The following is a 144,179-nucleotide window of genomic DNA, read 5'->3' on the forward strand; positions in this document are numbered from 1 at the left end:
TCTGTTTAAGAGGTTTCAAACATACCTTTCTGTGCTTCTCCAGAAGGCTACAGGAGGGTTTTCTTTGCGGACTCTCTCATCAGCTGAGTTTCATTTGTAGCTCACAGTGACCTGACTGCGGAGGCTGTGCCGCATAAATGGAGCTAGCCACATAAACAGTAACGTTTATTGCATATTTTGTCAGCATATCTCTGGCCGTACACTTGTTCTCAAGGCACTTTGTTTTGATATTGGTTTTATTAAAATATATTTCAGAAAAGGAAATGTAAAATAGTTTAAAGATTATACACATAAACATGTTGTTCAGTGCTGAGAAAATCCACACCAAACACCAGCACGCTTTTTTTACATTACAAGCATGAATAAAATGTATCTTGCATTTTTTTTCTTATACTGCTTTCTTCAAAGAAAAAACACTGCTTAAAAAAATTTCTACAAAAGTACCAATGTCCCACAAAGGCAAAGATACAGGTTCTACACCGCTCCTCACAATTTGAAAGATGCTTAAAATTAAAATCCAAAGAATAGTAAAAGCCCAGGAGATCTGAGGATTACAAGGCGGGTTTTGTCTTGGCAACCACACCACCAGCCTCCCAGCTTTGGACCTGCTGCCACAGCCTGAGCTGCCACTGGAGCTCCTGCGCAGCAGGTGTGAACAGGATGACATGTGCCTCAAGTATTTCTGTGCTGTCTTCCTGCTAGGGATGAGGCAAGGTGTCCAGTTATGCAGGCTCTTTTTGCTCCTCAAGTATCATCCATCCCTTGCCTCCTCTGGAGGAGGAGCCATGGGCTAGACAGCTTCTTCCCTTGAGCCTCGGTCTGACTCTGGCTACACGGCACAACTCTGTAAGGTCTTTCTTCAGGGGTGTTTATCTGTAAAGCATATTTAGCTGAGTCCTGATTCTGCAAATGTCTGGGCAACGGTTTCGCATGAAGCGGATGAGCTGTACCAAGCTCGTGTGCCTGACGTAGCTGTGAGATGAATGACAAGAGTGGCTTCTGGACTATGCCTGGGCTTTTCTGAACTGCCAGGTCTCATCTAATTGCCTTTGCAAACAGTCAGGGCCCAGGCAAAAAAGTGTGAAGCACTACAAGAATCTGCCCTATTTATCAACAAAAACAGACTAGTGTTTGCCAAAGAACATGCCTAACATGCCTCATTTTTGGCCCAAAACTAAATTCATAAGCCTTTCTTCAATGCAACTAGAATATTTGTCATTTTGGAACATCATCATTCACACACTTCCACTGGGATGCATTTTAATGGCTGCACACCAGTACACTGTACATGACGTAAAGCATTTGTGAAGAAATGATTCCTCTGAGAAGTCAGGAATGCTTCCCAGAGATGGACTGTCCTTCCTGTTTTGCTCTGATTCTTCCTTCTCCTGGATTTTGGAGGGAGCATTACTTGTGTTCAGTAATGAAATCGCCCCCTAACACTCTATCTTTGATCTCCCCTGTTTTATGCACTAGGGAGCTGATAATTCCTTCCCCGGCTAAGACTGAATGGATAATCATCTCCTGTAGCTATTCACATCAGGTTCAGATGCTGAAACGTGAAGCTGATGACGGGAAATTATGGATGGAAGCATCAAGAATTGTTACTGAAATTTTAGGAGCTGCAGGCAGGGAATATCATCGCATTTAACCATGAAGACTCCAAAGATTTATAATTTCATGGGGCAATACTGTGAATTGTCTGTGAGGTGAGAATGAAGCCCAGACTCCTATCCTGGTGTTTTCTTAATGCCCACATACCCACACATAGACACACAATCAGCATGAGAAAACCCTAGCCAACCCTAAATCTTTGGTGTGATTTGGAATGATTAACCCTCAAAAAGTTTGATATTCAAATAATGTAAAAAGTCTGTATGTTCATTGAGATGCTATTCAAAAACTCTGTAAAATCAGGAGATTTTTATTAAGAGCTTTTTCTTTTTTGTTATTTCAACATATGCAGTGTATGGTTTCTTTCAGGTCTTTCAGCCTGGATCATCATCTGATAATGTGCACATGAAGGATTTTTTTAGAATGGAAGAGGAAAGAGAACTTTCAGGATTTCACAGAAAGTCTTGTTCAGGTTTTCAAAAGACAGATCTGGATCTGTCATCCCTTACATAGCCCAGACAATGCAAGGCACTAATACTGCTGTATGGCAGACCTGCCTCAGGTATCATGTTAGAGTGGCCTGTTGGCCTATCTTGCCATACCCAAGGGGCCCAGCCACACAAAACTGTTTCCAACACAACTTTGTGATACCAACTGGAGAAAACATCCTCCTTATTATGAAGGGATTCTCCCGCTCTTGTTCTTGCTCTTTCTCACCTTGAAAACAAACCCCAAACCAAGCTCCTTGATGCAAACTTAAAAGAAATCTGTTTCCTTGAGCCTCGCTGTCTAGATCACCACAAACCCTACCCAGTGTGACACTTGTGTGCAAAGTAAGACAGGTCCATGCAGTGTGGAACAGTGAACACCAGCCTAGCTGGAGATGCCTCGGGCCCGTCTGCTGTGGTGAACAGAAATGGCAACAACGCAAGATATTCTTATTCCTAGTAAGTCTGTGCTGAAGGAGGGCTTTAAGTTGGCATTCTGTCTCTTGTAACCCCAGCACATATGATTAATTGAAAAGAGCTAATTATCTCTCATTGTTACAACACACTTTGCAGACGAAAAGGTTAATTCTACATATTTTTTTCTTTCAACCATATATAACCACTACTTAATTTTCTGTAAGCAGCTAACATCTTCTTAGAATGAAGGGAATATCTGCCTGTATGGTGAAAAATACCAGTTTATAATCTCATTTATTTCCTGAGACAATTCTACAAGAACACTTTGGCACATACTGAAGTTTTGTTCTTTGTCCTTCAAGAACTGATGAAGATGATGCGTCATCTCTGATGGTTGTTCATTGAACAAAAATAGCAAAGTGGAAATAAAAATATTTTCCCATAAAAAATAAGTTTACATGCTATGCTGAAGTCATTATTCAAATTCACAGTAGAAAGTGATTATCACACTGCCTCAGACACAAATTCATGCAAACATTTCAGTTCAAGTGATTCAAAGGAACCAATGAATAAATAGTCCCATCACTGTTTTTTGATGCAGGAGGGCAATGGCCATTTCTTGTGTGGAAGTTATGAGCGGATGAGGAGGTGTCTGTTCTGTAAATCTGGGCTTGCATTTCGCAGCAACCAAACTTGCTCAACAGAATGAAGAAATCCCTGCGGAAAGTCTTTGTGAAAATGGCATAGAGGAAAGGGTTAGCACAGGAATTGATGGGGTAAAACAAAACCAAAAGGATCTTGGATTTGGAAACTGTGATGAGAGGAACCTTGAGTGAGGCTGATATTGCAAAAAAAGATATTGGTGCCATGCAGAGGAAGTCCGTGAAGATCAGTATGGCCATGCGCTTGGCAATCTTGGTGTCACTGTTTGAAGAGATGACATTGGGGTTTCTCACAGTAAAGTAGATGCAGATGTAGCAGGCACATATGATCACAAATGCGAGTACATTCAACACTAAAAGAAATACAACATAAGCCTGAGAAAACGGTGTTTCTATATCCATGGGCAAACAGATGCTGACCTTCATGTAGCTGCTGACTCCAAATATGGGAAGAAGTGCTACTGTGAAAGCAAACATCCACCCAAAAATCATTATAATCACAGCATGACGAAATCGAACCTTGCGGTCCAGTTGCATGGCATAGGTGATGGTGTGCCACCTTTCCAGAGTTATCACAGTCAGCGTGTAGACGGAGAGTTCACTTGCAAACACTGTAAAAAATCCTGCAGCATTGCATCCTGCCCCAGTTTGCCAGTCTATGGCATAGTTGTAATACTGGCTTTTGGTCTGGATATCTACAGATGCAATAAACAGCAGGTAGATACCTATGCAGAGGTCTGCAAATGCAAGATTGCACATTAGAAAACGAGGTACGGTGAGTTTGTATTGACTGCTTATTAAAATAATGAGGACAACAATGTTCCCAGTGATAGCTAAAATGTTGATAAACCATATCAGGACTCTCAGAATGTTGTATCCCATGATATCTTCACATGGATTGAAAGCATCAGGTTTAGGTGAGCAAGCTACATTAACTACTTCATTGCATAAACCATAGTCAAATTCATTCTCCACTGGGTCAAATCCTATGCCATAGTTGGAAATATAATCTTCAGCTGCAGATCGCCTACGTATCTTATCTCCAGGCTGCTCATCAAGGTCTTGCTTGGCCTGAGATATGCTACATATCGGATGTAATTCAGTGCTGAAATTGTAAAAAGAGTAGAATTGGAAACTAAGAGACACAGCAGGAGGCATACAACAAACATGAAATCATCCAGTTTCCATTAACAGCTCAGTTTTTCTGGTTAGCTGATTATGTAGACTACCCTGGAGCTTGAAATTAATAGTCTGGCTGGTGCCTATTTATAAAACATTACATGAAAATGTAAATTATTTGGAAACATCATAAAATGTAAGGGAAGGGAAGCCTGATGTGTGCTTTACTAGCAATTATGATGCAGTTATCCAACCGGACAGGTGCATTCTGTAAGAAGCTGTCCTTATTTCAACCGAATTTCTCATATAACCTGTCATTGATAAGCTGATTCTTGCATGGAGAAACACGTGACAATGAATTCCTACATAAGACTGAACTTTGAAGAATGAGTCAATTCAGCTGTGCCCATAAGGAGCCTATATAATCACAATAATGCTACTATCCATTAGTATTACTCTTGAATTCCCTTTTTCCTAAAGTTTTTTTGGCCGTGTGTCATATTCAATCTTGTAACTCCTTCAGGGCACAGGAAACCTCCAGTTTATGCCATTCATTCTGAGCGTCTCATATCATAATAGTAACTGGCCATTTAGACAAATAAATAGCATAACTATATTAATGCAGTCTCCCAGATAACCTCCAGAAGTCGGATGCCAACACAGATACAAACACAAGACATGGTAGAACATTTTGGTTAAAAAATGTTTTTCAAAGAAAATGGATTTGAAAATTCACCAAGCAAAGTGAAGCAAAGCCAAGCCAAGCCAAATGAAACCACACCAAACCAACCAAACATTTATGTAGAGACAGTAGTTGCTTTTATTTCTGTCCAAAAGTCTTTTTTAAACTTTTTGCATATTTTAGAAAAAGTAGATGAAAGAAATAAAGGAAAAGAATAAAATTCCTTTGAAGGTAAAGCAAGTATTTTTTGACAGTTTTGTGTTTGGCTTTATTTCGTAGAAGATTAACTCTACACCCTTATACTCCATGCCTAGACCAAAGGAAGAAACAAGTGTTTTGGCTGAGATGATAGAAAGATTATCAGCTCCATCAAGCTAAGAAATATCAAAGTGTGTTAATGAGAAATAAGGGGTCAGCCTTTATCAACTGCTTCTCCTAGCCACCTTTGAAGGTTGGTGTCCCAGAAACTTGCATCCATAGCTTTGCATAAAATGGATCCAGACCTAATTTAAGCTAGGGAATAAAACAGCTGACAACGTGTTGCAAAACCAACACAGTTCAGCTCTCCTTACTTTCATCTACAGCCAAGACAGCAATTTAGGTGTATAATTTCTAGGACTGGACTCCAGCCTATCTTCCACCCTGACTTCCAGTACAGTTGAGAGAAAAGCTTTCTAGGCAAGTTAGGCTGAAATTGTTAAACAATTGGTAGCAGCTTAAAAGGGAGAATTCTTTTCTGTAACCTAATTTTACCCTTTGACTTCGTGCACTCGCTACATCTTCCAAAAATCTAGTTTAAAAGGTCTGCAAGAAAGGAAGACTAATGAAGGCCCAGCACCAGAAGGTGAGGGACATTTCCTATGAGGTTCTGAGCACCCTCTACTATTATCAATATTTTTTATCTTGCCTGTCAACTGAGGCAGAAAACTGATTTTCTGTGAGGTCAAATATGCACTATGGAGGTCACAGTAGCAATAACAAGGCATTACATTTTGCTCCCCTGTGTTCTGCTCGCATAAGGATGAGTGAGGGGTCCACTGTATTGATCAATATATCAACAGTTCTCTCGCTGAAAGGGAATATATGCTTCCAAGGAGCAATAACGTGAGAGAAAGTCCCTCAGTTTTGAGTGCAACAGGCAGGCAAGGGCACTGAAAGCTACTGCAATTGGTGCTTCTTCATAAATGAACTGAGGGAAATATTTTTATCCAGTCATTTCTCAGCTATGAGTTAAAAATAAACCTTTTCCCAAATTATGGAGGCACTGCCTGGAGCTAAATCTGTCCCCTGGTAAGACTGCTATGTAAGGCCAATTAAATATATCTGATTATTACCATTTATTCATTCTTGAATTATTTTACAGTGCCAGCGGTTCCAAATAAAATCAGGTTCCCAAGGAGTGAGTGGCTCTGTTTGCTCTGAGGATGGGTGACGAGGAGTCTTCCAGCTGGTTACATGTACTGTAAGCAGATAAGATGGGCAGTTGCAAACTCCTGAGGGAAAGAAGAGCCGTTCTCTGGTACTGACTGCTTACCGGTTCTTTGCCCTGGGGTATTTGCCCTTTGTGCTATACAGTGCATTCAAAGCAACAAGCTAAAACATTTTTTGGCAAGAGATGGTTGCTTCCTTTTGAGATGGTAGGTATTGTAACACAGTTCATTTATTCAGTCTATATGTAACCCTCTGTTACTGTTTAACATTGCTTTGCTTAAGTAAACCCTCTGAAAAACAAACTAGAGAAAGGACAACTTAAAGAATAACGTTAAAATTGGAGGAGTGCTCTGACAAAAATAAACAAAAATTACTACAAGTGGTTATTTTAGGTGCTTTTTCTGGATCCGGTAAGAACAGGATCTTAGAATAGAATCATAGAATCATTTAGGTTGGAAAAGACCTTTAAGATCATCAAGTCCAACCGTTAACCTAACACTGCCAAGTCCACCACTAAACCATGTCCTTAAGTACTACACCTACATGTCTTTTAAACACCTCCAGGGATGGTGACTCAACCACTTCCCTGGGCAGCCTGTTCCAATGCTTGACAACCCTTTTGGTGAAGAAATGTTTTGTAATATCCAATCTAAACCTCCCCTGGTGCAACTTGAGGCCATTTCCTCCCGTCCTATCACTAGTTACATGGGAGAAGAGACCAACACCCACCTCACCACAACCCCCTTTCAGGTAGGTGTAGAGAGCAATAAGGTCTCCCCTCAGCCTCCTCTTCTCCAGACTGAACAACCCCAGTTCCCTCCGCTGCTCCTCATAAGACTTGTGCTCCAGACCCCTCACCAGTTTCGTTGCCCTTCCCTGGCCACACTCCAACCCCTCAATGTCCTTCTTGTAGTGAGGGGCCCAAAACTGAACACAGGATTCAAGGTGCGGCCTCACCAGTGCCGAGTACAGGGGCACAATCACTTCCCTGCTCCTGCTGGCCACACTATTCCTGATACAGGCCAGGACGCTGTTGGCCTTCTTGGCCACCTGGGCACACTGCCGGCTCATGTTCAGCCGGCTGTCAACCAGCACCCCCAGGTCCTTTCCTGCCAGGCAGTCACTCTTTCCAGCCACTCTTCTTCCAGACTGTAGCACGCTGAGAAACATGCTCAGCATTATAAATAGTCCCAGGCTAGGTTCTGTATTAAGCCCCATCTCAAACCAATCACCCTCACTGAAAAGTGACATCAAGTGAGTTGTGAGCAACTGATATTATGTTCTCATGAGACGAGGCCCAAACACGACTCCTGATGCTGCCATGTTTTTTAAAAAAGTAGGATTTTAAGTGACAGCTCCTCCAACAAATAATGATCAAGTGCAAGGGCAGAGTCATATCAATGTCATTCTTTTAGGCAGAAGGTGATCTTTATGTCAAAGAAAGCAAAAAGCTTGCTGAAGTTCATAATGGTCTATGTCAAGTTGAGGGTTTTATCATCCAGCCTCTGCCCTATCCGCACTTCAAGGATATTAATTTCCAGTTACAGAAAAATGTGGGGTGAGCTTGTCCTAAGAAAGCAGCTTAGCTTCTGTTAGGCCAGCATCACAATATTCCAGTGTGATAAATCTGTGGATCAATATTTATCATATAATCCTTCTTGCAATGGGAAAAAAAAAATCAAAATTACCTATGTTTTAATTTGTGTCTCAGTCTGGCGGAGCTGTGCTTGGTGTGACATCCTCCAAAATATAAGCTTTCTGTTATCACAACAGAGCCTGTTCGCCAGTGCAGATGGCTTCCGGAGTGACCCACTATGGCAACTTATTTTATCTAACGTTCTTGAGTGTTGCAAAAGTCTGAAAGAGGGGAAATCTTACATAAATAGGGCAGCCAGAAAGGGGCCATACATCCCTGTCTTAATTCCTTCCCCAATTTCCCATGTGAACACCAGCTGCTGCCGTGATCCTTAGAAGTGCACTTCTGGGCGTGATGAGGCATCCTTTTCATCCTCACTGGACTACCTGGAAGTATTCTGAGACCCAAATGGCCATGGGAGGATGACTGCCTCCTGTGAAGGCAAGTCAGGTCACATCATGGTTCTCGCCAGCAGAAGCGACGTGTACTGCCTTGAACCAAGCACAGCTCTCGCCAAAGAGATAATAGGTGTTGTGTGATCAAGCACTGCAAGCTGTTAATAACTCTTAAACAACCGGAGCAGTCTTCAATGCACAGGCAGCTTGTGCCAGCTGTCAAGAAAACCACTTTGAAATGAAAGCAGGTGTAGCTACTGTACGTGTGACTAATCTCTGCTGAAGTGTATGGTAACACACTTTAGGATTCAAACTGAACCAAAATGCATCCATTTTCACTCTTTAAGCTGGAGAGATGATACCAGTCTCCCACCAATTTCAGTACAAGACACATGACTGTATGAAAGGAATTGCCATTTTTAATTATGTTTTAAAGCAATTAATAGGAAGAGTCGATCTAAAAAATTGGTTCTAATAATTTTGCATTTATGCTTATTTTTTAAAAAAATACGTCTGGTAACTATTAAAGACATATGTAAATACATTCAACTTTGTTCTGTTGACCAGGGTGATACAGTTTACATGCACATTTATTCAAGTAATCATTCATCATATATCATAAAGAAGAGCATCTCCAACCTGCATATTATTTCTTACCGTTGCATCACACCTGATACTATAGGGGATTGTGAAGTTGTGACCAGACTGGCTCCAGAAGCAGCCCCACCACTGCGTGGTGCTCCAGCCCAGCTCACTGGCCATCCGCCCTTGCGCTCTGTGAGCTTTGCACAGTTCATTGGCATTTCTTTGCTAAATTGCACTTGCCAAGGCTGTGGAAAGAGCTGTCAGTGCCCTCCTTGGCTTCTTACCTGCCAGGACAGAGGCTTCCAAAAGTGGGGCTGTACTAAGGGGGAAGTGAGTGCTGTGGGCTTCAGTTCCCTGGAGCAAGCATGACATAGAAGTTATTTAAAGCCCAAGTGAGGGGATTAAATACTGAGAGTTTACCAAAAGGCCAGGGCCATTTTCTCCTGTAGCTTTCCTTCAATAGTAATTCTTACTCTGTTTTTTGAAAAGGCCAGTTGCCTAGTTTAAGGGATCGATTCCAGGATTTGAGTCCTGATTTGGCCCAAGCAGCCCAGAAGCCAAGTACCTTCAAAAATATGAATTATAGTGATATCAAGGTCCCTTTGCATATTTAGGACTAAACTTGCTTCCATTGGACTCTTCGCAAATACCACTTTGTCACCAGTGCTCAAAGGACTGGACCCATTTCTACTTAGCAAATTACCCAGCACTGTGCCTGTATAAGCCTGCAGAAGTATGCGAAAATGTGTCCTGCTGATAAACTGTCCTAGAGAAAAGTTTAGCATTTTGGATCAAAAATGGGCAATGGGGGATATATTCTGTCAGATACTTCCCTTATTACTGCAGTCTCCACCACCAAACTTGCACTCTTCACACAGATAGTTTTGCAAACACATGTGGTTGGTCTTTATTAGCTATCAGAACAAGCAAGATCAGTTATCTTTCATCTGGTGACAGTACAATACTAAAAGTAAAAAAAAATGGTTATTATAAGTATTAATAAGAAGCTACTAATAGTTTATGTTTTCTCTGCATGGTTTTATTTTTCTTCGAAGTTTTAGGCAAATTCTGAAGGCAGTGTCTTGAATTGTAACAATGATACACAATTTTTTTTCTGCCATGGCAACTTCCAAGTCTTTGAGGACATCCAGTAAAGAGCAAACTTCGAACAATAACAGCAGGTTTCTGTAGGTATCAGTTCCTCATGTTTTTCAGTGGCACAAATTTAAGAGGTTCATTAACTAGTTAATGTGTACATTTAAAGTCTATCTGAACAGCCAAAAACACTCAAGGAGAATCATTGACACCTTACGTCTCACTGCAGCTTGCTAATGGAAAATTAAAACAAGCATGGGAAACTACTCTGGGAGTCTAAAAAAACAACCTACCCTCCCAACCCCTCTCTTGATTTGAGTAAAAGGGGTCTGCTCTAGGTTAACCATTTCAGAAATCATGTCCAAAAACATTGTGTATGTACACTCCACAGATGATGTATCTGTGGCGCTTGGTTGGACACTGTTCCAACATCAGTGTGGCTATCCGAGAGAAGAGTTTAAGATCATTCAGCAGTCCTGCTACTCTCCTGAATCGATGGCCAAATATTGACCAGCTTCTCTGCAAACACAGCTTTCCCTCCAGCTACCTCCTGAAAAGTTATCAAACTTTTCCCAGATGAATGTCTTCAGTGTGGTTCCAGGCTGATCTGGGATGGCAGGTCCCAATGAAAGATGGACCTATGACAGGTGGAGGCTAGAACTGCAGCTGGGGAAAATCCTGATGCTAACACAGCTATCAAAATTTATTACTCCCTGGTAATGGAGAGGCAGTGCAGTGTGTAGAATGCATAAACCTGTATGTATTGTACATTTATTTATTTCTAGCCATTTACTTATCTGCACTGGAGACACCTTTTCTATCCAGATTTTGAGGAAGTTTATTTAAGTCACTATCAACTGCTGAGAAACACCAAAAAGAAAAACAAATGAAATAACTTACTTTTGTCTTTTCCAGTTTGTAAATGCACAGCAATGGCTAGGATAGGTGAAGTTTGCCTCAATCAAAGATCTAAATTTGCTTAAATCAGGAAGCTTTTTTAAATTGTATGTAGACCTTGCTCTTAGCTTCTTAATGAGTTCTAATCCATGACTTGGCAGGAAACTGATTCTCGTCCTTGAAATATCCCTTTAAGAAAACATATAAAAATCTTGGTAAAAAGCAAATTTACTTCTGCTCGATGGTGGATATGTGTTTTAGACTATCCTACTCATTTTCAGAGTAGTGATTGGAAAGAGATCAGCTGGAAATCTATACTGAAAAGAGGATCCAGGGATAAATTAGGTGTTCCTCCAGGAGACCTGAACTAATAACCATTGCAAACAACAATCAAGTGATGCTAGTCTGGTCTAAGAAAAAAGAAAAAATCCCATAACCCTCTGTGTAAGAATTAGCAGGAACATAAACCATTAGTGCCATATGATTCTGGGTTTAGTAAATACCCAGTAAATGCAACAATCATCCCAGAATACTGTTACAGGATAAAAAAGGCTGATGAAATCCCAACAGAAGTTTGCTACATGAACATCACATCATGGGAAGGCTGCTGTGGAAAAGGCAATAAACACAGAAGGAGAAGCTCACAGCGGGGTACAGTTGTGAGGACAGGTTGGGGATATCAGGTTTTATACTCACTAGGAAGGAAAAGAGATTAAAGAGAGACAGGGGTGACATGGTTCAAACTGTAAGGAACAAAAATAACAAAACATTTCCAGAGGTTTAAAAAACAAAGAGATCACAGACTGAAGCGAAGGAATGAGCAAGATTACAGGACGTTAGGAGTCATAGTTTTTTATTAGTTTATTAGTTAATAAATAGTTATTTTTTAGTTTATTTAGTTATTTATAAATTAGTTATTTATAACTAATAAAGTCCACATATATTATGTGGAAAGCAATTACTGTGGGGGACAGGCTATCAAAGGCAGAGATGGAAGCAGTGGCTACGGATGTATTAGTGGGGCTTTTAAAAGGAAACACATTGTGCAAACACTAAATCTTGACTTATGCCACCCAGGTGGGGAAAGGGAAGCCCCAAGGGTGCTCCACCTCAAGGCTAAGAGGTACTTGGGAACCCAAACCCACGGCTCTAGGGTGTAAGAGCTGGGGCAAAACGTCCCCACATTTCCCTCACTAGGGCACAAAATGCTTGTGACAGCAGGAGAGCACACTCCTTTCTCTTAAGAGCAACAGTAAAAATGAACTGCACAAAATCGCCCTGTCCTCCCTTAGCCCCTGTGCTTTTATGACCTGAGACTGATCAAGGATACAGCGTTTGCCAAAGCTGCTCTGCTCTTTATTCTCTGACAAAAGAAAGGAATTTTCCCTAATCAAGGTATTGAACTGAGAATATTTGTAATTTTCTCCATGCCCCCTCCAAGGTACAGTTTCCAATTCATCCATAACAGTACAATGTCAGGACAACTTGTTATTTGATCTCTATTACTCAACATGCACAAATTGTTTTTATTATTGTATTAAAGCAGTAGAGTGATGCCACATGAGGGTGAGACCATGTTTTAGCAGCAAGTAATAATTTTAAACAGTTGTTATGCACCTCTGTTTCTCCATTTTAAGCAAAATGAATGCAAGGAAATGGCTCTGTTTGAACTCACAGTCTTTAGCTTAGGGTGGCCAAGTCTAACAAATTCATAGGCAGCTAATAAAGCAGTTAGTAAAACTGTTGGTTGGTAAATATGATCTTTGTGTCTATGCTGTGCCCACAGCTGAGTCTTTGCATCCAGGCTCTGAAGGAATTAACAGCTTCAACAACTGGACCATGAACTGTGGCAGCAGAGGAACAAACACAGACCCCACTCTGCTACCCTGACCTGGGGTCATGACTCCTACTGGAAGGGCAGGACAGACCGGTGGAGTCAGAAATACTTTGAATTTCTTCAGGTCAGGCTGAGAGAAGCCACACTGTGGTCCTGAGGGTTGTTCCGGGCCTGACCTGTTTCTCGGAGGAGCTAAAAGCAGCAGCTGACGAGAAATTTTAGGCTGTTGTTTTCTGACTTAGACACTTGAACAGGCTATTAGGTTGCAGAGCAACCTTGATCGTATCATGGACTGACTATAGCCCTTAGTATGCTGCCTAATGAAAACCCTCACCTAGAGTATGTAATCGTGACTCAACAACTAAAGAGCAGTTTTCTGCCTAAATCCACAGACAGCATCACTCATAGCCTCATTAAGAGCCTACGAAACTTCGCAAGGGCTCATAATTCTAAACAAGAGCATGGAAAATGTTTTCTTTGGCTTGTTAGCTAAAAAGCTTTACTGAGTCCAAACTGTTATTACACTGGGTAGAAATAACAAGTAAATATGAATAGGAATATCACCTAGACTTAAAAATAGCGAAAAAGTTACTGGATCTCTGGGCATCTCTAAATAGTTTCATAAATAATAAATATTCTTCCATGAAAATATTTTCTTCTTCATTTAAAATTTTTTCTTTTTATGCTCATTATTGCATGTAAACAGAAGTGAGTTAGGGAATGTGCTTTTCATTCTCCCGCAGGGTTTGTTGGTATGTCTGTTAGGGATAGTTATTAATGCACCGCTAGACAAGCCCCTGAACAGCAAACACAGACATTGTGCAGGTGGTTTAGTAACTTGCTCCAGTGAGTCACCATGTGCAGACCTCAGTGCAGAGGTTCTTTGGGACGTTGGTCTCTAGCTAGAGGCTTGATAAATTAAATAAGCATGATGAACAAGACAATAAAGTGGCAGTAGGAAATCAAACCGGAAAGCATCAGTGACTGGAGTACATGTTCTTGTATTATTATTGCTTGGCTGCTAGTCATCAGCCTTGAGAGCAGCCAGTGCAGGAACAGCAAAATGAATCTGGCTTCTCTTCCAATCACTTCCTTTTCCCACTGGGAGTCTCTGTTGGAATAGCAAAAATACTGACCAACTGTTAAGGTGTGCAAGGCACAGACAGAAACAGCAAGAAATGGCTGGCGGAGCAGAAATCAGAGTTAGGGTAGACTGATCAGTGAGATGTGCTTGTATCTAAACTGATCTCTGGCTGTGCGTCAGGGGCTCAACTGTCGAGCTGGGGATCTTCTGGCGTTCTCCTGTGGCCCCCATATGTGGGTTTCATGTTGAAGACGAGGATAGGAGGGACCACAGCCATACCTTGCCCTGCATCCGAGTCAGGATGCAGACAGAGAACTCCTAAGGACTTCAGTAAAAGCTGGTGTAAGCCACTACAGCTCTGGGAGCACCAGAAGATGATTAAATGAAACGATATGGCTGAAAAGTGAAGCTCTGAAACTCCAAGTTGGAAATACAGTGTATTTCTAGATAGAAGGAATGTGTATAGGTGTGGGAGTAATTAGCCGTTTTATTTACTTGCCTACCGTCAGCGCCGAAATCCTTTAACGCAAAACTTGATGTCTTTCCAAAAGAGATATTCTAATTCAGCCAAGAGCTGTGAGCCTGAGAGAGGAATTGATTCGTGAAACTGTGTAGCCTGTACGAGGGCTAAAACTGGTGCTTTCTGACATTACTATTTGTGTTTGTGTGTCTTTCATATTATTTTGATATGCTGAATTATGAAATAGAAGTTAGTATTAATTGACTGTAGAGCACTGGTTCAGGAAGATCAAGAGTTAAAACACCCTGACATTCATTCCAATAAAACACTGCAGTCTGCAACACAGATTTGATTGCAACAACAATGCAAAGTTGTCCCAGCAAAGATATGATTATGGGTCAATCATTTCCATAAGTGAAAGTGCATTCCTGGTGTACACTACAGTGATGGATGAGTAAGAAGGCTCTTTCATGATCTCAGGCAGGATAAAAAGGTAATTTCCCATCCATAGAATAGTGGATGTATTGGTAATGGAACACAAAACTTCTTACGCAAATAACTCGGTGTTAGAAATTGAACTATCAAATGAATCTGAACTACAGCCAAATCAATTTGATAAACATCCAGAATATGATTGTAGCAGCTAGAGCTTGCAAAGAAAATGCATTTACTTTTCACTACAGGAAACAATGCTTTTCCAAACAAACCTCTGTGATATTACTGCTGAAAAGACGCTGCACTGTCAGTCATTTCCAAAGAAGGAAGAGGCTTTGAGGGAGTGATGGAAATAAAGCAGAATGCAGTAACCCATACCATAGCTCTTTATATCATAGGTGCACTGACCATCACAATGTGGAAAAAAGGCCTTCAGAAGAGCTCTGATCTGAACTTAAGGTCAACCAGACATTTTTTTCCCTCTTTTTTAGATTTCTAACCACTCTGTTTAAAATCTTCCAACAGCTCCAATGACCCCTTTTCACCCTTTCTGGGTGACTCCTAGTCCTCTCTGGACATCCAGGGTAGATGGGAAGAGAGACTGGCTCTGATGAATTGGTGAGACAAAAGAAGACTCCCATGTGTCTTTTGCAGCTCTTACGTGTTGTGACTTGTGCTCAGAAACACAAGCAGTTGTGCACACTAGCAGGCATTTTCAGACCCCATGACAAACTGTGGCTTGAGGTAATGGTGACTGAGATCCATGAGCATTTCACTGCTGAATTCTCTGCTACTGAGATCTTGCTTTGCAGCTTATCACCCACCAAAGACATCCTGCTGTAACTGTATGAGATATAGCTCATACCTATCTCTACAGGGGATGGGACATCTCAATCCCTATCCCTGTAGGGAAGGGGTTTTATCTTCAGCCCTAAGCTTCAGAGATGCAGGGGCAGATCTACAGTGGTAAGCAATTCAGATCTAAGCACCAAGGACCCCCTCACCTATTGATTTTACTCAAACAAGAATATATCAGCGCTTTTCTCGGGGAAAAAAACAAAGTAGAACTACTGTCTTACAGAGCTTCATCAGCTGTGGAGAGGAACCTGGATCTAAATCCCTGGATGCAAATACCCCCGAGAACTTGAGGACAAAGTGAAAACATGGATCTAGACTGAAATTTCAGTTATGGCTTCTAGTTTTTTTAATATTCAGAACTACACCTCCAATTTTGAACTCCAAGATTTGTGACATGTTGAAATCCAGACTGGCATTCATATGTTCTTCTCTGTTCTTTTCTAGGGAGTTAATAATGAGAAAAATAATATCTGAATATTACTTACAAAACAACGGGCCCATTGGCTCCTTGGAAGACCTCATTTGGTAATTTTTCTAGGTTGTGGTTATCACTTAAATTTCTGAAAAACACAACAATATCGATGCTAAAACAATCTGAGATTAAAACAATAGCATGCAGCATTTACTACCTTCTAATGATTGCTTTTCAGAATAGTAAACAATAGAAATAGTTACAGCTCATCCAGGTACGTTCCATTAAATGCATAATTCTCAATTTCCCGAATCCCATTTTTGTTCAGCCATCTGCAATAGAGAAAAAAAAAAAAAAAAAAGAGTTCTGGTTTTATTTGTGCTTCATAACTAAAATGTGTGCAATTCAAATCAGTGAAGGGGATCTCAAACAAATAAAATTCTTAAATGGATATTCAAACGGTGAAATGGTGAAACTTCTATGAATACTAGCAAGTAAGATGCCAACAGAGCACAGAGGTGAATAGGGCAGACGAGTGCTGCCATCAGAGGTGATAGCTAGAGTGAGTTTCTGCAGCCAGGGTGAAGACGCTGGCGCGGCTCATGGGTGCCCTGGGAAGGCTGCAGCGCAGTCAGGCTGTCCCAGGTTAACCCCAGGAGGGGTGAGACCAGCATCTTTCCTTCTGGTGCTGTCGGTGCCACTTAGTTTTACTTTTTTCAAGATGCTTTTGAAACACTGGGCCATGGCTTACCCTTTGACAGTGATTAGGGAAAAAAAAGACCACCGTCTGCAGTGGTCTCATGTCCTCGGTGGGGCAGGCAGAGGAGGGAGGCTGACCATCACCAAGCTGGGCAGGAGGGCAGGAGCGGGGTGGCCGTGGTGCCAAACTGCCTGGGAAGTGGCAGATTCCTCCCACACCTGCTGTCTCAACAAATTACACTCCCTGTCTGCTCTGCTGCCCCAGTCCCACCCCCCCGGGCTCCGTCCCCCAAGAAGAGACACAGGTAGTGAACTGGGAATCAAAGCTCCTTGGGCTTTCTGCCAAGTTTTGACTGTAGTGCATTAACTAATTAATGTTTAACGTCCTTCCTTCCTTCCTTCCTTCCTTCCTTCCTTCCTTCCTTCCTTCCTTCCTTCCTTCCTTCCTTCCTTCCTTCCTTCCTTCCTTCCTTCCTTCCTTCCTTCCTTCCTTCCTTCCTTCCTTCCTTCCTTCCTTCCTTCCTTCCTTCCTTCCTTCCCTCCTTTCCCTTCCCGGTACTAAAAATTTACATTTGGGTCAGTTATATTTATCATCTTTACAGTGCAATCTTTCATCCAGCTTTAAATGTCACTTTGCAACTCACGCCCTCTCCAACAGGCAATGACAGGTCTGATTGATGGCAAAAATGGCCTGATTTAATTAAACTGTCAGCACACCAGGACGTTTTGTTTCTAATTCATACTGAAAGTTGAGCATGCAAGTGACTCACTTAGATAAGGTCCGAGGTGGTGAGCTAAGGTCAGCATGAAAATCAGTTACGGGTCTGGCTGAAAGGATTACCCTTTTGACCATGACCGGCAGATGTACATAGCTCCATGTCTGCAACGTCTGTCAGGTCGGATCAGGAGGACTGTCACCGTCCCCTTCACTTGCAAGCACTATTAGACACGAGTGAGCAGGCACAGAGGAGACACACGTGCCTGCTTATAGCATTTAAAACATTTATTATATTACATTGATCTGATCCATTTGTAGCTGCCAGGCTGATATATACGCTTTTAATTACAGTATTAACACTTACTGTGTTTCTTCACTGAACATGATGCTAACGCAGTGAGATACTAAGGTCATAAAATCAGAGTCACTGTTGCTATACAGTGAGGACTACACACTCCTGTCACCTGGCTAATTGCATTCAAGTAGTAGAAAGAGCAAAAAAAGATTTATCTAAACCCCAAGATCTCAATATACAACATACAGACAAGTTTTTGTTGAGACAAATTCTCCCCTCACTTCAACCAGCATCCTTACTGACTCCACTAACTCTTACACTCGCAACAAGTGGCAGTGGGGGCAGAGATCTAGAGCTTGGACATACGGGCTTTCACTCACCATTTCATGGCTATAGTGGTATTTTTAAAACACACTTTAAAATTCACCTGGTGCAGGAGGCCACTTCCCCTGAGGTACTATTTACACCCTATTTCAGGGCAGAAAACCTCTGTCTTGGGCTCGAAGTGGCTTGCAGACCTGGAAGCAAGGTGAATTTCTTCCATAAATATCTAGCGCTTTTTTACCAAACGTATCCACAGTTCCAGTCTGTGCTGATCCCATGCATACTGTGAGATCAGATGCAATCCAAATTACCGGCTTAAATATGCTTGGAGCCTGGCACAGCAAAACCTGCTAAAATTGTGTCTCCCCAGAATCTGGGAGTTCAATGGGTCCTGAGTCTTGACATGCCTGGTTTCACAAAATGATGTTGCTGTAACGGTAACTTTCTATTGCATTGCATAATGACTTCATTTTTTTTATAGAAAACCAGCAAATTTAGATCTAAAATGAGGCAAGTTCATCACAGCACAGGGCAAACCTAACCAGGGACTCTCAAAGAGCACGCGCGGGACCTCTGTCCCAAGGGAGAACTACAGCAGGGTCGGGACATCGTCTGAGCAGGCGGGTGCTGGCCGGGTCTGCTTGCAGAGCTCCTGCTGCTCCTGCGCACACGGGTGGGCGCGGGGAGCCCGTGACAAGGGGCTGTTGCAGAAGGCAGGGCAAGGCAGCTGGAAGAGGACATGATCCTCCCCCAGGCCAATTTTGCTAGCAAACCAGCAGCCTTAAGACCTCAGAGAGGACTATCCTTCAATACCCAGCCAATAATCATATAAGCAATGGGATGTCCTGGGGAGAGAGGGGAAGTCGATTTCATGGTGCTCAAGCAGCACAGAGAGGTCAAATCTCAGTAAAAATCTGGGATATTTATCTCACCCCTTAGTGGTATCACGGAAACAAATACACTACTTGTTGTGCAGTGCTCTGAAAATACAAAGTCCCACCTGAGTAGCAAATATTATCACAGCAGAAAAGATAAACCAGTGCATTTGGGGTATAATGACTTGAATATATATTTGAGAAAACTGTGTGCGTTTGAAACTTCATGGGACTTGACGTAGACGGCGGTTGTGCATAACTGATGGAGAAAAGGGAAAGCGAGCAGCTAAGTGACTTGTTACTGGCCTCTCTTCAAATATTGATGGTCTGACCTCGCTCCCACCAAAATCAATGTGAGCCCAATCAGTCAATCAGATCCCGCTTGTCTGCTTCGGTATGCGAGGTAAACTGCACACGCACAGCGGGAAATTCTTCCGGTCTGGCCACTGGGTAGGTGAAATGATGGCAGCTTGTTAGCAAGCAAACAGTATGTTTTGATATACCCACAGAAGGGATGAAAGAAGCCAGACAGTTCATTAAAATACACGACTGTTCAAGTCAAGTGTAGAGTCATCAAACCACGCAGCTTGAAACTGCATTGTGAACTGGCCTGTATCAATGCATTAACATTGTGTACAAATATACCATACTCCCACAACATCTACACATATTTTGCCCGATTAATAAATGTCTTTGAATGATGTGTCTGACTGTAAATATTTATGAGTCATGCCATCCTTTTGAACACAATTTGTATCACATGGAACTGTTGCTGGAGGTGGAATATATTTAACCTTGGCATCTGTAATTACTAAATTTGCTCTATGCTGTGCTTCTAAAATAAAAAGCAGTATTAGAATACAACAGAAAACCACAAAAACATTCATTTTTCATGGCAGAGAAGCAGAATACAGACATTTCAGGGGTAGAGGAGAAGTCTAAAACCTCCATTTGAATTTGGAAATGTATGCAATAGTGCCCATCCTCCAGTTTCCTTGACCCTATTCTGGAGACGAAACGAGCTAACAAGGAGAATAATGGATTTGCTGTGTCTTACTTACAGAATGACACTTTCAGAACTCAGGCCCGTGAATGAATTTCTTTCGATTGTATGTATATTGATATTGTCTTGAATATCTCTGAAAAATAAAATAAAATAGAAACTACACCTTTTGGCACCTCTGTGAACCTTCCAACATGATACGCTATTTCAAACACAGTATTTTTCCTTGTATTCAACCTAAGGAACTGTTATAGGCAGAGGGTAATACTTAAGTTTTTAAGACATTTTGTCTGCAGAGCACAGACCTTCCTGGTAAAAAAGGCTGGAGCAAAACACTTCAAACACCCCCATACCTTCCTTCCAAATAGGCTGAAGTGATTAAAATGCATAAAACCCCAGGTCTTATAATCCTGAGGTGGACGAAATAGTTCCTCCAGCAAACATATTGCCCAGAAAATGCAAACTGAGGGGCTGCGAGGCCACCCCTTCTTGCAGCCTCCCAACCAGAAGAAGGAAAAGCCATTAGCCTTTTTGGCCTGATTCAGCAGGGTACCTACTAGCCCACGAATAATTCCCCTGCCGATGTCAACGGGGTTGCTTATAAGCTTTGTATGTGCTTAAGAACTTAAGACGTGAGACCCCTGTCAATGCAGTGTGCTGCACTGCCAAGTAGGCATTTCGGTCTTTCAGCGTTTTTGACTGATAGGAAAAAAGGAACGGCAGATACACGTTCTGTTGCTTGCTCAAAATAGACCTCAAAGAAGTTAAACAGTTTTACTCATAATTTAGGCTGGGGATGTGGTTGTTTTCATGCTGTTTCTGTTGGAAAGCACGGAACAAAATGATTTATCTGCAAAGCTTGAAATTAAGTGTGATTCCAAAATTATCTCATGCTGACACTTGAATATGGCCACGACTTTGCATTAAGTGACACCTACACAGAGGCCCCATTCTGCAAACTGAGGTCAGCAGAAGTAGGAATAGGGAGGGAGTGCAGCACCCATACAAGTGAAGTGTACCCCTCTGCTAAGGACATGCGCGAGCCATTTATAAACATCAATGACCCATGAAGAGCTATCTTTGGAAATTAAATATTGGCAAAACTGAAGCCAAGGGGAATTTTCTTACTGACCTTAGTGAGGCCAATGTTTGAACCAAGGTCTAATCTGGGACTCAAGCAGTATCAAGGCCCACTTAATTCTTACAAGAAAGTGAGGAGTTTCACCTGAAAAAAAAAGAAACTCAAAACCCACCTCTTGCTCAGCAGGACACAATAATTCAAGTCTAGTTAAGACTGATGATAAACAAAAAGGTATGCAGGAGGAAAGCTCTGTTAGCTCCATGTCTGTGGCATTCGCTTGATGGTTTTGGGAAGCCCTGAAGTGCACTTCTCAGAAATATGCATGTCAAGTGTAATACAGAAATTTGTTTCTTATCTTATATATGTGTATACTTTATTCAGGCATCCCCCTCTATGTTTCCTATGCATTTTTATTTGTGCTAATGGCCATTGCTAAGACAATTGCAGGATTAATGTTTCTGCCGCTTGAAATCTTTTAATCATGCAGAACTTTGCCTGTGCATTAACGATATATCTTATCCAAAAGAAAAGAAGAAATAGTTGCTTATTTCCTAGGCTTTCTGCTTTCAATTGTACTAAGAACTGATTGAAAAATGTATGTCAAGTTCTTCTTCAGTAAAAAAAGATCAAGCTTTTTCCGATATGCATTTTTTACAGAAAAAAATATGCGCCTGCTTTAACACAAAATTTTACACAAATATTTTTTTCCCTGTTGGCACCGGAATTTTCCATGGAAAAAAATATTTCATCCTCTGGACAGTTTTACTGCCAGTGAAAAAAATGAACACGGTAGAGATATTTCCCTGTAATTTTTTTCTTTTTTATTCTCTGTGATGTGACCACCTCTCCACAGAAAACAGCTCTGGGATCAGCAGCTCTTCCCATGGAGGCCAGAGAACTGTCAGCAGGTGGCAATAAATTTCCACTGCCACCAGCCTGGTTTGGATTTCAGCTGGTGAAAGAAGAATAGAAGGCTGTTACCCGTCCCTGGGCCATCCAGGTACACACACATAGCGTGGTTAAAGGAAGAGAGGTCTGCAAAGTGTAAGTTATAACGCTTTGTAGAAGGGAGACCTAGAGACAACTGAGACCTTTAGGGCCACATTATCATCAATGCCTAGAAAATTACAAACCAAAAATGCTACCATGAAGCCAAAAAGCGAACACAAGGGGAATCATGTCTTGAAAGGTTTTGTTGGAGCAGGAGAACATTCAAAAGGAGCTTTTAAAAAGTGAAAAGCAGACATTAAAACTTACAGTAAAACTTTCTGGAAGGAGTGCACCTTACGGACAGCAGGTAAAAACCGAAGGCCAGTGTTTGATATTAACCTAAAGGGGAGAGAACAGATGAAGATTATTCTCTCTGCCCCAGGAATGAAACAATAATTAACAAAGAAGAATGAACATTGGACTTAAAATGGCAGCCACAAAAGGAAGAATTTAGCAACAAACGGGGAGTTTGCCCATAGGGAACTTAACATGGTAACATAAAAAGGTTTTTCTCCAAAGCACGAGCTGAAATCTGCCCCACGGAAGTCAAGGGAGAAACCCTGCCTTGCATAGTTACACGGTCTCTCCTGATGATCTCAGGAAACTGTCGGTATTCATTTCCCAGCCATATTCTAAGAAACCAAATGCACTGACCCAGGCTGATTATTTTCATAGTAGGCCTTTTAAGACAAAATTATCAACTCACCACAATTTTAACCTTCTATTCTAATAGGGTATACATTAATTCCACTGGAAATAACATTATTTCATGAAAGTAAGAGAGAATTAGGACACTTTATTCCCCAGCACCTCTAATAGCGAGGAACCGAACACGTGGGAACATTTCAGCAGTTTGTGTGACTGGAAGTGGGCCTGAGCCCTGGGTATTTAATGACCCTCCCACCACGTGGAGCATCGCTGGTCTCTGCGTTATGGTTCCTGTCCATGAAACACCATCTCAGAAGCCGTGACTCTGGAGGACAACCCTGTGCCCACAGCCAGCGAGGAAACATGGTCACAAGTATCCACAGAGCTGTACCACATCTAATTTAAGCGGATTTTGTTATCCAGAGCAGTAGCAAGGGAAGGACAAACATGATATTGCCATGCAGAAGGAGGTGGCTGGTGAATGCTGATGGCTGGAAGAAGGGCTGAGTGCAGGAAGGAGAAGGAGCTGGACCGGGCTGGGCTCCATCCAGCTGGGATTTTTTCCCAGTGACCAAATGTCTCATTTTGACTCTACCAAACAAAGAGAAAACTTGAGTTCTTCAAAGTTTAGTTTTATCTTTGTATTTTTAATATCTGAGGTGGTAGAGAAGGTAACCTTTCACTGAGAATATTGCTTCCTTAAGGAACGTATTAGTAGTATATGGGAAGTATTTTTTTCCTGGCAGTTAAAGAGAACATCATTACTGGATGTGATTTTTTTTTTTTTTCCAGATTCATTCCTGAATAGTTGAATGGTGATGAAAACCGCTGGTTGAGACCGGAAAAAAGTAACAGCATTCATTTGACCTTTTTTATGAACCTAGATTATTTCAGGAGGTTTGCAACCGTTCAGGTTTGTAATCTGAACTGAAACTGAACACCTCCATGTCACAACCAAATTGTACATTTGGGCACTCAGAGTGACACATAGGTCCATATAATAGTCATTCACTTGTGTAAGTACTGCTCCGAGTTCCCCGAGATGCTATCTGGATATCCTCAGCTGTTGAAAAGCCAACTTGTTATCTCTCTCTTCTTGTAATAAAAAGCGATGCATTATATGCAGGAAAAAATTGAAGAAGCATAGTGAATATTCAAGAAGCCAATTGGGAAAGCTGCTGTAATGTCATGACTGTTTTGTCTCAGGAGTCAGAGTGGTCTGACATTGCATTAACTTAAAAATAACAGCTGTCACATGTGACAAAGAAAGCTCTACAAAAATACTTTTGAAAAACTGTTACATATAGTTAGATAGAAAGCATGATTAATGAAGCAGATGGATTTTACAAGGCCCTTATTATTTCAAGTACTTCTGCACTTATGCTTTGTGAAATGAGTTAGCCGAAAAAATTTAAACCTTTCCTTTCTACGGTGCTTTCCTGAGAAAATCTCAATCCTCATGTTGCAGTAATGAAAGATGATGGTACTCTATCATACGCTATTCAAACACTACTCCCAGTGGCAACTTACTCCCAACATATCAAAATGCCACACTGGTTAGCAGGGCTTTCACCATACATGTATGAAAAAACATGCTCAAGGCCTTGGGTGATGCCATAGTCCTGATCTTTCCAGTAATCCCAAAGTGTTCAGGGCTCGATTTGTACTGGTGTCAACTGAGCAGCGTGAGGTGAAGAGGAAAGCATCTTTGACAAATCATTACATATTGAAGTAAATCTACAGGTGGCACAAAGCACTGATTTCAGAGAGGCGCAGAATGGTCATTAGGAGCAGGAGAGGATGTTCTTTCAATTAATTGCAAAAAAAGAACTAAAAAAATATTTAGCTAGACTGCAGCCTAGATCTTCCCTCTCTTTTTATTCAACCAACAAATCTCCAGAGGCCTTTAAGTGGATAATCTTGTTAGAATGTAGATAATCCAATTTACTGAATATCTTTCCTGCAGGACAGTTTTGTCAATATATTTACCATATAACGTATACATCCTTAGTAGCTTCACTTTAAACAAGTGTCCTCTTTAATCTGTGTTATAACTGAGTCCCCCCTTGCCATGCATAAACAGCTCAGTAAGAACCTGTTTTTCAGATGGCTGATGGCTGCTTTCCAAAGCATTAATTGTCTTTCTGAAAAGGCTTACTGGAGTCAGCACTTAAGAAAACACAGCACCATGATCAGCAGGGGGAAAAAAAAATCTTTCAGAAACAAATTCCTGGAAGATTCTCCCTGCTTATCTCCAGATATAGCAACACGCCTGCTCTTTTTTACATCAGATTGGTAGGAGCTACTCTGACGAAATTGGGAACACAGTTTACTTCATCACCTTATTGTGGGTATTTGCTAAATTGCAAACCCGAGGTAGGCAGAGATAAATACAACATCACTCAGGAAGCATTATTTTTGTGTTCCTTAATTATGCTGGTTACTTTATATTGCACGTTGGCCTGACTCCAGTGAGAGATTCCTCTGACTCATGCATCCCAGCCTTGCAGGGTAAGCCGAGCCTACGATCTACAACACCCGCCTCTGGGACAAGGTCTTTATGGAGTGGAGTATCACTTCTTTCTATTGAAAAGCCAAGTCCATGCAAAGGGTCAGCGATTCTGTGGACTTTGAGGCATCTGCAGCAAATACAGGTTTGGATTTAGGAAGCATGCCAGGTACATGTGTGTCGGGTCCTCCACGAAATAACACCAGGCAGGTACAAGCAGCTGCAAGACTTTGGAGCTGGGCTCTGCTCTCCACAGTGCAAAATATTTAAGGCATCCTTTTGTGACCTACATTTCCCCTCCCCTCCAACAACCCAGCTGTATGCCCTCAGAATTGATCTGAAAGGAGTATTACATTTAAATCTTTCTATTTTAAGCTGAGACTGCTTAATACAGGACGTCGACACATCCACTGTCAAAAAGAACCAAAGGACACAGATTACACTTGAGAACTAATTTTGGAAAGAAAATAGGTTTGAAAAGCCATCACTACATTATTAAACAGACAATGCCACAGCTCTCCCTAATGAGAGCCAGATAAATAATCTTGTACCCATGAAAAGGTCAATAAGTTACCATTTTGAAGCAGTCTGTCTTTTTGGCATATATCCAAGAAGACCAATTAACAATTCTCTTCACTGCTTATAAAAGTCTGGTGAGAAAGTTAAGGTTGCGTTTTTCTAGAAGGTTTAAAGTATTTCAGCACTGCATTTTTTTAGCAATTTTTCTCCTTAGGGTGTTTGCCATACCAGTAATGATGATGCAGGAGCCAAAGGGAGTGGGGTGAGCGGGAAATGTATTTGTAGCCAAGTCGACAGAAATAAAAGTATATTAATGTTCAACAAGCCCGTGAAGCTGATGAGAGGACTGACAAGGCTAGCCAGAGCTTCTTGCCTGCCCATAAATAAGACCTAGTGGCTATACAACTATTTTTGAAACAGCACAGAGAAAGCCTTGCAAGCAATGTGTTGTGAAGGTCATTAAACTGATGGGCTATAGTGCCCAGGCTCTGCTTCTGGCATTAACACTCATTAGTTTTTCTCTCTGACGGTAAATGTATATTTTTCTGCGAGATTTTCTGAACTGTTTTAACAGTTCTGTCACAGCCACAGCACTGCCGTGAGGAATCAGACCACGTTGTCTTGTACCCTGCCAGGCTGCCACCATGGCTGGAAACGTCAGAAGAACCACAATGAGCCCAGCAATGGGCAGGTGCCCAAGTCCCTCTACTTTGGTGTGCCGGTTGCAGCTGGGTCTCGCTCTACCTCTTTACACTGAGATATGGGGGTGCCTGTGCCAGCTGTTCTGACTGGCGGGTCAGACCAGGAAGGGCTACAGAGGTCTACAGCAGGGTCTGCAGCAGAAGGTTGGGCCAAGGACCTGTCGGAATACAGGACCCCACTTCCGGCTCTGCTGCCTTGATGTGGAATATTTAGGAAGATGGCATGGGCCCCAGCTGGGAAGAAGATACACCAGATGGGCAACAGGAGTACATCCCAGTGTGACCAGCATCGGGTTTGCTTTTCCACTCACACACAACCTCACATATGATAGGACAGAAGCTCCTAATCCATTTTGTGACAAGTTAATTATGAAATCATGACAAGATAATTATGAAATCATTTGCCATTCATTCCTAACTTCCAGCAGTTAATGGGAGAATTAGGCTGTGATGTATAAAGGTTTGTTAGTTTTCCTTCATGGCCTTAATTTTTTTATCATTTCTCAAATAGCTGTTGATAGCATTTCTGTCTAGCTCTTTTCTGAATGACTTTAATCTGTAGCCCCACATGTTTACAACCTTTTACTTCTCTATTGTGAAAAAAAAAGCCAAAACCAGAACAGAATGAAAAAAACATCAGTCCATTAACTCCCCATCGCATCTTGCCTTGTATTTTCACTAACATTTTATGTCACAGGAAGGTCAATACCATGACTGGGTTACCTTTACCAGCTGCCATTTTGCAGCCTTCCATCAAGTCTTCTACTTTCTCATTAAATTAACAGTCCTCCTCTTTTAAGCAGTAAAACTCTCTGCCTCTTCAAGGCGGGGTTTCTAAAAGGTCAGGCACCAGTGAGTGAAACAACGTGATGGAGAAAATGGCAGTCTTTCCTACAGAAATGTGCCAAGAGAGAGCACAAAGGTATGACTGTACGTAGAGAGAGTAACCTGAACATGATGTAACTTGGCATCCCACCCAGCTCACCACTACGTGGAAGGCTCCTGCATGGTCCTCGGGTTCTGGTCCTGATCCCTGTGGTGTGGATTGATGTAACCCCACTGAAGCCAAAGGTGCTGCTCTGATTTATACCCCCAGTGCAGCTACCTCAAACCTTGTCATTAGAATGAAAGACACATTCATCTGTTCAGATGCTCGGAGCCATGAAGCTTGCATCACTTGTACTATTTATAGTCATACAAGAGGATTTTATTTTTGCCTCCTAAAATGAAGGCACAGAGGGCATGGAGCATAAATGCACTCGTGGAGTAAACACCAAAGATAGATTTTATCAATTCAAATTAGAGAAAAGATTTGGCACAAGAATGAATGTGAATTAAGTGGCCATGAATAAAATTAACGGAAAATTTCTAGTCACCAATTCATTGAGTTTCTGGAAAAGCCTTCCCTGGAAAAGAGAAAGTAAGCATGGAACAGTGGAGAGTATCAAGAATGTCAATAAAGCACTTCTTAATTAATGTGATACAGGGAGTGGAGCCCATAAGAAATGGGATACAGTAGTCTGGAGAGTCTCCTCCAGTCCTGTTTGCCCAGAAAAGAAAAAACCTTAAATTTCAGATAGCAAGTAAAACTAGCTAAAAAGAAGCGGGGAATGGTTAGTTAGACAAGCAATCCTCTATATTTTTATTCTGTTGCTTCCATAGGTCATAGTATTGTTGCTGCAGCTCAGTTTTTATATGGGTAGGATCTCTGAATGTTTGAGTCAATGTGTATGGGAGTGTGGCATGACAAACGTTCAAAAGAGGGAGCATCCATTAAAGTAAAGAGAAAAACTTCCACTACTTTAGATATTTAATGTGTGGATTTACCTTTGCCTCACGACCTATAATTTCTGTGTCCCATATTTAAAAAATCACTGAAATTACTGTGTTCATTAGTGTGTTCACGTTTCTGCTTCTTCTTCAATTTTGTGTGAGATAAATGTGTCCTCATTCTTGCTACCCATCTGTACACCTGAGGATGGCATTACCCATAGCAGCTTGTGCTGGGGGTTTTAGACAAATACTCTGTTTTTGTTCATAGGTAGCCAGAAGTACTCAAAGTCAGCAGTCACTGCTGAATAACTCAGGCTTGAAACCGAGGGAAAAAGGCATATGATTTCTCCTCATGACAATGCAAACCTAAAGCTTTATTTCCCTACCGTCAAGAGAAAATCTGCGTTTCAGTTATGCATGTACAAAAGTTTAAGTTTATCAAGGTGCCTGGTGAATTGAAGATGCCCCTGCTCATTGCAGGGAGGTTGGACTAGATGACCTTAAAAGGTCCCTTCCAACTCAAAAATTCTATGACTCTATGATTCTATGAATTTGATAAAGCAGATATTGGTCAAAATGCTGGGGAGACCGACAATCCTACCTCAACTCTAGCCACATATTCCAGCTCAATGAGGGTTTAAACTATAATGGTTTGTGTAGTGGTAAATGCACCTTATCTCTTGAAGTCCACATCTTAAGTCTAAAATCTTAAAGTTCAATTTCAAAGCAATGCCTCTTGGCATTTTTGAGCCCATAACCTGTCAGAGACTAGTGATTTTCAGAGACTCGTTAGCTCACTGGGAGCTATGCTTATTAGACCACTGACTTGATTTCATCCCATCTTTAAGAATTATCCAACCAGACAATTAATCACTTACTTACACTTATGTACTCAAATGTAGAAATTGTGATCAGGTGTCTTGGATGAGTAAGTCTTCTTGTATAGGTCAGGAAAACACAACCAGGTATATGTGCTCAGGTGGATGTACATACAAAAGTTAATATCCTGCTGGGTGTATATGCCATTGTTCAGTGAAGAGTACCGTGGGGGCTTATTTAAGTTACAGACGTTAAAAACAATTACTGTTAAATGGAGTTCGTTTGACTTCATTGGGGTTTTAATGCAGCGGGGAGATTATTAGTCATGTTAAGATTATGCCCTAAAAGCTGTGAAAATATTTTGGGGTAACAGTTTATTTTAAGGATGGATTCAATTATCACTGAATTTTGATGGTAACCCCGTGGGAGCAGGTGTGGCAATCACAGCTGTGCAAATGACATTCTTGATGAGGCTGGATAATGAAATAAAATTTACACTATACATCAATATGTTTGTATTTTAGGGTTTTAATCATCTCACATGAAACATTAGTTAAAACCATTGCTGAAGCACTGCCACTCCTAAAGAAAAGAGAATTTGAATGCTTAAGACCATGTGTATGAAGTATAACAGAAGGCAGAGCCATAGCAAAGATAGATGAGAGAGATTTTGTCCCAAAGCTCCCAAGAGGAATTTCATCCTAAACCTATTTTTATAGACATAAAAAAAGGCCTCGCTCCTGTTCTCATCACTCAGTTTCAAACTGTTGCTTAGAAAGTCTCAAGGATTTTGTGTGTGGGACCACTCCATGGAGGCTATAATCTCCAGCTTTTCTGAGGACTGTTTACAGGCCTGGGGGTAAAAATGTAGATTGACAATGTGCAACTAGTAGTGAGGAGAGGGCATTATTCTGTCCTGTCACCAAACGTGCTGGTGGTCCAGCACATGTTGGACAGAAACACATCTGTATCAATCAAAATTAGCATAGTACTTGCAAAGAGCAAAAGATCTTACAAATATCTGAGGTTTGGAAGTTGTTGGAAGGCATCTTGGTCAATGTACACGAGGTTATTGGCCTTCTCAATTCTTCTGTAAAGAGAAAAGGAAACGTCAGAGGAAATATATCAATATATTGATCTTAAAATATTTGTGGTAGCCCCATGATGCAATGGTATTATATGCTGAGATTTTCTTTTTGACAGCAGCAGATCTGCATGATTTCAAAAAGCAGCCTACCACAGACTGGTGGTCCCCACCCTTTTGATATTGGCAGTGGTTTTAGGATAAGTTTCAGGCTGACCAGAGAAAGAAAGGGACAGTTAGATAAGAAGATGGAAAAGACAAAGGGAGATTTCAAATGTTCCTGTATTGCTATGAGTTCTTCAGAGCTTACCTGAACCAAGCTGCAAAAGTTGATAGTTGTCTATAATGAATCTTTATAATTGTCTGCTTTGAGTTTAGATTGCTAATTACTTACATTTCATGTAGTTTGGGAAGGTTGGAAAACACATTTGCTTCTATGACCTCCAAGGCATCATTCTGTGAGATCTCTCTGAAAAATAGTTTAGAAATTAAGACATTTCAAGCCATGGTGAAGCAGAGAATGGATAAGTGAAAAATGCACAAGTAACTTCTTCCTACATTACTGATGAGTTTTAAAAACAAGGTGGATATCAGATAAGAAAAAAAAAAACAAACCAGAAACACTGATGAGCTGCCACCAAGGCAAACACCAACAGTCAGGAACAGTCATCTTCTGAGGCTGAAGTGTGTATCTGTAATGGCAGCCCTGGACCTCCTGCTGTCACCATGCCCTGTGTATTAGAAGTGAGGGCCTATCCATCATGGGCTACTGGATCTCTGACATCACTAATTACTGATAGGGATTTAATTAAATCTTTTAACTCAGTGAAGAAAAGAGGGAGTGAAAGGTGACTGAAATAAATACAGCAAAAAATTTCCCAAGAAATACGACATAACTTCAGCAGCAGGACATGTTGCTGTCTTGACCCAATGTAAACTACCGAGATTAAAATTAGAAGCCACCAGCAGACACATCCTTATTAACAGGCTGGAAACCACAGATATGAAGAAGTCTTCCATGCCTTGGAGAAACCCCTATTTGATCTCATCTGTATACAGTTAATGCCCACTTACAGCCACAAAACTGCAGAATAGATATGGCCGGTTTTCTGTTATCAACGCACCGGAATGCATCTTCTGCTGGTCCAGAGTATGTATTTCTTTGCTTCCTTAATCTGTGGAATGGCAAAGGGATGGCTCAGGCTCTGGTGTAATTTAGAGCTCAGGAGTTCTCCCGGTGAATCAAGTGGGAATTACTGCAGTACAACCTGTCCCAATTACATCCCTTATGCTGGCAGTGACTAGGAAAGTCAAGGTAAAGACAGCTATGCAAAGAGATTCCCCACTGCCATTTTTGGAAATGGTGCAAAAATACTGTTTCCCTGGCTGAGGTCAGCTGTAGGAAGTAAAATTTGTAATACGGATATAATTTGGTGATAGTGTGATGTTCTACAGGATTTTAATAGCAAGGTAATTGGCAATAGCAAGGTAACTGTTGGGTTAACGGTTGGACTTGGTGATCTTGAAGGTCTTTTCCAACCTTAATGATTCTGTGATTCTGTGATTCTGTGATTCTGTAACTGTGTATATTTTTGGAATGAAACCTTGGATTGGTTTGCCAGATTGTAAACTGACTGGCACTTGTTCCTGGATATCTTGTGCTTTTGAAATTAGGAGGGTTACAAATAGATTTGAACAGACCTGAGGTAAAACAATAGATTGTCATGATAGGTGCACAGTCAAAAAATAATCGCAAAAATTATTACAAGAAATATAAAAAGTATTCCCCTTCCTTCTGACTAACAACTCAACCATACCCGACAAAGTACCTGCCCACATAAGACAAACAAAAGCCTTGCAAAAGAAGATAAGTTGTTCATCTGACCTTTTCGGCTTTAAAAAATGCCTCAGTGGTTTGATATTTTTTAGTTTAATAAGAAACTCTCTCTCCTGTTTCCTCAATTTTTTTAATGGAAGAAATCCAGGTCTCCTTTTCTCTGGGAGTTCTAAACTGACTGGAGAAGAAAATAAAAGTACATCAGGACTGACAAAAGGTGCTTGGTAGGGTGCAATGAGAACTGCATTTGTTTATCAGTGCTGAACCACCAGCTCACATGTGAACATGTTCCTCTTTATTATTTAGGTTTCAGCAGCAACAAAATGCTTTGACTGAGATGGATTCCTTCACGCCATGCAAGGTACACAGCCATCGCAAGGGATGCTGCTTCAGAAAGCTGTGTTGCTGTGTTTCAAAGACTTTTTATTATGTTTCTGTTTTCTTTAAAAACAATACCTTATAAGATATATGGTAGAAGCAATCACCCCCTATGCTGTATTTTTATGACAGCACAGTGTACTTGTTTAACTACAGTCTAGAAGATTTAACAACATGGGAGGTGTCTCAGACTTTTAAGATTTGGTTTGGTTTTGCTTGTGCTCTTTTTGGGCAGTCGGAAGTACACAATCTAAAAATCAGTTGCCTAGAAAAGAAAAAACACAGAAAAAGCAGAACATTTAATGTCAGCAAATCCATTTAGCCAGAAGAGATTTCATGCCGCTAACCAGCTCAGGGAAAAATGTTGCAGATTTGTTGGCCTCGTACCGTAGTACAATACAGTAGTGACCTCACCCAACAGATAGCGCTGTTGAGGGTAGTAATTTTTTATGATCCAATCTGCTATCTAACTTTGGAACAACTTGGACGATAGACGCCTTTTAATGGAATGTTTAAAACCAAATGTTTCTGCATCAGGAAAGTGTTTTGGCTTCCTAAGAGTGGGATGGGTTACGGGCTTTGTTTTGATTTGAGAAATGGAAGATACAGATCTGATTAAAGTAGGGCATGAGCAGGCCATGACACTTTGGAAGGCTTGGAGAATGCATGGTTAAGGGAGGAATGAAAGATAGGAATCTCTAAACTGTTTTTAAAAGATTAAATTTTTAAAGGAATTAAATAACACTTGTATGAGGGGGTGCTTCAGATATTTGAGGAATGACTTGGCTTCATTCTGATATTCTTATTCACAGGTACAAAGGTGACAGTCATTTTTTTTTTTAAGAGGTAATGAAAATATGTCAATTTAAAATGATTTTTGCTGTCTTCCAGCTCAAGCAAACAACTACTGCAGCCGTTCTGGTTATGAGCCTCTCAAGACAAGTAAAGAGAACAAAAGGGAAACTCATAAATGGCAGAAGGCACTAACCCTTCTGGTGTTGGGCTTTGTCCTCTGAGTTCAGGGGACTGCGGGCGCTGAGGGAAAAGGACAAGACCCTCTGTCCCTCACAAGGAACTGTACATCCTCTGCTACACTCTCTCCGGGAAATCCTGTTGCTGATGACCTTACTCATCATCGTTCTTTGCAGATGAATCCAGCGTACACCACTAAAGTGCTGTTTTCTGGCAGAAGGCATTTGCTATCTTCGTCCTTTGGGGTGTCCATATACCCGTTAGAGGCTGTCATTCAGGTAAGAAGAATAAATTAGGAAAAAAAAAAAAATCATTCAGTTTAGGAGATCAGTCACACACTGTGAACAACAGGCAGCATTAGTCTGGGGTTTGGTTGCATAATTTGCGTGAACAATTCATTTGCACCTGGCAAAAAATGCACATGCTGCTCATGAAAAACCCAAAGAACACTATCTTGGATACAGGTATCTCTGGTATTAAAAGAACAAACCACTGCTGCTCACATCAAACAACTGATTCAGCAGACTCATATCCTCTGTAGAGGAGAGCAAATAATACTGTGGCAGCAGTTACAAACAGAAAAAGGGGATTGCTGGCTAGTATTTGTGCAAGTGATTTGTCTTACAGTATAAATACACACAAACAGATGATTGCTCATAATGCATATCTTATTATATGTCATCATGAGAGAAGATGGGACTGTTATTACGTTGTTTGTTTGTAACGAATGATGCTGTTAGCTCTACTGCTAGCTATCACAGCAAATCCAGGCAGCAATTTGAGCATAATTTCTGATGCATGCAAGCCTTTGAGTAGATAGTATGCAAACCAATCAGGGGCAATTTCTTAAAAAAACTCGCAAAACTCCAAAACCCCAAACTACCCAGTGGTTGCAAAGTGCTTAGGTGTCTGCCTAAGCTTAGTTTCCACTGCATGCACATCACTGTTGAAATCAGCAGTGATCTTCAAAAGCATAAATAGTTTACTCAAACACAGCTTAAAAGGTGAAAGAGAATTCAGTAAAAATGTTTTACAAAGGCAGAGAAGATAATTGTTTTTATTTTTCTTCAAAGAGAATGGAGACTTTAAGGTGTGACATCACATGACTAGGGAATTTCCGCTAATTTGCCACTAACATAAGCAAACTGTAATCATTATTAACTACTCAAAAACAACTGACTGCAGTGTAACATTTCAATGTGCAATAGCCAGAGCCAGTGACAGAAGGAAGAAAGCAGGAAAAGGAAGAGGAGGAGGAAGGTGCTGCCCAGTGGCAGTCCAGTCTTAGCTCTGTTTAACCTGCCTGCAAAGCTGCCCTTAGGCAGGGCTGGGGGTACATCTTCATGACATCTGTGACAGAGCCCAGATGAAGCACAGGAAATATTCCTCTTCAAACCAGCTGCGCTCAAAACATGACCCATAAAAACCAAGATACATTGAAATGGCCTTTTAAACAATGCTATTAGCGAGGAATTTATAGTTCATGGCAGTTTCTTTGTAGTCCTCTAAAGAAAAAGTCTCTTAGACTAATCAAAGTCTTACAGAAAAAGCAAGACTGTATTAAACTCACAAACTAATGGTCTTGCAGCCAAGTGGTCTCACATTTCAAAATAATGAAAGAATAAAAGACCGGACATTTATATGTCTTTTATGATAAGACTTCCTTTCAGGATCAGAGTGGGACACACAGACAGGGATAGGGTCATTTTTCCCCTGCTAGGAAATGTGCCTATTTAAAACAAATGTGTCTGCACGTGTATGTATGTGTGTATATATACAGATGTAGAAGTTGAACATAGATGAGTAAGTGGAAACTTATGTCAAAAGAAGAGCAAAGCGTATGCATGGCAGAAGACAAGCTTAGAGGTGGGTTATAGCATCAGTCCCTGACACGGTGCCTAGGGATGTACTCTCTCAAGCACGAAGACCTTGTAACACCAGCAGCAGGAATGACATAGAGTAAGTAACTGGTGCCCAACTGGTGAGCATGGCTGTATGACAACCACAGTAAATGTTGGATTTATGGATTTCTGCGTTTCAGCCCGCTGTGGCAGACTAGCGGAAGGGGCTGCCCTGTGTGCCAAGGCTTCTCAGGCACTTGTTTGGGTGCACCTTGCCCACAGACACGGCATGTGGTGTGAAAAGCGGGGATTTCCCCCCTCTCCATCCACACTGCCCTCCTCTGTAGTGCTGGGTGCTCCCCGCAAACTCCTGCAGCTTTCCTTAAATGCCCTCCCAAAGCAGGTACCTACATGGGCTCTACACTTGATCTGTTCACCTTATATTTCCTGCGATACATCATAATTGGGCCTTTCGGCCTTTTATCCTCAGCCTTTGAGGCATTTTTTTTCTGTGGCATAAATATCTTGTGGATTCCTGTGAACATTTTTTTTTCAGTCTATAGGTACCTGCAATTAGCAGCGATGCTGGAGGTATCAGGTACTGATTCCTAGAGCAGATGGCCTCCCTGGGCTCTCTGCACTGCAACAAATCAATAACTTTGCATTGATTTAAGGCAAAAGGGGAGAAAAAAGAAAGGCCAAAAGTTTTTTTATTCCTCCCCCCTTCTTTAAATAGAAATACTCTTTAGTATAAACACTCTTTTAGTTTACTCTGGCATTTTGCCAGGACAGTTTTACTGGGTGGTTTGACTGATGCCACAATTTAAGTCAAGCTTAGGAAGGAATTAGCAGTAGTGTGGTGTCACACAGGCAATCCTGCCCAGCATTCACTGGGTGAGCACCCCTGGGAACAGCCTGCAGTGTGTTTGAACTGAAAAATTAACCACCAGGCTACCTGTCTCCATGTTGTAGATGGAGAAGCTCTTACTGCTTTCAGTCTGATCAGAAACAAACCAGTCTGAAATCTCCTTTTGAAAACTTCCCTCTAAAGTGACAGCAAAATGCTACTACATTGATTTAAACAGGTTACAAAAGAAAAGCTATTTTTCTTAAAAGTATTAGAGACTTTTGACCTTTTAAAAATAGATAGTTGACACTTTCTCCTGCCACTTTCCTTGTGAACATGAAAAACTTGTCTCCCTGCCATGATTTATCGAACACCAGGGAGTTACAGGCTAATATATCTTAGCAAGTTATTGACATTTCAAAAACGAATTCAAGCACTGTCTCTTCTCATCATTTCTTTGCTGAAGATATACATGCACGTTGTACTGATCTGACTAAATAAGTGGGATACCCATTTGACCAACTGGTTATTAATAGTGATTTCACAGTTAGAGCAAAATAAGGTATACGTAAGTCTTTGAAGGAGATTATCAGGAGGCACCAATACTGTGTCTTCCTGCCTCTTACAAAGGGCATGTCACCATATTCTCAAATAAATCAATGCCAGCATGGGAAAAATAAAATGCAAATTTCCACACAGCAGACTGAAGCAAAGAGGATATCGGTGTTTTAGCACCATGCCAGCAATCCAGATGAAAGTCTGTTGAGACTTTGGTTGCATCAAATTAATTGTCCGTGTAACAGTTTTAAATTGGTCTCTCTAATCTGAAAAAGAGCGTGATCAGTCTGCAGAATTGGAACTGATAATGAGCGGATCCAATAGCAGAAGCCACATCATTATAAGAATTGATTTTATAATCAGTACAGTTTGGGCGGACAGATATCTCCTCATACTCTAGCACTAAGGGGATGTATTATACTAGTTTTAGTTTATTGCCAGCAAAGCTGAAAATGCGTGAAACTTTGTAGAGTCAAACAGGCAAGGACCGGGTCTTTGGAGGAAATGGCAGCTTTCTGCAGAAATGCTGGGTCCCCACAGGCAGCAGAGAGGGATGGGGTTTCTAATTTGGTACCTGCTAACCACTGGGGCAGACTACCTGCTGTCCCCTGCATTTGGGCATCACTACATTTCACCTTCATCTGTGAAAGCTTGTAGAGAATTCTGAAAAATGTCTCTAAAATAAAGACACCCACCCTAGCAATGGCATTTCTTTCTCAGACATGGTGGGCTCCAGAGGATCTTGAGACCATGCTGGCAAAGACGGTTGTTCGGCTGAGGAAGGGACCTCCTCATTCAGAGATGGTGACAGAAGCTTCATGCCCACCTCGCAACTCCTTCCACGGAAACGGGCTAGCAGCATTTATTGCCACTTACCTTCTCTCGGCTTTGACAGCCAGCTAACGATGAATAGTTTTATTAAGATGACCTGGGCAGATGAGGAGATTACATTTGGGATAATCACTCAAGAAGGGGCTGAATAAGGAAACGGGAACCTTCACCCCAGAGAAAGCTGAACCCAGCCTGACCCAAATACCCTTCCTGTGGCAAAACATGATTCAAACTCATTTCTGGGGAAAATAAATGGGCAGACTGTCTTGGGTTAGGAGAACCTGTGGCTTCCAGGACCCAAACTCTAGTGACAGTCTTTCCAAACAGAACATCTTGAAGCAGATGTTCCCAGGCACTTCAACAGTGAGTTCTGAAAAGCTTTAAGGAAGCACACATGCACACAAGATATGCCTCTGGAGGACAGTTCATTACTAACTCCAATGCGTTACAGAAATGAGAAGATCCAGAATAACAAGTCCCTCAGATATGCACAATTAAACTTTTTAGCTAACAGGGAAAATTGTGAAAAAAGACCCTCTTACTCCTCTGTTCTGGCATTAAAAATGTTCACAGGCTTATGAGAGGACTCTGAGTATTCACCAGAGCAAATCATGAAGTATGTTACACCCACTTCAGTGAAAATAAATCTCCATGAGATTGTCCCATCATGAGAAAAATACTAGCGCTGCCTAATGTTAAACACAATTACGAAATCAGACATTATCTTCCAGCTGCAAACACCATCCACTACATCTTTCAAATGTCCTCCTGAAGGGTTTTAGGATTCTCTCATTCAATGTTACAGTCTCCCTGTGAAATAACATTTTCCATCACAGGGGTTTCCTTCTGTCTTCTTTCCTATTTGCATTCATTCTTCCCTTCCATAACAACTACTTACTATTCTTGTGGTTTCTGCGTAACTGAGGCCTTGATCCTACAAATTCTTATCCCTGAGCTTTGGCTCCAGGCTCAGCCAAGACCCTACTGCATAAATATTTGCACAATTAGGGCCCTCTGATATAACCAACCTGGGCAAGGGATCTTCCTTTATGCTTCCAAAGTTGAAACCAAACCTCTGACTTGTAGCAGACTGCCAGAGAAAACACAAGCACCAGCAAGAAGCTACTGAGTGAAAAGCTTACAAAACAAGTGTGCAAGGAGGGTTATTTATCTGATTGCGATACTGTGCTATCATAAGTAGGAAAAAAATGCCATTATGCCCAAATCTGCAGGTTCTATAGTGGAGGATGCAGAGATGACACACTATATAGAATCCCTAACCCTTTTGCCAAGTGGCTAATGGCACCAAAGAGGAGCCTGATTCAATACATCTAGAGTCTTATTTGAAAAATAGCTCAACAGATCTCCACTACGAAACCCTGGAAAATCACATGCTTCCACCTGAATTTTCCTGACACAGATAACCCTCTTCACCGGCAAACACTGCCAGACTTCACACAGATAAGAAAGTCTTAATAGGGGAAAGGGAACATGCCCTAAAAGTTGGGCCAAAATCTATTAAGATGTTTCTATGTTTGTGTGTGTACGCACACAATAATCTAATAAAAACCATGAAAGTAATAGACCCATGGCCACGCGATGGTCCTTACTCACTAATACCAGTGAGCCTTTCTGCACACCTCACCCCATTTACAAGGAAGTTGCTCAGGTACTCCATGAAGGGCTTCTGTCAGAACTCTGCTGTGCAACTCAGGCTTGTAGAAACATCAAAGGCTTCCTGCTATCACCTGCTGTTGTAGTGCTTTCGTAAGAAAGTCCTCAGCCCTTTGGTGGGGAGCCCTCAGTAGCGATTCTCGCAGAGGAGTCTCTGTAGGAACGAGGCAAAACCCTTGAGAACCCAAAGGCAATTCCTGGCCACTTGGGAATGACCTGTTTCTCCTGTGTAAGAGCACTTTGATCTCCCTGGGAGCCTTTCTCCTCCACACTATCCTGTGTCATATCTAACTGGGGACATAGGAAGAAGTTGGAGCTAGAGATGATGCAAAAAACCTTATCTGAAGTAGTTCTTCCTTCTTCTTCAAGGCAAAAGTAAGAGGAATCTGCCTGCCTGGCCACAGTGTTTAAAGAAGGAGGCTGAACAAAAATGTGGTTTGAATAAAAAAAAGATGTTTTCCTTAGAAGTTGCTGTGTCTATTCCTTTGTTGTACTACATTGCATATACTTATGGTATTTTTCTGTCTGGCTTCCTGTATTGATGTAAACAAACTGGAACTTACAGTGTTTTCATAGCACACAAGCCTGGCAAAACCTTTTTTGTTTCCAGTAAAACACTTTGAAAAAATACTACTGATGAGGGCGAAAAAAATCCTGAAGGGATCCCAAACCACAAAAATAACCATTAGGAAAAGTCACGCTGATGAAATACACTTAAACAATAAAAAAAAAGAAAATGAAATGCAACATTTCTGATTACTATCATTGCTTTAGTTGAGACTGAAGGAGATTTTAGCCTCTGCAGCAGAAGGCATGGAAATCCATTCCTTTTAATATATTTGATCTGTATTTACATTAACATTCTACATTTTAGAGGAGTACATATTTTCCTGTAATTTTAAATAAGTGTTGCCTCTAGAAAGCACACAGCGCAATATACAAAAGGACACAGAAGTACACACACTTGAAGGCTCCCACGAGAGCAATTTAGTTTTCAGATTTAAAGGATTGTTTTGTGTATGTTAAATACCGAATTAAAAAATGAAGGGCAACTGCTATATTGTTTCTTTCATCAGACTGAAAACAAAACATGGATTTTTGGATTGTTTTAACAGGAAAATGAAGAAATTAATATAACACATGCTACGGAACATGATCAGAGCTCCCTCTGAAAAATGTTCTGTCCTGCAGTTACCCAAATCCCTAAGGATTTGGACTGAATCCCTGGACGGGAGTGCATTTTTCTTACATGCAGAAAGGTACAGCAAACAGAAAGCAACCAGCAGTACCAGCACACACCTCATTCTTCCACAAAAAAGTAATAGGGTTTCATTATATTCTTTCTATTAGTTTGAAGATGGCTCTGGTTAAGAGATTCCCCAGGTGAAACCTTTGTGTCCCATGCCCAGCTGGGAGTCTTCGCTGGGGAGAGATTAGGCAGCAGCTAGGTACAAGGGTTTTTAATTGGTGTTTACCCTGGGGGCTAAATTACTGGTAACATGGAATGAGTACTTCAAAATGGCAGGCTCAGGACTTGTCTCTGCAGTGGCAGCTATTTAACTTGAGGACTACACAAAGACCCAAACCAGATGTTTCAGTTTCATTGCTAGAGTAATTTTATTCTGATTTAGTTGATTCTAATCAATTTAAACACATTTCTTTCTTTTTTTCTTTCTTTTATTTTTCTTTTGTGTGGTACACACTTCTTAGTAATCAATTTTATATCTTATTTTTGGTTAAACGAATGCAACTTTGCAAGGGTGTAAGTCCCAAGAAGCCATAGGGAGAAGCCATTTATTTATGAGACCCGTTAAAAGAGGTTCATGCTACACACTGGCTGCATTTCTGCTCATTTTTTTCATTATGTACTGCTAAAGTCAATTTAAGGACATTCATCCAGTGAAGACTGAGAGGGGCAGAGAAACTCATGTTTGCTTTGATATGACCTGAACTCAGTACACTCCTGTCTCCCACTCAGTCCTGTGACTCTCCCGGATACATTTTGCCTCATCATTCAAACTGTCCAGAAGAGCAGCAACAGGATGCATGCTCTTATATCCTCCTCCTCCTTAAAGACGTGCAGATGGGGACTCGTTAGGAGGGCTAAGATTTGTGCGTGACATGACTAGTTAGTAAGGTGCCAAAGAAGGAGAAGGAAGACCTCTGTGAAACGTGGAAGAATGCCCTTGATTTTCCTTTGGGTCATTTTCAGTTAAAAATAAGGTGAGAAAAGACTCTGTTAGATGTGACTGGCAAAATCTTCCATTTATCCACAGATGAGACACAGCGCAGCCAAAGCCATCCAACCTTCCCACAGTGCCCCACAATGGAGCATGGTCACCCACTGAGACACCAGCTCTGCTGCAGAGCCGTTTCAAAGCCTGGCCAAAAGAGGCTGCTGATGAAAGCCAGCTGCAGCAGCCCTGGCTTGCAATGAATCACCATCTCCTGAGGGCACAGTCTGAGATCACAGTCTCATGGTATGCAAGCCATCAACCTACCCATGTGAAAATAAACCATTTATCACACACATGCGGACTGGATATGAACAAGTGACCTAGAAATCTGGGAGGTTCCAAGTCCTATTACCCTCTGCCTCAGTCATTCTCCTGTCACATGAAGCTTGTTGTGATATATTTTGTGTGGGCTGTGGGGTGGGGGCGTGGAGAACAACCCAAAGTCCAGTTTGTCATTTAGTCCTAAAATTATGCATAAATTACTCAACAGACAAATCAAAGAACAAAATGACTATGAAAGAGGAAAATGTGGCAGCAAGGGAAAAATTCCCTTGTTGCATATTGTATCTTCATTTGAATTCCAGAATAAATCTGAATGAATTATATTTTTTAATTTGTTTAACTATGCTAATAGTCACCATGCACTAGTGGTTTTAGCAGTATTTTCTTTTTATATGTATGACTCAAGAATTACCATAGCAACTTGCTTCCTAATTAGCCTTCAGTTACTAACAATCAATACGATTAGACAAGGTCAGCGCTGGAGTAAGCTCTATAGATTTTTTGAAAAGGCTACTGAGAGTCAATAATGGCAAGAAGAGGAGGAGTAGGCTCCCGGATGATCTTCCCCAATGGATGGTTGCTGTTCTGCTATTACTCACTCTCCTACAAACAAAAGGAGCCGTGGCAAATGAGAGCTTTGCCGCTTACGCAGATTGCAAAAAGCTTTTAACCTGCCAACAAATTCACAGAATATGGAGAATGGAAGCATCCTTAGATCTGCAGATAAAAAGACACGTTGCTCTCACATTGCTGGGACTGATGTTGACTGCACACCATCAAAATCAAGAATAAATATGTCATAGATTTTTCTCAGTGTAGCTACATTTGAAATCAATCTCCCTGTGTGGGAAGGATCCCTGAAACCCGGAATAAGGTGAGACTGGCCTGTTCAGAGGAAGATGTTCCCTGGGATTTAAGCCTGGGCAGTGCTTAGCTGAGATCCCACTGGGAAGTCCTCCCTCTCACCTGAGCGATTGCCCATTGCTGACACAATTTCCCCCTCATTTTTACCGCCCGTTTCAGTCATTAACATGTTATCTCTTACCCTTAAAGCACAGCGCCTGGCAGCACAGAGGCATGAAAACATAATGTGCTATTCAGCGGTACTCTGGGTCCTGGGAATCCAACACACGCTCCTCGATACTGACAGATGAAGGCTCATGAAAAGCCACTTTACTTGTTAGCACGTTTAAAGTCTGCTACCAAGAAACACAGGCAAATACAAGCTTATTTTTAAATAAGCAGTGTGTGTTTTCCATTATGCCTAGGCACACTGCTGGTGCAGGTGAACTGTGATCTATTTACTTGCCTCTCTCAAAGTGTGCTGCCACTTGCCTCTCTTCTCTATTCCCCACTGGAGGTTACCTCTCCACTGCGGCTGTGCCTTCAGCCCCAGCTGATCCCGACTCGCAGTGCCGCGTCCCCAAACAGAGGGTCGGGCTTGGGTAATGCAGGAGTCAAGACTTGGCACTTGGATAGTGCCCTATGATGGCACTTCAAGCCATGGGCTTTGAGGCAACACGACTTGACCTTCCTCTGTACAGAATGCCCCAAAGAAGAACAAGGTAATTTTAAGCTCAAAAAAGGCATTTTTTATTAGAATTTAAACTAGGATAATTAACTTTAAAGCAGAAAAAAAAAATGGCTAGATGGAAGAGAACAGAGAAGAGTTTATACCTCCTCTCCCCTGACATCTAGTGCCTTTGGAGAAAGTTGGAGTTCCTCAGTGACTTATTCCGACCGGCAGTAAGCTCTGTCCAGACTGCAAAACCCCATTCATCGTCTCTGGGGCTCCTCCCTGCTCCCCAACACAGTCTCTGAGTGGCACATACCCATCTCTGGCCTACAAACCTCCTGCCATTTGTAGTACCTCAAAGCTGTTCCCCTCCAAATATGCCCACTACCCCACAAGGGAGTACGCAATCCCCCTTCCTCCAGGGAGCTCTGCCACTGCCAAATTTCCTAAAGAGCATTATCTAAGTGGGAACAGAAGTAATAAATAAGCAAATTCTGTTTACTGTACCATGCTCACCCCTTCTCACAGTACAGATGGGAAAAGCCAAAATCTTTAAAATCCAGCACAAGTCTTCAAAGTATGGAAAATAAAGCTGAGAAACATACCATCACAAAATCTCATTCAAAATAAAAGATAAGACTGATAAAAGGATTAGACATGTCTAATGAGCTCCTTCATTTCATAATTACACTAGAAAGGATAAACTTTTCCAGATAAAGATGTGAATCTTTGTGCTTTTGAGCAGACAAGCAAGATGATAGAAATAAATGATGCTTCCAAGTAAGAAAGACTAGTTTAATTCAGTCTGCAGGTGAAATTCTGCATCATTCCTTATTTTAGTGCAGAAACTTCACAGCACAAAGGCAACACTGAGAGACCATCCCAAAAGTTTGTGTTGAACAGCTCATTATTTACTAGGTGCATATCTCCTCCTCAGAGGAGAGCACCCTATGAGATGGTCAAAATAGATTCTCCATATGGATAAACTATTCCATAATTGTTCCAGAAATGTTCTCTTGAACGTTATCCTTCAGCAATTGGCATCAGCATCTCTCAGGGACAAGGTTCTGAACCAGGAAAGCCACCAGACTCTCCCTGTTCCCAGATTCTAATCCTCTGCTGACTGCACTGGAAAATGCATAGACACCATCAGCTTTTCATCAGCCTGCATTTCTCTCACAATTATTTGTAATTTCCATCTGTGGTGTTGGCTCCCCAAGCACTCAAGATATTTTATTGCACAGTATCTGTCTTCCAGTCTAAAGCCTAGCAATTTAAATCTTTGCCAGACTATGTGTATATATACACATATGTATGTATGCAATATATACATATACATACCTAAACTACCATGCAGTAGGCAGTTTACTCACAAAAGGTACACCACTCTTACTTATTTTTAAAGAACCAGGCACATATCTGGAACTCTTAATCAAAAACATGTTCCTGCTTGAGAAATCAAAACTAATATTCACAGTATTTTGCAAGCAATTTGTTCTTGGCTTGGTCAGAAAACAAAAAACGGGCACAATGAATCTCTGGTTTTACACCTGGAATGAATTGGGGCCAGCAGTGTCTTTGATAGAAAAATCAAAATGCAGCTCACTAATAATGATAAAATGCTCAGCTGCCTCTACACTGAGCAAAGCAGCCATCAAACTAATGATTAAATACACATCAATCTTTTGGCATATTAGAAATAAAGGCCGTGCAGTATAATGTTGTCAGAGAATCATCATCACCCGCTTGGAAAATAAATGTCTTGACTTCATCTCAACATTTGTTTTCCATAAATGCTGAGGTTTGTATCAGCTTTTGTATAGCAAGGGGAAACAATCCTTCATTGCAACATGCCAATTACACTAACATTATTTCTAAAATAAACAGAAAAGCTAGATAAAATTAATATGGGAAGGTGTTTCTGAAATCCTCCTGAAATCGAATTACCACTTCTGATCTGGTGCCAGCCTTCCTCCTTCTAACGAACAATATTTAGTAGCAGCAACAATAAATATTGAATAAAATCCCATTTAGAGCGAATCGGGCACAATTTCAAGTAGGTCATGCCTTTTGCACTCACTCACTGGTACAGTTAGGTACACACACAAGATTAATAGAAAAAAAATCCTGTAAAAAACCTTTTTCTCATGAAAAAAAACCTCTCCTTTCTAATTCATACATTTTTTTTAGAGCAAACCCAGAAGTTGGGTATACCTGGAAGGAGATGGCATTACGGTGCCTCTTGGGACATGCCGTCACCCGTATTCCCACAGACTCACGCCAGCACCGCACTGTGGTGCATCGGGAGCCACAGACCCTCACCAGCCTGTCTGTCAGGCAGGGGAGGTGGAGGTGCTACACGTTTGAGCTGAGCAACCAAGTGAGGTGCAACTGCTGTAATCCTGAAGGCATGTGTTTCTTCTCTGAATTGCTTTGTTATTCAATTTCACACAAGAATGTAGATTTATAAGAATTCTCTTACAACTCTTTAAAAAATCATTTGTTGATGTTAATTCTTCTTGTGTGAATTTTGTTTTAGTCTTGTGCTTACCGTTCTCTTCATTTTCAAGTCAATACATTTTACTCTGAATTCTTTCCAGAAATTTCAGAGTTAATATGTAATTAATATACAAAATATTTTTTTAAAATATTTTTAAGGGATATTACAACTGAATATACTTACTTTAATAAGAAAAAAGGTGATTATTTAAACTGAGCAATATTCTGGAACATCACATGAGAAGATCCGCCTTTTGCCATGTATGAGCTATGAATTACATTTGAAAATGTAAAATGTAATTAGAAACAGCAATTCTGAGTTCTCGTTTCTTTTTCTGTTATACCTACGTAAGTTTAATAAATGTATGGCTGAGCCAGTGTAAGAATTATTTTACGTTTCTTAGCATATTTGTATTTTTATATTTACAAAGGCACTCAGAAGGTCACTGATTCTACTCTGAAAGTACAAGAATCTCATAATAAACCACAACTTGAAACTACCTTTACTTCAAATTAGAATGAAGCTCTTGGAAGGAAGATATGGAACCTGAAGAAGTGACACTTTTTTGGGAAAAAGTTTTGACTGTGCTGGCAGCCATCTTACATCTTACAACACTGGTTCTGGCTGTTTTTTACCGAAACAAAAAGCTCACCCAACAGCCCCTGTGATGAATCTCAGAAAGCAGGCCAGTAAGCGAACATATCAGCCTCTTCCGTATGCATAAAGCATATCCCACAGGAGAAAAGAAGAAATATTATAGTATTAATTCTGCACCACAGGATGACTGTCAATTCTGAGGCTCCTTGCTACGCTTAGCAGTTGCAATAATCAGCTTCATGCCTCTGATGCAAGGACCTAGAGTGAGGCTGCCTTCCAAAACGGAGTGATTCGGAGAAAGCAAGCATCTCCGCGTGAACACCTCCAGCATGCCAAACCTAAGTCCATCCAGCCCAGTATCTTGCTCTAGCGGTGGTAGGGGTGGCCCAGAAGACAGCGCGAGAGCAGGGGCAAGCCTATTGAGAAAGTCCCTCTGAATACTCAATCGACTTTTATTGGTGATTTGCAGCTCAAGTCTTTGTGTTTGGTACGTAAATAGGTGAGACACGTTGTCTTCCCCAAATCTCCCCGGGAGACTCTGTATCAGCGAAGTCTCGAAGCAGAGCTCCCCAGCTGAACTATGCGTTGTGTGAAGAAGTATTGTCTTCAGGGGTTTTTTTATTTGTCCCTTACCAGTTTTATCTGAAATCCTGTCCCTCAGTTATAGTACTAGAAAGGGCAGGAATAACCATTCCTGTCCATCTTTCCTGTACTAAACCTGAATGTACAGGCCACTCCAATGTACCAAGTCAAAGGTCTTCCTTCCAGACAGAGGAGTCTTGTCCTGCTCCATTATCCCTCAGGTGGAAAGCATCCATGAATATGTTCATCTCCATGAATGTTTCCTGGTTTGTTACCTATCATTTTCTTAATATTTCCTAACATTTCCATTTGGAGACTTCTTTTGACCACGGGGTTGAAACTTTTTTTTTAGAAATGTTAATCTGACCCTCAAATCTTGTTTTGAATATATGAGGCTAACTCAGAGCCCACATTTAGACATGCAAAGGAGCTATCTTCATTTAGCCTGCGCTTAATTTTATCTGATTTGTTTATGCAGAGTAAGGCAGAAGAACACTGGATCTAAGTTTCCTCCTACAGAAGAGTGGGAACTCACTCAAGCATTTGTCCACATTTCTTTTATGAATTCAGGTAATTTGAACAGTATGTCACTGGGGAGAGACATTAAAGCACTTATCGTACGAGTGGATTTCCTTTTTCTGCTTTACCTGTCTCTTTGTCTACACAGCTGGAAAGCAGGGACCAGCAATGATGTCCAAGATGACTCTTCCATTAAATAGTTCAGTCTTTAATGCTGGCTTCATACCAATGCAGTTAACAAATAAAGATTCTGCTAATAGTTCATTACCGCAAAACTCGTTCTTGCTCAACAGAAGGAAGTAATGACAAAACGTATTTTCTTTTTTCCTTTCTAAATCTATTTTATCAAAGAAAGCAAGCACCAAGATGTCAAACCACACAGAAAGAAATATAGAACACTTCCTTTCTTGTACTCTAGCATGTTTCAATTAAAATAGGCAAATATCAGCATGATTTTCTGGGACTTTTTAAATAGAAAATTTAGCAAATGTTGATATGGACACTATGAACTGATTTTACATTTCTTAGCTCCTTCTTTTAAGGGTTTTTACTTTATTTGTGATTTTGTTTGGCCCAAGCATTAGCAAAAGATTGAGATCAGGTTATTCATTTGCTGAAGTATCACAAAGCTGTAATTAAAATCTCTGCTCTTTGACATCAGCAGTGAGTTGCTGACATGGATAATAAACGTCTAATTCACTTTTTTGTAATTATGCAAGGGATGACAACACTAACTGCAAATGTAAGATCTCTTCAACAGATAAGTTTTGGCAGGGAAAAGCAGGATGCCAGGTGAAGATGCAGCAAAACATTTATAGATTGCAATAAAACCGCCAAGTCTTCGTTCGTTACTTATTATGTTTAGAACGCAGGGCATGGCTTCTACTTTCAGGAAATAAACTGAATTAAGGAACAGAGCAGGCTTCCTATGTATTCATACCAAACACTTAAGTCTGCCCCCCAAGGGATGACATTTGCCAAGGCTGCAGAAGGGTTGTCTGAACGGCGTTCCTTCGGGAAGAACAGGTTCCCAAGCCGCCCGCCACGTGTTACGGCAGCCCTGGGGGAAGCTCCCACAGCCGTTCGCCTTTCAAATCCCATTCGTGGCAACCCCTTTCAAAGGGCAGGGTGTAGCGATGGGCAAACGAAGGCTGATGCGCCGGATGCTGCTGGGCTAAGGAACGCGTAAGGCATGCGTAGCGGAAGATGAGCTTTCTTACGGGAGTTCGCTGCTCAACCAGAGGCCTGGAGTGCAAGCAACCCCTCCAGTATAGAAAAGAGCCAGTTCAAAACCACCGATCGTGGACAGTCAGCTGGGACGGGGGCATGTGGGACTTGTGCGTCCGCCTGCAGGAACCAGGAAGCCTCCTGTGATGGCTCACTGCCCGACCACCGTCACGCCATGGCTGGGCCTTTAGTGCCTGCTGACTCGCCAGGCAGACCGAGGGGAAAGCCCTGTATCATAACAGTGGCCCCATTAAAACAGCCGTTCTTTGGGATGTCAGCTTGAACTTTGAATTTCTTTCTTTGTGCTGGTTACTCGCCTTAATGTTTTTGAACTGTAGTACTCTGTTCCCTGGGAGAAAATGTATATTTAGACTAATTTAAATGCATTAAGTGGCTTACTTATTTTCATGCCCTGCCTTTAAGATGCAGAATGTTACACATAACTTCCTATAATGTAAATTAGAATTTAATATCCATGGACTTGCACCTTGAGAATATACCCTGGAGTACTTATTACCGAAGTATGATTGTTACCTGATGCAGCACACATTTTGGTACACAGAATGCACTGTGTCCCCCTTTCACCTTAGGGATGTAAATAAATATTTTTGTAAATGTGCACTATTTAACTTATATATCACAGCAGATCCTGCAAATCCATATTATGCTTCTTGCAAAAAAATAAATAGCAGATTTATCCAAATGATGCAATGAAAGTTAAAAAGAAACTTCTGCCTAGAACCAATTTCCAAATATCTTGGTTACACTGAATCCTAACCATTTTGTCAAATAGTTTTAATAATCTTATTTAATCACTGCCTTTTGCGCACCAAATGAGGCAGCACACGATACACCGTGCAAGAAAAATTGTAGAAGCTGCAAAATACTGACCAGCTTTCTTGGCAGCAGAAGACACAGACTCCTCATCATTAGCCGATCATGCAATTTCTGCCTCTCCCCCTTTCTTCTCATCTTTTTGGGCTTTATGCTGCCAAGTGTTACAGATTCACATGCTGGGGCTGAATGAAACTGATTTCAGGAGCGCATGGGATGATGGACATCCCTTAGCCATTTGCTAGCTCAGGCAGCTTTGGTGGCTACTGCTGAAGAAGCTCTCGGATGGTGAATCCACCAATTTGCCATGTTGTTAAAACTGGCTAAATAAAGCAAAGACTTCCCACTATGCCCAATTTTTGGAGAATTTTACAACCAAGCCAAGAACTTTGCTCCTTCTCCACTCACAGGAAGAGAGATACACCTTGATTCAGCAATGTACTTTAGCACGTGCCTCAAAATTCTCAGTGGTCTCCACTGTCCTCAAGTACCTCACTTAGATGAAGTTATCCTTCGGTTTAGATAAAACATAGAAGGTAACTCAGTCTGATCTAATTAAATCAAAAGAAAGAGTGACCTGCCTACACGGGCAAACAGGAGAGATTTTAACATCATACATCAGGTTAGTTGTTGTATACGAAATAAAGTGGTGCTCATGTATCTATGTCACAGCCCAGCAGCATTTCTTCATGTAGATCATCACTGGATCAAGAGTCTCAGCAAAAAAAACCACAAAAGCTTGAGTGCACTGAGTGCTCTAAGTGATACGTGATACAGAGCTATTTTCTCTAGAAATTCATGAGGAAGCTGTAGAGAGCTGGTGCATATATTCCTGCCATCTTCCACAGAGAGAAGACTTCAATTTCCAGGAGTGTCAACTCTGGCAGATTCCCACAACCTTAAAAATTTTAACTTTCCAGGATTTTCAGAGCTTATCAAAGATTGAGCTCATCAAGTTAACCATAGCATGGTTCACGTTTTAAATGCCTTTGCCAAAATCTATTTAAGATTTTGGCCCTTCTCCTATTACTCCAAAATACAAAACAGGGACAATAAATAGTGTTTTTTTGTCTGTCACATCTTCGAGTTCAAGAAGTACTCCAACCACATGGCTGAATTTCCTTGGGCCGCACAGAGGTTGGATTTGGAAGTGAATGATGAAACAAAGCATTCTGTTTTAGCTTAAAACTTTCAAAAGAATAAATAACTGATGATGAATTTTCAAGGGGATTGTGCCTCAGGATACAAATGTGAAGCCTTTTTGGCTTGCACAGGGTAAGGCAATCAGACCAAACTTCCTATAAATACAATGCCCAAATCAGGCCTTGTTAGACCGACATTCATAAATCTACTTTGCTACCTTGTAGTAACAGAAGGAAACTTAGCAAGAGAAAAAGGGAGACTTAATATTGCTGCAGACTGTCTCTCCTCCAAATTAAGCACTTTCAGTGCAAGTTGAAGATGACACAGCAGCTGCAGGGCATATTGAATTGATTTTGCCAGGTATGTGCCTGCAAGGGGCTGCTTTTTACTTTAGTAACTGGAGGGTTAATTAGTTCTGGAAGCATAAACATGTTGGTTAAGCAGGAGTCCAGATGAGCTGCCACGTTCCAGTTGGCTAAGACTTAGGAATAGACTAAACATCTAGTGAGAGTAACTAATCTGCTTCCCTGAACAGCTATTTGCTAAATTAACACAAAGCCAGAGCCGTGCAGAAGTTGGGAGAGCTGCTCACAACAAGCGGGTTAGGCTGCTCCTCAGATCTGTGGGATTCTGAAGTAGTTTTCTATAAGAAATTCAAGTTGCACCTTTAGTAAGAAAAGTCTCAGATAATTAGGGCCTGTCAGTTTATTTCATAACTTTAAAAATTTTATCTAAGAAGAAAAGAAGATCTTTCTCCTAGAACATACTTGAGGGAGGGGGGAAAGATGTTTCTCTCTGTGACAATCTGCAGAATAGACATTTCATGGTTTTTCAGTAACTGTAGGAATTTAGATGGGCAAGAACAAAAGTACAAGCTAGAGATGGTTCAAATGGGTGCTTTCAAAAAAACTTCAAAATGGCAAAAGTATTCCAGTGACAATTTTGCCAATAAAATTCCAGTCTGTATTTTTCCAAATTAAAAAACAATAAAAATTATATGAAAACCAAAAGATTTTGTCTTGGTGACTAAAACTGGCGCTTCACAAGGGAGGGCAGATCGGGTGCTCCATGCTGATATTTTCCATTAAGAGTCATGGTCACTAGTGCCCGTTCTGGGAAGTCCTTGGACAGCCCAAATGGAAAACAAACAAGATCTTTCCTGGGTACTGTGACTGGAGCCTCATGAGAAGTATCTGGAAGTTTTTGACATTTTGTGGCAAAATACATCTCTTCAAAGCTCTCAGCTGTTTGCCTGTTTAGAAAGAAACTAAAATGCATAGAGAAAGCAGGAACACTGAAAAATATTATTGAATGATTTTTCTTTGAAAACCAGAAATTTTTGGTCACTGTATTCAAAATTTAAGAGCAAATACAACAGAGTTAAGATTAAGAGTTAAGAGGACTCATCTTTGATTTAGCTTGTACTCAACCAGCTCATCCCCAACGGATGATTCCAAAGGCCACCATTTCCCTGCAACTTCTGGGCTTTAAAACCTACCTTGTTCTCAGAAACACAGTTAGAAATGATCTAGTAATGATAAAAATTCTGTGTACAGATATACTGGACTGTATAAGATACCATTTTTCTTCAGTAACACATTCAGGAAGTATTGTCATGCTCTTTATTTTTAGTCTGCCTAGTTCTAGGTGAGCACATGCATGTACTACATTGAAGTATCTCACCAGGCTATCCACATTTTGCCATATGGAGGTATCACGTTATTAATAGCTGTTTTCCTTAAATAGACTACAGTTTGCTTTAATCTTTCTTTCTGTGCATGATCTTGCAAGAGTAAAAAGGCTTTCATACAAAGGCTGTGTTTTTATATGCAAATCTATCATTTGATTACACACTTTTTTGTCCCTACATTATCATGAATATTTCTGATGAATGTTTTATGGCTTAGGCTTAGGATTTGTGAGCTATTTCAAATTTTATCTGTTTGCCATATCATCTGCAAATACAGCATCTTTGTTGATGTTGATTGGTCTCATTTACATATTTATCACACTTTTATTTTCAAGGATGTTTTGCTTTATACTGTCTGTCCCCACTTCTCCTCCATGTACTAATAGTACATAGATATATTTTCAAATTGAGCTCATTTCCATATATAATTTTTCTAGTTAACAATAAATCACCACTTAGAGACATCCTATTCAATGCAATCACTACCTTCATACATATCTGACATACGGTTACTGAGCAATCAAAGATAACGGAAGCAGTTTACAATGCACTTTGTCACCTGCTTCATAGTCCAGGCAACTCAATGATTTTCCCCAAGGACTAGGCTAAAAGGAACCTTGCAGGAATGGGGAGAAACAAGTGCCAACAAAACTGGTGACACAGAGCTGACCTTATTCCTAACTGGTAACTCTTGGCCACAAAAAAATATGACTTTCTTTTTCTTTTCTCAAGAAAAATGACCATTTACAGCAGTGCTTGATGGAGTTATGAAGGTCTGTATCCATGAGTGGGTTGCAGCAACTGGAGGCTTTTTAGTGTGTACCACATGGCAATAGAAGACTCTGAACTACAGTGATGCCCTGAAATGGATCTCATGCTTCGGAAAAGACCAGGTGCCATGTGAGCTTTACCACTTGCTGCTGAACAGCAGCTCTCCAATCCTTCTTGCATGTTCACGGCTTGTTCTCCATCCATCCATCCATCCATCCATCCATCCATCCATCCATCCATCCTTCTCTAGGTTCAAAATCCTTTCCCTTACCTACCATACCTTCTGATATGTTCACCTTCTTGCTAAATGCCTTACTTATGCAAGAGTATGAGGGTAGAAATGATGCAGAGAAATGTTGGCAATTGATTCCTTTTTAGTTTTGCCGTTACACACACAGCACTGAAAGAGACACTGACTTTAAAGTACATTTCCCCACTCCCACTCAGACTCCTCTTGGGTGAACAGCTTGTTTGTGACCCTCTCCTGTCAGGGTGCAAGCATTGGGTATGTTTCTAAGCAAAATGTTGTGATTTGCTCATATAGGAAATAATTCAGAAAAATTGTACGTGCCCCAGAATAGTTCCGGTTAGACAGTGTCAGTTATCATTTCTGGTGCTAACACCAGTTAACCCATAGATTTTCAGCTGAAAATAGTAGTTCAGCTGACTCTGAACATGCACAAAGCAATCCTATTTATTCATTAGTGAAAAGAGAATTGGCTGCCCTGTTATGAACAGGAGTTCTTTCCTCCCTAATCTTCCACTGATTTATTCCAGTTTATTACAAAATTCTCCAAATAATCAATTTTCCATGATCTTCTGCTGTGGCACTATATTTATTAATTGCAATGATACTCCATGCTGAATCAACCTTTTGACTGAGGGCTGCTTGCTTGCTGATATAAAATGTATTTATGACAACAATGTTTTAGAATATGGTCTTAAAAAGAAAGTTTTTTTTTTTAAAAAGAACAGAAGGATGAAACCAGATGAAGCTCAGAGTTAGGGGCTTACTCACAGGCAGTAAAAGGAGCTGCAACCAGAAAATGTTGTTTTGAGTAAAATAGTTGTTTCCCAGTAAATAGTGACATAATACATACATTTTCTCTAGGTCACCAAGTCCTGCGAAAGCTCCTTTTGGAATGACTCTCATCTTGGTGAGGACAAATCTCCTGAAAACAGAGAAAATGGGGTGATTACTCACTATTCACAACACAGGACTGCGTGGTAGCCCTGTCAGCACAGGAGAGGCCTTTATCACAGGCACAAGGGCAGTTTCCAGGCTGAAGGCTTCGGCGTCTAAATACAGCTGAAATGTTCAAAGGCTTCGTGGGACTCCAACTGCCTGCCTGGACCAAAATTACAGTACAGCATTGAGCTACCTCTGAAACTCCTCGGGGGAAAAAGCATCCGTCAGTAGCTGCAGTTTCCCTGCTTGCCTCAGCGAGAAATCCAGACCCAGGCACCGGAGCTGTGCCGTGCACTGGGAGGGGACAGTGTCTTTCTCAGCTTGGCCTCTCCTTTGAGACACGCTCAAGCATAAGATGAATCAGCCCTGTGGAGCCAGACTGGGGTGAGTTGCTTACACAAGGTTGTAACACGGTCCAGGCATGCTCATGCAAGGTAAGACTTAACCTGCTGCACAGATAATTTAAGAGTCAGCTACTACCTCCCGTCAGTGCAACTTTAATACCCTTTATTGCTTCTCACAGTCTCTCTCTTCTAATTAGTTCATAATGTGCCACAAATTTGGGACTTTGGAATACACAACTCGATCACACATGCACCAAGACAGTATTTGAATAATTTTTTTTTAAGGTCACAGAATACGTTTTATGAAGAAAAAACATTTAAAATATCATATATACCTTTTTGTTAACTTGAACTCATCTCCTTTTATCATGATAAACAAAGAGGACTACAAAGCTTCTCATGGCACTCAGCAAATGAAAGGTAGGGCCTCTACTGCTCCTTGGAGAAATAAGGTGCTATCTGGATAATTATTTTCTTTCATGCATTTAGTCATTCATAGGTAGTGAGCACAAACAATTGCATGTATTAACACAACCTGCTCATCAAGATACATGCTTCACATGACGTGCTTATGACTAGATGCCAGGTCAAGAATGCATAGCTGAGACATGAGAAAGCCCACAGAGATTTTGTAGGGAGAAATATCGTGGTTTTGTATTTGCTGCTGAGAATAAAAGTCTTCTTCAAACCCCCAGGTATTAAACACTAAGCAGATAAATAAGCAAGACATCAGATAATATTGGTTGCGTTGAGCAATAGTTGTTAAAAATGGTGTTTTCTTAAAAAAAAAAGATCACCTGTATTGCATACATGAATATAACACTGTGATTCGGTTTCTTAGCCTACTTTCCCATGGAAATAGAAATGACTTCTTTTCTGAATTACTATGGACGTCTTTTTTTCAGTGAGCATGCCTGCCAGACCATCCCTCATTTTTATCATCTCAGAACTGGTTTTGCATGGCTGCTTGGGATTGCCTTTCAGCTCATGTCTGTGCTGCCTTATTGTAACATCTGCAGGAGGACAGAAATGGGAGCTCAGCCTGGCATTACCTGCTGAGAAGTCCTGCAAATTTTAACTCAATACCTCAAAACTAGAGACTTACTTTCTTACCGTTCACATAAAGTATTCATGCAGTCCTCATCAATTTTTTATTTAGGCTGATTAGTTTAGCATTTTCATGGGAGATTAAAATGTTTTAATCAAAGTCTTAGGGAAAAAGTATTATTCTGATATTATTATTATTCTGATAGAATACCACTGTGAAAGGTTCCTGTTTTTTAATTGTAGGTCTTTAGTAGAATTGACGCCCTCATTTAGATTCCCAAGTATGAGTTAGTATTTACTTAAGCAGGACAAAGTCAATGCACACCTCACCTAGCTCCAGAAATGTCACTGTGATTACACCAGCAGTGAACCTGGCCCCACGCTTTTTTAAACATTGAAATTTATGGTATTCTCAGCCCTGAAAGATGATGAATGGTATTCCATTATTCTTGTACTATCATTAATGTAAGCCAGAAAGAGCTTCAACACACTGTCACACAAGAATTACAGTATTGAGATCATTACGCAAACGTTAGAAGGATTAAAGAGCTTCCAGAAAAGTGCTAACCTGGATTAAGCAATTTGTAAAGCCCTACTGAAAACACAGCCGGTGTAATGCATGCAAAGCTGCGTCTGTGCTTTCGGAGTGCAGGTAGGTACAATGGATCCTTGCAGAACACCCAGCAGGCTTAGTGCTACAAAGCTGATCCATCAGGAAAGTCTTTAGCTTTGATCTGCTTTGAAATATTTCCTAAACTCTCCTTTGTAGAAACACAAGCCTAATTTTGGAGCCCTAGAAAGCAGGCTCTGTCTGAAAAGCCACCTATAATTTTTTTTATGGCAATATTCTAAAATGAATCCTCTCTGTAGGCGCAAAATCATCAGGAGGTTTTGCAATTCTTTAATTAAACACTGGCCTATGCCATGCTTCACCACAACAAGAATTTACAGCCTGATCCCAAAACAAATTAAAAGAAGGGAACCTCATTCATAGACGAGGTTACCTACACGAGTAAAGCCACGAGTGCACAGAAGTAAAAATCAAACCTTGAGTTTCTTTGTTGAACACCCTGCTATCCTCACTAATAAGGTGCCAGAATTCAGGAGCCACTTGTCTAATGTCTTGGAGCAGTAGAAAGTAGAATTTGAAGTTTAATAGCTGAAGTCTCACATTCCACTTAAAAAGATTAAGGTTAATTGTTTTTAAACATCTCTGAGTAGGTTAATAAAATCAGCCTTAATGGTATAACGAACACTGAAAATTAGAATCAGTTACTTGTTGAATTATCAGCTGTATAATGAATAGGAGTCTATTATAACTAGCCAAATGCTTTGCTGTCAATAAATCTCACCAATTAGGATTCAAGAATAAATCCATACTTAACTTGACATACTGGCTGTTTGGTACCAATTCTTTCTGAGGTACATGGAGAAAATAATTGAAAAGCATTTCCTTGGTTTTGTTGCTGGTATTGTTTTAAGGTCAAAGAGACGAATACAGCCCACCTTCTTTCAAACATGTTTCACATCAAGACTAACAAGTAAACAAAAGCATCCTTCAAAAAACACATGCTTAATGCGGTATTATTTGACCTTAAAAAATTATGATAGCACTTAGGCAGCAGCAAGGAAAGCACTGAGAAGCCTAAACGCCCAGTGCGTGGCGTGGAACTCAAAACCCAGAACCAGGTGCCCAACATAAGGCATGAGAAAGGTCACACCGAAGGTTAGATGATCCAAAAAGCAGAGCTAGCCCCCAGGAAATGCTGAATCTCACCTCCCAGAGCTTTCAACTCTGCGTCTGAGCTGCAGGTGTAGCACCATCCTCAACAGGCACAAGAGAAGCCCAGGAGCACCCCCCTTGCAGCAGGCTTTGCTGGGAGGGGGGAAGGTGTTGCCCACCCTCAACACAGCCCTGCCAGCAGAAGCACGGACACAGGGAACCGCGGTCCCGGTTTCAGTGGTGCGAAACTCCTGTATTTCATGCCCCAAGAGGATGCTCAGTGTCCAGGTGACCTCTCCCTGCCTAGGCTCAAGCATGGTGCAGCCAGGGCTACGAGACTCCTTATGCCCCCGAAGAGGACACGGGGGAACGTAACCCTACCATCCTCTCTAGAGGCATCACAGTTAGAGTTGATTTCTCTGTGACAGATTAATAAAAAATAATTACACTTTTTTAAGTCAAAAGTTCAGTGATGCTAATGTTACTTAGGCTACAGTAGGTCCCAGAAGTCCTAGCAAGGCACCCAGTGTTGGAGCCACTAAAAACAAATGATGAGCGAGCAGAAACAAGCACAGGAAAGGAAACAAACCTCGAACGGTGACATGGTTATCAGAAGGCAAGCATGAGAAGGTAACATACATGGCTGGAAATAGAACAGTACAATAACTACTGTTATTCCATACGAACAGCAGTATAAACTAGATTTAAATCTGTTCCGTTGCTCCTATACACTCCCTGAGAGCCAGGAGACGTTTCTAAGTCCTGATTTAAATACATCTGTTGAAGGTCATTCTTGGGGAGTTTACTGATAGGAACTGAAGCTGTCTGTTGCAGTTGTACAATCCCATGTACACTTTATATATTTTTATATATGTGTTTTATGAATTATAATACGAATATTTACTTAAATATCTTAGATTGCTTAATATTGAATTGATTTTTACCTACTTCTGTTTTTCTGACCAGTGAGAGTAATTGTTTTCTGTCGTGCAGTAATATCCTTTAACATTTGGAAGGGCAGGTAAGCTTACAATCAGACTATATTTCTCTGGACTGAACATGTACAATTCCCACAAGTTTTTCCATTTTTCATTTTAAAGTGTTTTATATGCCTCTTTATTATATCATTTTAGTTTGTGTCATGAATCGGTGTGAGTAAATTCTTCTATTACGAAACTACTGAAAAACAGTTGCTAATTAAGGCCAGACCTGTCAGGACTAGGGCAGAACTATCTCCTACTGATTCATTTATTTACACAGAGACATCTAAACCTGGATATTTAAAACAGTGGGTTCTCCATTAGTATGAAGCCTCTCACAAAGGTGACTTACACCACATATCACCATGAAAGGTAAACAACCCAAATACATTTTGTTTCTGTATGGCCGTGCCTCGTATAGGAGAAATATCGTAGGGCCAACTTAATATCAAAGCCTGTAGAGGACATGATGCAAGCAACAGAAATTAGCAGGTACTGGTAAAATGTTCCTGAACAACCCTCTAACATTTCCAGTCATGAAGGGATTTATTGAACCTTTCCTAAAATAGAGTCTTCTGCAGCTGAAGTAGTTCAGACAGAACATAACACATAAAGGGAAAAAAAAACCCTGCAGAAAAACTAATATTCTTCCATTCAGCTACACGTGAATCCAGTGACAGAAATCAGTCTGACCTCATCATGAAGGAGGACTGGATGGCATTATTCAAGTATCTGGTGCCCAAGGTATGGGTGATTAAAAAGACTTGGTAAATTACAAGATAGAAAAAGTGGACCCATTCAGGTAATTTCTGCTAAATGTCTCTAAAACAAAGTGCATAGGAAATGTGTGAAGCTTGCACATTAAGCAAATACATGTAAATACACTGTGTTTGTGAGGTTAGCCATTTATGCGTGAAATGATGTATTTTGCATATTCATCAAAAGAGTTCTCAGACCCTGGTCCCACATGCTTTTTCTTGAACAATTATGAAGATGCTCTTTGGCGTAAATTCTTCACCAGACCTTAACTCCCACACTGCGCTGGTGTCTCGTCCTCCCAGCCCCCTCCTTTGGCAAATGTCCACCACCAGCAGCGATAACCTTGCACAACAAAGGACTGCACTAATTACCAGAAATTAGACTAGTTAAAAAAAAAATAATTTCTGCTTCATAAAGCATGGTTTTATTTAGGTCTTTCAAAACACTCTTTAAAACTCATTTCTCACATCTACTTAAGTCACACACAGTTAATCAGAAAGTGTGTGCATTGTAGAATTATCTTCCCTGGCTCATGTAAATTGCAAATTCATGATGTTAAAATGAACTACATCAAGCAGATACTACAAACTTCATAACTTAAGGACCAAAGGAAAATAAAATAAAAAGCCAAAAAGATTTGGTGACCATAATGCTAAATCACCAAATTTGTTTCAAAAGAAATACATGTGATAGGATTTTGAAGAATATTTTGCTTTAATCTCTGAGCTAATAGACTGATGTTATAACCTTCTAATCCTCTGCAGCAATGTGTATTTTGTCAAACAAAGATTTACAGTGAAATTTAATTTACTCTTTGTAATTTTTTTTTGTTTCTTCATTTTTGCTTCTTGCTTTGAAGATGTGCTGGAGGTTCCAGCACAAGCAACAGCTGTGTCTTTGCTTTACATCAGGAGAGGACAAAATGATGCCATGACCTATTTAATGTGCTCTTGATTAACTACAAAAATCAACAAAATCTTGCCCCTGTTTTTCTTCTGTTTTTGCTTGGTTAGTCAATGCAACAGTGAAGGACTATTTTGCTTTTCATGCTGTAATAGGAGACAAATAGATACTGCAGACTGTGTCCCAGATGGTGTAAATCAATCGAGCTGTGTCATTTTGGCCCTAAACTTTCATCCTAATTATGACTGGAATGAATCATGAGATTCCTCTGAGCTAAAAGTGATTTAATTTAAATTTATGAAGACCATTTGTAAGCCCCCAGTTCATTCAAATGGGTTCTCATTGCCATATGACTTCACTATGACTGGGTTCTGGTTCTAGCAAACACCTCACTAAGAAGGGACATATGCAGATATACATCAACATGAAAGTATTTTTCCTAATCAGCTGCCTAAGCAGAAGATCTCTGTAATCTATTAAGTAGTTTGTAGCTGCTTTCAGACATAGCTATGGTTTCCCCTTCCTACCAGCAGGCAGAGAGGAGTCCAAACCACATAAACCATCAAGCTAAGTGCAGAAAGATTTGTTTTACTTGTTTTCTGGTTTTAAAGTCTTTAGAGTGCATTCATATAATGCTGAAAAGCTATTTTCAACACTCGTGAGGCTTTAACTTAAAAACAGAGAAAGATTTGCATTAGTTGCCTCAGTTCCAGGAGGTGCTGAGGTTGGGACTTCATAAGGCTGACAGGATCACGACGAATGGCACTGGCCGTGACAAAACATGGGTCCCACCATCCTACTGGCTCATCTTTTCAGAGACCTACGCCCTCATCTTAAGCGAAAACCAAAGGCAAACAGAATATTTTTCCAATAATGACTACCCATGTAAGTACAGATTCATTTTAAAAAGGGGACCCTCGTGGCACAGGCATGTTTGAATAATGGAGGAAGAGCCTTGCAATTCCTTCTTTCAACCAAGGCACAGTCCACGCATTTGAGAGTCTGAAAGCCCCTACCTTACACACCCCTAAACTGAATTACGAAAGAGGGGCCGTAATCCCCTGCTAATATGCACGATCTGGCTTGAAGCATCTAACCACTGCATTCACCTAATGTGGTTAAATCAGCTGCTCATCCCCTTCAGATGCTTGTGAAAGACAAGTTATCTAGACTGTGCAGCTGCTTTACTCCTTTCGTGGGACAATAAAAGCAGGCAAAGGTGAGCATTCCAAGGAAAAACTGGGCAATATACAATTTATGGAGAAGACAGAAACCAAAGATCCCCTCCTGTGTTTCAGGCTGTACTAGACCTGGCTAGGAGAGAGTTAATTTTCTTCATGGCAGCTCACAGGGTGCTGTGGTTTAGATTTTTGACCAAGACTGTACTGATAACACACTAATCTTCCAGCTTTCACCGAGCAGTGCTTGCACAGCGTCAAGGCTGCCTGTTTCTCACGTTGCCCCTGCAGTGAATAGCCGGGGGGGTGGGCTATAGGCTGCGGGGGGACACAACCGGGCAGGAGACCCGAACTGACCAGGGAGATATCCCATACCATATAGCGTCACGCTCAGCAATACGAGGGGAAACTATTCGATCTGGCTGGAAAAATGCAGGAAACCTCTGGGAGAGCACGTCCTCCTTCCAGGTATGGCATTTGGGAACCTCTTCAGGTCAGGCAGTAACGTAAGGGGCATCTCTAAGAGAGAAAATATTTTGGTTTGCATGCTATTACACAAAGCCATGTACAGACAAAGTAAATACAATTAGAACTGCAATGATAAAGTTATTAGCAATGCCCATGGGCTTTGCGGGTCTGAATCTAAAAGGCAATATGTGCAGCAGCTCATGAAAAATCACTCCTTAATCTTTACCAGTGGCCTCCCTTAAAAATCAATTTCCTTTTCTTTTTTGAATTAGATTAAAAGGATAATGAATAGTACTGATGGCATGACTATTCTAAATTTAGTGAGCACTTGCTCGGCGTAATAATGTCATCCAGCCACAAAAAGCTGAAGGGAAGCATTTTAAGATCACACAGCTGATGTCCTGTTGGCATTTCACTTGTGGAGTCCCCACCACACGATAACACGGATCACAAAATGCCCGTTTCCCCAGGAGAGCCGTGACGCAGCTCACACAGGCGCACAGCAAAGTTGCTGTGGGATTTGTTTTTCCCCCCCAAGACCTTGCTTAGGTCAGCTAATAAGTTGCACACAGTGCCCCTCAGCAGCGAACAGCTGATAAGGAGAGATAAGGAAGGCCAGAAAACTGTTGTGAGAAAAAAAAAAAAAATTTCTAAAAGACTGCAAAAGTGGCCGAGCAACACACTTGTACAGCTTGCTTCCCCCCCCCCCCTCCCCCTGCCCCTCCTTCGTTTTCAAAACCGTGGTATGTTTAGTCTCAGCACTGATACCCTTTTCATTTCTGGACAAAGTGTGCACTGTCCTCAGTAACACTGTACATCCCCCCACGACGCTGCAGATAGCTTCCTTCCGAGGTCACACACGCAGGCAGTTAAAAATACAGCTCCAAGATACTTTAAAATACCTCTTCTTGAATACGGCGGGATGAATCTGGAGATGGGGGATTAAAAAAAAAAAACACCAACACAAGATGGAGGGGGAAAAAAAAGGCGAGATTGCAAAACTCACAATCAGCAAAACAGATGCCACAGCAGGACGTTTACTCGAGCTGAGATGTTTAATGGTCTACACTTAATGCACTTATTGCCCTGCGCTTAGACCCGGTCGCTTTACGCTGAGGTAACGCTGCAGAGGAAGGGAGTCGTGACCATTCAGACCGGTTGCCTGCGTACGACAACCGATTTTGCGAAGTGTCTGACACACAATTTTGTTGAAGACCGAGGTGCAAGCAGCAGCAACGCGCAAGGACACGTAACGAACGCCAACGGCACCTGCCCTGAGCAGACTTACCGCAGAGCAGCCTCTGGCACAGGGACCGTGGTCCCTCCCGTGGATCCGGGTGGCTGCGAGTCACAGGGCAAAGTTGATGTCCTGCACCCTCGCCGCAGATAAAGCAGACCCCAAAGCAATGCCATCTCAGCAGGAAGGATCTCCTCCTTCCTGTAAGCTTGCCCAGCCCTTAAGCAAAGGCAAAACTGGAGCTCTGGATTCCTCTACAGTACGCACACACAGAGAAAAAGGGTTTGCCACCGAGCACAAATTTCAAGAACAAACAAGTGCTCTTTAGGCCTACGAGCAGAATCACAGTTATCGTGTTTGGATCCAGGAAGAGTTTGACTGCTGGGAATGAGTTACCCACAAAAAAGGCCAGCCGTAAGCTTGAAAGCCCAGTTAAAATTGATTCTACTAATGTCAAAGGCATGTTGTGAAGAGTGTTTTGTGTAAGATAAGTAACACAAGTGAATGAAGTTATCCCATCCTGGTTACAGAGAGCCAGAAAATAGTGATTGCTTTATTTTTACAAATAGCTATACTTTATTAGTATCGATTACCCCGTAAGACACTACACTACTTTTAGAAGAGCATGTCCTCGTTCCTCACAGCTTACTCACACGGGCCTTTGAGAAATGTGCAGCATGTGATAAATCGGCAACTTCCTTAAAATCCGACCTTCATATTGCAAAATTCACAACCAGAAAAACAGATGCTACAGCAGGACTTTTACTCGAGCTGAGATGTTTAATGGTCTATACTTAATGCAATTATTGCCCTGTACTTAGACCGGGTTGCTTTTATGGGGAGGAGCCATTAAAAATTCATTCACTCTCAGCAGCTTCTCGGTGTTGCATCTATTTATATTAGTATCTCTGCATACTTCCCTAAAAAAAGGAGCATTGTATAAGTACTGGGTATTTTGTTCTTGCACAAAGAACACTTTACTTCGTGTCCTTTCCTGTGGGCAACTTGTCAAGGCAAATAGGGTTATGGAACATGTCCACAGTCCAACCAGATGGGGGGCTTTTTAGTTATTGTCTTCAAAATTTTATTCCCCTCTTTTGATTCAGAGCAAGAATAGCCACCCTGCTCACACAGAGCCGGCCACTTCAACTCTTTTCCTGTCCCAAGAATGTGTCAAAAAAAGACCTTATTCCACAGCAGGGAGAGAAGAGCGGTTTGTTCATCAGCTGAGGTCGTAGCAGAAAGGTGACAAGTGCTCTTTGTGTGTAGTGTTTCTACCTCTAAGACCTCAGGACTTTCTATGTTGGCAGGACTTTCTATAATAACACCATATATGATGTTATTTTTATTGACTGAGACAAATTGTCCAGGGACAAAATTGGATGGCTTCGTGAAGGTAAAACCTCCTTGAAAGAGAAAGTTTTTCCGCAAAATGTCTTGCTGAACCATCGCTGTTCAGCAAAACACCAAATAACTTATCTCTGTCACTTTATCTTGCTTGACAAATTCATTCGCAAGAGCTAGTGAGCTTTTTACCTCCTTTCTCACCCATACCCTCATAGGCGCTATACTTACGTTGCTTAATGGGACACAGCTGAAATATCACAGAATATTAATAAAATAAAAAGAAAGATACTCACTGTTACATTCCCTAATCGGCACACATAGCCTAAGAAGTAACAGGGTCCCCTCCAAATATATGGATTAATTTGGATACATACAACAGCTTGTCTGAAGTTGCAATGAGGTATCTGATACTCCCTGATGCCAGAGAAGTCAGAAACCATCTAAAGAATAGCACTTGGAGACTTGATCACACTCTTTTTTTTTTCCTCTGGATCTGAGTATAACCTTTGTAAAAGTAAATCTCTCTGCTGTCTAATACATGCTGTATTTTCCAAAGAGTAGCGCAGGTGCCAAAACCAGCTAACTCAACTGGCAGTCTTGGGAAAACAGCACCTCGCAAAGGAGGGGTCCTGGGTGTGAATGGCACGTACTCCAATGTTCTCAGGGCACCAGCTAGACTTGTGCTGACGTAGCTATACTGAAATACAGAAATATGCTGGGCCTATGCCGTATGCTCCCACTTCTCTCCCACTGTAGCGAGTGGAGTATTTCCTTCTTTTTCCACACTGAAGCGCACATTTCAATTTTAAATACTTACGTTTTGAAATAACACTAAAAGTCACAAAGGTGAAAAATCCCCACCTTTTGTTACTCTAGCACCATGCAAAGCAGCAAACCTTCCTGTTCATCCCCTCTGGTCATGCCTTCTTCTAAACCGAATCTCTCTGTTGACTACTTCCAGGGGCACAGGAGGTGGCTCCTGGAATTGCTGCTGCCTGTGCGAGCGGATGAACCACGCAGCACACTGAGGATGGGAGCACCCGCTGGATTAATGTGAGCAATGGGCTCCTGTGCGCGTAAAAGAGCTCGTAGCCCTCACACTGTAATGCACGTTGTACATTTTATCCAAGTCCTGTAAACATTCCCGTCTACTGCCATTGCTCACTATGCGTTCCCACGTCACTGGTGCTCTTCCTAGCCGCACAGTTTCCATGTCAAGGACTTTTCTCAGCTCACCCATTAGCGACTGCTGAGGGAAACATTCACAGGGATATGAGTTGCAAGTGGATGGGCTCTTTCAATTTCATCCTGCACTCTCCTGAGAACATCTCTTCTACCCCACAGCCTTTCTCTGTTATTGAGATCTCTTCCCCATAGACATCACCAATTTGATAGAAAGGGAATGACAAAGCAAGGAATCCTTATTACTTCTCCTTGTACTAAATAAAAAATAAATAATCATGCTTTCTTATTATTTTAGCAAGAATCAGCTTGCCACTGCAAACGCTGAGTTTATCTATCTACTTTCCATTAGCTGTGGTTTTACTTTCACGTTAAAAATATATTCCTGAAAAAATATAGCACGGCAGCTAGTGTACCAGTACCCTTAAAAATATTAATTGTACTTTAAGACTGACAGGTGTTTTCCCGTAACACACATGGCAAAGCTTGTACTGGTGTCAAGCACGGATCTTTAACGCATTTAAAAGTGAGTATTACTGTTTGAGAAAGATGCCAGCTTGACCATACTGGCAACTGAAATACGAGCTTATGTTCAGAACAGGGACGTGCTTAGTGCTTTCACCTTCAGAGTGCTTCTCAAACAAGAACCCCCTACGGAGCACTTAAAAATAATAAACATACACATTTCTCTTTAAAAGAGTGACAGAACAGTGAAATAGAGACAGGAGAAACTTGACCTGCTCATGGCAGAGCTGCAGGTTATGAAAGACTTCTAAGAAAGAGCTTAGCAGTTATGGCTGGGAAAGTACATCCTTTGCAACATCTAACTTCTGTGGATGAAACCTAGACTTCTGCCCCTTTCCTACACGGCCTTCCATCAGCTCTCTAAATTACTGTGATAGGCAACTTTTTGTGCAAAAATGGATAAAACCTGACTGGAAGAAACAAGGATAGGTATAACAGTCATCTGAGTGAAGGAAGGTCATGAATGTCACCCCATGGAGACCTGCACAGGGCCTGCCTAGCAAGGTGACAAACATGTATAATGACCAGGGTAGCAAGACAAGAACTGGGTGAGATGTGCAAAGCAGAAGGAGTTCAGTCTTCACACAGCATGTAGGTCAATGATGTAACGCCTTGCTACGGGACACCGTGGATGGTAGAAATTCAAGAAGAAATGGATAGAAAGTAAAATATATGAAGAGGGTTGACTACCAAGATATCACTCTACTCAAGATGTCCCCGAGCCAGACAGAGCTGGGGAGGTAGACATCTCTCTGCTGAGGTACACATCAGAGCGGCAAAGAACCTGCACTGCGGCCAGCATGGGACAGCTTTGCCAACGTGAGAGACACACTTGGACCAGCACAAACAAACACCACCTATTCTGTCACTCTTTGAAACAGGCGATCTCTGGTCTAGATTGAACCCTAGGTACTTCACATCATAGTGTTCTTCAATATTTACAGCTAGTGCAAGCTTTTGTACAACACAGAAAAAGGGGTTGCTCCTTAGGTTACAACAGTTAAAGGATTAGTCCCCTCTCTTTGCCAGAAGATCAAAAGGTAAAACTGAATCAAGGGTAATGTTTTCAGTGCTGCATTCAGGCTCCTATTTCATTGCACAGAATTGTCTCTACAAGACATTTCCAAAAATAAATGTGACAAGAACGCTTCAGCATTCTTTAATAATAAAAATATTAAAAGAACACTTCAGCTCTCCACAAATTCTTTTGCTAGGTCATTTTGATAATCTTTGTGAAAACAGGGGAAACGCACTGCCACTGTCAAATCCCAAGTTGTCCCTTACTCTTCCTCTCACCCCCTCTTTGGGAGGTGGGCTATAAAGCAGACTCAGACTCCTAATACTCTAAATGCTTAAGGGTTTTGTGTGACCTGTTTGCTGCATTATTTTTCTAATACCTCAACCCCCCCTCTCCACGATAAAAACCCAGTAATTCACATAGCCTTTGAATAGAGGGTGCAGTTCTGATCCCTTTCATCTCAAAAAGAGTATACTAGTATTGGGAAAGGTAAGGAGAAGGGCAATAAGGCTAATCAAAGACATGAAATGGCTTCTATAAGAGAAATAACTAATTTGGATGGGACTTTTCAGCCTGGAAAATTTCAAGGGATGATAGAGGTCTACGAAGTGACTCACAGAGAGCGAGCAAGGGCTCATTCTTTATCAGCTCTTCCATTACAAAAATTCAGAAGCGAGGCCAGAGGCAGCTAGATTCAAAGCAAGCAAGAGGACCCGGCTTTTCACACGGTGCACGTGGACCACCAGAACTCCTTCATGCAGCTTGCCTGGGTACAAGAAGCTGATGTGGGCTCACGGGTAGAATGCACAAATAATTTGAGAAGAGATAAATTAGAGTTGCTAAACAAACAACAAGAATTCCAGGCAATCCCCTGGGCAGAAATTAGTTGGAGCTGGAGGACTATTGTGGTAATACATCTTAAAAGCTTGTCCTATTCTTACTCTGCCCTTAGCAGCTCTTAAGAATCCCTGTTGTACGCAGGGTACTTGATCTGCCTTGCCGTAGCCATGGCTTACATTGCAGGGAGAGAGCGGGCAAAGGAGAGGCTCCCTTCCTACGGAGGAAAAGCTGATCGGTCATTTGCCTCTGCCGGGCATCGTGCTGCCTGCAGGCCTGGGGGCAAGGCAGGGAACTGTGGAAAGAGGACCCAGCATGCCCTTGGTTGGTGCTGACAGGCCAAATTTTTGCAGCTGACCACTCGCAGAAGATCCTTGCTGGGCCATGCAACATCTCTTTGAAGCTTTGGGGCGAGATCGCGTCGTAAACAAGCTGAGAGGCTTCGCTTTCTTACCGTATCTGAACGGCTGTCATTTTGCTCCAATGTTGGTTGTAGCAAGTATCCAATCAATACTCTACCTGTGGGTCTCAAGTCAAAACAAAGATACCTTCCTGCTGCACTACATGAGGTTTTCTAACCTACAAGGAAATATTCAGCAATACTGACACCATCTTTCTGTGTCCATACTAATCCTGAAGCAAAGCGCAGTGTTTTTAAAAGCAGACCAAGGCTTTGGAGGCTGTTACCCTATGCCTGTTTTCTTTGTGATGATATCTAGGCTTTATGTTTGATTGATTCCAGCTGATAGTTATGATGTGTTTCACGAGAAATCACAGACTGTGAGGATGACCAAGCAGACCTCAGGATAAATTAGAAACAGGCTATGAGTGTTTTTACTGTGGAAAGAATACGCTACAGCAGCGAACACCGAGAGACGCAGCCGACCCAATATGCAGTCCCTGCGCAAGCTTTTAACCAGCTGAACAATTTGGAGGCTTAAGATTTAAACAATTGTGTTAAACTAAGGGAAAAAAGGCTACAATAGCATCACCAGCAGAATGTACCAACAGTAAATGAATACCACTAAATCAGTAAATGCTGACCCTCGGCCAGAGACTCAAATGCAGCTTGGTGCTAAAAGGTGCCTAGCTCCCTAAGGTTTTAGTTTTGATCTGTTTTTAATAGTAAGGGCTTTATTTGTTTTCTCTAAATCTGAATAAAGATATTTAATTTTAGAGAACGATGGCCCAGCCCTTAGCCAAACCTGTGCTTTTGCAGGAAGAAGTAGGGAAAGGATCTCCTCTGCTGGCCCTTAATTCAGGAACATGGTAAGTCCCGTTAACTCCAAAATGGCAAGATGAGTGCATTTAAGCAAATACTCAGATTTCTTTTCTAGCACAAAAGTAGTGCTTTGATTTAAGATGATAGAGAACAACACACAGTGGGGGTATCCTTGATCTTAGAGCTACCCCAAAGATCTCTGAGCAATTCCCTGCATTGTGTGTCTAGAAACAGCATGTGGCTGACTGCCTCAATAGCACAAGATATGCTGAAGATACACTGACCTAGGAAAGCCTAGATCAGGCCTGAGGAATTGCAAAGCATGGGTGTCCATGCAGTGCCTTGAGGGCCACCATCTGGGCAAAACCTACATGAATAATAGCCAGGTAAACTTTCCTGAGCTCACTTCATCTGTAAGAAAAAAAAAATCTAGACTCCCCTGCTCTCGCTGGAGGTGTGAAATTAAATGTCTTTTTTCTCAGAGAGAAACAGAGGACAAAAAAATGAAACACAAAACAGAACTCTGCTTGAAAACAGTGAAAATAAATCAGCAATGAATGGATTAGCTTCAGATCAGACTGCCCGGAGCAGCCTGATCTGGAACAGCAGAGCACTCATGGCTTGTGTTTTTTAAATCAGTTTTAATAAATAGAATCAATAGCTCAAATTATGAAGAAGGACAAAAGCAGAGATCAAATTGATCAAGGCTGTAGCTTATCATTTTAAGCCAAGGGGTGTCTTCTCTTGCCTGAATAAGATAAGGTGGCACAAGAATCCACTCGCAGCTTTTCAGTATCTCTCCCAGAACAGCTGTATGCAGGGTTGGATACAGAGCCTGAAAAACGCTCCTGGTTATCCAAACACAAACACAGCCTCCCTTTCTTTTTGCTTTCCCCAGCGGGGGCGGGGGGAGTTAAATTAATAAATAAATCAGGAAATGAATCCTTTGTCCTGAAGATAAATGCAGGAATTCACAGGGAGGACAGAAATAAGTAGTCAAACGAACACAAAGTATCCTTGAACGGTCAGGTGACTAGATCCTTGTTCAAATCAATGGAAAAGTGTCTTTCCACGTGTTAGGCTAGGAACGGGTGTTGGAGAGCGTGCAGGAGTTCTCCCTACCCCGAATAGTCAGCCGAGGATTATCCACCGGCGGGGAGCGAAGGGGACGCCCGTAACTGCAGTCAGGCTTTTGGCAACGGGAGGGGTGTTTGCACACAGGCACCTCATTCTCCTTTTTCTGGTTTGTGTTTGGCTTCCCCCCGCCCCCGCCTCGCTGCAGGGCCAGCTCTGCTGACGCGGGGCCCCGTCACCGAGCAGCCCCGGAGGAGCGTGCCAGCGCCCGGGTCCCCGCTCGGCGCGGGCTGCCTGCCCCTGGCCGCCGCCTGCCCCTGGGCGCGGGCTGCCTGCCCCTGGGCGCGGGCTGCCTGCCCCTGGCCGCCGCCTGCCCCTGGGCGCGGGCTGCCTGCCCCTGGCCGCCGCCTGCCCGCGCCCGGGCGCGCAGCTGCACGGGCGCGCACGGCCGGAGCCGCGCTGCGGCCCGCCGCGGCGGCGGGCGGGCGGGCAGGGCGCGGGGGCACGCCTGCCGCGCCGAGGGCCGCCTGCGAGGGTAGAAGCAAACAAGCTCCTCGCTCGGGATGCGAGGGGCATGGCCCTGCGCCAGGCGAGCTTGTTTTGATTAACAGTGGCCTCCTCCCCCAGTAACGAAACCCAGGAAAAGCATAGTGCAGCTCCAAACAGCTTTTCAAGGGGTGGTTGAACGCCAGGTCACCAGCCCCGGGTCTGCATGTGGAGGGCTTGTACGGTTCATCGCTGGGACGTCACCATGAGCTCCCCTTGCTTTGCAGGGGATTTACCCCAAACGCCCTGAGCATCAGCTCTGGAGCGCAAGTGCTGCACAGGAAAACAAAACACTTAAACTGCCCCTTGGTTTTGCCCTCCAATAAGACTTTGGTATTAAAATTAAGCCAAGTACAAACTACCAGCCCTGAATTTATTTCATCAAATACAGTGCATCTGAAGAGGTTTTTTGGCACACCGCATGACGCTCTAGAGATGGGAGAACGCTGCACGGTGCTGATAGCCTCTGCTAACTCCCATTCACCCTCAGGTTGGAAAGCCGGCATCAGTTACGTGGGCTTTGTGCCCGCATATAGCACATAGGAGTCTTTTTCATTGCTGTGGTTGAATTATAGATAAACAGCAAAAGGGGAATAATTACCTTATAATAATAGAATATATGACAGATGTACTACTGAATGTCATTCACATGCTCCAGTGATGAGCATGGTTCAAAGCCTACCTGAAATAGCCTTCCACCTTGCTAATAAATATTCAGAGACTTTTTAATATTCAAGGACATAATATCAAACATCTGACGCAAAATTCAGTGTAGATCCATAAGCGGTTTTTATTACATTTCAGTTGGAAGTAGATTTCATAACGTTTTATAGCAAGCAGTGCCTTTGCCAGAAGACACAGAACTTTCTTGGCCAAAGTAGTCAGCAGTTAACTTCAAGTCCAACAAAATAAACAAAATACCAATTATGATTCAAGTTTACTGTAAGTTATTTTCTGTTCAGTGAGGAAGAATTGATTTTCCCAGCAGTGTTACTTACACTGTAATGATTATTGCACGTAAGACAACTTAAGAAAATGATGGAAAAACGAATTAGATGGGCTGCAGATCATTGGTTTATCTTCACTGCTCACCTTGAAGAGAGAGTTGGGGAAACATAATGCACAGTACCAAATGTTAGGGTGCTCGAAACCTCTGCTCTCCTTCCACCTCCCTGATATTTCTTATTAAAATTTCAAAACAGGAATACACATTTCCAGCAGGGATAAAGCATGAAGCAGAACATTTTGCCAGTCTAAGGATGTTTGCTTAATTAAAAACAATGATAACTTGCTGTGACAGAAGATAATTAAAGGGGTATAAATTGTATAAGAACTTGGCTTTGTCTAATGCTCTCATTTTATATACACATCTATTCATGAGTCATATGAGAAAAAGGTTCCCATAGCTCTGTGGCTTTTGTTAGCTGACACTTCAGCACAGATAACCAAGTGCTAAAGCAATGCAGTAAAAGGCTGGGCCCAATATTATGGCACAATCTAATGGAAATCAATAGAAATTCTTCCACTGATTTTTCAACATGAGTTGGATAGACCTTTTATCGCATGCATAAGCCTGAATAATGGGAACAGAGGTTAACCGATCAGCGACGTAATGATAATCTCTTTTTGTGGAGATGGAATCATCCTGATCAGAGTTTGTAACAAAAAAACGAGCTGGCCTCACATTCTTCTCTGGCGACACCCACAATCAGCCAATGTACTGTACATTAAGTGCTGCACGTCTTATCTAGCTGATAGAATTTGCCGCAAGAGGCTTGGTTAACCATGTTTGGTTTTGCTTTAGGGCCAGTAAAAATGACAGTCAGCATCACCACCGAACCTGAAATGTCGTTGCAAATTTTCACACATACCATTCCAGACTCGTTAAGTTTTCACGCAGTTTTATTTCAGAGGTCTGTGTCATTACTTTAAGATCTCCTCTAATTGTAGCTTCCTCGCAAGATGTCCTATTTTTTCTTTCTTCTCTGTTTTACATGGTAAAAGGTCTCTTAAGTTTTAAAGATGAGTTGGCCTTGTAAAAAATGAGAGAATGCATAACTTTTGTAGTTGATTACTTTGTCGAGAAAATGTGCCACTAATTTATACCCCTTGGCCTGTTGGGTTAGATGTAGTGCTTGTTATTTCAGTCCTTTTGATTATTTCATCTCACTACTCAACTAGTTTAAAAAAAAAAATCTCCCTCTTTTTCTTTTTAATGTGACATCTATATCCTTGCGACTAGATTGTTCAAAGAGTAGGCATGATAGTGGTCATTCTCTTTCACTTTCTCAAACAAAGGCACACTTTTGGCAACGGGAAAATTAATGTTTGCTCTGAGTTTGACAGTTGTAAAAGATGTTTATTTTCTAGGGCTTTGTTTATGAGACTGCAGTGTTTAAAAGGTTATTTTATGCTGCTTTTGGCAAAAGTCACAGTTTGTATAAGTGCTACTGTTATTGTCATTCACCAAGCTGATATCCAGGGCCCATATATTGAGTTACAGAAGAGCAAATAACATGTAATGAAAGTATAGAAAGCCACAACCAACATATTGTCTACTTTTGTGTATGCTTTCTGATTTTCCTGCCTCCTTCACTCAAGGGTAATCCTCTGAAACACACAGATGTTTCAGCTGATTATCCCTTTATCTGGCAGAAGTAGCCTCTGACATAGTGAGTACTGCTGTTTCAGCACTGAAATAGAAGGAAATGGTTAGTGATCCATTTGACACCTTTTTTTCTAGAAAGTGTTTTCCATCATGACCTCTTCCATAAGAGGGAAAAACATTGGGATGAATGTGCAAGCAAGCCAATCGTAACTTGGACACATGCTGTTAGGCAGGCTAGCAGAGGAATCATGGCCATTGGGTTCTGTTACAGCAGCTACTGAAATACAGATACCAATGTTGGAAAAGGACTTTCCAACTGGGGGAACTCAATGCCATGAAAACTCCTACACTGATGCTATACTTGATGTTGAAGGTGAAATTTAGACCTCCAGATAGTCTAGGTGCACCTTTTTCCTTCTTTGGAGCATTTTAAGAAAAGCAATTGACACCGTATTGAAGATTATGAATAACTTCTCCAGGTTATTCAGCCTGGAGAAGAGAAGACTCCAGGGAGATGTTACTGTGGTCTTTCAGTACTTAAAAGGAGCTTCTAAGGGAGATGGAGACAGACATTTTAGCAGGACCTGTTGCAGTAGGACAAGTGGTAATGGTTTTAAACTAAAAAAAGGGTAGACTTAGACGAGATACAAGGAAGAAATTTTTCATGTTGAGGATGGTGAAACAGTGGCACAGGTTGCCCAGAGAGGTGGTAGATGCCCCATCCCTGGAAACATTCAAGGACAGGTTGGATGGGGCTCTGAGCTCTGGAGATCTAGCTGAAGATGTCCCCTTGCAGAGGGGTTGGACTAGATGCCCTTTAAAGGTCCCTTCCAACCCAAACTATTCTATTATTCTGTAATTCTGTAACTCTATGAGTCTATGATTAAGGCTTCTGATTAAGACTCGTGGTCTTTTAGGATCAGGAGACAATCTGAATGACTTGAGTTCAGACTAACAAAACCCTGGGTATTTCTATGCAACATAGGCTGAAGCCCAAAGCTGCTGTTCATAAGAGTAGGATACTAGCATAAGGTGCTTTACAGCAATGTATAAACTCCTTTATAAGATGAACATTGTGAAGATGTATTCTAGTAGGCAAGTCAGGCATTGCTAATAAAAATAGCAGCCTGCCATCCCTCCGAAGCAGAGGTTAACAAGCTTTCTGTGGAATGCAGAAAATCTTCAAGGAGACGCAAGCAGGAACTCCTGAAGCACCTCCTGCCTCATTCCCTATTTTAGCTGATAACCACCGCTACATGCATTCAGCCTGGAGGACACTAAACAGATGAATCTACACCTAGAACCAAGGCCACCTCTTGGCAGCCTGACACAGAGGGGGGAAAAAAAATAAAGTCTTTCAAAGCCTTGAACAAAGAGACAGTCTCCCTGTTTTCTAGTGCCGCAGGAGCGTTTCTTCCAGACATTGTTCGTGCCTCTGACGGACAAACAAAATGGCAAGTCCTAGTTGCTGCTGGTCCACAGCCCTGAAGCTCCAAGGTTGTCCCTGCCAGACCAGGGCATCAGTAGGTCCAAGGGCAAGCACTGCCTGACAGGCACTTCTTGGAGACTCACATCTCCGTGTCCAGCCCGTACAGTACTCCTATAAAGCCCTGGGTGGACGTGCTCCAGCTTCTAGGGTAAAGTGCTCAAAAACCCAAACCAATTTCTGTGGTGTTGGCCCATGCAGTACGCTCAGCCGCACCAATATAACATGGCAATAACATGTATGCAAATTAAGGAAGGCAAAAGTAATATTGTTTGGTACATGAACACTGTATATAAAAAAAATAACCCTGTAGATGCATCATTCATGTATTTATGACGGGCTATAGCTAAGGAGACATATACAGATAGTAACTAAACTCATAAAGGGGTGAAAACCTTCCAATTAGTGCTCCATAGGCAGCTCTACTGACCAGAGCAGCGCCAACAGTTATCTGTAATTGAAATGCCCACAAAAATCTCCACCTCAGCTGTCTTTAAATTACTGACTGCAACACTACTGTGAAATGTTGCTTTCCTAATACAGTGACAGAAACTGGTACAAAAAAAAGTACAGAAATGAAGAAAGTGGAAAAGGTGATGATGCAGAGGTACAATGTCAGTAAAAATATATTTGAGGGGTAAAATCCCTGAAACTGTATATGCATCACTTGAACATTAAAAAATAGTAGAGCTATGACTTTGTGCTGCCTTATTTAGGAGATTCAAAGCAGCAGGCCTGCGTTTCATGCCACTGAGCATAAAGCCTTCCTGTGATGAGAAATAGTTATTTGAAAGGAAAATGAATGTGCAAGAACTAATAATTTTTTTTTTCTTTTTTTTTCTGTTTTGAACAAGGAAATATATTGCTGTAGGAGTACGGTCTGGTGAATAAGGCCCTGGAGGGGCTATAGTCCCAGCTAAACCACTGATTTGTTCCCCTCTATTCTTGGGAAGTTACTTGACTTTTACATCCTCTAGCTTTGCCATTTCTGTAATCGATAAAATTACGTTTACATACTTAGCAGGAATGTTGTGAAATCTGTTAATGTTTATAGAAACCTTTGTGAGCCCTAACAAAATCTTATCATTTCCATATGGCCCATTAAAACAATTACAATCTCCCCTAATAATTTAAAATAAATTTAAACAGTTGGCTACCTATTTCATTTGCGCTTTCAACACTAGTTTTATTTTCCCCTAGAGTGGTTTCCTGTCTGCTGCAAGAGCACAGAGTCCTGAATCTGCAAATACGTACAGATGGGTAGTTCCACACCTGCGATTCGTCCCACTGGAAGGCAGCGGAGCTGCTTGGGCAAGCAATTAAGATGTGTACGAACGCCGGTGGAATCAAACCCTAGATTTTCTTGCAGGGTATTCCCTCGCAGGGGCCGCTAACGCCGGTTTCAAAGCACTGAAGAATGAGGCCTGGGCTTCATCTGCCATGGCAACAATATACTGCAGGTAGGAAATTACAGCTCCTGGGATTTGGATACGGTGAGTATTTCCCCAAACCAGTAATTCCACCTAGAGAGGTTTGTTGTTCTGCTAGGGCCTCGCTTGTTTTGCTGTCATTTTTCTGACACGATCTGTACTTCTTTCATGACTCTCCACTTGCCAAAAAACAAAAAGCAAAAATTTCCATAACTGCTTTGTTGGCCAAAGAAAACTTTGGGACAAGGCAGGTTTTTTAGACTCAACCCGCTGTCTTCCCATAGCAGGGGCATTTATAGGCCCTCTTCTTATACATTGCTTGTTCAGAAATTTCTGTATGTCTTTATAGACATATTATTGCTGAGAGACTGTACTCCAAGGAAAGGGTCTTCACAATTGGTCATTTCGCCGTAGTTAAACAAGAAAGAAAAAACGGATTTGGCTGATCTGTGCGCATTTTTTGCAGCTGTGGAGAGACTGGAGATGCCAGAGAAAGCAGCATGGGCAGTGCTTCCACTGCTGGAGCCAGATTTGCTTTCTTACCTTGCTGGTTGTCCGTGGCTCCCACAGACACGAGTCCTTCCCATTGAACAGGGTGCCCTTTGACAAAGGCTCTTTCCCTCAAAAATGCTTATTGGGCTACTGAAGGCCATAGCCTAATACATTGATATCATACGATGGTACAAGTGAAAAAAGAAATCAAAGCTTACCCTGCAGTTAGCACTGAAATCCAAAGGGTAGGCAAGAGTGTTACACCAGGGATCATTTCTAAGCACGAGGCATAGCACAGAATATAAAACCACTAAAAGGCTTTCGGAAGGTGTGTAAAGAAAACCATTATAATCCTCAGTCTGCCCATGTGACAATCCCTTTCAGTGAAGAAAAGCAACCCCAGATAACTACATACGGCTTCTTCCCATCCCATGCTCTTGGTTTCGCAAAAAGGGACAGGCAGGCAGTCCCCCCTTCCATTGCTACTCTCTCCCACCTGAGCCATGGCCATTTTATCAGTTACAGCAACATTTACATGCTGCTGTTTTCCATTCTCCTCTTCTTTGCCCGGAGTCAAACCAGCGGAGGAAGAGGTTAAGCAACGCAGACACCACGTGCACATGTGCAGGTGTGTGCACACACGCTATTCCCTTCGCTTCTTTGGGTAGGATCTGTTTTTGGGGTAAGGATGAGGGAAGGTTGCTTTATGAGTATCCCACTGCATCCCGCTGTTTTATGTTCAGAACAGAAATAGAGGACACCAGAAACTCTCCTGAGAAAACAAGCACCACTTTCTTTTCCAGTTTTCACACAGTAAAGCCCGTTCTTCATTGCACACTTCTATTTCAAATTTTTAAAAAAATCTGCTCACCATCATTTGAAAGTATATTACCTCCTCAAAAAAAAGATGAATCAAGCATCGAAAACAAAGTTTTCCTCACTGCATGTTTATGCACCTAGTGTTTTTGGAAAACCACTGGAGATTCATAGATTTCTTACAAAAAAAAAATTACAAATTAATTCCAATTAACTGACTGTAGTTGGACAAGGATTCATCAGAAAGTACATCCTCACGTGTGTGATGGGGAAACTTTATGTCAGTAGAACTACTACAAGAGCAATGCTCCATAGGTGTTCATAAAACAGGATTCACAGGCAAATATGCTAAAATGTTGACTAGTAACTGCGTTCTTGAGTAGATAAGAGAGGGGACAGAGGTGAAAGCTTCAGCCCGCAGCTCACCCAGCGGGTATATGTTCAAAATTGCGGCTGCCCTGTCTATAGCAAGTTCTGAAAATGTTACAGTCAAGGATATAGCATTATTTAGCTAGTCCAGGCAAAGACAGAGGCTGAGAAAGCTCAAAACTTATGGAAATACACTTGTGAAAAACAAAGACTGCTTCATACTGAGTTAGGTTGAAGGCTGTTTTCATTTCACACAGACTCATATCTCCCCTGCATATAATAACAGCCTACAAATTCTCCTCTAGCTAACCAGGAACAAATACATCTGAGTGGCTTGATGAGGTAATGGGAGATTAGAAGCATCCATACCTTCCAGGCTGAGCTCCTGAAACACCTAGGGATGTTTGGAGGAAAACATTAAACGAAAGCAAACAAATAACAAGGTTTCCTGACCCTAGACCCCCAAAATTAAGGAAGCTGCACCTGAGTAAAGGCAGAAATTGGGCTTCTTATTACAGTGTCTGCAAGACAATTAGAAGGAATAATTTTCTGTACTATTATATGAAATCCAGGCTTGACTCTGACCTATAATTTGAAACAAGGTTCATTTTAATGACTTAAATTTCACTGCTAATAAGACCAGTCCAATCAAATTACAGGCAAAGTGTGTGAAATAATTTACAGGTTTTGTCTGAAAAGGTCAAGGTCTTAAACAAAGAAAAGTGACTTTTCCTACCGAAGTTCTTGCCCCACGCTGTGTAAAACTGCTATGAAAAATAATACCTGTCTTTTGTGCCCAAAGTATCTTGTTTACCAAACACACACACATATTGATTACCAATCAGCCGCTGCCAAAATGAACAACACGTGGTTGACAGAGGTCCCCTTCACCAGACAATGAAAATGAACTTAGTTCTTTCCACCGAAGTTAATGAAACTATGACAATTTAAATTAGCCGTGAACTTACTCCAATTATAATTTAGCTTGCTGGCACAAGGACATTCAGGAAAGTTAAGCAGAACTAACTAAAAAGCCATCGAGTTGGAAGAGAGTGAGGCATGTTGAACTTCACACGGATTTCTTTCACTCCTCGGTTGGGTGTTTAGCAGGTTTGTTTATTTTTCGTTGCTACGCTAGGTTATTCAGTTTGGCTTTGCAGGACCCCCTCCTGCATACAAACTGCTGGCGCTTAGAGCAGCTATCCCCTCGGGATGTATATTCACTTGGCATCTCTGCTGTGTATCTCTCTGTTCTCGTGGCATTCCTCATCCACTCTCTTCTTTCACCCTTGTTAAGGTCTCCACACTCCCAGTATTTCCTGACACGTGCCAGCCCGATGAGACCCCCTCGGCATCTGCAAAGAAAATCCTCGAGCTGCACAGCAGTCTTTTTTCTCTGGCTTATCAGGTGGCACATTACGTGTGTGATATTCTTCTAGAGGAAACCAACTTGGAGCTTTTAAAGAGACCTTCCATTGGACATCTCTTCTCCGTTGCACCTCAGAAATGCTGCTGGGTTAATTTTTTTTTTTTTTTTTTTTAAGAGGCATGGCCTGGATTTTGAGGGAGATAACAAGCTTTATTCTTCAGTACTGCAATGCTGATATGACTTTGCTAAGGGCCAGGCCCAGAAAATTATTAACTCAAATTCCCAAGCTGTCACTTATAAACCTGAGTGAGGAGCTGAAAGCATATTGCATGGACAAATGTAGATAGAGGGATAACGGATGAGTTGTCCTAGCTTCGTGGCTCTTACAGTATAACAGCTTGGGTCAGTATGGGTATAGTATATATAGTATGGGTCAGAGCACGAGGGGCACCCCCTCCGCCACCTTTCTGCATCTGCCTCTGCATAAGTACCCCGAGCTCCCTATGTAAGGGGTGGGAGGGCAATTCAGCGAAGCTGAACTACAACAGAAACACGTAAGCACTTTAATGTCTTTCAAACTCATAAAAGCACTTTTCAAAACTTTCCCCTATAGCTCTAACTATGCTCTGCTGTCCCAGCTAGTGATAGTCACATTTGGGTACCTATAGGATTCCCTGAGACAAAGTGTCTTGGCCTCCCTGGGTGGGATGAGATATGAAGTTAATACATTTTAATATTAGAAAAGAGAAGGCAACAAAATCTAAAATACAGAGTTTTAATTCTGTGCAGTGAAAACCGATGAGTTGTGAAAAGCTGTAGTAAGGGGAGTAAATGAAGCTGGGAAATCACCCCTACTGTTGAAGAGTTTAGTGTGGCATACCATTCAGTGCAAAGGAAAATTAACTGCCGCGTAACACAGGTGAATTCACGATTCCTCAAATCTGTTTTGTGATTCATGTTCTTGTCGGAGAAGTAAAAGATAGACCTCCATCCTACTTTCTAATGTCCCCTAAGCTTACCAACTTCTCCATTTGAGCCACATTTTAGTTTAAAAGCTACTTATTTCTGATCTTGCCAGGGCTTTTCTCTCTTGCTCTGCCTCTACACTAAACCTTGGTATTTACCAGCTTGCATCTCATGAATAACATTACTGTCAAACTCTCCTAGATTATAATTATATGAAACAAGATTTGAATGGGGAGGCACCCAAGATGAAGACAACCTGTTCGAGACAAGAAAATGTAACACCTACAAATGACTAGTTCAATCTTCCAAACACTTCAGAAAACATTGAAGATAATCTAATTCAATAGGTAAGTTTTGATTCTTTGTACGAAGTGAAGCGGAATATACCTGAAATGTCTATCAGAGAGGCTTTATTTTGGGACATGGAGCTGGCCAGCCCCAGGAACCCTTTTTACCTGTTAGCAGATTTGTGGGCATGTGACATGGGCCCTCTGGTTTTTGTGTGTGTGCAGGAGACAGAGGCTGCTGGAAAAGCCAGAACTAGTACGTTGGGAGAATGTCTCTGTAGTTGACCCCAACAAAGAGCATCCGTTGGTATATAGACCTTGGTACCACCTCAGTGCCGCATGCAAACAAAATCAAGTCTTGGCTTTCACTGCGTTTCCCTGCAAAAAGCTTAGTGGTTTAACAAGTCATATACTTTCCATTAAATTTTACGTGAATGCACTTTCATTTCAAAGATACATTAGATATATATGCACACATCTATACACCTTCAGACTCCATCAATCATCTCGCATAGAGGCATCAAGCTGCAGTCATTATGTCAGGTGAAAGTCACGCGTACGTATTTATTGCCATAGTATCACAAATAAGCCAGCCGAGAGTACCGCACTGCAAAGCAACTCCTACTGTGTGCAGCGTACCTCCTTGTGTTGAAAAGCTCCTGAAGCTTTGGAAACTGGATGTTTCTATAGAGATATGTACTTGGTAATTTATACTAGCTGAGGATCTGCCCTGCGGAGTTTATTATCCTTTAGTGCCACTTTCTTTTTCTTTTTTCTCTCTTATGCTCTGCCTATTTCTTTTTATCCTCCCAATGAAAATGTCAAATACAGAATCCAGCATATATGTTGGACCACTCCACCAATATACAGCCGGTGATTGTACAGCAACCTCTATAGCTTTCTGCTTCAAAATATGAACTGATCATAAATTCAGGAACGGAAGAATGGAGCACTAACTGCAGACTGTTTTCTACCCTAACAGAAGCAAACCTCGTTTAAATTAATAAAAAAAAGAAAAAGCTTTAGGTAGCATGTAATATGTTCTCAATATGCTCTGCTGTGCAAATATTCTCATCCCCTTCTGATAATACATTGGTTTATTGACTAACTATATAATTAACCACCATAACACGGGGACTTGAAAGCTTCACAGGTCTTCATTTTGTCAGCTTACTTTATCCTCTCCACACCCTGCCTGTCTTAGATTAAGGTCAGTCCACCAGTATAATCACCTGAGCAAGAACTGTAATTATTTGCAGGTTTCAATGTAGTTTCAACGTTAAGTGTGAAAGCACAAAAAAAAATCCTAATTGTGGCTGTCCAGCTACCGTGCACATCGTTCGCAGCTTCTGCCGCAGGGAAATAGTTCTGACTCACTCAGTACATAACACACAACTTGCTATTTCAAGGCAGCCATTGTTTAGTGGTCAGATATCTATTCAGCCTTGACTTGATAGTCTGAAATAAATATTCTTAAGCAATTTTACAAAAACACCTACGCAGAGAACAAACAAAAACCCGCACTGTTTATAGTTTGCAGATACCTGGGAGAAAACACTCTACGTAACATACCTCTAGACCTCCCTGGCAGTGGCTAAACTGACTAGTGAAGCCAGAGGATGGTTTTTAAAATACAAACCACCATCAGCTCAAGCCTAAGCCTTATTTATTTTACCTGCAATTTCTTCCTGGATAGCACTTTAAAAGATGGGTGCCAAAGGATGCACCGTCTCCGTTGTCAATTATTTCGGTTGTCTCCGTTACTCCTGTCTAAAACTGGCATCACTCTCCCGCTGAAGCCTCTGGCATGCTAACACGTTAAACAACTCCTTTTAATTAGCTGAGTCACATATTCAAGTTTGCAAGCTTTCTCTAGGAGCTTCCATTCGCAAGGGATGTTTCTTATATTGTCCCCACAGCGTAGAAACAGTCGGGCGGAAGGAACCAACTGTTCAACATCTACCTGCCGCTGTCGCCTGCTGCGCTTGCACGCCAGCGGAGGAGGGCTGACCGTCAAGGGAGTAAAGTTTAGGAGCAGCAGAAAGTTAGGGAAGTAATTGAGGTGGAGGCAGTTTCTCTTTATAACAACTACGACATGACACGATTTGATTTCCCGATACCTTTTTATCACAGGAGTGGTTATAGGATGCAAGTAAAATGCTGATATTAACATTTTTCTCACATATCTCTGCAGGATTGCCAGCAGAATTGGACCAAGCAGCCCTTTCCTCCTCCCTTCTTAAGCTGCTTTGTACTGTTGCTTTAGTTTGTCAAAACAGAGCTATAGTTTACTGCCCAAAGAGTTGCACTTAGCTGCTGGGGCAGAGCTCTCTATTTCCCTGGGGTACCGTAAAAGTGATTTCAAGCACTGCTGAGATGAGAAACCCAAAAGCAAGGAAGGGTGCTATAAGAGAATGAGTAAGCTTTTCCTGGCATTTCTAGTTGTATTCCCAGTCGATATTCATACGTTTCTGCTTAAAGTAGTTTGCTAAATCTTAAGAAGGATCCTTTCTATTCTGAGAACAAGTTATTTTTGTTTGCATTACTTTCCCAAAGCGAGATCTCTAATGACTAAATGAAACCTTAGTGAATATTAAGGGTGGATTACAAAGCTTGACACTGGATTTTAAAACTCTTAAGATTGCAAGGAGTAAACTCGCTTCGGTGACTACCAAGTTGCTCACCCCCCCGTTCTGCGAGGCAATTAATAGTTAATACTTGGATACAAATGAACCCAGTTTCCCATCTGAACTTTCGGCCTCTGGTTTCTCATGGATTGCCTCCAGAGCTGTAAGTCAGAGCCATCTACCTTTCTCACAGGCGTTTCAGTATCTATAAAAAAATGCCAAAAATTCTTCTATCCAACTCCTTTTCCAGGCAAAGATCATAAAGCAAAATCAGCTAATAACCACAGTCTCCCCTGCAAATGCTCAGAGCATGCCAGCTGCAGAGTGCTTGCAAATCTGCAAGAAGTAATGTACAAATCAAGCTGTAACTATCCTCTCATGAGATTTTGGCCTGTAGGTGAAAAAATAGATGTGGCAGCAGGAAGACTAATGAAAACGCGTGATTTCTGATCCCTGCTCTGTTTCCACGTGGTAAGTACAAACCAAAATCCCTCACTGTAAGAGATTGCTAGCCCTCCCCTTTGCAACACCCGTGCTAAAGCAGATGTTAATCCAACCAAGAGCAAAACCTCGACTCTTGTACCATGCCACAGAGCTCACATTCACTGTGGAGCATAAGATCACTGTTGTGAAACCAACCATAAATAAACCTATCACAGCAGCATGTATCAGTGGCCAACCCTTAATAAAGAAATAAATTATTATTAATTATTATTATTATTATTAAAATCAGCCATGGCAAAGATGGCAAAGAGCAGAGATAATAGTTGTTGAAGGCAATATTTTTGCCTTTATACTGCGTTTTCTTACCAAGTTACAGAGCTGGCTGCCACATGCCAGTGTCCTGACTTAAGAAACAACTGTAGTGGAACTGAAACACACAGCAACAAGAGAAGTGCTTAAGGCTTATCAGGCTCCTGTTCTCTCTCTCAAGCTTTCACTGGCATGTTATTCACCTAAAAGGCACTAGGAAGGGACACTAGGATAGCTTAGGAAAGCTATCAAGACCACATCAGAGAAGGTGAAGAGCACTAAGTGTACTGAAGAAAACCCTCTCCCTTTTGTCAAACGAAAATAGACCACATCCAGCACTCCCAGAATGAGCTCTTAAGTGAAAAAAGTACCTTTCAGGAGCTGTACTTAGCAAGAAATCTGTGCTTGTGTCCTATACAGGGTCCTTAGACACCGTGGCCATCTATGCTCAAGTTGCTACACTGATTTTAAACCCCTTTTGACTCATTGAGGCTTTTTGAAGAAACTTAAAAGCAAACTTCTTCTGTTACCAACAGTGATTTGCAGCAGCACCTGGAGCAGTAAAGTCTGATTTAGTCACCTGAATCGCCCCACTGGGCACTCAGTGGAGACATGCGTAGGAGGGCACCTTCCTAGAGTCCCCCTTTGGCCAGGAAAATCTAAGGTTTATCTGTCACTTAACAGCTGTTGAACTAATGTATCTGGCTTTAGTAACATTAACATTCGGTATATTCAAAGCAACTCTACAGAGTTTTCATGGACAAATTCTCAAGCCATGCTGAAAATCAGTTCCGAGTCTATACGGATTTAACGGGACCAGAATTACAACCCAGGGAACCAAAAGTTGGTGTAAGTGAGAAGAGAGTCAAGTCAAAAGATTCTAGATCCAGTATTTGTACGATGCTGCCAGAAGAAAGGATTTCACTCGCTGGTTTTGGTCACACTAATGTTGTGGTCAGCCTGTTTCAGAGAATACACGCTCATGCTGAGGAACCCGCAAATTAGCATCCTCAGCAAACCCTCAAGAAGTTAACAAAGATCTGTTGCAAACAAACCCATTTTACTAACAGGTGCTTTTTGGCGATATAAAACTCTACTTCTTTGCAGAAATAATTATAAACTGCTTTTGCTTAATCCCTAGAAGGCAGACCTTAACTGTGTAATCTAAAGAAACAATCAAAGCAAAATTAAACAAAATTAGCACTATATGCCTGGAGCACACTTCACTCAGGATTTAGATGACCTAAGTCACAGATGGATTATTTTTTCCCTCTAGTTGCGAGAATGATTTAAACTTTTACTGACCTTCTGTGGTTAATTCAGACATTTTTCTCAAGTTTTCATCACAGTCTACTTATTCAGTGAGCATAACAACTCCTCTTTCTGAATGAAACAAAACTTCTACCCTAGGAAAAGTGTGGGATAGTAACCACAGATATACTGTGATGTGTAAAATTGGGATAGGGACGTATTTTTCCAAGTAGTGACATTTAATATCCTCCCTCCAAACTTGCCACTCCAGTTATTAATCAAAGGGTTTATCCAGCATTACTCGTTTCATTTTTGCTTTAGGTTGTAACAACATCAGATGGCTGTGGGTATAGACAAGGAGTGACACAACTTGCTTTAAAAAAAATTAAAATGAAAACAATTGTTTGCACAGTTACACTCTCGCCATTGCATAAGCTCTTTTGCTCCCCTGTGCTACTGATGCAGAAAACAGCTGTCATACGGTATTGCTGATGTTATTTTATGGAAGACAAAGACAAGCTTCAAGACGTCTAAAGCTCTTCCTTGAGTAACGCAGTACGGTATCTCTACGTGGTTCACCCTCTCCAACTGCAGTCGTTCTGCTCCTCTGAGAGAGGAGGATCGCTCTGCGTGTTTATCAGAGTCCTTTCTGTAATGCCTTTGTGATTTCAAAAAGAAAACATTAAGTTGCTTCCTGGCAAACAAGCACAAGCCCTTGGAAAGCTCCCGCAGTGCAAACACAAATGCTCATCACCAAGTTGTTTGGGGCAGACAAGTTGCGCTACGCGTTTCGACAACACTGAAGCAAGCTGTAAAGCAAGCTCAGGCTTCGTGCTTCAAACTACTCTCACAGCACCACGGAAGTTCGTTTAAAATTTAGTCTGCGCTTTGCACTGTAGCGCACCGTATCTTTTCTTAACGGAGATCTTCGAATTGGCACGATCGGACTAACAGAGAGGACCTTCACGACGTAATTAAGTGCCGGAGGAAGGGCTGTGCTTGCCAAACAGCTGGCGTAAGCCTCCCGAGCGACTCCCTGCAGACCCGACCTTCGGCGTGTTTTGAGAGCCAGCAACGAGGCTGCTGCTCGCGGCCGTTCCCGCTCCCTACTTACAGTTCGGTGGTGTTGGCAGGGATGTCCCGGGGCACCTGGACCACCTTGCTCTCCTGGCAAATGAAGACCCTGCCCACGCAGCGGCAGGCGTGGTGCTGGCATCCCGAGCAGCCCGCCAGGAACACCAGCAAACAGGCGAGGACCGGAGACATCTCCGTCTTCACGTCTGTGCCTGTCTCCTCCATCTCAAAGGGAGGAATGCAGAGACCTCCCAGCCCGACTCCCTGAATGGAAGATCCGCCCCAAAAGCTCGGATGCACCACGTGGCTCTTGGGGGATGACTTCTCAGCAAGTTTCAGTTCATGGCCCCAGATCCTTTATGACCTTAGAGTAGGGACGGAGACGAGCGATGCTGATTTTCCAAGACAAAAGTATTTTATATTTAAAGTGATGTTGAAATCATGGGCCCAGGCTGAGCTAACCAGGGTGCTTTTGCCTCACTGGGTTTCTGCGCTGGGGAAAGGCCCTTCCTTCTCAGCTGTGTTTTCTTGCATGCTTTGTTTGGTAAGACCAAGGGACAGCAAAGCATTTTTACTTTCTACAACCCAGGCACTCTTGTCCCTGAAGGAGAGGCACTATTTATGCTCCCCTTGATGGAACCAAGAGCCCCTGCTTTTCTGTTGCTCCTAGGCAAAAGAAATGTGTTATTTTTCCATAGGGTATGTAATCTATTTTATAGGTTAGAAGCTATACAGTGCTAAAGCCAGAGCTAAGTAACACGCCTTTATTTTCAACTGTAATTATTCTTCATGTACTTGCTGATTCATGTCCTCTTTTCCTTGGCACCTTTACAGGAACCCAAACAGGAGAAAATGTCACAATCCCAATGGTCCCTGGGGACTAGTAAGCTAATTTCATCATCTGGAAAAAAAAATCACAGAAATATACAGAATGGCTATTTGTGACACAACAGGAGGAAAACAGCTTCAAGTATATCATCGTAAGGCCTGGACATTGAATCCCATTTTTGAGTCCTTATTTGTTTTGTTTACTTTTTGACCATGGTAAAATACCTTTCTTGTTACAAATATTAATCCTTGGGGAAAGGACCTTGCTAACTCTTTCCTGTCATTCAGTCATGCTGTACCAGGCTACCATCTGGAACCAGGGTTTGTTTACAAGACACCCGAAATGAGAATTTTGATATACAGAGATGTGGGTTTTTGTTGGTTTGGGTTTTTTTTTTTTTCTTTTAAACTGTAAACAGCTGTTTCAGACACACAGAGCTTTTAAGTCACGTGCGTTTTAAGTGAGCAGTGGAGCTGGATTGCCATGGGAAATTCTGCTGAACTTGACTTATGTTCAAACCTTCACATTGCTTAGAAAGTTTTTAATCTTGTTAAAAGCAGCTGTTGTTACGTTGTTTTCTGGTGTTTTTTATTTATTTTTTTTTTATTCTGACATAATCAAAAAGCATAAGCAAACATAACGAGACACAAGACAGCAACTTTTCTCTGAAGTGTGCTGGCTGAAAGATTCTACCATTCTCACCTTTAAAATAAGCATCAAAGTGTAGATTTTTCTGAAAGGAGCTAATTATGATTCTCAAAACTAATTCAACTGATTCTTGAAGTTACCATAAGAGTTACCCTAATTTTACCAAATCTCACCAAATATTTGTTATTCTTCCCCACTCACTTAAACCTGCTCAAGATGAGAACAGTGATATTTACATAAAAAATAAAAAAAAAAATCATGACAATCTCTTTCTAACATGGTAAGCTTGTAATGAATTGTAAGAGTATTCATTTAGCTGTATGTGTAAAACAGAGTCCGTTTTGCTAAGGTGTTGGATAAGTTTCATGAGAATGACAGTGACTGCCAGGAAAAAGATTTTCTAAAATATTAGTGATCTTTTTCCTCTTATATAAATATTTTTCCACTTGAAAGATCTTAGACCTACAAGATTTTCTGAAATTAGTACCACCTTTACTTTGCTTCATACTCAATGGGATGAAAACTGCAGAAGAAAGACCTATAGTCAAGGAAATTCCCATATAGTAAAATATTGCTGTAGTCCACTGCAAGTTGGACTAACTACGCACTTCAGGATTTAAGCAAATGCCAAGATGACAACTCATTTGAGGCTTGTTTGTTTTTATCTTTTCAATAAAAAGTCTCTACTTCCTACAGCTGTAGACAGAAAGTAGGCTCAAAAACCCCCAAAAACAAAAGGTGAAGCCTGAGGAATATGCAGGGCACAAGAACATTTGGTTACAAATGAATGTAAGCCATGTCTCTTCACCCTGAAATACATCAATACAAATGGTCATGTTATACTGATGAAATGGATAGTAATATTTATGACATAGTTTAAAAAGTGGTAACATTTTCTGAATGTCAAAATAATTTGCACTGGTATGAAGACACTGCAATTGAATTAACTTTGAGTTTTATACATCAAACTGCAAAATTTGTTTCACATGACAGTACCAATTCTTCTGTATGCAAAAGTCAGGAGATGATTAAAAAAACATCACTAGGGCTACAAGAGATCTTTCCAACTATTAGTGACTTTCAAAACTTTACCAAGTGTGTTTCATTTTAACAGAACTAGTAAAACATAGACATTTTAAAACATCACGTCAGGCCCAGAAGCAAATCATGAGCATAGTGAAGAAAAATTGGAGGGAGGTTAACTCCTTTCCTTTTGGTGATGTCATTTTATCAGTACAGTACACATTGCTCTGCTTTCATTTGCAACAGTTAAGAGTGAAGTGATGATTATTAAATAATAGAAAATAATAAATAATTAAAAAACTCCAAACCTTAGGATTTTCTTGAAATACTATAGAGATAAGACTTTTAGGGAAATATCCAGTTAAATCCATTAAATTCAATAAAATCAGACTAGTGTGCAAAATGGAACTGACTTTTCATTCATATTAGAGCAAGCACTAATTCGAATCAATACTAAAAATATCTGAGGATAAATGGAGTTTCAAAAGGGTTTTGAAGTTGTTTTATGTATGCGATCTAAGGTCTTGAAGAACAGACTCTGGTGCCTATTAATTTTGTGAACTGGGAGCGACTCTCCCGATTTCTGTTCATGACTGCCAAATGACACACAGTCCCATCACTACAGTCCCCTGGACGGATTAATCAGCTGATGATCCTCTCTTAACAGCTGCCTTTCTTACCAGTTCATGAACACAACTTTCTCCTCTCAGGAAGAAAATCTATGTAAAGGAGGGGAAAAAAATGCCAAGATACCTCCTGGTCTCTTTCTGGGAGGTTGCAGTCACAAGCCCTTCTCGAGCACCAGGTTGGAGCTACCACCATGCCTGAGAACCCAGGGGACCTCTTGCAGGGGATCCACGAGAGCTACTTAAAGCTAGTCATATATGTGCCCCACATCTTTGTGCCATCACAGTGTTTCATACTTTTTCCTCAGTAGCTTCTTCAAAGCAACGCCGGGGCACACGCATGCCTCCATAGACCTGTCCCAGCTATGTACTCTGCCACCTTCAGAGCATCATGTGCTAGGAGCAAGGACCTATCTTGTGGAGATGTCTAACTGTGATGCACCATCACTGACGTACATACTGTTGAAAGTACAAATGCAGAGATGATGGTGCTTTCAGATATTTCTAAGAGCCTTATCTTTGCATCCCTTTGCAAAAGAACTATGCTCCAGCTGGCAAATTGGTCTTGAGAGTGTAAACTGTTTTCCTGAGTAAGGAAACAAAAATTTCCCCAAATTGAAGCACTGCAGCAACAGACATGCAATTAAGTGAATTATGACAGAAACTCAACGATGATATTATAGATTATGTAATTAGATGGCTTCTGGGACAGACAGTTAATTCAAGGTTATATGGTCACCAAGGGATCTTTTTCAAAACAGCAGTAAAGGAGCCTGGTTGATAGGGCTGGCCTCTAAAATTAGCATTGGTCTAATTCTGCAGGCACTGAGCCAAAGGAACTGAGACATTTTGCAGATCCCATTCTCTGACCAAGCCGCAGTGCCTGTCCCGCGCCGCACTGTTGCTTGGATAGCTGGGAATGCAGCGGGAAGTAAAATGAACCACCTCGGCTCTCTCCCTCTTGTTCTCACTAGACTTTCTCCAAATATACTGAAATGACTCCAAGTCCTTCCACCATGGTGCAGACATGGTCGGCTCAGCATCTACATCCAGCTGTCGGAGCTGTGGGAACAGCTCTTTTTCGTAAGGCGGGAAGCTTACCAGGTGTTGCGGTGTATCAACCTACAGGCAAGCAAGTTTGCAGCAGTTTCTGCTTGTTTTTCTCTCTTTTGAAGCAAAACATGACAGCTAATTAAGCAAATACTCTTTCTGCTGATGTTTCCCAGCCTCCGAATAGTGTTTACTTACTTGAATGCCACTGTAGCACTGGCTTTGCTTAACCATAAGTGTTCTATAAAAATGTATAGGCAAATAAATCGACTGCACAGATGACATACAGACCACATCCAAAAGGAGTTTATCCTTCAAAGAGTGGACATTTCTCACTCCGTTGGTGATTTCCAGCACATAGCTTCTTCCTATGGCTTTACCGGCAGCAATAGCATCTATTGTCCTGACTACCATGCTATGATCAGAAAAAGGTGTTTTCTGTCCAGAAAACCTTGTAATGTGAGATGTAACAGATAGATACCTAAGAAGAAATTAGTAAGAGGGAGTTTGACACATCATTGATTTACCTTTTGTGAAGGACCAACTTGGGTTTTAAAACAGCATGGCACTGAGGCCAACAGACCATTTACCTGATAAAAATACAGTGTTTTAGGCTTCTTTCCAGAAATAGTCTTTCTGAGCAGATTTTTTTTTTTTAGCTTCATCTTCTTCCATTAATGGGGATTATTTTTAAACGCATTTGAACGGCCAGACTTTACCTGCACCCTCAGTGTTGAGAACATAAAACATTAAACTAGCCGAATAAAAGCAGTAGCTTATTGCTCTTTCAGTTCTTTTAGCCAGCTGCTCACATGCAACCTTAACTCTAAAAAAAAAAAAAAAGGAGCGAAATGGAGAGAATAAATTAGCCACCAGAGGGAGTGCATTCACTCGAGACGAGAAAACACGCCGCTGTAAGGAAAGGATTAAACGACCTGTGGAATTGCGCTCATGCAGATTTCCTGTGACTCTCCGCCTTTTGACTTTAACGCTTGTCCGTGATTAGTTCCGTTATTAAAAAGCACCTCTGCGGACCACAGGGCAGCACACCATTGTCTTTAATGCAGCAATAACCGCCCGCGTTGTGTCTCCTGCTTCCCTCCTGTTGTCCTCCCCGGCTCCTTAAAACCTAAATAGCATCTGATGTAAACTGCCCTGCCTGTCTGTTTGACTGGGGAAGGACACTGCCCGGTGCCGAAGGGCCTCGGAGCCTTCTAACATTTTTGCTGACACTTCTCAGCAGTGAGCATTTGCTTGTGTTACGATCTGGGGGAACAGGGGAATTATGACTGACTCCATTTCACTCCGCCCCAGTGCTTTTGTGGCTTTGATGGCTGACAAGCTCCCACCCAGCCCTTTATCTACATGATTTTTCAGAGGCAGCCTGGGGTTATAAGCACCTCATGTATTTTAAGACCACAGGAGACATATGCAAGAGACAACACTGAGAACAGTCCTTACCACCCCATCTAGTACTGCTCCCCAGGTTCAGGTCTGTTCATCCCCAGTTGCTAATAAAAGATGCAGCCCATCTGCTAGGTTTCTATGACACTTCTGTAGAAGCACAGTTATAGAAGTACTTTTTCTTTGCACTGTCCGTGAGTGGGTTTGACTAGTCCAAAATAATGCACAAGAGACACCAAAGCCTGCTTAGAATCTCATTTTGTAGCATATATTCTTCCCCAGTGCCTTTGCTGGAGAGCAAAGCATATCTGAAGGCCAGCAGTGTGAGGCAAGAGAAACCTTGCCCAAGTGTAGTGTCAAGTAGGACCTGCCTATGGACAGCAATAACCATCCACTGTTCACATTAGCACCAGTAGAGCAATAGTTAAAATGGGAAGACATCAGAACACTTGGGTAACTAAATCTCATAAAAAACCTCACAGGAATTAAGAATCTAATATCCAGTTTCCAGGAAGTGTAGACACATTTGGAGGAACGGCCTGACAAGAACCTCATGAAATCCAACAGGGACAAATGCAAAGCCTCAAACTCGAGGAAGAGGAACCCCCTACAGCGATACAAGCTGGGCATCTCTGCCAGTAGATTGAAAGAAGTGATTATTGCCCTTTACTCAGCATTTCTTAGACCACATCAACAGTACTGTATCCACTCTGGGCCCCCCAGTAGAAGAAAGACATCATTTAACTGGGGGTAGTTCAAGGAAGGCCACCAAGATGGTCAGGGCAGGAGATCTTGCCCTGTGAGCTGAAGTTGCAAGACCAGGGCTTGTTCAGCCTGAGGAAGGGATGGCCTGTGGGAACCTAACAGCGCCTACGAGGAGGTGATCAAGGGGTGGACCCAGGCCCATTGCAGAGGTGCAGGGTGGGAGAACAAGAGGCAACAGGCATGAGTTGAAACAAGAGACATTCAGACTGGCTACAACGAGATAATTTACACCCTTGAAGACAGAAACAGTGGCACAGGTTGCTAGAGAGGTTGCACTGTTTCCTTGTTTCCTTCCATGGAGGTTTAAAAGATCAAATGAATAAACCCTTGAGCAACCCAGTCTGACCTCACAGCTGACCTCACTTTGAGCAGAAAGTGGGACCAGAGATCTCCTGAGGTCCCTTTTCCACCTGAATTCTTTTGTGGTTCTACTTATGGCTCAGAAGAAAATCTCCCTAGGGTGTTGAAAGTGAGAGACTGGCTATTCACGCTTTTCCTCAAACCTACACTGTCTGTTGCTTTTGAGCACGGTTACAATATACTGCTCAGCTATTAGTCTTTAATCCATAAATAAAGGAGAAATGTTCGTCAGCACGAAAAAATAGGCTGGCAATGCTTCCTGTCCACCATTTCCAAGTTCATGAAGCTGCCATCCAGGAAGCTATGCAGTTTAGCAGCGATCCTAAACTTCTTACTCATTGAAATTCAAGAGACCATTAATACTTTCAAGTACAACTTATTATGAAATAAAATGAATAAAAGAAACTTTGTCCTAGTGATGCCTCCATAACATGTCACATAATTAGCATCTCCTATTAAAGAAAGAGAACAGCCTGGCAGAGCATACATGAAGAATTTCAAGGATTGAAGTACAGAGATACCTGTGAAGAGAAAACTTGCTTAACTAGTAAGTTAGTACTTGCAACCTGCACATAGACAGTGCTAACAACCTGTTGTTTGGCCAGAGCAACTAAGTTTGCTGAAATTAATTCAGATTGGATGAACATTTCAGGTATTGAAATATGTTAAAGAGGTCTGAAATGGAAATACCTTTACAGCATACCTTAGGTCACTTAACTTTCTACTTCTTATAACTTTAGTTTCAAGGTACTCTTCTATGTGTAAAACTATAGCTTCTCTTTTCTTGACCTCATACAGCTCGGAAGAAACCATCTCTGCATAAGAAAAGGAAGAGCTCAGCCCTGATAGATACATGAAAGACACCAAATAACCTTCCGGGAAATTAATTTCATTCTGACACTTAATACAAAAAAAAAGAGAGGTAAGAATGACAAATTAACATTTGTTAAGGCCTCTAAAGAAGATGCAAATGACTAACTAATCCCTGTAGCAGATTGAAGAAAAAGGAGGAAAAAAAATGAAAGCATTGTGCAGCTAGTGTAGGTGATTAATATTGATAGAGGAAGGCTAAAAAAGTGGCTCAATTACTTTGCAAGAGTTACAGTGTGTTGTATACTTCTTACCTTCATGACAGGTAGGCTAAATAAGCTGCCTGAGGCGATAATTAGGAGCCAAAGAGTCACCAAGTCTTTTTTCAACACTATACAGTGAGAACGAATATTGCACCTTTATTTTAAAGCATCCCTAGAAGGGCATCTGAGGTTTTTCCTACCCTTACTGAAGCTTTTACAGCAGATAGATTAAAAAAAATATTTTACTGCATTCAGTGACTGATGTGGAGCTACATTAAAACCTAAATATTCATCCGATCTCTGGCAGCCATTTTCCTCTCCCACTCTTCCCTGCTCTTCCTGCTGGGACTCCCCAGCTGCTGATGAACAGTTCTGTTTTCCACAAACAGATCTGCTGAAGTTAATAAGATTATTTATGGATTAAAGTTCTGCCAAACATGACTAAAATATTCAGAATCTGCCCCTTAGCATATAAAATAATGAAAAATGACACATGCACTTAAATGTGAGCAAACGAGCATTGAAAGGAAAGCTGGGCATGTCGAAATCTCCATGCAACAGGAGTCCTGGCAAAATAAAATAGGAGCCGCTTCCAGTTGCTTCAACAAGTTTGAACTGGTGCTACAGGACTGTCCAGTGAGGTATTCCTCCTTGGAATAGTTTTCCTTTGACACTTTTTCTGGCAGGAAGCAGGTTATTGCGTGGAAGGAGACAAAAAGGAGCCTCCGATTCTTGATCTGCCTGCAAGTGCTCTTGGGGCACAGGGAGCGGGGCGGTTGCAGCTCTGTGCCAAAGAGGGAGAAGAATAAGGTCCTGCCACTGCTCTTAAGGCAAAGAAAGAAAAGGCAGGTAGACTAATGGGATTCTGCAGGCAATGAAAAAGAAGCTTCTCCATCTCTCTCAGGTACTTTATAGTCCTCATTACCATGCTATCAAAGCGCTTCGCAATTCCAATACCCATTTTTTGTCCCCACTTCTATAGCACAGAAAGACCTCCAGCATCATTTTACAGGTGCTGCTGGTTAAGCATCAGGGAAACTATTTGCACATCCACAGCCTGGTGATGTGTGAGTTCACCGAGGTGCAGAGCAGAGGTCCCTGGGGGCAGATCCCAGGGAGGAGCCGGTCTGCGCAATACCGGTGTGGCCCCAGAGTGATGTGCCCAAGCCAGGAAGCTGTGCTGCAGGGCCTCACACTGCAAACCCAGACGTAGGACTCCTGACCTGGCTGACCCACAGCCACTTTTGGGGCTGCTCTGTGCAGCTGTGACCTGGCGATGGGGAAGCAGCGCTGCTGCCTGCACCCTGGGGAACTCACTGGCATCCGTCGGGGGAAGCCTGGGGAAGGACAGAGGTGTGCTGAGGTTCCCCCTCACATCCCAGTCAACACCTCAGCTTCCCCTTGTCTCTAAGACTCCATCACACCTGACATTTACATAGGACTTACTTGCTATTCAAAGGATTCAAACAAACTTTACAAGCCACGGTTGAAGTCCTAACAGACGTAGAGCTACTCAAATTGAAACCTGGCCAGTGGACCAGAAGATCCTAACCTGTGTAGCAAAAAAGAGCACTAAGAGATTTGTGTTAGCCTGCCCACCTGCACGCCTTGACAGGTTACATATCTTCCACTCAGAAAGGCTTTTCGGACTGCTGCCACCCTTGCGATGATGCTGGGACATGGTTCACTGATGGGTTAGAGAAGAAAAGTGTTAGATATCTGAAAATGATTTAAATCTATTGAATGCTGTAAACTCAAAGCAGAAAGAAAAGACATACTCCACCAACAGATTTCATTTTTCTTACTTCTACTGCAATTTTCCTTCTCCTTTTGACTCATGTGACATCCTAGTGTGTTACATCCGTCTGAGATGAAAAAAAACCAAGTACCTTTTGGACTAAGCTGACAACAAATTAGGCACAACAACCCAAACCCAAACTGCCTGCGGAAGGATGCAAGACTGTTTTACCTTTCATGATCGCCTTTGCTGTCTTTAAGGTGGACCACAAAGGTGAAGCACAATCTGCTAAACACTGACAAACCAAGTGATGAAGACCACACCTTGGCTGATTATTGCTAGCTCAGGTGAAGTTCAAACTGCCTGGAGGCCAAAGAGCTCACAGGTGAGGTTTTGCACTGTGTCTCTTAAAGTAACGACATGGTATTTTACAAGCCTGTTCTGCATGTGCTCCAAGCTGAGCAGAATCTCTTTAAGACTCATTAGTTCACGCTCAGGGCTAACCAGTCTTACTCATATAACCCTTGATTGGCCTGGCATGGGGGTAAAGTGACCTTGCCTCTGCTTGCAAAATAACATGTAGTCTGCCCTTGGAGAGAGAGCGCCGCGTTGTCAGACTCAGGGAGATCACTGTTGCTTGTCTAAATACAAAGCAAAAGAAAATTGTTTTGCACCTTCCCAAACCTCAACATCTTTGGGAATTGGAAAGAAGGCTTCTGGCAGCATATGGTTGCCCTCTTACAGAATGCAAGAAGGCTGAAATTTTCCTTATAGATTCCCCACCCCAGCATAATCCGTTAAACCTTGGCTTGCTGCTGTCCTTGGGAGCCAGTTAGGCTTGTTTGCTCCTCTGCATGAGGAAAGCAGTTTCTATCCACTCAGGATATGGGGCTACTGTTGGGACCAATTTAAGCTGTCCGTCCCTTCTGTGCCTGGCAGTGTAACCATATGGGTCAGTGAAGATTTATTCCAAAACTCTATTGACATTTACCAAACACTCAAGCTTTTCTATTTTTGTGCGATCTCACAGAGCCCTTGTAAATGTTTCAGTGTCTATGCAAAAACCATGAAGAAAACCTGATTTCAACGACAGATCCATTGAGTTAATGTTGACATACTATTTATACCGGTTGAAGATGAATGTGACAATAAAAGAAACGGAAAAGTACCAATAGGATACAAGTAACATAATGGAATATGAAGGGATATAAGTGAGAAGGAGCCCATATTGCCCTTGACTTCAGTGCAGCTATGCTAGAGCACCACTACTGAAGATTTGGCCTGCCGCAGTCTGGATAAACAGCTTGCCTCTGGATCAGAGCAGTGAGACATCAAAAAGGCAACAAATCTCAGAGAATAGTGCTACAGATGCAGTGCTGGGCTCTAATATAATCAGCTTTTATGGAGAGCTTTCCATCGCTTGCTCTTAAGGCCTAATTGCAAGGCATTCTCTGGCCAAACAGTGTATGGAAGTAGCACGTAATAATGATTGCCTGCAGGAACCTCAGGTAGTGCAGCACACAAGATGAGGAGCTATTCTTACTTCGCTTATTACCCAGGAGCTGATTCAAGGAGTAGTTACAGTTGAGCCATTAAGCCACTGGTTGCCCTAATATATCTCAATTCAAATTCATTATAGGAGTGATTTTACCAAATGCTACTAGTGACACTGAACTGTGGGAAGAGAATTGAATTTTGAATGAGGAAGAAAATGACTAAAAAAAACTCTCTGGGGAAAAAGAACACTTAAAGAAATTAAAATCTTTAGCCTCTGCATGGTTGTTATGCAACCCTGCCTCACTAGCATAACCTATGCCTAAAGAAAAAGGATGAATAACAATCAAAGTGCATGAGCCACTATAAAGGTGTACAAAATTTTGAGGGAAATAGAAACCCAGCCCAAGCGTATCCTTCAGGTAGGGTACTTGGCCAAATCTGAAGCTAGCATCAGCTGACACAGCACCAGAAAGTCATCCAGCTTCTGGGTAGAAAGCTTGCCAACTCCAGCAGGAAAAAGTTCCCAAGGCTGATCGTGGCCAATATTCACAGTTTCACATCCTACTAGAAACGCTGGTTTTTATCACTGACAGACCACAGCTGCTGTAGGGAGCATTCTCCAACGTGTGTAGGAGAAGGTGACATTTCTGCCATGTATGAAGGTGGCAGCACCGAAATTAAGCCTTGCATCTGCAAATAGCTTCTGTTTCATCCTTTTTCATTTTCTTTGTCTCCAACTGATCTGTCAGAGGGCAATGTGGCACATTTCTGTCAGCAGGACAAGGCAGAGGAGTAACCACTGTTTGCTCCTGCTTAGTCTTCAGATCCCATGATGAAATTAGAGTGCCAGATTCATTAAAAAAACCCCAAATGTTTCTCAGATAAAAAACTCTGAATCCACCCCATTCTGCAAAAAGCTTGAAACAATAGATCCCACAGTCCCAACTGTACTTAGCTTCTCAGTTTAACCTAATTCTGAAGCCACATGTCACCTTCAAAGTGAACCAACTACGGCACAACATGGGACAGGGACAGGCCAGATGTAGAAAAAGGTCCAGCACTCACTCAGCTTTTCTTCCATTTATTTTTAAATGCTTCTTCCCAGGAAGAGGGTGGACAGAGGCTTGTAGGAATGATTAGCTCCAGAACCATCATTAGAAAAGGCATAGGGAGAAATGATCACACTGGGCCACATCCATGGACCCTCTTGCAATAAGGATATCCCTTAGGAAACATCTCTGCTACTGACTGCCCTATGAGGCTGGTGAGAGTGATTGCTCTGAGCTGAGAGGGATCAGAGAGGCTGTGAGGGCAAAAATACGATTGCACTGGTTAATCTCAGCTCCAGACGAGTGGTAGTCTCTTGCAAAAATCAAATGGCTGTCACCCAGGAGGTCTAAGAGAACTCAACAGTCAAGTAGTTGAGTTACTTATGTCAATATGTAAGCATATTAACAACTTAAAATATCCTCCAATCTAAAGAGTGGGTGTAATTTCAGTCCTTAAGAAAAGATCCCAGGGAGACCTGGGAAATTGCAGGCCTGTAATCATGATTGCAACACTGGGCAAATTAACCTAAAGGATGCAGCTACAAAGCATGGGATGCTACAAAGCATCTGCCTATACAGATCCTTGCAGAAAGAGGAGATCTAGTTGATATAATCTATTTGTATTTGCAAAAGGCTTTTGATAAAGGCTTTCATCAAAGGCTTTTAAGGAAGCCAAATAGCTGTGGGACAAATGGGACAATTCTGACCCGGACAAAAAACTATCTAGGACACAAGAATAAAATGAAGAGGCTGGGGGTGGGGGGGGGCGGGGAAAGCTCATTTGGAAGACTTTGGTACAAATCTACAAAATAAGGAGTGGCATGAAAGTGATGAAAGTAATCAAGTTTTTTACCATCTCTTTCATTCCAAGAACTAAGGGGCATCAAATGAAGCAAGAAGGAGCTAAACCAGAAGATCTGGTTTTTAAGACAAGTGATAGCAGACCTGTGTAATTCCTTTTTAAAGTATATTGTGTGAGCAACAGTGGACATTGATTCAAGGAAAGATTGGATGACTACTTGGAAGAGAGATGATTTATGGTTGCAAAATGGACAAGCAACAAGGGACTGACTTAGGAAATCCCCAGGGCTGTATGAAGTTGGAAGCTGAGAGAATATTAGGGAAAGTATGACATAAGTTTGCCTGCTCTCCCTTCTCTTTAGGTGTCCATTTATGATCACTCCTGGAGACAGAATAGCGCATCCTCGGTGTGAACGTTGTCACTGCAGTTTTAGGCACCTGAGAGCCTACAATGGCCAATCTTGACTTAAAGGGAATTAGTTACAGTTACATTTCTATAATATCTGAGGACCTTCTACTCTGTTAGTTAGAATAATTTATTTATGTTAATCATCTCCTAACTTTTCTCCCTGACATACTCACTGTCTTGTGTAGAAGTTGTAGCACTGAAACATGCCGATACTGATAATTCTAGAAATGGGAGAAACTTTCTAGTAGTTAGCTCTTGAGTCATATATCCCTTCTGCCTCCAGATTCATGTAAAGACAGTGGTTCATTACTAAGAGTTGAAGTCATTGCTTGCCAAGTACATGTCTAATTTTATGCATTTGAACTGCTTCATGTATATCAAAATGATAAGTCATGCTTAAACTTGGATATTTGCTTCAGAACATTCCTCAGTTAGGGGCTTCCACCGGCAAGGGGTGGCTTCCCCTGTTTTGAAGAAATGCATCAAAGTATTTTCTTTTTCCTTCTCCTTTGTTAAGCTAATCTACTTCTGAGCACCTATAGCTGAAAGACTACCTCTGGTCTCTTGGTGCATGGAGTAAACAAGGAAAGAAAGACGTTTCTCTGATCATTCACTTCAAGTTTGCCTCCAGAAGAAGGAAGTAAGACCACCTGAACTAAGATGTGGAACAACAACAGCCCTGCCTTAAGCACTATTACTAGCAAATTATCACAGGTATAAAAATCATCAGAGAAAACTTCACCTATGAAAGACATCCTTATAATGTGTCCCATGCCCTAGGTTCTCTTACAGAAATACAGTGCTGCAGGACATAGCATGCTCTTTCGATGGCTTCTCTTTTCAGACTGGTGGAGAAATTAATTTGCAAATTGTCTTTGCTTTGGAGGCTTTAAAAAAATTTCTCTGTTCAGTGAAATAACGAGATAAAATGCAAAAAAGATGCTTTTTTTTTTTTTTTTTTGCATAACTAGTTTGTCCTAAAAGTTGTATGCAATCATGAAAAGGAGAGAGATGTTTTTAGGAACTGCAGAGTTCCCTGAAAGAAAACGGCTTAGCAAGTAAAATGTTCAGAGGCAAATGCCTCAGTACAGTGCTTCTGATGTATTTTAACTTTGTGCTTTTTATCCTTTGATAATGTTTCACTGAATTTTAGTGGTTCTGCAAAATAATGTACTGATAGCAGTCTGTACAGAAACAGTATATGAACTACTGCATTTCCCCATAGAACTCTGCAACTGAGTTCTGAGTCCGAGTTCTGCTATGTACCTAACGTTCATGCCATTTGCCAAGCCTAAACAGGGACCAACTACTGTGATAGACTACGGATTTTTGTTCACAGAATCACAGAATCACTAAGGTTGGAAAGGACCTTCAAGATCATCAAGTCCAACCATTAATCCAGCACCACCATGTCCCCTAAATCATGTCCTGAAGCGCCACATCCACACGTTTTTTGAACACTTCCAGAGACGGTGACTCCACCACCTCCCTGGGCAGCCTGTTCCAATGCCTGACCACCCTCTCGGTGAAGAAATTTTTCCTAATATCCAATCTAAACCTCCCCTGGTGCAACTTGAGGCCATTTCCTCTTGTCCTATCGCTGGTTACTTGGGAGAAGACACCAACACCCTCGTCGCCACAACCCCCTTTCAGGTAGTTGTAGAGAGCGATAAGGTCTCCCCTCAGCCTCCTCTTCTCCAGACTAAACAACCCCAGTTCCCTCAGCTGCTCCTCATAAGACTTGTGCTCCAGACCCCTCACCAGCTTCGTTGACCTTCTTTGGACACGCAAATTAATATTTTAATTTCAGTAATATTTACCCTGGGTTTTTTGGGTTTTTTTTTTTCACCTAATTTATACTTAGTCCATTGAGCCTATGAGGCATTTTGTCAACAAATGACGGTATTTTACATATGTGGCACTCCTTGCCACCGTGTGCCTAATAACTGTATTAGCAGAACACTATTTAGCCACAGCCTCTGGGAAACTCTGTAAAAACACTTTGCATAAAATCCTACCTTTTCTAAAGGTGCTTCAGCTTCTAGAAGACTGTCTTGTCTTGGATACATCAAGCTCTTACTAACGAGGTGGTTTTGCTCCCTAAACCCAAGGTGCTCAAAACTTGCCATTGGGAATAAGAAGTTCTAGTTCAGTGCAGTTGTACATCCTCCTAAGTGTACTTCATTGAATTGTACACTTATTTTTCCTAAGAAGACTTGAAATGCCCACTGCCACAAGCTGGCTCACATACATTAAAGCATGCCAGATACTGCAGACAATGTCACTGCTGGTGGGAAATATCAGCAAAAAGCTGGTACAGACCACAGAGTACCTTGGATGGTGAGCATCTATCCTCTTGTTTTCAGTTATGTTTTATGATCTTGTAAGACAGGACTTGAAGAGGCCTTTGAAAGGAGGAGAGATGATGTCTTGCCTGGGAAAGATCTGGGTATGCTCCAGGAGAGAAGGTTGTGACCACACAGGTATGGCAGCAGCCACAGAGAAGCAGCACAGCCCAGAGCTGGAGGCCTACAGCACATGCAGGGGCTGCAGCAGGAGGTGGGAAACAACCAGTGCAGCTCCAGAGGGGACAGAAAGAACCCCAGGAAAGAGAAGAGGCTGGGCAGAGTGTGCTGCCATTTATAAAGTAGCAGAAACCAAGTGTAGAAATACAGATCGATTTGTAAGGGTATAAGGCGTGGAAAAACTCTGTATAAAACTTTTAAAAATTCTTTTCTGTCTATCCTATTTATTTTGATGTTTCTCTATTAAAAAAAATCATGGTTTAATTTCTAATAAAATCTGCCTTTTATGTCTTTAATTTTTTTTGTTTCCATACCCTTTCAGACCTTCTCACTACCACAGGTGCTCAAAGCCCTGGCCAGCTGAGGTTCTCATCTCCCAGAAGTCGCAGGTTCTCTGTGTCAGGAGGTTATACACTGATGCATGCACAGCCTCTGGCTTTGTCACCTCTCTGTCATCTGCTTCTGGAAAGTCTGGAGCTAAGCAGCACATGAAGGATCAAAGCTCCATGTTTTTGGCTCCAGTTTGGGGTATTTTACTCTTGAGCTTTGCATGCTCAACATTTTTGCTACTATGTGGTGCCCCTCCAGAGCTACCTTAGATATCTGTCAGTTTATGGAGTTGGTCTGAACGTGAATCGAAATACATGCTGGAGGCAGGTCTTGATGGACAATCACATAATGAGGGAATGTGATTAAAAAATAGTTTGATACAGAGGCAGAAAGAAAAGGGAGGATGGTAGCAAAGAGTTAATTTTCAGACTCCTCAAAATAAATGCATCATCAGGGTTAGCAGTTTCTAATGAATTTGGTGATTCTATTTAGCAGTGGAAATGCTGTTTGCTGCTTGGCATTTCAGTGCTTACATAATTTATAGTCTATTATTTGATAATGTATTGAAGCAGGTTGTTGTCTTTGGCACCATCAAAGCTGTCTGCTAATTCACTGCTTGACCTTCTCTGCATACATGTAAAATGGAAAAGAAGTGGTGCAGAGCCCACTGTTCCAAGAATGGCTTAGTGCTCAGACAGTTTGATTTGGATGAACTTCACCACCAAACTATAGTTTTATTTATATATGTTGGGGAAAAAAAAACCCCAAAACCAACAAACAGGTGGTAAAGCAGTACTTTAAAACATTTCTGTTCCGTTTGGCTGCTCAGCCATGTGTCATTTTACAACCTAGGTAGTGAAAATGTCCTGGAATTAGGGTATAACTGGACACATCATGCTTCTACCCTGTGTCTGAGTCGCCTATATAGCCAAAGGTGTCCTGTCCTGGGTGTTCAAAGGTGTTAATCCCTGAAAACAAGAGCAGATATGCTAACAGCCAGCTCACACATGGCAAGAGGGACTCTGCTTGTATATAGGAAGATTTACAGAAGTGTTTCAGCTTCTGGATGCGGAACATAAACAGTTTGCATGCAGTTTTCAGAGAAGTTAAAAATGTTAGATGAAAGGGATCTCCAGATGATCCAGAAGTCACCAAAGCACCATGAAAAACAGACAGAAATATAAATTCTGGAGAACGCTTTGCTTCATGCATTCCCCGTAATGGGGAGAACAGAAATTATTGGTAGAACATGATAAATGGAAGAAAGCTGTAAGGCTGTCCATCACCTGGGTCTCCCCGGTGGTGACAAGCTACTCAGTGTACCCTACAGTAAGCAGCTGGAGGACAATTTGTGTGTGCCACAAAGTCACAGTTCTTCAAATAAGAAGAATTTTAAACACCAGCGGATTCCCATTGACTTCAGTTTGGACTGCAAGGCTAGGGACTCTATCGGCAGATATAGTAAAAAAATATTAATTACTACCTATATTACTCTGCTGGTGCAGACTCACAGAAGGGAGCGTACAATGGTTTGCATGAGGTGATAGAGCTCAGGCTCACCCTACATTTCACACTACACCTGCTGCTGTTCAAGTGCCCCAAATCGAAAGTACATTCCAATATCTCTTTTCCCTTTTCATTTCAATTTTGTGTCTAATCTGGTAGAAAAATAAGTAGGGCAATGTAGTGAGAGAGGCAAGGAAAATTTAAATAACTTGTTAGTGCTGAAGTCATTGAAAGGGTTATTTAATCAGAGATGCCTGATAGGGGCATAAGATGGAGAAGGCTATATTGTGGCAGGGTTTCTTGATGCTCTTTTCCCCAAGCGTGACTTTTCTTTTCCCCTGTGAGTCACTTTCATGTTTTAGAGAAACATTTGTGAGCCACAAATACATGTTAACTGGAATTGATCAAGGACAAAATGAATAATTTACTTTCTGAAGAAGAGATCATCTATATTGCTACAGACGTTTTAGCAGAGAATTTTTTTCCCTGATGTTACAGCCATCCTGTTTGAGCTGCATTTACATGTAGCAAGAGTGGTGCTTTGTTTCTGAACTGGCATGTCCCAGCAGAATTGCCCACCTTTTTTTTTGTTTCAGTGCTTCTGATCTTAAAGAGCATGAATTATTCACAAAGAATTCCATACGTCTTCAAAACATTTCTGTTAAATAAAACTGCATATTTAATCTTTACCCCATTGATTATCCACAATGAGGAATAATGATTTGAATTGTTGAAGATGATGAATCCCAAGCATCCTCTACAATCCCAAGCAATCTCTACATATGGCTACACCACTGCCCTGTTTATTGCCAGACCTGTTCCCATGTCTCGACAGTCTGCACTACTTTGGCACAACAACTTGTATTTTTATAGATTGCTATATTACAACTATTTTGGTGATAGCAGGATCAAAAGTTTTTTAACAGTAAAAAACAAAATACAGAGTAAAAGGTTGAGTAAAACATGAGAATTCGCCAGGCAATCAAAGCAAAGTTGTAAATAACTAAATACAAGCAACTTAACAGAACACAAAGTATATAGAAGTATAGTCAAAAAGTCAATTCTGCCATTTTTGTTGACCCTCTTTTAAAGTTCTCTTCTTAAGGTATACATAAACTCTCCAACTGCAATAAAAAACCACCACACGTGTTATAACAAAATTCACCACTTACTTAGTTAAAATAAAAGAGTTTGAAATTCTTAAATATTTTCATTTCTATTAAGAGTACTCAAGCCATCATACTGTGTTTTTGCTTCTCCCGTTCCCTCTTGTTTGGCTTAGGTTTCTGAGTAAGACGCAGGATAATAAATCTATCATAGCCCTTCTGCATAACCTCCATACCCATACTGTGCATCTTAACTTAACTTCCATCCTTTAAAATAGGGAGAAAAGTACTTCTCATTTACAGGCTTAGTGCAAAAGCCATTTTTATTTTGTGTGGCATTTACTGTCCCTGAGATCAGTGAATATTACATTGCTGCATACATAACAAGTAGTATAGTTGTGTTTTAACTGCTTCCTTGAAACTTGTGGCTTAAAAGTTAAATACATCAAAGTTCTTCAAACATTTTTGGGCTTGTGGATCTCACAAGCTTTGTTGCATTCTCCGGTATATCAAAAGTGCATTTTAAAAATACTGGTTTAGACTTCTTGCATTGACCTTTGAAGCTGAGGAGAGCAGTACTGATGGAAACACACAAAAAAAAGTCGTACTGATGGAAACACAAAAAAAAAAAGTCAAACAAGCAGTCATAAATTTTTGCACAACTTGTGTGTACAGCAGAATTTCTCTGTGGGTCAGGCTCTGTCCCCTGAATTCCATCAAGCTCCAACCTCATCTGAAAAACACATTCCCTCCTCAGTCTGGGCTGACTTTTTTCAGTCTGGGCATATTTTATACAAAGGTGGAGGAGCCAGTATTGAAACTTTGCTACTCTAGTAGCTAAAGAATAACACCCACTAATCCAAAACACAATAGGTAAGGCAGACAATGATGTCCAGGAATCACCTTACAGAGGAGATCCAGTAAGCGGTTGGGTATACATGTCTTGGACGAGGTGACTGAAGGTCTGCAGCAGCTCTAGGGACTGAACCCAGGCTTCCTACATTCCAGTCCAGCATCTAGACTCCCTTTCACTGAACAGATTTTAAAATCCTATTCCTGTTAATAAGGTGGGGTTTTTCCAGTGTGGGAAAAGAAAGGGAATTTTTTTTCCCCAGAACAGAGAAATGACACACGATAGTCATACAACTCTAGGAGCACACATGCACTGATGTGAGATTCATCAGGATGACTGCCTGTCTGGTGTAGACTTAGGCTGTTGTCTGGGCACATAGCGAACAGCCTTTCTTAGAAAGACTAAGCACGCTGTTTGCAAAAATATTAAATACTCACAGAAAATAGTGTTTAAACTACTGTCTCTGCCCTAGAGATATTCTCCCCGTTAAGACCTGAAGAGTATAAAATGCAAAAGGAGGAAGAATTTGAGGGAAGAACCATGACATCAATGTATATATCGTAGGTGGAGTCTGTGCTGCATTTGCAACACCTCTGAAGTAATCTGCTAAATAAAGAGCAACTTAGATTTACCAGCATGAAATCATCTTGTTTTATGAGCCAACATGTGGTACGTGAAATGTGGTGGAGGCAATCTAGTGAGATACACAGCAAAGAAGAGAAGGTGATTAGCATAGGGTGACTCAGACCATTGCCCATGCTGGATTTCTAACAAAGGATCTGGCACCAACATAAATGCAGGGGGAAGAAAGCCTGTATACAGAACTAGTGATGGCTGCTAAAAGAAAAAGGATCAAAAGAGGGGGTTTAGCTGTCTCATTGGGAATGCAAAGAGGAAAAGATAAACACCGTTACCAAAAACAATAACTGAAACATCAGACGTCCGATAGCAGCGTTGAAGCAGCATGTGATCCCAAACAAGCTAAGCCAGAAGAGACCTACCATGCACTTGCACAAAAATAAGTAGCAGGAATTTTATACTTCAGAAGTGAAAACTTCCTCATCTACCTGTAGTTTTGGAGATTAATCCCTCCCAACCTAGGATCCCAGCTACAGCAGGGTTTGCTGAGAGATCAATGCTTTCCCTCCAGAAAGGCACCCCCAAACACTGCTCCCGGTTTGGGCTGCCCAAGCGATTAGAGAAAACAGCAAAACCACAGTCGGGGGGGAAAAAAACCCACAAAAAACAACCCACATGCAAGAGATAGGTTTAAGCTAAGAAAAACCATGAAGAATGAGAGAGGGAGAGGTGGAAGGAGGATGTGAAACAGAGCCGGCTGTAATCCCCCGTGCTGCAGCTATTTCAGGGAGAGAGGCGTGAGCAATGCAAACACAGACCAAGGCTGCAGAGGGCTGTAGTTCAGAAGATGGTGTCTGCAGTGCAATTTCAGTAAAAGCAAGGACTCTCAAAGCATATGCACAGCCAAAGTCAGTCACCTACCATTCAGCTGCCGTATTTGCAGCTATACTATTAAATGAATGACTGTTTTCATTGCAGCTGGATTGTGGTGCCAGATGCAACATCATTAAAACAACAATGCTAAGCAGCAATCTTAGATTGGGAAAGTGTGACCAGCTGCAGGTGACAGAAAATAAGTCTTCTGAGGCCAGCTGGCAGGAGCAAAAGCTGCACAGAATAAAATATGATCTTGTTTAGAGTTTACATTATCTTTCAGAAATATCGCGTAAAGCAAGCAGCTTGCTACAGAGGCGTCAGTGACTTGGAGACTCTGTGCGCAAAAGTCAGGTCTGGTGCAAATAGCTGCTCGAGACAATGGCAAAAGGTAAACTGCAATGGGACTGGTCTCTATGGGGCAGCTATGGGCTCTGAGAAGCAGTGGAGAAATCAAGAATCTAGTCTTCCGTAGGTAAATACTTAAGGAAATGTTGCCAGTGTCAAGAAAACCTGAAAGGACTCTAGCTTGGATATAGGAATTACTAAAGAAGGATGATTTCTCCTTCCAGAAATCCAGACAACCGACAGGACACTGCCAAAGGACTTACTGTATGGAAGTATTTTACCTACTGCCATCACAGGCTTAAGAGATGTGGGGATGAGGTGGTGTGACAAAAAATGTTGCGTCCGTAGTGCAGCCTAGGAACTAGTGATCTTCATGTCAGCAATTAGGAAAAGGCAGGGAACAACTACCCCCAAATTAACAAAGATTTCTATGGGGACAAAAGATGTAGCACAGTAAAGAGAGTGTTACAACTGTTTGCTGCAGAATAGTTTCCTGGAGGCACCAGGAAAGCCATCAGAGCCATTCCTAGGCTGACTTACTACAGCTGTGGCACCTTCACAAACAGATTTCTTCACAAACAACCGGTTTAGTTTTACAAGCCTACAGCCCATTTGACACCTAAATAATGTGGGAGTGCTCACTGCTGATACTGCACACCAATCTTGCATGAAGGCAGCATCAATTTGCGGGGTATCTATCTTTCACTGGGACTAAAACCATTTTATAATGGAAGGAGATATAATCTTAGTAGGATTCCAGAGATTTAAAAGTTTTATTGTTATATTTATTGACAATTCATGATAAAGTATCTTCTAGCATTCATTGGCTTTTTGACTGTCTCATTTTTACTTTATAATTGCAGACATTTTTGCTCTTCTTCATTTTTTTATTATTTTCAGATTTATTTCTTAGTTGATTAATAACAACAGGGACTGCATACATTAGAAACGTCAGGCCTTTCACAGAATGATTAATTAAGGCAACCATTATTTAGATCACAAATACATGTAGGATCTAGTATGGAGTCATAGAAGGAGGGTGGTGAAAGTACTTCACTGATTTACTTAGATTAAAGAGGTTGCAAAACTTGATAACAAGGCAGTATATCTAACCATAATCTAGTAAGTACAAGAATAAGTGATGATACCAATTTGCTATAATATCTTTGCCATTTCTGAAGCAGGATTCAGCCCATTCTGGTGTCACTATGTGGATAGTTCATAAACTTGCAGGCATCTTTCAAGACAGCCAGATAAGCACCTTCAATAAGAATACTCAGGAGTTTTCTTTGTGAATATGTATTTGAACTAAAATACTCTTCACTTTGGCTTTACATCACATTTTGTATTTCCACACTAGAGATTTGTTTTAACAAGCTTACCTAATTACAGACTCCTGTAATTGGATTAATCATTACATCATCACAATGAAGCAATGCTGGATGGGTATCTTGCCGTCTTTTTTGCTTGACGGGAGAGATTTTATAGATCATAACATCACAGAGTCTTTGGGTTGGAAGGGACCTCTAAAGGTCATCTAGTCCAACACCACTGCAATGAGCAACAACATCTTCAACTAGCTCAGGTTGCTCAGAGCCTTGTCCAACCTGACTTGAATGTTTCCAGGGATGGGGCATCTACCACCTCTCTGAGCAACCTGCACCAGTGTTTCACCACCCTCATTGTGAAAAATGTCTTCCTTATATCTGGTTTAAATCTACCCTTTTTTAGTTCAAAACCATTACCCCTTGTCCTATCGTAACAGGCCCTGCTAGAAAGTCTGTCCCCATCTTTCTTATAAGCCCCCTTTAAGTACTGGAAGGCTGCAGTAAGGTCTCCCCTGAGCCTTCTCTTCCTCAGGCTGAACAACCCCAACTCTCCCAGCCTGTCCTCACGGGAGAGGTGTTCCATCCCTCTGGTCATTTTTGTGGCCCTCCTCTGGACCTGCTCCAACAGGTCCATGTCTTTCCGGTGCTGAGGGCTCCAGATCTGGACGCAGGACTCTAGGTAGGGTCTCACCAGAGTGGAGTAAAGGGGCAAAATCACCTCCCTCGACCTACTGGACACACTTCTTTTGATGCAGGCCAGGATACAGTTGGCCGCCTGGGCTGTGGGTGCACATTGCTGGCTCATGTCCAGCTCTTCATCCACCAGCACCAAGTCCTTCTCGGCAGGGCTGCTCTCAATCCCTTCATCCCCCAGCCTGTTATTGATACTGGGGTTTGCCCCAACCCAGGTGCAGGACCCTGCAATTGGCCTTGTTGAACCTCACGTGAGGTTCACACGGGCCCCATTCCTCGAGCTTGTCCAGGTCCCTCTGGATGGCATCCCGTCCCTCAGGCATGTCAACTGTACCACTCAGCTTGGTGTCACATGCAAACTTGCTGAGGTTGCACTCGATCCCACTGTCTATGTCACTGATGAAGACATTAAAAGAGTACTCGTCCCAACATGGACCCCTGAGGGACACCGCGTGTCACTGATCTCCATGTGGACATCAAACTGTTGACCGCTACCTTCTGGATGTGACTGTCCAACCAATTCCTCATCCACTGAACAGTTCACCCATCAAATCCATATCTCCCCTATTTAGAGAGGAGGATGTTGTGGGGGGCCATGTCAAAGGCCTTACAGAAGTCCAAATAGATGACATTGGTAGTTCTTCCCTTGTCTGGAGTTGTGTTCACTCCATCACAGAAGGCCACTGGATTTGTCAGGCAAGACTTGCCCTTGGTGAAGCTATGGTGGCTGTCTCAAATCACCTCCCTGCCCTCCATGAGGCTTAGCATAGCTTCTAGGAGGATCTGCTCCATGATCTTCCCAGGCACAGAGGTGAGGCTGACAGGCCAGTAGTTCTCAGGGCCCTCCTTACTACCATTTTTAAACCCTTTCCCTTTTTCCAGTCTCCAGGGACTTCATGTGACTGCCATGACTTTTCAAATATCACGGAGAGTGGCCTGGCAGCTACATCAGCCAATCCTCTCAGGATGCTGGGTTGTATCTCATCAGGTCCCCTAGACTTGTGTATGTTTGGGTTCCTCAGGAGATCTCGAACCTGATCTTCTCTTACAGTGGGAGAGACTTTGCTTCTTCAGTTCCCACCTTGCAGTCCATCCCCTTGAGAGGTGAGGGAAGAGAGACTGCCATTAAAGACTGAGGCAAAGAAGTTTTTGAGTACCTCAGCTGCCTTCTCATCCATTGTTACCAGTTTGCCAGTCTTGTTCATCAGGGGGAGTACGCTTTCTTTGACCTTTTTCTGGTTGACATACATTTAGAAGCCCTTATTATTATTCTTTGTGTCTCTTGCCAAGTTCAGCTCCAGCCATGCCTTGACCTTCCTGACCTCGTTTCAGAGGACATGTGAAGCTGAGAGTCTTGCAGAATTCTCTCTCACTCTGCACTGAGTTTGAACTCCTCTTCGTGGTGTAACATGCGGTTCTCATTACCACGCAGTAACTTGTTTATAGTAGTTATAACAGAAACGTCTTTAAAATCCAATTCCCAAGAGCTAGCCTTCCTAGCTGAACATCGTAACCCCCAATAACCCAGCATTGACACAATGCAGAATATATATATATATCTGAAACAACAATATGAAACAAATATATATGAAAAAAATGATATTCTATTACCTGTGGAGGTGTTCTGCATGGAGACCTGTGGACTTCTCCTGGATCATTAGTACTAAGGATATATTTGACAAATCCTTTTACTCTCGTGCTGTTCTTTGGAGCTCAATATGTCTTGTTAACCGTCAGAGCAAAGCAGGTAAAGAATGATCCATGTTATCAATTTAAAAAAAGAAAATAATCAAACTCTGACTTTCCTCAACCATTATGTTTCTTTCCTGCCATGAATGCATTCAATTGGTTACCTGAAAACATCTCTTATTACAGAAATAGGAACTGAGTTGGATGGAGTAAAGGGGGGTACAATCAACTTTCCTTTGTGCTAATGCAATTCATGAACATTAAAAAAAATTGCTAAAGGTTTGGGTCATCAAACAAATGTGTTGGATATCTGGGCCACATCTGTATTGCATTTCCCAACCCACAACCACGGCATGTCAACATCTGGACACGACTACTTTTCCTAATCAAGCCTGATTGTCCTTGTTTGCAAATATTTTCCAGATAGCTCAGAAGAAAATATATTAGAAGAGGCCTTGTGCTTGGTCTGTGAAGCTTTTTGCTTTGACTGTTTGCTACTCCCTGCTGTTGGTGTGGTACGGCAGAATGGCCACCAGAAAAAGAAAACATAACCTGTATGAATTGAGACTGTATAAATAAACATTTGACATGAGATCCCCTGTGTTTTATAAGATTTGTAAATGTTTCAAGTGGGCAAGGCTACACAAGGAATGACATAGTAACACAAAACCTGTTTTGTTTTCTAGTTAATGCAAAGATAGAGGGTATACTGATGCATTTTTTTATATTGACAGAACCTTCTGCTGATCACAACCTTTTTCACTTCAGAGAAATCAGATCCCATCCTGGGGACAACAAAACGGGAGATAAAAAAATGGGTCTTACATCTCAAGAACATCATCTTTTATTCCCTTTCACTAACAATATATTCAATTTGAGTGTTTTTTTTTCCCAAGTGCTGGGTGAGCACATTACAAAGAAGTTCATTCATTAGGCTGTGGAAAGCAGCGTTTTTTTCAACTGAGGGGCACTGCCTCCCACAGAGCTATGTTAAGGAGGCTACACACGGCCACCGGACTATTATCTATCCCCCTGCGTGAGAGTCCTGCTGCATGAAGATTTTCCCACGGGTAAAATAAAAAGAGAGGGCTATTTTTTCAGTCTGTTTCTTTTTGGCAATTTGTTTAACATCAGCGAAATGCTTTCTGTAACCACAGGTTGTGAGCAGAGCCTCGTGGTGCACCCGCACTGGTAACAACTGCTCGTCAGGCACTGCCACTGAAATCATTCCAAGGACTGAGCCAGAGCCAAGACGGGCTCCAGGCTCCGATAAATGAACCTCACCTGCTGAAGATGTCACACGAGCGTCCCCCTACTGAAAGCCACCCATGATTGTGAAGACCAAGTAGAGTGCTTATGGGTAAGGATGAGGGGGAAGGCCAATGAGGCAGATATCCTGCTGGGAGTCTGTAACAGACCACCCAACCAGGACGAAGAGACAGATGAGACATTCTATAAGCGACTGGCAGAAGTTTCGCATTCGCTGGCCCTTGTTCTTGTGGGGGACTTCAACCTACCAGACATCTGCTGGAAGTATAACACGGCAGAGAGGAAACAGTCTAGGAGGTTCCTGGAGTGTGTGGAGGATAACTTCCTGACACAGCTGGTGAGCGAGCCCACGAGGGGAGGTGCCTTGCTGGACCTGCTGTTTACAAACAGGGAAGGAGTGGTGGGAGATGTGGTGGTCAGAGGCCGTCTTGGGCTTAGCGACCACGACATGATAGAATTCTCGGTTGTGAGGGAAGTAAGGAGAGGGGTCAGCAAAACTGCTATCATGGACTTCCGGAGGGCAGACTTTGGCTTGTTCAGGTCACTGGTTGAGAGAGTCCCTTGGGAGACAGTCCTGAAGGACAAAGGGGTCCAGGAAGGCTGGACAGTCTTCAGGAAGGAAATCTTAAAGGCGCAGGAGCAGGCGGTCCCCATGTGCCGTAAGAAGAGCTGGCGGGGAAGGCGACCGGCCTGGCTGAACAGGGAGATTTTGCTGGGACTCAGGGAAAAGAGGAGAGTTTATCACCTCTGGAAGAAGGGGCAGGCAACTCACGAAGAGTACAAGGATCTCTTTAGGTCAAGCAGGGACAAAATTCGAAAGGCAAAAGCCCAGCTAGAGCTCAGTCTGGCCACAGTGGTAAAGGATAATAAAAAATGCTTCTACAAATATATTAACAACAAAAAGAGAGGCAAGGAGAATCTCCATCCCCTACTGGATATGGCGGGGAACATTGTCTCCAAGGATGAGGACAAGGCTGAGGTACTTAATGCCTTCTTTGCCTCAGTGTTTAATAGCCAGTCCAGGTATCCGCAGAGTATTCAGCCCCCTGAGCTGGAAGATGGGGATGGAGAGCACAATAACCCGCCCATAATCCAGGAGGAAGCAGTTAAGGACATGTTAAACCACCTGGACACCCACGAGTCTATGGGACCTGATGGGATCCACCCAAGAGTACTGAGAGAGCTGGCGGAGGAGCTTGCCAAGCCACTCTCCATCATTTATCAGCAGTCCTGGTTCACAGGGGAGGTCCCAGAAGACTGGAGGCTTGCCAATGGGACGCCCGTCTACAAGAAAGGCCGGAAGGAGGATCCTGGGAACTACAGGCCTGTCAGCCTGACCTCCGTACTGGGGAAGATCATGGAGCGGTTTGTCTTGAGAGAGCTCACAGGCCATGTGCAGGACAGCCAAGGGATCAGGCCCAGCCAGCATGGGTTCATGAAAGGCAGGTCCTGCTTGACTAACCTGATCTCCTTCTATGACCAGGTGACCTGCCTAGTGTATGAGGGAAAGGCTGCGGACGTTGTCTACCTGGACTTTAGTAAAGCCTTTGACAGCATCTCCCACAGCATTCTCCTGGAGAAACTGGCGGTTCGTGGCTTGGACAGGTTTACTCTTTGCTGGGTGAGGAACTGGCTGGATGGCCGAGCCCAGAGAGTTGTGGTGAACGGTGAGCTGGCGGCCGGTCACAAGCGGTGTTCCCCGGGCTTGGTTCTGGGGCCGGTCTTATTCAATATCTATTGATGATCTGGATGAGGGGATCGAGTGCTCCCTCAGTAAGTTTGCAGATGACACCAAGTTGGGTAGGAGTGTTGACCTGCTGGAGGGTAGGAGGGCTCTGCAGAGAGATCTGGACAGGCTGGATCGATGGGCAGAGGCCAATTGCATGAGGTTTAATAAGGCCAAGTGCCGGGTCCTGCACTTCGGCCACAACAACTCCATGCAACGCTACAGGCTTGGGGAGGAGTGGCTGGAGAGCTGCCCAGCGGAAAGGGACCTGGGGGTGCTGATAGACAGCCGGCTGAACATGAGCCAGCAATGTGCCCAGGTGGCCAAGAAGGCCAACACCATCCTGGCCTGTATCAGAAATCGTGTGGCCAGCAGGAGCAGGGAAGTGATTGTGCCCCTGTACTTGGCACTGGTGAGGCCGCAGCTTGAATCCTGTGTTCAGTTTTGGGTCCCTCACTATAAGAAGGATGCTGAGGTGCTGGAGCGTGTCCAGAGAAGGGCAACGAAGCTGGTGAGGGGTCTGGAGCACAAGTCTTATGAGGAGCGGCTGAGGGAACTGGGGTTGTTCAGTCTGGAGAAGAGGAGGCTGAGAGGAGACCTTATCGCTCTCTACAACTACCTGAAAGGAGGTTGTAGTGAGGTGGGTGTTGGTGTCTTCTCCCAAGTAACCAGCGATAGGACAAGAGGAAATGGCCTCAAGTTGTGCCAGGGGAGGTTTAGATTGGATATTAGGAAAAATGTCTTCACTGAGAGCGTGGTCAAGCATTGGAACAGGCTGCCCAGGGAGGTGGTGGAGTCGCCATCTCTGGAAGTGTTCAAAAAACGTGTGGATGTGGCGCTTCAGGACATGGTTTAGGGGACATGGCGGCGCTGGATTAATGGTTGGACTTGATGATCTTGAAGGTCCTTTCCAACCTTAGTGATTCTGATTCTGTGATTCTGTGTTCGTGCCACAACCATGCTGCTTTATTAACTTACTGACGAACTTAAAGTCCCAACAGCAAAGCTGTCCGGTGGTGCAAGAAATGCAAGTTTGAGGTGTGTAAGTCTGTCACGTTGCCCTAGCACCGCAGCTACGGAGCACCAGCAGGTGCCAGGAGCATCTTGCACAGATACAGCTACGTTTGCTGGAGGATGTTTTTCAGAGAGGGCACTCGCCATATACTCTGAAACTATCCTCTTCTCCTTCCTCCTTCTCCCTTTAAAGCAAACGCTGTCGAGCTGCCCGGACTGGCACAAGTAACGAGAATGTAATAGACTTTGCAGACTGTAGGTGACTAATTGGTTACAGCCGTGAGAAAGGTAAATGTGCTTTTAAGCACCATTAACAGAGATATTCCAATACAGATCTAATAAAAAAGCTATTCTGGAGGACATTCTGCAAGATAGGATGTATATATACATACATTACTTTGCTTATCCTTGTATGTTCGCTTGATAATTGGTTTGCTCTGAATCTTGCTGATATTTTGGTAGATCTTTGCAATTTACCAATTCAAAATTCAAATACAAATATATTCTCAATATACACCAAATTCCCAGTCCTGAATATATTCTTCTTATGGGAGAAATGAAGGCATAAAGTGAGATTATTGACAAGTGGCAGAGCCTTACAAGGAAATGAAATGAATGACTTTCACTTTTTAATCAAAACAGCGAACTTACCGATGAAATGTCAGTTTTCCTTTTTTTCAGGAAGTCATGGGAAGCATGCTTTTAATAGCTATTTACCTCCTTCTACCCCACCCTCTAAAAAACAAAAAATAAAATCAGGTTTTGAACACCATATGCTGAGCTGACAAAATGGAAAATCTGTTTGATAAACTGCTGGTGAGCAGTGACACAGAATGCATTCCTAACAAAGAGGCAAGTCTTTTTTTTTTTTTTTTATTATTATATGACTGCAGTACGGCACTCTGGTGGTTTCAATGGCAAGATATTAAAAAACCAGGACAATTTAAAGAACCTCTCATTCTCTTCCCAGAAGCTCATCTTTGCTGTGCAGTTACTTACTATACCTTAATAGACAAGTGTGAAATAAAATTGCCTTAATAACCTAGTCAGAGTGTAATCATTGCTTTGGTCTTTGTGACAAGATGTTATTTAGCAGTGTGCTGCATGTACTCTAGGGCAGGTGTCAAAGACAAAGGAAAAGCACTTCTGAGAGTTATAAAAATTGGATGTGCTTGTACTCCTCCTCTCCCACCTTCCTCTCCCCTCGCTGCCCTTATACTGATTTTTGTCCTAGACTCTGGAGATGCACTTTCTCTGAGGAGCAGAGGATGCGTCGGTAGCCAGCATCCCTGCTGGCCCGAGCCCTGAGGCGCTGCTGGCTGCCAGCTGTGTCACAAGTCACTCCACACACTGCTGCTCCGATGGTGGCAGTGGCCCTTGAGGAGAAAAAGTGTGACCAAAATCCTAATTCTAGCTAAATTTCAGATGTTGTCCACTGTTTTTCTTTTAATTTTTTTTTTTTTTTTAATCCTCTCTCCATCTGGCGACGGTGCTTGCATTTTTCTCTTTTTTTTTGCCTGTTTTGGAGCATGCCTTCAAATTGCACTTACCATAATAAGCCAAATCTGCCTGGTCTTCTCTGAGCCATACACAGCAATACTGAATGATGCATTGCAGGGATCGCCAGGGTTTATTATATCTTTCAAGCTGGATGACAGGAACTGTGCAGTCTCAGTCTTTCATTTTTCATTTGCTGCAGCCATGAGCAAGACCAGAAGGACTTTGGGAAGCAAACCTCGGGGTCAACTTCCAATATTTGTGCCTTTAACAAATTAGGATACCTTCAGAAATTCTACAGCAGCTTTGAAAGGAAACAGTCACAATTGTTAAGGTTGCTATAGAAATATTTAGAGAGATTGCAAAGATATGCTGCAGAGCCAGTTTTACCAAGAAATAAATATTGATTGGGATGGAGCTTACATACTTAACTATTTCATTGCACAGATTTTATAGATGACATTTTAAAAAGGTTAATATATTCGTCCTTTCCTGAGTCAAGGAGAACCACAGACTATCGTGTAATAGGGTCTCCTCATATATACTGAATGAAAGTAATTTTAATAGACAACTTTAAAACTGTTTAAAATGTTAATGCCTATGTAAAAATACAGATTTTAAATCAATATGTTGTGTCATGTTCTTTTTAACCTTAGGGTGATGATAACAAGAATATTGAAGTCTGATCTCTAGAAATCTTAAAATAAAGAGTGGGAAAGCAAATTTTGTAACAACTTGCCTCTTTGCCTTATTCACGCAATCCTTTCAAGAAGGTGTTCTCAGACACAGGCAGTACACAGTGATGAATGCTTTCCAAAGGTACAGTACATAAGTACTACTATAGTACAAAAATCTCATAATTTAGCTATTGAAAGTACAAAAAGGGATTGCTTCACTTTTACAAAAAGCATTACACAACTCAGATAACGCTAGGACCATATAAAGAATTATCAGCTGAATGCCATTTTTAAAGTTTATCTACTGTGCATCACCCATTTTCTTTTTGTGCTTTTCAGTTTTAGCAAGGTATGGAACAGCAAATCCTGAAAAATGCTCTACAGATGCTCTTGTTCCCCATGGGCAGGCTGCCTACTAAATAGTCTGTGTCTCTACCAACTGAATACCATGTAGCCCAGTCAAACTTAGAGATGGCCAGACTGATTGATATTAAAAAGAAATTCCCTTTTAACTTTGCTCCGGAGCTTGGAAACCAAATGACATTTGTCAGCCTCTGTTGAGGACTCTAAAGCACTGTGCTCACCTTAACACTTGCAGAATCTTTTGATTTCAGCCCTGACTTAAAAACAAATTACCTTGCCGGAGGCCATTGGCATTGTGTTTCCGGTGAGGCTGGGATGAGGGGACAGGTGAGCTCGCTCTCCCACAGGTTTTGGTCCAAGCTTTCGGCAGCGGAAGAGAGGGCCAATGGAGAGGCCTCTTCCCCTCTCCTTTCAAGAGCAGGAGTTGTCGCAGCATGACATGGGGAGGGAGCACCAGCTGACCCACGATGCTCAAGTACCCCACTGCCAGGAGCGAAGGAAGCTCAGCCTCCAGGCCATGCTCCCAGCCCTGTTCTGATCATTTTGAAGCTGACTTGATAAAGTAAGATGAAGTATGAACCAGCCAAAATGGGGCCCAAAGACACAAGTTTCTAGGTGAAAGCATGCCTGGTGATAAAAGGCACACACTCTGCTTTGTAAGGCAAGGCACCAGTGTGCCAAGAAGTTCCTGGAAAAGGGCATGAGGTTGAACATACAGACATGCAGAGTTTGGAGGATGGTATATGAATCAGCTAAATGAGTCACTGTTATAGGAAATAAACCAGTTCTCACTGATGATAACACAAATAATCCCCTGCATTTAATAGAAAGTCTGAGAACACTCAACGTTTCCACGAAAGCTCTGTGAATTCTACCTCTGACAAACTTCAACTGCTTGTACAGATCTCACAGGCAGATGATTTGATACAGGACAGTAGTCCGCTTTACTGCCTGTTTTCCAAGCAAGTGCTGAGGTTTTCCAGAACCAAATTGAAGATGGTAATCTCAAATGATCTCTTAATAACCCTTACACAGCAAGGATCCCACAATGTTCTGAAAGTCGTAATTTCAGAAGTGTTTGCTGCCGATGTTACTTTTGGAATAAGTGTCAACAACTTCTGCCTTCTGCAAAGTCAGTGCAGGGTCTCCATCATAGTTCATTTTCATCAAAAAAAGGAGCATTTCTTGACACGTTCCGGTGTCTGCTACATAACTCATATTGACTCCTTGCATTTTCTATATTCTAATCTAAATATGACATAAAAAATATTTTATAGTCAAATATTTCATTTTTACCATCCCTTAGTGACATTCAGCTTTTCTTGTTCTAACTGCCCATATGTCCAGTGAGACCAATCATTCTCTACTGACAGATCCATTTTTAGAAAGAAATGAGAAAATCTTTCATATGCCATGCAATATAGCCACATCAAAAAGTTTCATCTCAACAACGATCTTTCTGTCTTCAGCAGGCAAGTGTTCAAGGAAATGGATCCCATATTAAATCAGTACCTTGATCTGAGCTGGGTCCAGAAGCGAATCAAAATTGAATATTATTTTCAGAGGAGGCTTGGTGTACTGCACAGGAGCTGGCACTGGGAACCCATGCAACCCCATGGGCCCAGTTAGGTGACCTCTCCATGTTAGAGGTGCAGAAAAGCACCACTGGCCATGATTTTCAAACTTGTATCAGTGAAAGAAAGATTAGCAGTGTAAGAGTTGATGTATATCTTTAGAACTTTCTGTTTTGTATAACATAACGAGCAAAGGCAAGGCCCAGTATGCTGAAGTAGCTTAAGCTGTACCTCCATATATGCATTAGTCAATGTAGATGCGATATGTGCTACTTACTTCCTCAGCCAGAGCTCTTCCTTTCACCTCTGGTATTATACTGGGAAAAAACCACCACAGATCCTTCTTCTTCTCTTGTACTTATGTGGCAAAGACCTGTTCCTGCTGATAGCAAACTTCCTACAATGCAAGTGTCACACAAACAAATCAAGTCCAACCAAGTAGAGACTCGGGGCACGTGAGTGGTAAGAGGGCCCAGTACAGAGGATCCACAGCCAGCTGGTTTTCCATCTCTGTCTTTTTATTAGCCACCTGGCATTTCTTTGAATTCTGTTAAAAAATCATGCCCTGTGACTTCCTCAGGGTATTTTAAGAGTCTGCTGGTGTGTGTGTGTGTGTGTGGGGCAGAGGAAGGAATCCAGAGAAAAACGTTTTAGTACTCTAAACCTTTTCTTTAGCCAAAAGAAGACAAAAAATGGGGAAAAATATTAGCACAAGGCCTTACCTAATAAAAATACATGATAATTTCAAGTCTTTGGGAGGTGTCTTGCCCTTCATAATTTCCAAGGAGCATATAACTGACTTCCAGGGATAGGTACTTTGATGCTTGCTCAAAATTTGATAACAACACACACACATGAACATGTCTATGACAAGAGAGAGAATAGGTAGATACAGATAATATAAAATCTGATGCTCCCAAAAATGCTTTGTTTGCCTGCCAGGACTGCCATTCAGCACAGCCCCAGTGATGGCAGAACAGAGAGAAGACAATGGCTGCTGGTTGAGGTGGTGTATTGGGTTTGCCTGGCAAGATTTTGGTAGCTGCAGGGGGTGCTTCTGTGAGAAGCTGCTAGAAGCTTTCCCTGTGTCTGATAGAGCCAATGCCAGCTGGCTCCAAGATGGACCTGATGTTGGTCAAGGCTGAGCCCGTTGGAGATGGTGGTAGCACCTCTGGGATAAGATATTTAAGAATGGGAAAGAAAATGGCATACAGCAATTGCAGCCAGAGAAAGGGGTAAGAATATGTGAAAGAAATAACTCTGCAGACACTCAGGCCAGGGCAGCAGGAGGGGCAGGAGATGCTCCAGGCACTGGAGCAGATTCCCCTGCAGCCTGTGGTGAAGCCCATGGTGAGGCCGGCTGTGCTCCTGCAGCCCATGGAGCTCCACGCTGGAGCAGATCTCTGCCTGCACCCGGGGAGGACCTGACACTGGAGCAGGTGGATGCCCAAAGGAGGCTGTGACCCCATTGGAAGCCCACACTGGAGCAGCTCCTGGCAGGACCTGTGGACCTGTGGAGAGAGGAGCCCAGGCTGGAGCAGGGTTGCTGGCAGGACGTGTGACCCCACGGGGGACCCAGGCTGGAGCAGCCTGTTCCTGAAGGATGGCACCAGTGGGGGGACCCAGGCTGGAGCAGTTCGTGAAGAACTGCAGCCTGTGGGAAGGACTCACGTTGGAGAAGTTCATGGAGAGCTGTCTCCCTTGGGGGGAACCCCATGCTGGAGCAGGGGAAGATTGTGAGGAGTCCTCCCCTGAGGAGGAAGGAGCGGCAGAAACAACGTGTGATGAACTGACCACAACCCCCATTCCCCGTCCATGTGCACCACTGCAGAGGAGGAGGTAGAGAATTTGGGAGTGAAGCTGAGCTTGGGAAGGAGGGGTGGGGGAAAGGTGTTTTTAAGATTTCATTTTGTTTCTTATTATGCTACTCTGATTTGATTGGTAATAAATTAAATTATTTTTTTTCCCCAAGTCAAGTCTGTTTTGCCCATGACGGTGACTGGTGAGCGATCTCTCCCTGTCCTTACCTCGACGCACGAGCCTTTCGTTATATTTTTCTCTCCCCTGTCCAGCTGAGGAGGGGAGTGACAGCTGTTTTGATGGGCACCTGTCACCCAGCCAGGGTCAACCCACCGCAGTTGGGTTTTAGCAGTGTCATCGACTGCTCATTTGCAAGCAGCACAGGAGCCCGAACTCAGTTCTGACTGGTCATACACTTAAGTTCACTTTTTGTTTAACCCACAAGCCAAAGTATAGACTTTATTAGCCTAGAGGTGTTGCTAGCAAGGGGAAAAGCCGGGAATGCTACCACTATCCTTGAAGTTTTGAAAAAAATATTACACTTACAGAAACTTATTTTAGAAGAAGAAACTTCTTCAGATGCAGTGAAAAAAAAAATAAAAATTCTACCTTTTATACCTGAGAATGAATCTGGCTCTGTAAGGCAGGTGGTGTATCACAACAGCAGATGCAACAGAAAACAAAACTAAGGGAGAAACATGATTGGACAAAACAATATCTCAACAACTATATGTATTAGTTGTTGGTGGATGCTGAATCCTGCCATATCACTGAGTGTTTAAGAATAAGTCCGTATACACACTCTGTAATTGAATGTCAAGAAAAATGAAAATATATTGTTTTATTGCTACTGTTCATTGATTTATCGAAGTGATTTATTATCATTGGACATGAGGACCAACAAATCATTTTGCTGACACCATCAGCTGCCTTAACTAGGTTGTCAGTTCACGACATTAAAGGTAATGGATGGTGATTATTTTACTGTAATGGGTTTAATCAGTGCTTTGAATGACTTAGCAGTCATGTCATAGTATAGCCAGCTCATCATTCATCAAGGCGGCATTTTGTTTACCAACACCATCTATAATTCATCTGATTGTTGACAATCATCAGCAAATACCTCTCAGGCTAAGTTTTATCAGAAATGAAAATCTGCACAGCTGCAGCATACTAACTAACCCCACAGTCTACAACCAGAGGAGAAACATTGGAAGTTGCTTGCTCCCTCTCTAAGAAGAGGAACTGCCAGCCAAGGCTACATTCCCACGGGCTGCTTTTCAGCCCAGAACTAGGATTTACAGCTTTCTGAAATACACAATGCTTGTTCTGTTGTATGTGAGCATTCTGAGCAACCCTGGCATTCAGTGTTAAACAGAAATTTTGGTGTATTTTAGAGAAAAAGAAGTGCAACCAACCTGCTGTGTGTTCCCAACAGAGAAACAAGTGTAAGAACAACCTGTCTGATTTTCTCTCTCTGAATGGAGGTGGATCCTACACTTATTTGTATTACGATGAAATTAATTGTGGAGAACTCCAGATTCATAAAAGTGCCTGTTAACTCTATGGAAAAGGGTACAGTACTGGAAACATTGTGGTGTCATCTCAAGACAGGACCTTAAATCATTACTTGTATTATATCTTTTTTGGGTAAGTGACAAGATGCATATTGCTAAAAATGTTTCATATTAAGCTAATGGGTTAACAGCTTAGTTACTCACAAAAGTATATTTTTAATAGAAATCAATGGAAACTTTCTACAGTTTTAGTAGCTTTTGTACTAGCTTTTAGTTCAAATTTTTCTCTGACATTTGCATCACAGATTTCAACATTGATATTCTTCTACTGATCTACTGGTGCACGGACAGGGAGCTACTTTATGTAGTGAAAGAAGACTATCAAAGTTCTACCTTTCAGACCTGAGAAAGGCCCTGTCTGAGTAAAACACAAGTGGTGGCTCTTCCGGATACTGTAATGGAAAAGGAAATAATTTCAAAGTTTTGCAAGAGCCTTCTACATTTCAAAATCATATTTGATTATTGTATATAAATATGTAAGAGACCTGCAGAAATGGAGTTTAAAGGAAAGATATTTGAAAAGAATATTCAAAGTAAAAATAATCCCCCTTCACTTCCTCCATACTCAATATATGGCCTACAAATCTTAAAACGATGAGAAATGAATGCATTTTGCGAATAGGTGGACCAAATTTTGCAGGTGCAAGTAGGATACAGTAGCTTACAAGGGAAAAAGGTTATCTTCAAGGTCAACAGCAAACACAAATCAGTGTTCCAGTCCAAAGACTAACTAGAAGTGGCTGATGTGGAAAAAAAAAAAAAGTTATTAGGACACTATAGAAAATATTAAATTGCAACCTGCTTGTTCAGGAGAAAAAGTAAGACTGAATGTGTAAGCACTCATACTCAACTTTGTCATCAAATTCATGAAAAGATACAGTGACATAATGACAGAAACATTTACCATTAGGAATAAGGTATCATGCGTATTACTAATATCCTGGCAATACCCTAGACTGGGATATCCATGGATTAGAGATGATCTACAGTAGGGAAATTACTTTTATTACAGTTAAAAGGAGATTAAATAACCTACTAGAGATTTCTTACAACCCTAATAGTCTTTCACAGGTATAAGTGAAACTGAAGTGAATAGGTAGAACTGATAAAGATTGGCACATAGCCTAACAAATGTCATTACTATAGAATGGAAAGATATCAATGCCAGGGCAAAATGAGGACAACAGAAACCGTACTTGTTTAGTAAGGATTGTTTAGCCATTTTAAAAGCAATTGATATTAATGTCAGAGAGAAAGTACAAATTAAACACCTAAAAAGCTTTGGAAAACTCCAAATTATGCACCTGAGAGTACCGAGAAAGCTGGCACAGGAGCTTGCCAAGCCACTCTCCATCCTTTATCAGCAGTCCTGGTTCACAGGGGAGGTCCCAGAAGACTGGAGGCTTGCCAATGTGATACCCATCTACAAGAAAGGCTGGAAGCAGGATCCTGGGAACTACAAGCCTGTCAGCCTGACCTCCGTACTGGGGAAGATCATGGAGCGGTTCGTCTTGAGAGTGCTCACAGGCCATGTGCAGGACAACCAAGGGATCAGGCCCAGCCAGCATGGTTCACCCAGGTTCATGAAAGGCAGGTCCTGCTTGACCAACCTGATCTCCTTCTATGACCAGGTGACCCGGCTAGTGGATGAGGGAAAGACTGTGGACGTTATCTACCTGGACTTTAGTAAAACCTTTGACAGCGTCTCCCACAGCATTCTCCTGGAGAAACTGGCGGTTCATGGCTTGGACAGGTTTACTCTTTGCTGGGTGAGGAACTGGCTGGATGGCCGAGCCCAGAGAGTTGTGGTGAATGGCGTTAAATCCGGCTGGCGGCCGGGCACAAGCGGTGTTCCCCAGGGCTCGGCTCTGGGGCTGGTCTCGTTCAATATCTTTATCGATGATCTGGATGAGGGAATTGAGTGCTCCCTCAGTAAGTTTGCAGATGACACCAAGTTGGGTAGGAGTGTTGATCTGCTGGAGGGTAGGAGGGCTCTGCAGAGGGATCTGGACAGGCTGGATCGATGGGCAGAGGCCAACTGCATGAGGTTTAATAAGGCCAAGTGCCGGGTCCTGCACTTCGGCCACAACAACTCCATGCAACGCTACAGGCTTGGGGAGGAGTGGCTGGAGAGCTGCCCAGCGGAAAGGGACCTGGGGGTGCTGATAGACAGCCGGCTGAACATGAGCCAGCAGTGTGCCCAGGTGGCCAAGAAGGCCAACAGCATCCTGGCCTGTATCAGAAATCGTGTGGCCAGCAGGAGCAGGGAAGTGATCGTGCCCCTGTACTCGGCACTGGTGGGGCCGCAGCTTGAATCCTGTGTTCAGTTTTGGGCCCCTCACTACAAGAAGGATGCTGAGATGCTTGAGCGTGTCCAGAGAAGGGCAACGAAGCTGGTGAGGGGTCTGGAGCACAAGTCTTATGAGGAGCGGCTGAGGGAACTGGGGTTGTTTAGTCTGGAGAAGAGGAGGCTGAGGGGAGACCTTATAGCTCTCTACAACTACCTGAAAGGGGGTTGTGGTGAGGTGGGTGTTGGTCTCCTCTCCCAACTAACTAGTGATAGGACGAGAGGAAATGGCCTCAAGTTGTGCCAGGGAGGTTTAGATTGGATATTAGGAAAAATTTTTTCACCGAGAGGGTGGTCAAGCATTGGAACAGGCTGCCCAGGGAGGTGGTGGAGTCGCCATCTCTGGAAGTGTTCAAAAAACGTGTGGATGTGGCGCTTCAGGACATGGTTTAGGGGACATGGTGGCGCTGGATTAATGGTTGGACTTGATGATCTTGAAGGTCCTTTCCAACCTTAGTGATTCTGTGATTCTGAAATTCACTGTCATTAAATATTGAATATTTTCACAGAAAGATATCTTGAAATCTGAAATACACTTATTAACATCATGGCAGTTACGTATGATTTCATTAGCAGAACGTCGTAATTCAGTCAGACCTTATGTTCTTACAACTTTTGCAAAATTGTTGCCTAAATACTTTGTTCAACATTGCAAGATTCTGAAACTAGTTGTCTTCACAGAAAGGTTTTTTTCCTCAAGTTTAGTTTGCACAAATAACATCTCACATTTCTTCACAAACTTAGCAACTTTTGCATTTACCGAACCTGAGGCATATTTAGCTACACAGATATAGTCCCTGTATTCAGTATAGGAGACTGAAGTTTAAACCTGAAGTTTAAATGATGTGAGGTCCAGGTTTGGACTGACTTGGCAGGTGGCAGAGTACATCATCAGAAAGATGTTATGACATTAGCCAGAATATCCTATCCAAAAAACACTTGCTAGCTCTTATAGTAGATGAAGCAAACCTTAAATACATGCACAGGGAGTATCCCATTCAGAGAAGCTCAATATTTGGTCTATCCTTAAACATTTTCTTGATGAAACCCGGTTTGGGGTGGGGTATCTTGCTGTAGGTCGAAACTCAAGTCTGCTTCCTGCCAACAAAACCTTCTGCTTCAGAAACATTACCTTTCCCCCCTTCAGCCAGCTGCCATTACCCTTGCACGCTCTGATCAAGATGTTCATAAAGGCTCACCTTCTCGAAATTGAAGAACAAGCTGCCTGCGCAGTCAGACAATGTGTACCTACAGCTTTCCCGCTCATTATTTCCGAGGTGGTGAACCAGCGTGCAGAGTCTTCTTTTAAAGGGACATATTCTTTGCAAGATGTTTTACTGATGTCAGTAGCAGCACTGGGCATATTAATAGGAAAACAAATGAGGCACTTTAACAACAAGTGCCTTCACACGCTTGCTTTCATGGCTTACTGATTTTAGAACATACACGGATATTTGGTAGAAACCACATACAGGCACATGAAGTAAACTGCGCATGCTACGTTTAAGTTTGAAATTAATGTCCATCTAAGGTGACATACCTCAGACACCTGAGGTGGCACAAAGCTCTGTTGTAGGCAATGCTGAGTAACACCTGCACTGCAGGCAGGGGAGGAGGCAGAAAAGCTACCGAGCTTCAACCTACCCCCCTCCAGTAGCGCTAGCACCGAAGGTACAGCAGCACTGACTGCAGCCAGCAGCACATTAGCAACATACGGAAGCCCACGCTGCTGTGTCTTCATTTATCCTCATGTTTCATCAAGTCTCCAGAGAGTGGTGGAGGAGGTGAAATCCCTCAGCATGGGATTGATTCGAGTACCTTGCGGAGGTAATTCACACGTCAATATTGTTAACCATTTCATTTTTTCTTGTGAAGGAAGGGAAGGAGGATAACAAATCACGTTGGAAGCTACAGTCGAGCTTCCAGCAAATTCATCAAATCAAGAACTGGAAGCTCCATTGAGCTGAAGAAAATGGGAAAGGGCATGTTAGGAAGTCAAATCTGAAAATCATAATATGGACAGGCAAAAGAGATGGGTATCTGCTGAAGAGTTTCCAGAAGCAACAATTGGTCAAAAGGATTGCACTTTATCAGAGAACTGAAATCAATTATTTCAGTGTTTGTTAGGAAATAATTAAGAGAGGTAGCACACAATTTCTTTAGGGGAGAAAAGTCACAGCAACTGCCTAAAACCACACTGTGAACAAAGAAGGTTTAAGATCAGAGTAAGTAGTAATATTCCAGTAAGAGTCCTAAAAGAAATCACACATGGAAGTACTCCTCACTTAAACAGGCTTCAGTAGAGACACATGGATTTTTGAGTTTTTCTTTAAGGGATTAATAGAAAACTGGGGAAAGTTCAGATCAGAAAATCTAACTTTTATACCAAGTGAATTGATAAAAACTGTAATAAAGAAAGAAGTAGCAGACAGACAAATAAATATAACACAGAAAAGCCAAGACACAAAGTCACATCTCATGAGGGTATTCAGGCACTCTGAAAGAGATGATAAATGGGGATGAGGCCGTTTCAATTGATCTGCTATACTTGGATTTCCAATAAGGTTTTGACAAGGCTTCTCGCCAAAGGCTCTTAAAAAAATTAAACTGCATGGAACTACAAGGAAGGTCCTTGACAGGATAAATGGCTTATTAAAAGGTACAATGTAAAGCATAAGAATAAATAGTCATTTTTCATAACATAGGGAAGTTAAACTGTGGGCCCATATGAATCCTCTTCAACATATTTGAAGCTCAGAAAAGGAATGAATAGTGAGGTGACAAAGTTTCTTCATGATTCAAAATTATTCAGGATACTAAAAATGAAAACTGACTGCGACAAGTAGCAGAATGATCTTGCAATGCTGAATGATGAGACAATCAATCAATGTCAGATGAAATTTAAAGAAGTAAAGCATTTGGGGAAAGATCGTCTAAATATATATATATTTATTAATGTGCTCTATTTCTCAATATTCAGGAAAGGTCTTGGAGTCATTATGGATAGTTCTTTGAAAACATCAGTTCATGGCTCAGGGGCAATGAAAAAGGAAAATAAAATGGCAGGAATCATTAAGGAAGGATGAAAAACAACAGCAAAAACATCATTAAGCCACTTTATAAACACATGGTGTTCCCACAGCTTGAATATGGCATGCCTTCCTAGGCACCCCACCTCTAAAAGGATAGAACAGAAGAAGAAATCTGATCAAGACAACCAAATGATCCAAGAACAACACAGCATCCATATAAAGAAAGATCCCACAGACTAAGGCTTTCTAAACTTGGAAAACAATGCCCAAGGAAAGATGGAATCGTGCAAAAATAAGGAATGTCATCACAAAGGAGTTTAGAGAACAAGTTATTCATTATGCCCCGGTTTGATTTGATGCTTCTTAATGTATCTTTTATTAGGCATCAGTTTTAAAACCAGGAAAAGAAAACAGGTTTATCTTTTTGACCACAATGTATAACTAAAATGTCAAAACTCATTGCCAAGGACACTGTGGGAGCCAGCTGTATAAAAACAGATCTAGAAAAAACAAAACAAAACACAAAAACAATAGATAAATTAATGGAAGCAATGACCTATAACAGCCAGAAAGATATGACTACAACAGTGGGCGCGATCTGTGAGTCAATAGCCACAAACTGCCAGAAGTCGGGGAAATGCTGGGACAAGTGTTAACTACGTACTTGCTCCACTCTTATGTTCTTTTCACAAATATCTGCTCCTGGTCACTATCAGAAACAAGACACATGGACCATTGATCACCCCCAGTGAGAGACATTCTTGTGTTCCTTGTCTGCTAAGTGGTTGGAAATGAGAAACACCAAGAGAACAGACATAGACTTAATAAAAGAGCAGTCAGGTCCTAGTTTTTGGATCTTCATTTTCTTTTTACTGACTTCGCTTGGTTTTGTCTCCTGTCCATCTAGACATTTATATCTCACTCATTTTGTACTCTGGATCTATAAAATATAACACTGTTTTTCTTTGCCAGTTTCACTCATATTGCAATTCCCTCCCTACTGCATTTAGTCCACATACTTCCGAGAAGCTGCACCTTCTTATGCTAAGTCTGAATTTGGCTGAGTATGGTCTGAGCAGCTGGATACAGTCTTGAGGAAAAGGGTACCATAGTAACGAAAAGTTTTCAATGGGCCATTTCTCAGGATTACAACAAATCTACTCAGAATTGCTCAGAGTTCGGTGAGGAACTAGGATCTGAGATTTCTCACATTTCCATCCTACCATGGCATCCTACCATGTAAACCACCCACTTCCTCTGTAATAAGTCTAAACCACTTTGCTCTCACTTAGATCTTCCCTTTCCCAGTTATCAAATACTAAAATATAACTTGCTCAGTCCATTTAAAATATGATTGCACAGTGCAAGAAATACTGGGATTGAAACCCTGATGGAACCTCTAAATGTAAATAAAATAATAATTCAGGTTTGACAAAAAGACGATGTCAAAGTGGTACTCACTTACAAGATTCTCTGCCTGTTGCTATATTTACCTGAAGCAACCCATAAGATATAGATATATATATATAAACTATGAAAAGAAACACAATAAGTATTCTTTTGCGTCCTTTGGTGTCTTCCACATACAACAAGGATCTTTACCCTGTTGAGGAGATATGCCTGAAAACTGTGTCATAAGCTTGACTCTGTTCCTCTGTATCAATATATATCATCTGGCACTCTTTACTTGACTACATTAATGTGAGGAAACCGTGTAGGTCCAGCAGGACCCCATAAGTGCCCATTACAGCATAATACATCCTAATGCACATGGCGGGCAGAGAGTCTTTAGTTATCCCAGTACCTTTGGAAACTGCATTGCACTTTAGAATATTTTTTTAGTGCCTGGTTTGAGAGAGGAGAATGATGGCGTTTTTTTCCTCCCCAGAGAACTTCATCCATTCAAGTTCAGTGAAGGCTCAAACAGAATGAGGACAAATTGAGCTGAAAAAGCAAAAGGATACCTGTAAAACAGATGAAGAAAGCTCTACCTCCATCCTTCATGGAAATTGCTCTTTTTCCTCATTTACCTGAATATGGTGACAGTGACTGCACCAAGTTTGTAAGCAGCTCTGCCTGGCTTAATAAGAATACACTGGAAAAAAGAAACACATCCTTCCTCTGGTTTTTATTGCCTGCAAAATGTCATGAGAGTTTCAAATTCAAGCAATCAATGTGAAGGAGAATAGACCATAAAAGCAAGGATTATTGCCTCAGAAATAGCTCTACTTTCCCTACCTTTCAATAATGAGGCAAGAACTTGATGGAAGATACCACAGTGATCAGCATGATATAAAGGAGAAACACATACATGCTTTGATACCAGAAAAAAAAGGTAAGATTTTACACAGTGTGAAAGAGAGAGCTAGAAAGAGGGGCCTCTCTTTTTGAAAATAGTGCTCTTAAGTCTACATATGCAAAGAATGTGGGATCTGTCTTTTAAAATCTGATCTTAATGCTTCTATTCTGCACTGAAGAAATGAAATGCAACTACCAGAGAAAAGTGCAAAAAGTCAAATGTATTCCTGCAAAAATGCAGTGTGTAAATTGCATGCAAATGAGTTGTCATTTTCTAAGAGCACATCTCCTTCCATTGGAAAAGGAATACTGAACTCTAAAGCATGCTGTTCACATGCTGTTTATAAGCTATTAAGGTAAACCGAAAGACATGCTCTGCAAATTCTATTTTCACCCGTTTCTTGATGATGAAATACAGCCAAGACCAACTTTTCAAACACACACAAAGTTAATTTATCCTTCAGTATGAAGCAGGGAGAAATTCTGAGGTGTCTTTGATCATGAAGACATATCTTGTTGTGAAATACATGCCAGATGCTTAGATTCAGAAGGACTGTTTTTTTTGGTCAAACTCTGTTAATAAAATACGTTTTCTTTACATTGAACATTTTTAAATGACTGTTGTCAAATTCCTTGGAAATTATTTCAAATGTATTGATGCTAGTTCAGATATTTTCTTTTTATTTTGACATTATTATGCATATGCCAAAATTATATCGAACTCACCTAGACTACTGATATGGATTTCCCATCTTACCTACTTTAGAAATGTTTTAGAAATAGCAGGTCTGAGAAAAATCTCAGACTTACAGCACAAGCAGAGACTGCTTAAGATAAAAACCCCTAACCTACAATCCCCCAAACCAAAATCACAGCTAATCTTCAATGATAGCTGAAGGTCCAGCATCCTTAATGATATTAAAACAAAACTTGAAAAAAAATTGGTACCTTCTGCCTCTTGAGGTAATACATGGTGTCCATACTCAGAGTGGTACACCATGAAATGTTGCAAGAAACTTCGATATTTCAGGATTTCAATTTTTCTCAAAACCAACATTTTCTGGGAATGAATTACATGGGAAGTTTTAAAGATACGCTCCTTTTTTGAAACAGAATGAAAATAGTTATTGACATATCAACATTCACCATAAAGAGAAACACAAGCTGAAAACAGGTCTGCCTAGCAAGCCCCTTCAGAGACTCCTCATGGTATAACCCAATTTTTAGAAGAGAGTCAATATTTGAACTCATTTAGATCCTGCAACAGCGAGGGGTGTGAGGCTTTAATGGCTTGAAAAATCTGGGACGTATAGCGTATGGGCCACCATTCTCCATCTGCTCAACCAGAGTGACAGGAGGGGAGTATTATGAAAAGCAATATATGTGTGTGAGTAAACTCAGGCAGTATGTTAAAAAGTCAGCTGACAGCTAACCTCACGGGATATTAATTAGAGTCCAAATTAGAAACAAATATGATAAATGTGCAACTCACCTAAAAATTCCCTCTATTTTCAAATATGGTTTTTATGCTATATTTTGGGACACAAACATAATAACACTCTCAAAATATCCTCGTTCCCCTTTTAAGGTAACATTTATTCTGTTATGTTGATTTTGTTCATCTCTGAGCTGGAATTTAACAGTAGATTAGATCACTTTAGAGCTTTTGTTGCCATGGTAACACTGCGCTGCAGTTATATTTCTTCACCTCCAATCTTGATTTTGAGGTGACTGGTTATATTTATTCCTGTCCTTTACAGGATCTCAGTGTGATGGAAAAGCATTTGGTGGAAGAAAAATGTTAGCGTAAGCTCCCGCCATAAGGTGGGCAGTCCATACTAGTTAATTTGTGTTGAAGGTTAAGTGTGCTGTGGGTTAAATGCATTCACTTAACTTTTCAGGGCTTTAAGTTCTAAACTAAAATAAATTACAGGTGAGTAACATCTGCACTGGTCACCCTTGGATGTCCTCTCTGAATAGCTTAGAAACTGTATGGCACTGCAGAGGTATTCTGAGAAGAGACCAGCCCCAGCTTCTCTGAGAGATGAGACTTTTATCATCCAATGTGAAGATGCAGGAAACCATCCAAGCAGCATCAACCACATCTTACTAAATGTTTTACATAACCTTCTTCCTCATCAAGGCTGAGGTCCACACCAGAGAAATTTCCTGGTCCACATTAGGACTTCAAGACCTGCAGATTGTCCCCATCCCCAGACAGCCCAACTGTCCCACATGTTGCTCAAGTTACCTGTGCAGAGGGCTACAGCACTACTGCACTGTGGAAGGTTTCTTCTGTACTTGGCTGCACCGTACCTGGCTTTATTGGACTGTAATAGTGGCCACCTTTCATGAATACTAAGTGTTCACAAAAATACAGGTAGTGCTAGCAGCCAGGCTTGTTAAAAACATCACCTGACACTTCCCGCTATAGGCTTTTATTTTATGTCGCTTATAATTTTGTTAAACTGAACTGAAGCTTTAAGATAAGATGCTCACATAAGATGGTTTAAAAATAGGGGGCTTAATCTTCTCACTTTTCCTCTGCAAAAGGAGAAAGACTTCTCAGCCAAAGCAGCCTGCATACAGAGATCGCCCAGCACAAAATTGCCCTTGGAAAGCAGGGCTTTCTCTCAGAAAACTGCTAAGGAAGCGTAAGGCTATTTTCTTATTAAATGATGACTAATATTGTGGATAGTCCCCTCCAGGCATTTATACCAAGCTGATTTTTTCATCTGAAATTTCAAGAAAAGTGTTTGGGCAATTTCTAATGTACAATTACAGAATAATATTCTTTTCCCATATGGCTTTTGTTTGAGATGTGTCTTTCATCATCCTATGAAAATCAAGTCAAATTCTGACAACTCAGAACCTGTAAAATATATAGCTCACACACAGAAGTAAGACTCATTTTTGGAAGCTAAACATCTCCAAAATAAATCTCCTCTCCCCAGTCACACTCTCAACCTCCATTCCCAAGGGAGCAACCAACGTGGTTCCATCCCCCCGAGCTTCCAGCTGCATCCAAAAGCACATGCAAAAACCTTTGTTGCAGACAGCAGGAAGGATTAATTACTTTTTAATTAGGGAACACATTATTTTAGCCTAATTCTACCAGCTACCACAGGGTGGCGATCATGTTCTGTGCTAGCAAATTAATGGCTTTGCATTGCAAGGTCACTTTGCGCAAATAAACATCATGTACATCCTCTCGAAGGAGATTCTTCTGATTCCTCTCCTAATGCTGAAGAATTGCAGAATTCATTACATCCCACCTGCACCTGATTTTCTTTACCATAAATCTAAATCCCCACTCTTCGCTTATTTTGTTAGTTGGTCTTATTTCATCTTTTCCCCCTCTGTCAAAGAGTCCAATGAAAATTATCGCATGATGGCATGCTAGCATTCATTTCTACCCAGCAATCATTTTAAGGTTTGCAGGCTACCTCTCGTAAAGATATCTGATTGAATAGTAACTGGTAAACACTAAACTGCATCTCAAGTAGCATAACTCACTCCAGGGGCTCACTAAAGCTTCATTGGGTTTGTCCTTGAGGCAATGAAAGTAACTACTTAATATTTCACCATCTCTTTGATCATTTTTACAACATTTAGCTACCAAAGAACATGAGCTGAAATGTAATATCTGCTTGTCAGAAAAAGTACAGTTTTATTTTAATTTTTTTTAAGTACTCTTTCCAATGACATTAATTGAGACATAAAGATGACAGGTATTCACATAGTAACCAGGAGCAATTCCAGAGGATCCAGTTAATCAGCATTAGTACAAACAACAAAATAACGAAAACAAAGAAATGATTCAGAGCACGGTAGCAGCCATGGTTGCATTTAACAATTAACAGAGCATGGACTTGCTAAGCACTGATCACATCTTGGGGGGGAAGGCAACACTCTTTAGGGATTGAAGTAGGTTAGCAATGTCTTGCTAAAAAGACAGCTTGATTTGCCTGTAACTTGTGTGATCGTTTGCCTGTGTGGCTGTAAATGCTCTCAGATCAGAGTGGCAGAACTCATGCCTACTTTGTACAGAACCAAGTAGGCACACAAGAAAAGAGAAGAGGAGAATCAGACTCTGCCATATTCTCTCCGCCTAGATGTTCACAGGTTTTCCAATTTGGTTTTAAAATAAAAAGATATTAGCATCTAGCTAGGAAAACGAAAGTTTACATATAAAGTAGGCCAGGTTGATCTTGATGGAGGGAGAGAACCTGTCTGGAATAAAGATGATTATGCCGTACAGGAAAAAATAAGAATGGGCAACTTATTTAGGATGCAAATATTCTGACATTTACGCAGTGCTTTACTTGGCAGCAGCAGCAGAAATAGGGCATATCCTTCCTGTACCACTTGACAGAGACCTCGGCAGCAAAAGCCAAAACTACTCAAAATATTACTGGTTTGATGTAGTATCACTGGGCAGAAATCTTTGGCCTTAGAATCAGGGTGCCTGGGTGTTCACAACTCTGAATCAACACTCAGATTGGTTAAAGGCATGTGCCTCTCGCCAGGGAAGAGTATGATGCATGTTGGCATAGCAAAATTCAGTTCACTCGGTGGACATACACAGTTTTGTCACAAAACCAGGCAAAGAGATTCAACCCTTCCTGATCTTTGCTTTGAAGCACGGGATTTGCATTTTTTATGAGTGCTAACTGGCTTTTGGGGAAGACCTCTTACAGACAACATCGCTGGCTTCTATCCATATGTGAATTAAACATTCCAGCAACACAGGTGGAGGTTGTCTCCCAAATTCCCTGGTGTATGAAAGCCATGGCACGCATCACTACACCCAAGGTACAAACCAATCCTGCCATATTAGATATCGTTGTTACTGACTTTCAGCAAGTAAAGAGACAGAAGATTGCTGGCCAAGAGAAGTGAAAACCTGTCACTTTGCTACATCTCCAGGAGAGCTCTGGCTCACAGGAAGGTCCAGCAAGTGGCAAGAGCTAGAATTAGGAAGCTTGCAAGATGCGGTGGCTGAATTGGCCAGTACACAGTCAGGACTGGAAGATCTTTCCAAACATGCCACCATAGGAAACATCAGGAAAGGTTGGGCTGAGGAACCGAACAACAATTGTTGTTGGTGTTTCAGAAGGCGTTCATGCATGTGTGGAGCACAAGGCGTGTGCTAGCTCTGCAAGGAAATTCAGTGGGGTAGCTGAGAAACAGAAGAAACACGAACAAACTTGCATCCATTGGCAACTCTTCTCTTTCGTAAATTAAATTCATCTTGTTCTCAGAGTGAGTCAGATGCTCTTGAAAAGAGAGAACAACATCTCCAGACAGAGGTCTTTAACCCTTTAAATTACTCTGTCTTGCTCCTATGGATAGCCAAACATATTTGGCAGTTTATCAAGTTGCAACCGGTCAGACGTAACTTCCCTGGGTCTCTGTCGGCTGAATTTCAATTTGCTGTCAGTAGGCAGAGCTGGACACAGAAATCCTCCCAAGGTGAGGAACCTGTGAATTGTGGGGCTAACACCAGGTCAGCTGACGCTGGGAGAGCGAGCCCAGGCTCGGCGTGCAAAGGAATGTCAGACTCCCACAGGTCTCCTGCAGAATAGGGAAGATACAAAATCGAGGCTCTGACTTTGTCTCACCTTTTAGCAGAACTGGTACGGAAGTATGAGTGCCACGCTGCTTCTGCTCCTTCCCTTTGGGAGTGTTGCAGCAGCTTTGCACAGCTCTGTCATGGCATTTCAAGCAGACAGCACCATTTTACTGGGAGCAGCTGTCTACTCTTAGATATGAGAGGCCGGATCCGAAGGACGAGGCTAAGTTGTATGCAGCCCTCCCTCAGCAGAGGTGCACAGCGATTCTTTGGGCTTTGCCGCAAAAGCGACAGCTTGCTCTCACCAAAACAAGTGCATCTTAGCTACCTCTGTAAAATCCTAATGGTAATGGAGTATCTTGTGGATTTTACCTGGAGATCGAAAGATGAAGTGAAGTGTACTTGTGGCTCATCTCATCCAGCTGTTCTCTCGTTAAAAATGACAGTGACTCGTACTCTCTACGACTTGGCAGTGAGTTACATACTAGCTATATCACATCTCCCCATAGCCCAAGACAAACACACTCTAGCCAACAAAGATGGTCTGAAGAGAGAGCCTTTAGCTCGGATGTCTGCTGAAAAGTTTTGCTTTCACTAAGGACAATGTATGATTTTACCATATGGTAAAGTTGGTTGAAGATGACTGTATCCTCCTTAGAAGGCTTTAAATCAAACAGTTTAATGCACAGAAAGGTACCTGCCTTGTCTTGATCAGGCTTTTAGAAAGGGCTAATTAGATCAGACTAGTTAGCAATACCCTTTTACTGAAAACTCAAATTAGGCAAAGCATTTTTATAAGAGATTGGCAGCCAAAGCCCATAGCCAGAAGTGAATAGAAACAGACTGAAATTAGCAAAGCACGTATGGAAACTTTGAGGCCCATTAAGAGGACAGTCACGATTTGCTATCTGCAGAGAAATTATAAAGCGATATCATTAATGGCATTAATGGAGGTCCTGAAATTCCTAAACTTTTACGCTGCTTAATGTTTCAGGTGCTTAAATGCAGCACATTTCCCAGTTGTGAGGGCAAAATCTGCAACTTTCCTAACTACTTTTGATTTCCAGAACAAGCCATTCTTTTTCACTGTAACATTTTTCTAAGTTCAAGTATACAATGACAACAAAAAGGCATCATCCATGTTCCTTGCCACAGATAACACTGGGTCCCTCTGCTGACACATTTTGGCTAGATAAATCTGGCTGCTTTCACACATTTTACTGATTACTTTTTTGTGTTTTATTTTAAAAAGAGAATAAATTCTTTGAGGAATTAATAGAGAATTATGCATAACATGTCAGAACTTCATCTGGTGGAAAGCAATGGAAGTCTGGATGGCTCTAACTTGGCCAAACGAAAAACAAGATGCTTTACAGGAGTAGTAGTGTAGAAATAATCTACCATACCTTTCATTTAAACACACGCTTTTCAGTAGATAAGTAAAATTCTTCTTAACATATATTTGCATGTACTCCATAAATATTCTGTATATTTAATCTATTTTTGCTTTATTAAGGTGTGGAAAGGAATTTGCCTTCCAGTATTTATTCTGTTCTTAAGTCTGTTTCAGTTTTGTACTGCATGTTCCCTAATCAAGGACACTACATTTCTATTCAGGTTTTGTTCTTAATTTTTTTGTGTCCTTGCAGCTGATTCAAAACAAGGATGCTGAAGAGAAATAATAAGAGGATTTTTATAGTAGTCCTTAGCTGATAACAATTTTTAAAGTGGCAGCTGATCACATGGTTTTAAAACAAATTGCAAAATCAAAGATAATCTGAATGTTAGATATTAGAATTTAAACTGTAAATGTGGCATGCTGATTTGATGATGCTTGTTCTGATCTGTATACAGCTTTCAATGAAGGATCACACTCAATGAATCAGGCACATAATGTGAAGCATTTAGTTTAGAGGCTTATTTATATAGGAATTAGACTTACCAAACTATTGAGAGCTGCTCATCCCCCTGAGTTTCAGAAATGAAGAGGTTAAGGCAATTTCATGCTTCTTTGTTTCTGACAGCAGGAGTCCAGGGGCCGAGAAGTCCATCTGCAGTAAAGCACTTACCCACAGGCAATGTGGTCTTCTTGCTTTTTACATTGCTTAGATGCTCTACAAAAGTGATAATAAATTTAGCTGCAAGAAGCTAAACGCTTGACCCTCTATTCGTGTTGCTATGTTTTATACACCAGAGAATTGTTAATTATATGTGGAGATCTAGTAGCCTCTAAAGGCTGAAGTATCAGACAAAGATGCTCCACCTCTGAGACCAATTTTTGTTCTTCGATAAACGTGTGCTGTTGTGTTATTCAAGGAATAAGATATGCTCTTCAAGAGAAATCTTTTGGGCCCTATCAGCTTATGTATGGAGTTGCCTGACTTAATGAAATATCCTGTCCTACTGAATTGTAGGTATTATTCAATGTCTAAGTTTTATGCTCACTTCACTTAAATTGCCATGCTTTGAGTCAAACTAATTATTATTACAGGCTTCCTTTCATAGTCTTTGAATTCAGAATAAAACTGCTTCTCACTATGGTTTTAAAAGAAAACCTCAGTGCCCTAATTCATGGTTAAAATTTTTACCTCCCTTCTATTAGTGCCTCCAGGTATAAACCCTGCCCTCTCTTGCCAAGATCACCTCTCTCCTTTCCCCCCAGGACTACGATTTTGGGCTTCCAAGTCCACGGTGATCTGCCTGTGATTGCCCCAAGGACCTAACCTTAGCACAAGTACTTGCCTTCGAATTCTCTCTTAGGGGTAACAATGGGGGGAAACTGGACATCCATTTGCTTTCAGAAATCTCTGTACGATTCTGTGTTACGGACAAAGAGTTAAAAGAAAAAGTGCATCATAGAAAACAACGAATCCACATATATGCTACATTTACCAACTATCATCATCTGTCATCCATTAGGTATCCTGATACACTCAGACACAAATTCAGCTCGCTCTCTGTGTTCCAGCTTGCTCTTCCTTGTTAGCCTTCACTCATCACACATCGGGACAGGCTCTTTATATCCTTTTCTTGTCTGTTTGTCTGGTCTCTTGAACTGAGCAAACCCATACATGCACTTTTCTCCTAGAAAATAGAGGAATAGCTTTCACCAGATGACTTGACCCACAGACTGATTTAACTACTGATTTGTCTTAACGGCCAAGAGCAAACAAATAGCACAGATATGCACATTACACAGAGCACTGACAAAGGCTTTTTTATTTTTTCCATATCTTCTATAACATATCATTACATTTGCCTCTTTAAGCCACATAACTTGAGATGAAGACCTTTTAAAAACAGTGTCTAGTGAATTAAAGCCTGTCCTTGTGTGCCAGGTTTGTTGTTTTCAACAGTCTTCTGTATTTATACTGACATGTTCAAAGTATAGCTGAAAGAAACACGGTTTTATTTCTAAGAAATGCAAGACTGTTGTCATAGTCTGTTCATGTTTGTTTGACATGGGTGGGTTTTAGTCTGAAGTGTGTATGAATGCAAAACCTCAAATCAACACCGCATCTACAGCTTGGGTTTCAAGTGGAGCTGCTCACAGAGAGTTGGTGAATTCTCAGGATATTCAACAAGCTTTGTCTGAAACTGATGCTGATAATTAAACTGAGGGGTCTACATATAAACTTCAGCAGCATTCCCTCTTTTCCATCCTCTCTCCAAGGCCAGTTTCTTTATTACTAAAACTGCAAGAACATCATTCAAGAGACACTTACATTGCTGTTTTTATATCAGGCAATGTAGCTGTCTCCTGAATTATCCACTTCAGAGGATATTTTAGTAATAGAGGGTAAGCACTGGTTTATTAAAAGTTTGATGTTCTTTTGGCACAGATGCTCTAGTGACATGAAAGAGACTTCAGTGGCTCTGGAAACTTCAAGGTTCAGCAAATTCAGTGAGTCTTGGTAGGTTATGTGCAAAAGAAAATGGAGGAGCTGACTCATCCAGGAATCTACTTTTTTCATATCTGCTAAGTGCCAACCAATGTAAGCCTTCCAATACAGACCTAGCCTCATCAATCTCTGTTTAAATGCAAATAATGTCAATAAATAGTGCTCTTCATGCACTAGGTACAACTATGTTTCATGCAAACCAGCTTTTATATATCAATCGGCTAACCTACCTATTTTGCAGTGAACACGCTTACTTTATCTTCTCACAATCAAGACTTCTCCTGCCTAAATACCTCCATCCAGAAAGCATCAAGAAGTTTCTAAAGCATCTTTGCTTCCTGAAGGACAACATGCCTTGGAAGCCCAGGCAACACACCGACAACTATAGGTGTGACTAGCAGTGGGGCTATGTACAGCCCTGGGCACCAGCTGCAAACCCTCTTGGGAAGGCACAATTTTGCCATGAAGATGTGATCCATGAATCTGCCTCCCATCTGATCAATTTTTTGCAGGATCCTTTTCCCTCCTCTCCTTTCCCTTCAGTTTTTTTCCTGCTTTCCTATTAATGCATTCCCTTCTTATTCTGATCTAGAATGAGAAGGAGAGATGAGCCCAGGTGCAACCCTGGAGGTGTTGTGTTGTTTATGAGAAGTTATAGCATTAGTACAGACACTGACCATGCCTTTACTCCTCCTTCAGATATACTGATGGGAACTAGTGGGCACTTCTTTGGTTCTTACTGAGGCAGAACTCTTACTGGACCAGTGGGATTTTTATCCAAATAATGAAAATATCACAGCAAGTTCATGATATTATATTTCACAAGTGGGACTTTCAGAGGTCAGAAGATTTCAGTTGTTGTAACATATGCATTGCTGGATTGAAGAGCTTGTACTATGGGGAATAAGAGATTGACATCCAAAAAAGTAGCATGTCTAAGATAAAGAAAAGTTGCTTCATAGAGAGCAGACCTGTAAAAATACTACATTAATACTAAAAATATACACTGGGGGCTACCACGGCAGCCTAGGTGCACAAGCAGTTTCTACAAAGACAGCCATTTATTTCACCGCGTGTACCTTATCACGGGGAGTGCTACACTCAGCTCTATAAAGACTCACTTTCATGTTCAGTGCCTCTCTTAGAAGCGAGACAGTATTCGGCTCACGAATGCATGCAAGTTACCTAGCTTAGGGAGTTACACGGCGTGGAGAGTCTTCATATGGATATTTAGTCATAAATACTACCATTACGGAGAGGCACAAGCGCCTGTGCTTTTGCGATTAATGCATCTGCTGTGAGTCAGTACAGTCGTTCAAAGGTCATGCCACAGCAACCCAGTCTTGACCCAGCAGATATCTGTCCAACAGAGCTGGAGTGTAGCTGATACCTCTCTGCACGTTGCGGGTGCATAATGGAAAAGAGCAAGGAGTCTGCTCGTACGGCTATGACACGTATTCTGTATTTAAATACAGTAATAAGTGCTTACAATAGATAATGAATGAGGCGCAGCCCACATTTTTGGTACCGTTCACAGAACAGGCTGCTTGCTACTACTTTCCTTAACTTGCTTCCGGAATGTGAACATATTAGCCTGTTTGGCATGTCTTAGCCCTTAAGAAAAAGGCAGTGAGTTTTGATATAGTGCAGCAAAGTGCAGCACAAAGCCAAGTGGTACCAGCCTGCCAAAGCTACGCAGGGGCAGCAAGTTACTAACAATCCACTCATTACCACAAAGTGATAGATGGAGATGGCTCACCACTGCGAACCTTCATAACGGCTCTTTCTGCTATCGATATTCCTAGATCTTGTAAGCGTCTGAAGAGAAAAAAGATCTCAAACTGCCACTCTCTAATTAAAAAAAAAAAAAAAAAAGAAAGAAAGAAAAGGAAAGGAAGTATTTTGAGAGTGACTACTTCAATGCAAACCAAACTGAACATAGTCAATACCTCTGCTGAACTGACAGGACTTCTAGGAGCCATACAGCAACAGACCAGTTGTAGCAGCAGATTTTGAAAAATCATTACTTTAGTCCCATGATACAAATATTGACTTTCATCTGTTCTCTCTGTGGGCTAATCCCTCTTGTCATTTTTGTAATCCTCATTCCCATACCTTGTAAGCTTGATTCATGTTTTCTATGCAGTAACATGTTATGTCAAACAAAGATATTCAAAAGGCTCCTGAAGTCTGGTGAAAGGCCTTGCCTTTACTCAATATCTTAAGTAGCATTTAATTTCTCAAAGGAATAAGTGCAACATGTCTCAGAAAACGCTGCATTTCAGCGACTGCCCGCTGGGCTGTGGGTAGGGGTGAAGGACTGCCATTCCAGGTAACCAGGGGCACCGCAAAGGAAAACACCAACATATTTTAGTACAAAAATCTTTTTAGACTTGATGAAGGATACACCTTGCTTGCGTTTTACAATGCCTTCAGAATTTCCATTCTAACTTCATTTTATGCGGCCCACAATTTTCTGATAGTGTCAAGCCTCTTCCCTCCCTGCCCCCCCGGCCCTTAAGGGATGTAAGATTTTTATGCATTTTGAGATTAGCTGAGAAAAGATGGAAAAATCTTATTCACTCACACAGAAATTTAACACTTTATCCCACCCCAAGCAAGCAGTTCAGTGAAGAGGAGAATTCACAAACTTCAACTTTCTTGTGATTCATATCCTTTTGGATTACAGGGTGCTCTGACTTTCTTGATCACAAAATAGCTCTGACCTGCATACATTAGTGATTAGATATGTTATATCTTTTAAAATAGAAAGTACGGTTTAAAATCTTATTTCAATAATAAAGATATTAAAGTGACAAAGAGGACAGATGAGCTCTTTTCTGCTACTACCCCAAGATGGAAGAGGCAGCACTCCTGTAGAGTGTGCATGAGCGAAAGGAGGCAATATGCTAATAATAATAATGTACCCTTTTTCGTTTCCATCTCCTTTTCCAGAAATCATTTGAAGTCTTCCACTTTTAATACTCAAGGTGGGATGATCAGATCAAGTATTATAAGAAAAACCTCTGTTTGTAACAGTAACACTATGTGTATATATATAGCACAGACAAGTAATTAACGTAGGACTTGGTGAAAAATGCATTGTGTTATTCTGTGCTAAAGCAAAAAAACTGACTTACAGAGCATGTTTTCTTTATTTTGTCATTAAACATAATTAAGAATACAGAAGAGATCTGTGGAGATAACTTGGTGCTCTAAAGATACTGCTGAATTTGCAATGAATTGCAAATCTGTCAATGAATTTGCACTCCTTACTTCTAATAATTTGCTGATCTGTTGTCTCAATGTCACAGCAAATTCCTCTTGAAAATGGAAATTTACTATACATCAGTTTGTTTCTTTAAAAGATTGTGATAAGAATCACTTTGGCCCCATTTTTGACACCCTGGGAAAAGCTAAACCTATTCAACTCATAAGCATTTATTACTCACCTGAAAATACACCACTGATAACTCCACTTCGATCTGTACACAATTTGCATTCACTGTTCATATGTCTCCACTGTCAGACTCTGTAATTCATATATGGATTAATGAACATTAACAGAAGCAAAGGCTGAGTCTAAAGTTACTGCACCAAATACAAGGACAAGCTCGTGTTCTATTAACAAGGTGTTTGCACAGGCATTTTGAAGTTTTGTTTTTCATTTTTCTCCCTCCCACAGTCCCTTGAAAGGTAAAAAGGAGATTAATACTTCAATTATTTTACAACTGGAGAATTTCTTTAGTGGTGCCTGATATTTTGTCGTAGAGGAAGGCCAGTTATCATTGGCGTAAGCACTGCTGCTTTGAATTTTTCATAGAACGGTCACCATTTCTATGGTCATAAAGAAATGTCTTGTAAAGGTATGGCACAGAAATGCCTTAACCTCAAGAAATGAGGTTATCCATGTGCGTTGCCAGATGAGCAACCACGGAGTATCCCATCTACTGAGCACAAAGCAGCAGCACTGCAAATCCCTACCCTGTCATGTCACTCAGACATCCACTCCTATGTGCTGATGATACTGTAGTTACTACCCCTGATTATAGACATGCCGATAAAAAGAGAAGCTGGACCACACACATCTCCATTGGAGCAGAACTGATGCATATAGTTTCCAAGTTTCATTTTCTAATGTTACTTGTTATGCTACAGAAAAAATTGTAATTTCAGCTGTCTCATCAAATCTCACCTTTACACACTTATCAGGCCTTTGCTAGAAAATACAGAAGTGCTGTTACGAGCAAGGTATCACTTATATCCTCATCTGCTTGTTGCCCAGCAAACTATCCCTGTTTAGTTTCATTCATAGTGTAGGGCACATGTTTTATACTC

General features: G+C 41.7%; 1 protein-coding gene across 1 annotated transcript; it reads right to left on the reverse strand.

The window, feature by feature from the left end:
• Window positions 1-3,058: 3,058 nt before the first annotated feature.
• Window positions 3,059-86,313, reverse strand: FSHR (follicle stimulating hormone receptor; the record flags this gene model as incomplete). Its single annotated transcript, XM_081998063.1, has 10 exons — window positions 3,059-4,286; window positions 11,025-11,210; window positions 16,181-16,255; window positions 16,371-16,439; window positions 20,080-20,157; window positions 22,360-22,431; window positions 30,077-30,151; window positions 30,540-30,614; window positions 54,082-54,153; window positions 86,129-86,313. The coding sequence occupies 10 exons, from the start codon at window positions 86,311-86,313 to the stop codon at window positions 3,059-3,061; spliced, it is 2,115 nt and encodes a 704-aa protein (XP_081854189.1).
• Between the last annotated feature and the right edge of the window lie 57,866 nt (window positions 86,314-144,179).

Source organism: Phaethon aethereus, assembly GCF_964289735.1.
Source record: "Phaethon aethereus genome assembly, chromosome: 3".
Classification (NCBI taxonomy): domain Eukaryota; kingdom Metazoa; phylum Chordata; class Aves; order Phaethontiformes; family Phaethontidae; genus Phaethon; species Phaethon aethereus.